This window comes from Ursus americanus, chromosome 20 (genome assembly GCF_024610735.1).
Source record: "Ursus americanus isolate L20-20 chromosome 20, mUrsAme1.1.p, whole genome shotgun sequence".
Lineage (NCBI taxonomy): Eukaryota > Metazoa > Chordata > Mammalia > Carnivora > Ursidae > Ursus > Ursus americanus.
The window spans coordinates 57,956,654-58,100,832 of NC_142146.1; the positions used below are offsets into that span (position 1 = coordinate 57,956,654).

General features: G+C 36.7%; 1 protein-coding gene and 1 long non-coding RNA gene across 2 annotated transcripts; one reads left to right on the forward strand and one right to left on the reverse strand.

Annotated features, from left to right (window-relative positions):
* Positions 1 to 18,681: 18,681 nt before the first annotated feature.
* Positions 18,682 to 75,151, reverse strand: BCHE (butyrylcholinesterase). Its single transcript, XM_045811188.2, has 4 exons — positions 75,008 to 75,151; positions 67,543 to 69,067; positions 25,459 to 25,625; positions 18,682 to 19,075 (listed from the first exon to the last, which is right to left on the reverse strand). Exons 1-4 carry the CDS (start codon positions 75,120 to 75,122, stop codon positions 18,951 to 18,953), a joined length of 1,932 nt encoding a protein of 643 aa, XP_045667144.2. The 5' UTR covers positions 75,123 to 75,151; the 3' UTR covers positions 18,682 to 18,950.
* A 46,630-nt stretch (positions 75,152 to 121,781) lies between these two features.
* Positions 121,782 to 131,524, forward strand: LOC148108442 (uncharacterized). Its single transcript, XR_015727974.1, has 3 exons — positions 121,782 to 122,073; positions 122,565 to 122,715; positions 131,298 to 131,524. It is a non-coding gene; the product is annotated as an uncharacterized LOC148108442 (long non-coding RNA).
* The last annotated feature ends 12,655 nt before the right edge of the window (positions 131,525 to 144,179 follow it).

Below are 144,179 nucleotides of genomic sequence, written 5' to 3' on the forward strand. Positions count from 1 at the left end.
GCCCTTTCAAAATTGACATCTACATGCATTTTTCAGATTTCATTGAAAGAGCACTAAGGATTTATGCATTTGATCGTAAATCAATTTCACCTTAAAAATAACAACAAAAAAAGCACGAAAACCAAATACTGAACTCTAGTTAATGATATGGATGTTGAAGTTTTTGTGGCAATATACTGATTCTATAACTTTGTTTGAAATGCATCAAGAAATAAGGTAGATGAATCAATGGTCACAGGGATGTGTAGATGAATATGGATGAATAGGTATGTGATAAAGCAAATACAGTAAAATGTTAATTTCAGCACTGACATCATGGATATATGAATTTTTACTGTGAAATTCTTTCAACTTTTCTGTATTTTAAAAATTTTCCCAATGAAATGTTGGAAAAAAAAAATATCCAGTGAATCAGCACCTCATAATATAAAAAATTCATTCTCGACTAATAGTTCTATGCATTTGAGAATTTAGAGGAATCTCTATTCCTACTATTTCCATGATAGTATTTTACATTGCTTTAAACTCACTTACCTTTGAAGTTTCTAAGTTCAATGTGTAGCAGGCTTTCTGTTTACAGTGGATCATCTTAATTATTCTTTTCAAGTTTTTAATTCCACAATGAATAATTATGTCTTTCGGAAATACATGTGAGCAAAATCCGAAAATATAAATTGTCTGTGTACTCACCACTCAGAGATATTTGGTGTACATTCTTCTAGAATTTGCTTTAATAAATGCCCTTTAAAAAGTTGGAGACACTAAGGCAAATATATGGGAAACATGCATTATATTTGTCATTTAATAGATGTGGCCAGAAACCCGGCTTCTTAAAATCCAAATTTATCATTTCCCACCTGCACCTTATCATGACAAATATTTGTTTTTATCCTTCAGATTTCACATTGACCTATTCCATGGGTATTTTATGTTCTATTGATTTTCTCAGCTAGTACAATATTGTACATGTATTTCATAATACAATATTATTGGATTGTACTGTCTCAATAGCTTAGGGACTGAGATGTTTATCAAGTACCGCCTAATAGGCACCACCATGAATAGTGCCACAAAAATAACATAAAGGAAATAAAACTCATTTTAAGAAATATTAAACAGGTCATTTTGTTGAATGGTTAAGATAGGTAGCTTCTCTGAGCCTTACTGCTTGGACCTTAACAGCTTTAAAAGAAGTAATAAAACACGCTTGTACAGCTCCTGCAGTACACGTCGGAAGCTCAGTAACTGTAAGCGATCATCTCTACTATGCTCCTTTTGTATACGGTCAGCATATCGACAGTAAAACACGCAAAAATCATTTGTACTCAAAAGAAGTTTTCAGCATTTTCCCACAAATATTTTTCACATTATAGACGTTTTTATGATGCTTTTCTCATTGATAATGCAGTCCTATCATTTGTTTAGACAAGTTCTAACACTACAAAGTCTAGATTTTTTGAGCCTCAGTAAATGAGATTTTATTATTTAAGAATCTAAGATATATAACACCTGGTGTTTTGTAGTCTTTGGTAAGACATCATTCTTTTACCACTATTCTGGACTCTTGACTCTAGGACTCCATTTGTGTGTAATGAGTCATTAAAGAGAGGAAAGGCTTTATTCCTAAAATTATATAATATTGTTTTTTTTCTTTATGAATTAAAGGTTTCCCATTTGTCATGTAATAGCCGTTACTAATCTGTTCAAATCATTTATGAAATTCTCATTTTCCATCAATGCTTGTTATATGTTTATCATTCACAGAGAACGAACGATATATTAATTTTGCTTTCTTCCTTATCTAATGGAATTTCTCTTCCAACTCACCTTATGTGAGTCAACTGACATGTGGCAAGTACCAGTCTCACAGATGGATCAGTAATGACAATCACACAATTGCCGCATTTTCTAACACAGGTGCTTGGATTGGCTTTGCCTGCGGGCCAGCAATTTACAAATTTTTGGCAGACCCCCACGGTTGTAAAAAGAAGCAAAGAGAGAGCGCTTGGTTGGCACTCTTCTTTCTCTGCAATGGGCCCTATGGTTGAGCCAGACTCATGGCTATCGTGGCTTCTTCGTCTCTGAATCACTCTTGACCCCTATCTACAACTTGCAAGGAAACCATTTTGGTTTAATTACAAATATACAAATTGAGTGTGGAAATAATGACTTCCTTCATGCAATATTTGCTACCAAAAAAGAGTAGAAACTGTGACGCTTGAAGACAGTATTTTTTGTTCCCAATCCAAAATGAAACATTTTTACAAAAAATTTAAAAAATACACCTCAGGGGCACCTGGGTGGCGCAGTCGTTAAGCGTCTGCCTTCGGCTCAGGGCGTGATCCCGGGGTTCTGGGATCGAGTCCCACATCGGGCTCCTCTGCTGGGAGCCTGCTTCTTCCTCTCCCACTCCCCCCCTGCTGTGTTCCCTCTCTCGCTGACTGTCTGTCTGTCAAATAAATAAATAAAATCTTTAAAAAAATATATTAAAAAAAATACACTTCAAAAGAGATTTCCTTTAATAAAAGTCATGTATTTGCTATTAATTTTCAAGTTTAACCTTTGATTTTCCAATCATACCTTTGACCTTCAAACTTGAAGACATATCTAGAGAGTGACTATTTATATCTATGTGGGTGAGTATGAAAATAGTGCTTGTGAGCCATTTTTCAGCATGAGTGCATATGAAGATTTGTCTTTAGTGAGAATTTATGCACTGGGCTGGTTTCCAGGAATCTTAACATGAATTGGAGATAGACTTACCCTTGAGGAACTCGTGGTGGAGTTGATGAGAATGTCAGTGTGCCCCCTTTCACTAAGAACTGTGACTAAACTGAAGTAATACTGCTGGGGGAGAAGGAGTTGTGCCTGAAGTGGGTCTAGGAAAGTAATAGAAAGAGCCTGACATAGACTTAGGGCTCACAGGGTGTGCCGCGCTTCGTTGGGAAACCATACAGATGTAGGTAGTTCAAACAAAGGGAAATGGTGGAGCAGGTTTGTTCTGGAAAACGGGATTTCTGTACGTTTGTAGGGAATAATTAAAGATGTGGTGTTTGGACAGATAGTCTTGGATCAGGCATGATCTACTGATATATCCTAAGGGGTATGGGGTTTACTTCAATACAGGCCAGGCAAATTGTAAGCATGTCCAGAATAGAGCATTTGAAATACACACTTTACTAGTAAACTCGTTCCATTTCCTGTGCTGCCCCATCTCACTGCACCACAGTACACGGAGTGAACCTAACCAAAATCTTAGAGCCATTCTGGTCTTTCTGTTCTTTCACATCCCGTGTCAGACATTAAAACGTTTTGCTTTCACTCTCAGAGCATGTTCCATCTTCTTATCTGAACCTTCACCATTATTATTCACTTTCGAGCCACAGTCATTTCCTGTCTGGACTGTTAAAACAGGCTCCATATTGCTCTCCCTGCTTCTCTTTGGACTACCTTTCCTGGGACTCCGTTTGTCACACGACAGAATGATCTTCTAAAATCTAAATCAAATCACAGTCATTCTGCTTCTTACCCTCCTAATAGCTCTCCATCTAAGAATTTAGAATAAAATGCAAAGTCCTAATGTTGTTAGGAAACCCTACGTGGTTCAATTTGATCTCCTGTGACTTACGCTATCTTTTCTAAACTCACTATCTTTTCATCAAACACAATAAGCCTATTTTTGCCTTGGGGTCTTTGCACTAGCCTAGAATATTCTTTCTCGGATATTTTCATGACAGCCCCATTCTTGCTATTTTCATCTCAGATTTAGGTATCACTGACTTGGGGGACCATTTTGACCACACAACCGAAGTCATCCTCCAGATGTCCCTTATCAGTGCTCTTCTAAGTAAAACCCTCTCAGTGGTTGGAAATGGGAATAAAGAAACTGCAACAGGATGTAAAACAATGTACTGCTTTCTTAATCAAGGAAGTTGTGTAACAAAAAAATGTCAACTATGTTTTTTTGACAAATTCCACATTCGCACATAAAAGCTACCCTTCATTTATATCTTATGTGTAAGAGTCATACTTGCTTTATTCAGCAGCTACAGCCAGTATGGTGGAAATTCTAGGAAGAAGTAGCTTTATCTTGATGGGGAGCTTGGGTGGCTCAGTCAGTTAAGCAACGGACTCTTCAGCTCAGGTCATGATCTCAGGGTTGTGAGGTCAGGCTCTGCGCTAGGTGCAAAGTCTGCTTAAGATTGTCTCTCTCCCTCTCCCTCTGCTCTCTCTGTCTCTCTAAAAAGGAAAAAAAAAAAAAAGACCTAATGGTCTGACAAAAAACCTGTCTGGGAATATTCTGACTTTTTCCCTTTGCTACCCTCCTCTTATTTCTTATCAACCGGAAACAGGAGGAAGGGTGTGTCTATGCATAACATGAATATCAAAGAAATTCTGTCTGGGCAAGGTTATGACACCAAAATGCTGCTGCTACTTTTCCTTCATCTTGTGAGAGAACCGGGAATTGGCCTGGCCTGGGGCAGGCAGGTCCTCCCAACACTGTATTTCTTCCAGCTGCATCGGATGGAGATACATTCTGATATTGATTGAAGGAAACTGCAAGTGCCTATTTACACATTCCATTATGGAAATTAAAAACTATAAATTGTATTTTTATTTAAGGAGTTTATTGGGTTCTTTTTTCTTTTTTTCCTGTGTAAAAGAATCAATACCTTGGTTGAGATTCTAGAGTTCTGTGCCACAGATCATGGAAGAGCCATTCTGGCATGGAAATGTTAAAGGTGGTTGTTACCGGTTATTTGTAGATATTGAGGAACTTTAGTAAATCTCTCGCCGAATGTAAAATTTTGAATAGTACTGCCTTCATAGGTCCTCCAGGATTAGTCTGCAGCAAAATGACACACTAAGCAGTTGAAGGTATTAACAGGTCGGATGGGATTGTTTAGTATCTTCTGTTATATTGCTGGACAATGCCTGCCAAAAGCAGCGATATGGGTATTTAACTGTGGTCGCATTTTCTTCCCTGACGATAATTAAGCAACAGGCTTGGCTATCCTTTTAAAAGTACATGTTGTTATTTGTTTTGAGTTTGAGTAGATAATAATATATGCACATGCTGCAAGGTATAAAAGGCACTCAAAGATAGAACGTACAAATGAATTCTCAGTCCCGCATTAATTCACAGCCGGCTAGTTCCTGCCTCAGAGGCACTCACTGTTACCCTGCTTAGATGTGCTTCCAGAGATAACCTCAGGTACATTCAAGCACACATCCCATGCATATTGGCTTTGAACAGAAATCATAATTTATCTATAATATTGTGCACCTTGATTTCTTCCAATTAAAAAAAACCTGCAGGGGCATCTGGGTGGCTCAGCCATTTGGCCGTCTGCCTCTGACTTGGGTGCTAATCCAGGGTCCTGGGATCGAGCCCTGCAGGGGGCTCCCTGCTCAGCGTGGAGTCGGCTTCTCCCTCCCCTCTGCCTCTCCCCTTCATGCTCATGTTCTCGGTCTCTCTCTCTCAAATAAACAAATAAAATCTTTAAAAAAAAATCTTGGAGATTTTTCCATATTCGCACATAAAAAGTTACCCCTCTGATTGCTTCATGGGATTCCCTCTTATGGATAAACCAAATTAGCTTCAATACTTTCTTGTTATTGGACATTTCAATTGTGTTCTTATCCATCTAATAAATAATTTTTTAAAAATCTTATAGAATTCCTAGGATATGTGTACTACTCTTTTTCTTCCCCTGAGAAATAGCGTCCTTTCTCAATTTACACGCAAAAGGTTGTATTTAACAAACTTCTACTTGAATTACATTAATTTTCTTTTTTCTCTTACTTCAATTCTCAGGCTTAGCAAGCTGATTATATCAGATGTCCTTTATAAATTTTTCCTATTAACCTTTGTCTTTTTTTTTTTTTTTACTCCTATTTACTTTTATTTTATTTCGCTTACTTTTCAATCCTATCATGTTTTCTTTGTGTTTTCGGCTGGGATAGTTCTTTTCTGTGTTGCTTCTAATATGGGCTTTCTACCTGAGATTTTATTTTTTTCCTCTTCTTTCCTGTGCTTTGCTAACTTATATGCTATCTTACTCTGTTATCTACACATTTGTCCTGGATTCTTGTATCTCTGCTTTGAACTGTAAATTATGTCATTTCTTGCTTCATTATTAAGATTTTTAAATTTATTGGCAATATAGTTCATCAATTTATATTTGCTCCATGAAATCTTTTTATTCCCTAGTGCTTTTTCTTCATTTTTCCACTTTCTTCCCTCTTATCCTAGCAGTTTCCTGTAAATGCTGTGCCGTTTTCTTAATTTCAGTGAGTTCAGTTCGGGGACCAATAATTTGCAGAAATTTTATGTGAGGCAGGAGTTTTTCTTAGGAAAAAAATTATATTAGAGCAATATTTCCTCAGTTTATCCCTGAAATAAATTATTATATTCAAAATAAATTTTGATATTTAATGATGGCATTTAAAATCTCTTGGCTTAATGGTCCCCCTGTGTTCATCTTGGCTTTTATCAACAAAGGCTAGCTTAAAACATTGAAAGGAAGAAGCATGGGATGAATTTAATATGTCTGGGCAAAAAGAGCTGATTTATTCCAACTCGAGGTTAGCAGCACCAAGCCTCTTGACTCCTAATTGAAAAAGACACCCCAGTGGAGCCTATCGCAAAGAAAGAAAATCATTAGTAGGAGTGCTACTCAAACCGAAAACTGCAGTGTTGTGATTCAGTAAAAATGATTTTATACTCTTATCTGATGGTGTTGATACTCATTTTTGTAGCAGAACAATTAATATGAATGTTGTGATCACCAGCTGATTCACTATATCCAGGTTACTTACTTTTCTCGGGCTATATGCCTCCTTGAGATTCTGATGAAAGGTTTTGACACACTGATCTCCTTATAGTTTTTGAGGATGTGTCCTTTCTCTTCTTTTTCCAGCATAGGAAATTCTGCTGGAAATTCCAACCTGTACTTTGCATTTTCAGGATTTTTAAAATCTTGACTCTCTAAGTCAGCAGCATTTGGACTCTATTATTTAAACCAGTCCTATTTCAAATCCTGAAAACTGAGCCAGGCAAAGAGTATACAGAACTCTGGCATCCCAAGCCATGGAAGGCCAAAATAACGGAAATAAAACAAACAAATAAAATGAAAAATCAATTGGAATGGGACATTACTAAGGCAATTTTCTACCACATCTATCTTGGAGAAGAAACTCTCTGGAATCCGTATAAATATCCCTTCTGCAGCAGGTCCCTCCACTAGAATTTCTTCTTAGGCCCTACCAGATGTCAGATATTATATTGAATATAATTTGACTCCTCTTCCTTTGTCTGTGTCTGAAGGGTTAAACTAGGAATACCTACCTATTTCTGCCAAAATTTATCTCAACATTTATATCACATAATACTGTGTTGGTATATAGACTAATGGAAAAATAATTCATCTAAAAATGTCTATATCCAAAAATAGCGGGCTTTTGAAATTCTGTTAGTAAAGAAATAAGAAATTTTAGAATATTTATGAATATAAAAGAATCTGGTTTTAAAAGACTATAGGGATTTTTTGCATTTATGAAATTACAACAATGTATCACAAAGAAAGAAAAAGGTGAAGAAAAACTATATGGGATGCAAAACAAAAGTTATAAAATTGAATGAAAATAACGGTGGTAATAAAAATAATGGATCGGCTATAGAAGACAAACCTGGGAGAAGGAACAAACCCTGGAGAGAAAAATGTCCCAAATTAGAGTATTTCTGAGGAGAGGAATCAAGAAAAATGAAAGTGAGTCTGCATGGGGCGGATCAGATGCTCAGACTCACGCGTAACGTGCTACGGAGGGGAGGGCAGAGTGCAGAGTACAAATCCCAAGGACGTGTGTCTGAAAACTTCCACCAGGTCAAGATAGATTTCAACTAGCAGACTGACAATACCTTTGAAAACCTAGGGGAAATTATGTTAGGTAAATAGTATTTAGATACACCGTGGTGAAATTCTATGTATATGTATTTGTTTCCTATGGCTGCTGTGATCTGTTAACGCTGATTTGATGGCTTAAATGATGGAAATGTATTCTCTTGCAGTTCAAGAAACAGGAAATTTGAGATCAGTTTGACTGTGTCAAAACCAAGTGACAGCGAGGCCACCTTCCCTCCATAGGCTCCAGGGAAGAACTCATTCTGTCTCTTCTAGCCTGTGGTGGTGTTGGCATTTTTTGGTTTGTGGCTGAATCACTCCAGTCTCTGCCTCTGTGACCACACTGCCTTCTTCTCCTTTTCTTCTCCTTTTTTTCCCCAAGACTGTATTTATTTATTTATTTATTATCCACTCTCTCTCCCTCTCAAGATCTTCAACTTCATCATTTTTGCAAAATACATTCACGCAACATAAGGCAACATTTGTAAGTTCTAGGGATTAGGAAGGGGATGTCTTTTTTTGGGCGGGTCATTACTCAGCCTGTGATTTATATGTATGTATGTATGTATGTATGTATGCATATATATATCTTGCAAGCATCCAAACACAAGATACAGATTACCTGCATGGAAACAAAATTCCAGTTGTCCTTAGAATGTCATTCTGTAGAGAATGCTATGGAGTTAGAAAAACATATTTAAGTGGTGATATTACAAATTCAACCAAATATTCATTTATTTGCAAAGGCAACCAAAAGATTTTCTCAGCTATAAAAAAATCTCAGTTTAGTTTTCCTGAAGAAAAAATTTGTTGAATTACAGATGGATGGGAGATGATTCAAGGTTAGAAAGTTAGAAAGAGGGAAGTTGGTTTTTGTTTTGTTTTGTTTTGTTTTGTTTTGTTTTATGAAAGTTTGGCAATTACCACTGTAGCTAAACAGAGACATAAACATCAAATGATAGTCTCCATGCTGGAGTGCGGCTCTGCTCAGGCCAGATTTACACTCAGTCTCTAGGTAGCCTCCTTCAGCCCTGTGACTTTGCACACCATCTGTATGCTGGAGACTACCTGATTTATGTTTCTAGTCTAGGCATCTCCCCTCAAGTCTCCTCTCACTTAACAATGTTTCCTCTCTTTTTTACATACCTGATAGGTTCTGAAAGTTAACACACCCTGAAATAAACTCTTGTTTCTCTGTTTAGACTTGCTAACCTATAGCTCTCCCTGTCTCAGAATAGGACAAATCCATATAACCAATTATTTAAGCAGAAAATCTTGTATTCATTGCTTATTCCTCCCTGTCTTTAGGCAAATCCTGTTGGCTATTGCCTAGAGCTCTAAGAACTGTGACAACTCTCACCCCTCTACAGCTCTTACCCAGCTGGAGCCATTCTCCTCTTGTGCCTTGAATAATTAAACAGTCTGTTCTGCACCCACTCTTCCCTTCACGTAGTCTTGCCTCCAAGGAACCAGAGGGATCTTCTAAACTAAAGTATGATCATGACCATGTTATTTATCTGCTCAGGGCTCTGCAATGGCTTCCAATCTGCCCCTCTCACTTCCTGCCTTGTTTCCTATCACCCTCTCATTTCCTCCAGCAACTTAGGCCTCCTGGCTGCTGCCTAAACACAGAACTTGGGAGAAGGTCTTCCCAGGACCTTGTCATTGTTCCCTCTGAATTGTTCTTCTTTCCCCCTCACCCCCCAATACTTTCATGGCTGAATGCCTCACTTCCTTCAGGATTGCCTCACGCATCCCCTGTTGTCCTGGCCTCACCCTAAGTCTCTATTTCCTTACCCTGCCATATTTTATTCCTGGCTCTGACATTATGAAGTTGTATATTTATTTATTGTTTCGTTGTGTATCTATCTCACACCACCTGAATGTGAGCTTCACGAGAGCAATGGCTTTCTCTGTTTTGATCACTGCTTTATCCCCCAGGCCTGAAAGAATACATGACAAGTAATAATAATAGCTGTTAATATTTTTTAATAAGCACATTAAATGAATAAATAGTGAATAAAAATTTATCCTGGTATATCCTGGGATACATTTTAAAAAATCTGTGTATCATGTAATCTTATATATGTTTTTTATATATGTAAGACACAAAAATTCATGAATATATGCATATGAAAGTGCACTAAGAAAGAAAAAAAGAAAGAAAGATGATCTTTGGTCAGTATGATTACAGCTTTTTTTCCCCACTCTTTCATATTTTCTAAGATTTTTTTCCAATGAATGTGTATTTTTAAAATTAAGACTTATTGACATTTTTTATAGGTGAGTAAGAGAGAAAAAGAGAGGGTAATTGAGATATGTATATGCAATCATTAAACTGTTTTGAAGATGAAGATATCTGCCTTTTTATATGGCAAGGAGTTCTCCCCTAAAGCTACCTTTAAAATTCATTTAGCGGGAGTAACTTAAATGGGAAAATGTCCCAAAATATTCCACCATAGCATTTCTTTACTTAACGCCAAGGCAGACTCACTTAAATTGACACTGATGATGGTAATGTGATAAATCAAATACTTTGCATTAGGACATTAGCATGTAATAGTTAAAATTTTGTTCTTTCAAGAGATAGTGTAAAAGGGTTAACAGGTGATTAAAAGACATCGTAGAAAAAGAATGTTTTTTGGGTAATGAAAAATGTACATAGTACAGTGGAATTCCATACGGCAGTGCCAAGCAGCGATCAACAAGCTTTGGTGCCCTGGAATTTGATGCATTCCTTGGTAGCCTTCAATCTACTTAACGTAAATAGATTTTTGCCTCTGTAACTGACTGTAATGCCAGTTAAACAGACAGAGGACATGGTAGCCATTCTCTGCCTTTGAAAGCCTCAAAAATCTTAAAGAAGGAATGGTGTCCTATTAGAATTCTAACTTAAGATTTTGCACATGACTTCAAAGGGACAACTCCAAGGGAGATTATTAAAATTTTATCTTTCATGGTTATGTGAAAATGTTAATTCACTTACCAAAGAGAATATTATACACACATTTGGTTTAAAATCGAAATGCCACAGCAGATGTTAGCATTTGAGTTTTTCACTCACTTATTACCTTGCACAAAGATAGTAACTTCAAAATTAGCATATTACAATGTTGTAAAACAAAGATAACACATTTCAGCTAAAGAAAACCAGGGAAATATCTTTAAGAACAGTGGGAGTAGAAGAATCCTTTCGGACTAAAAATGTTGTTTTGTGCCTGGGACTATAGACTAAAGGCTCATTTCTGTTGATGGTGAAAAACAAAATCTAAACCAAATTTTGTTCCTCTCAAAACTCATATCTTTCAGGCAGCTGTTTTAAAAAATAAGATGAGATTACAAATACAAAATTACATGTTGTGCCTTTAAAGGAGTCCTTGCAAGTGAAGGTTCCTGAAGTTTAAGTTATATTAGCTTCATGCTAAATCTTTCCATATGAAAATGTTATTTGTTACCTGTTCCCAAAAGCCCAAGAGTATAATGGAAATTTGCATTACAGATGTAAATGTAATTCTTTGTATCACTAGTGACTTCTATACCACAGCACAAGGATCTGTAGTTATTCTTTTGTGTTAACGAAGGAAAAGGAAAGAGGAAAGGAGAGAAGAAAAAACAGGAAAAGAAAAGAAATCCTATATGCAAAATGGGGGAATCCATTTGTTTATTCATGGCCATTCTAACAGGAAAACAGTATGACTGTGAAAACTTAAATGTGACATAAAGGGAAGAAAAATATCAGAACATTAAGAAATGCTAAAAATGAAAAATGCTAACAACTTGACATTAACACAGAAATGCAAATTATTAATCTGCCTAAGGTCTAGAGGACAAAAATCACCAAAAAGTAGGTATTCGACACCTCATGAAATCAAGTTTTGCCACCCTCTTCATTAGGTTGTCAGGGGAATCGCTCTTCCTGAAGGGTATCTGCTATAAGAAAATATTTGTATTTTCCTGATGTGGTCATAGAAAATTGGTAGAAATGTGAGTGTGCCTCAGGCATTAAAAAACAAAAAAGCTGTCAGCTTTTGATTTAAACTGTTAAAGTAAAAATTGCACTGGACAAAATATAACAGGCAAGCCAGAACTTATTCCAGACTATTGCAATAATGGAGAGACTGAACTCAACTCTGGTGGAACAAAAGAAGAAAGGGTTTTTATGTGCTGAGGTGAGCTGGCAGGAAAGTACTGGGGGACATTGGGGGCAGGTGGACCGATGGGAGGCATTCAGCACACTGAATTATTCTTGAGTTTGCAAATATTTTTATCTGTGGTTAGGGCATCTGTGTTTTGTACTTGGCTCTCAACTGAAGTTGGAGAGACTGGGAGATGGAGGCACTATGTCTTTTACTGTTGAATTTTAAAGTACTAATTTCCTGGTCCTTCAAAAAGGCATTTCCTGAGAAGCAAAACTGGCAAGAGGCAGTGCGATTTGCATATGTTTCAAAAGGGCAGAGAATGAATTTACAACTGCGAGATATTTCATGTAAATGCTCTAAGAAACAGGAGGTCAGAGGCCTGCAGTCAGGAAGAAATCTGTCTAAAGTTTAGTCAAGCCGAGGGGAACATTAAGGCCATCTTGCTCTAAACAATGACTTTTGAATTTATATCTCAAGTTAGATGAGATACAGTAGTCACATTCCTCTGGTCACCACTGCCCACATTCGCTAAAATTGGGAGTGGCAAACACATGATAAATAGATAGATAAATGGATAGATAGATAGATAATAGAGATCATTTTCTTGGCATATTTATTTCCAAGGATTTTAGAATGCTTAACATTATTAAATCCATTTTTATAGTTTATTCTCCAGAGATGTCTTTAATAATTTTTTTTTCCTTTTTCTCCCTAAACTGTTAAAGGAAATAAAAAGAATTAGAATGGGAGGTCTCACTCCAGAAAAACAAGGTAATACAGTAATTGCCTCCAGCAAAAAGCTTCTGCTGATTCTACTGAGATGAAAAACAACTCTTAACTACTCACCTACCTAGTTTATAATCGTTAAATAATTAATCCTAACAATATCTCTTCACAAGTCTGGCAAGAATGAAAACTTACTTGCATTTTTGAGAGTTCACAAGACCATCAAAATACTTTTTACATGAAAGTGCACTATAAAATGAAAATCAAAATTTTGATTCCTTATCTTGAATCTAAATTACTCTTACTAGTTATTGTCAAGTGAGCCAATTTGGGTTATTACCTCAGTGCAAATGATTATCTTCCATAATAACTGCTATTATATATATACGACCATAAAATACTATATATATATTTCATTTTCTCATCTTATTTTTCAAACATGTCTCTTCCCACATCCTATATTTTTTGGTAAAAATGATGTCTACATGTAGAGGAAGAAAATATGCACCCCAAATTTATTCCACATATTTAGTAATCTCTGTTATAGTTCCTTGTTCAGAGAAAAACTGTTAAGTTTCTTAGATATCAGTAACAGGCACATTTCTTTGTCACATAAAATTGCAAGTTTTATAGTTACCTGCTTCTGAGTACTAAAAGAATATGAATATCCTCCCTGTTCTTTAAATTAACCATCTGGAGTGGGCCATTGGCTCCCAGCCATTGCTGTATATTGGGACCAGTCAGGAATCATTATCAGGGGCACCTGGGTGGCACAGTCAGTTGGAAGTCTGACCCAGTTTCAACTCAGGTTTTGATCTCAGGGTCATGAGACTGAGCCCCACATGGGGCTCTACACTTAGCTCAGAGACTCCTTGGGTTTCTCTCTCCCTTTCCCTCTACCCCTCCCACTTGTGTTTTCTCTCTCTAAAATAAATGAATAAGTCTTAAAAAAAAGAAAAAAAAAAAGAAAGGAAGAACCTGGAAAGAAAGAAAGAAAGAAAGAAAGAAAGAAAGAAAGAAAGAAAGAAAGAAAGAAGAAAGAAAAAGAAAGAAAGAAAGAAAGAAAGAAAGAAAGAAAGAAAGAAAGAAAGAAAGAAAGGGAAAGAAAGAAAGAAAGAAATACTGGTGCCTAGTTCCACCCTCACATTGTGATTTAATTGGTATTGGGTGAGATATGGATATTGGGATTTTTTTTTTTAATAACTTCTGAGGTGAATCTAATATGTAACAGAATTTGGGAATCACTGACCTAAGACCTATGATTTTTTTTTTCTCTAGAAAAAGCATTGTCCTTAGATCTGTCAAGAAAAACAGTGCTATTATAGAAAAAAGCATCAGTGTATCTCAACCTCATAAAATCATAATCACCTGAGAAACTTAAAAAAATACTGATATCTAGACTCTACTCTCAGAGATTCTAGTTCACTTGGTCTAGTGTGTGCAGTTATTGCCAGGGATTCTAATGTGTACCTGAGGATGAAAGTTGAAAATCACTGAATTAAATACCCTATATATCAATGTAAAATTATCTAATAAATTGTATCTGCCTATCTATCTATTCACAATTTCCTTACTCATCATCTCTTCTGCCTTGAAACTCTCAAGTGCCCAGACAGATCATTTGGATAAATTCGATTCCAGGTGGAAGCTCTCTCCTCCTTCTTCTGCTTCTCCTTCTTGTCTTCTATTTTTCTTTTCTCATGCTTCCTCTTGGCTCCCTAAAGATTCTCACCACAATTTTGCTCCTTTGTAGTGGAACTCAACCATACTGTATCTTAATCTCTCATTTTCATCCACTCAGTCAACAAGCTCCAGGTACAGCATGGCGGCATTGTGCACCCAGTTCCTAGCTGGGAATCCACACACAGATGGATCTCATACTTATCAAGACATTGGCAGTTAATTGCCTTGGAGATTCAGATTTTTCCACCTCTCAGGATAGTTGTAAAGGGTTAAACTAGGCTATGAAAATGGGCTATGCCTAGAGAAGAAACCAGACTTCTTCGGTGAGATAAATGAATTTTGTGTTGTGTTTGTATGGCTATTTGTGTCATGATTCACCTCTAAAATCAATCACTTCTATTGGCTTATTATCTCATCAGTTGGTAACTCTAATGGTGAAATTTTGGACTAAGGATGAGACAGAGCAAGCTAAGCTGAACTCATAGAAGCTAGGGCCCAATGAGAAAGGAATTTTCTTCTTTCCTTCCTTCCTTCCTTCCTTCCTTCCTTCCTTCCTTCCTTCCTTCCTTTTCTTTCCTTCTTTTTGGGAAAATTGGCCTTTTAGATGATGTTCACATTTAGATATAGTATTAGACTTGTGGCTTGGCTATATAAAGGTTTTATCTTTTCTGTCTCCTACAACCTGTAATGCCTTCCCTGCATTTTGACTGACAACATTGCTCACTCAGTAATTGGTCTATTATGTGTCTTTTCAATCAATTTATAAGTAAAACATTTTGTAGTTACAGCAGCTCTTGTCAATGATATGTCAAAGTGACTGTTGTGCCTTATCAGAATTGGCCCTAATACAATCTATATTATATGTTATACAATTTAATAATATTTTATAATTATATATTCATACATAATAAATATATATTAATACATAATAAATATGTTATATTAATAAAATATAGATTATATCTCACATTGGTGTCTCATGCGTGACTAGATGACCATCACATGACCATAATGCACTCTCTTTCTAATACTGATCTTCCATGACTTACAATGAGTGGGGTTACATCCCAGTAAACCCATTGTAAGTTGAAAATAGCATAGGTCAAAAATGCATTTAATGCACTTAATTTACTGACTTCATAAGTTAGTTTAGCGTATCTGAAATGTTCTCAGAACACGTACATTAGCTTACAGTTGGGTATAATTGTTGAACAGAAAGTTTATTTTATAATAAAGTATTGACTATCTCATGTAACTTATTGTATACTACACTGAAAGTAAAAGACAGAATGGCTGTAAATGGGTAGGTTGTTTACCCTCTTGATTGTAGGGCTGACTGGGAGCTGCGGGTCGCTGCCACTGCGCAGCATCACGAGAGAGCATCATACCACATAGCACTTGCCTGGGAAAAGATCAAAATTTAAAACTTGAGGTATGGTTTCTACTGAATTCCTTTTGCTTTCGCACCATTGTAAAGTCAAAAAATCTTAAGTCGAACCATTGTAAATCAGGGACTGTCTACACTCCAACCCCCGTTTTTCCGCCATCTTGGACCTACGCAGTGACTTCTTCAGTGCGACCACCTGCTGGACATGAGTAGAGTAGTCCTGTGCGGATGTGCGCATGTGCTTGAGGGTACGCATATTCAAACCTGGTGTTTACTTCTTTAACGATCTAGAGTTGCCACCAAGATCGTGTTGATAAACCGCACTGTGGGTTTACATTGACATTAAGTACATTTAGTTAAAAAATATATATGTCTTATTTTTCTTACCATCCTAATTTTAAAACAAATTCTTTGTAAAGAGAACGCTTTTGTTGAAATCAGTAAGGCTGCAGACACAACAGGAAATATTACTAGCTGTTGAGTTTGTCATCCTTCAGCGATGTCAGGGAGGCTCCATTTATTTGAATATCCTTTTAAAAATGTTGCAGCTGCAATTATGTTAAGATTTATCCATGAAATTTAATTTCTCACTGGCCAGGAATTCCTGACCTTGCCTTCATGCTGATAATATTCAACAGCCAATTTATTTGAAAAATAAAACCAGTTATAATGGTATTTTTTTAAAGGTATGTGACTTGTTACCTTAATCCTTACACGTATGACATGGATACCAAGCCATAAATGATAATCAATTTTCAATAAACCCTAGAACGCAGTTTTATGGAGAATGCCGCGCTGCAAGAAATAGTTTTCACTTAAATAATTGATCAAGCTAAGTGTTGTGATACTGTTGGACTAATTCCACTTGTTCTATTGTAAACTTAGACACAATTTTCCCTCGTACTTTTGAAACATGTACCTTAAAAATTTACCAGAGTGAAGTGATAGCCTCCATGGCTTTGTGTATGTATGCTAATATCTCCCTACACTCTGCTTTCTGGGAAGGGTTTTATGCCATTTTAGATTTTAATGTTTCTACACTGCTAATATCTCAGACAACCGAAAGTTCTTTCATCCCTGGGCCTGCTGAAAAGCAAATCTCCAAGTATTCAGAGATTCTAATTTCCATCGCTTTATGCACAAGTTTCTCCCCTAGCTGGGGTCCCTGAATTAAAATCCTACACTGAAACGACCTTTCAAATGACAACCATAGTAAGAGAAACTGTGTAGACTCTGTTATACAGTGTTTCTTGAAAAGCCTTAATTTACCTTCCCGCAATGGTGCTGGACACAGTGGATTCATAATAATTTATTTACAGAACAAACACAGAGGGGTTTATGTGCTAGCTGACACTTCTCGTTGCATTTGGGTAAAAGCTTCGGAGTAAGTCAAGGGTTGTCGCAGTAAAATTCAAGAACAAACCAGTTGGTTGTCCAAGGTGGGACAAAGTGATCCATGGGATCTTTTCAGATGACTGGAGCCTGTCATTTAAGGCAGGTTACAGGTATTCTATAAATGTAATTATGTTTCCCTAATTATTGGTCTCATTAAGAGTATCTTTAAAGGGTCTTCAATGCTGTTGAAGAGGCATCATCTTGTTGTTTCATGTTTTGGAGGGTTCTACATCAAAAGGAGGCTCAAGTGATTCAGAAAAACATAATGGATCCTGGAAGAATGGCACCTGAAACAAAGATGGTGGTGTAGAATGGAATGTCTGCTCATTTGCCTATCATTTGTGGTGTGTGTGTGTGTGTGTGTGTGTGTGTGTGTTTCTTCATCATAGGATGAGGGAAGAACTCCAAAGCAAAGATGTCCATTTACAGCAGCACTGAAGTGACATCAAAACTGACTTAGTTTGTATAATAAATTTTCTCTCTAATCAGCTGAAGCTGATAAAGTAGCCTGATAACTTGTGAGCACGACAGACCATCCTGGATCTTAACTATGAGCATCTTTATGACCAATGAACAATGGGACACACTTTAACCAACAGTCTACAGACCTATATACTAAATACTTCGTCCGGTCCTGAGCGCTGGTTTTCAATCCTTAATTAACCTAATTAACATGCACTGCCCTTTTCGGAAACTTAAAATCTCTGACTTCTCCCCATTAAAGGACTATTCGTTTAATTTATTCAATGGATGTGTTTAGTTGCCATGACAGTTAGTAAATGCAGCTTTGTAATTTTTTAAATTGTAAAAGTAATATTTATCCGCAGAAAGTATAACAATTTCTTTCCTGGAATTAAACAATTTCTCTATTAAAATCCTAATATTTTTAGGTCCACGCGAGAGTTCCCCTATCCCAGATGGTGTATGACTTCTGACTTTAGACTTCTGTTCATCTGCACATTTTATTTTGAGTTACAGGAAGAGTAATTTACAGATGCACACCTATAGGAGAGAGTCAGGGAGTGGGGAGGTGGGGAAGGGCTAGAGTTGAAAGAATGAGGAATAGAATTTGAGGACTCGGAGTGTATACACTTTAAAAAATAAAACCAGAAATAATTATATTCTTTTATGTTTTGTCTCTTGGGAGCAACATTTTGTTTTAGTCATTGTTTCAAAGTGACCAAGCCTTTTACTTTAAGATTCCCTCTTGCCTTCATATAAAAAACCAAGGGAACCAATTATTTTCTGTGTTTGTTTTAATATCCCATGTTGACATTAAATTCATAAATTACTTAAAGGAAATAGTATTGTAAATTAGTGTCCAGTGTTCCAAGACCTAGTTCCTTTTAAAAAGACACCTTTTTATGAGTGGTAATGAAAATAAACAACTAAAAGTAGAATACAGGTATTTTTAAGGAGAAAAAAAATCAAAAAGTTACTCAGGAAAGAGAGTTTGAAGCTGCAAATCATTTTAATATGTATATAATTAATTGCCAAACTTTATATTGTGAAATTTAATTAAACATGTTCTAGCCATTTGGGTTTTGAAATGCTAGGTACGGTACTAAGTGGAGGATGTGAGGAATCGATATTATCCTTCTGGCATTTTTGTTTCAGCTGTATAATGGCTTTCTTACTAGGTATGTAAGAGAGCCACTGATATTTTTACCTTGATCTACAGGAAAATGAACATTCTATAAAGGGTAAATCTATTAATTAGAGACCTGCACAGCTCTCTTTCTTGCTAGTATAATCGTTAAATTGATTTTTCCAGTCCATCATGTAATTGTTCCAGCGATAGAATCCTGCTCTCCATTCTCGTTCTGCTTCATCAATGTTTCCTGTAAAACATGGAAAAAGTTGTGTTAATCTAAATTTTAATCTGTTTACATTAATTGAAAAATAATTTTGATTACAGATGCCATTTTCTCCAAGTATACTACACAGTAATTTTTAATTTTTCAGTATTTATTATCAGCTTCTTTCACTACCTGGAAAGCTTTTAATAAAATTTTATACATTATACAAAAATGCAAATAATATATAAGTTGCGTATACCATAAAAATGTGAAAATGAATTGATATATCACTTCTAATTATATTACGTAACATATATTTACTTTAGTTTCTAAGAAGATATATAGATATTATCTTTTCTTGAACTCGTATGCATAACAGAAATCTCATGTAATGCATCTCATTTACATATATAATTATATAGCAGACTTTCTTCTGTTGAAATGTTTATGTATATTTTTAATGCCTAAGGGTAACTTTGTAATTGACACACCATATAGATTTTACTCTCACTCTGTATCAGTATACTTGAATTCCAAACAATGCATACTCATTGAAAGCAGTTTATGGAAGCTACTAAATGAAAGCAGTTTATTAATTGCTTTGCAAATTAGAATGATGACTAAAACAATCTCTGCTTTCCAGTAGTTTGCAAAGTGTATGCATGTGTCAGAGGAGGGGAGTGTTTATGCAGGAAATAATGTGAGGCAATGAACCAAAAATGGTCTATGTACTACAAGCACCTTGAAATCTTGATTTATTTGAAAATGTATTACACTAAAGAACAAAGTTGTGAAGATTAGAAACTCTTAAATTGCAAACCTCTAAAATCATGTATCTATGTTCCTAATATAAATACATATGATAAAGCCAGGTGGTTTAAATTACTTAACTCTATTAGTATTTTACACATTTGTAGTTCTCCTACTTTTTAAACTTTTAAGATGCTGTGCTCTAGTCATTGAATTAAAAAACATTTTACATTATTTCAGCTATCCTGAAAATAAGGACTTGACAATTTTTTAAATATATACTTTATAGTTAGGAATTTTTAAAATTAATTATAACTCTGTAAGATACTAATTTGGAGAAGACAGTTCATATGAGCTTACTACATTATACATGAAAATGTGTCTTTTCATTCATACTATTAAAAATGGAGCACATTCAGGGATTCATTTTCAGTTTATATGAAAATCAAAATATTTAAAACATTTATACAGTTATTAAAATATCCTCTGTAATTTAGGATATATGTAAGTTTGAAATTTTCATACTGCTTGGACTTTAGACAAATATTTGAGAATATATACAAAAATGTCCCATTTTAAAAATGGCTTTTAGAAGGTCAATGACTATACTTATTTTGTGAATAATAGAACTTTTCTAAAAAACATTAGATGTGAAAGACATTAAATAGCATACCAAATGATCCACTCTTATGGTATTTTTTATAATTAAATGTTTTTTTAATGTTATGCTAAATAAGGGCTCTAAAGTTCAGAAAGAACAAACTCTTTGATATAACAAATAAATGAATGGTAATCCACCACTTACACCATGAATTTTATTACTCAGAGAAAAGGTCTTAGGTTTGATTTTTCTTTTCTTGTGCATAGAATGATACCAAATTCATTGATTCATATAAATGTAAATTTATTTCCTTGTGTATCATAATCAAACACTATACAATTTAGCGTATTGAAATACTTTGCTTTGAAGACCTGAGTAATTTTTTCTTTAATAATACCAAACATTGGGGCACCTGGGTGGCTCAGTTGTTAAGCGTCTGCCTTCGGCTGCCTTCCCAGCGTTCTAGGATCAAGCCCCATTGGGCTCCCTGCTCAGTGGGAAGCCTGCTTCTCCCTCTCCCACCCTGCCCCCCCCCCACCGTGTTCCTTCTCTCGCGGCCTCTCTCTCTGTCAAATAAATAAATAAAAATCTTAAAAAAAAAAAAAACCAAACATTGATTGAAACAATAAAATATGAAACATTTGATTATTTTCTAATACAACCCAGAACTGAATACACCACGGTGAAAAGATAAGAAAAATTTTGAGTCCCATGACATAAATCAAAACCAAATTTAGAAGTTTTTTTTTCTTCCCCTTACTTCTCTTCCTCCATACTGGAATACTACTTACACGACTATAGATTTATAATCTGTGAGATGCAGATCTATTTGTTTTGCAGTTAGCAAGGTACTAGAATGTGAAAAGAAGGACATCATGTAGGCTTTGGAGTGACATGGGTTAAATCCCAGCTTGACCACTTACTGTATTAGTGACATAGAAAAAATTCTTAACTTTTGAAACTAGTTTTCCAACTGTCAGTGGGGTTGGCGATCACTATTTTGCAGTGCGACTGTGAAGGATAAATCGAGTGGTGTGTCCATTATGAAACCAAGCTCTGTCCGCCTACTGGGAGCACTAATGAGTTTACTGCCCTCTTACAAAAATTTATTCTCCGCTCCCTATTGAATCCATGTGCAGCTAGATCGATGCCAGTAGTCCATAAACATATTGACACCACTTTTCCAGGACTTTTGTGACCTTTGATTTGTCCACATTGTTGGCTCATTTGGAAAAAAGAAAAAGTCAGGCTTTCTTCCCTACAGAATGAGTAATACTAATAAGGCTACTTCTTGTCTTGTTGATGAAAAAAGAACAAGAGCAACATTTCACCAGAGCAGAGTCTATTGAATCAAGTCTGAGGTGTTGAGAAAGAATACAGGAGTCAACTCAAAATTATTCACAGAGGTAAAGTTAGAAGAAAAGATTAAATTGGATATTGAATTGTGCTAATCATTACAATAAAAAATAATTCATGTACTTTGAGATTTCATTGAAAATCTCTTTTGTTCCCATTACTTGCTTATTTTCCTGTTTGTTACCCAACTATTAAAGTTACCGCGGAGTGCATAATTCTCTATGTGCGGACCAGAAACGCATTCGTTGTCCTGTTATGACTCTGAGCGTGGGATGAGAAGCTTGGTGAAGACTTGGCATACAGGGCACCTTCTCCACTGCACTTCGCTGTACCGTGCTTTGCAGATACTGCATTTTTTAGAAACTGAAAGTTGGTGGCCACCCTGCACCGAGTAAGTCCATCCACACAACTTTTTTTGACAGCATTTGCTCACTTCATGTCTCTGTGTCACACTTGGGTGATTCTTGCAGTATTTCAATATTCTCATTGTTATTATGTTCGAATTGCTGCGATGTCGTGATAAAACTTTAAAGGATGAGGAGTCTCATCCTTCGGATGAGCAAAGAAAGTGGTTTCTTGAGCTGCAATCTACTCCTGGTGAAGATGCCGTGAAGATCGTTGAAATGACAACAGAGATTTTAGGATATTACATAAACTCTTGATAGAGCAGCAGTCGGGTTTAAAAGGATTGACCCCAGCTCTGAAAGAAGTTCCACTGTGGGTCGGATGCTATCAAAAAGTATCACAAGCTACAGCGAAAGCATTCGTGAAAGGAAGAGTCGCTCGATGTGCGACCTCTATTGTTGTATTTGAAGAAATTGCCACAGCCACCTCAGCCTTCAGCAGCCTTCAGCCCTGGTCAGTCGGCAGCCACGAACGTTTGAGGCAGGACCCTCCACCAGCAGGAAGATTACGACTCACTGAAAGCTGTGATGACGGTTAGCATTTTTAGCAATAAAGTATTTTTAAATTAACATGTGTGCATGATTTGTTTAGACATAAATCATAGTGCTGCACACTTAACAGACTACAGCATCATGTAAATATAATTTTATATGCATTGGGAAAGCAAAAAATTCAGTGACTCACTAAATTGCCATATTTGCTTTACTGTGGTGGTCTGGAACCAAACTGGCAATATCTTTGATGTATGCCTGTATTTTAAAAATGAAACAAAGGAAAAACCACTGGATTTAATATTTTTCTCTATTGGAGGATTTGAAGGTCAAAGTGGTTTTTCCTTTAAGTAAATTTACTCTTCCACTTTTAGTGAGAAATATTGATATCCTATTGAAATTGAATGGGTCATTTCTCTATTTCTTTTTCTTTCTTTTTCAAACAATTGTGAAATATTGTGCAGTTACATTTTCTAGAGAAAATTTTGCATTTGTAAACATTTAAAAGAACACTGAACGTTTTATTTCTTGCAGGTGCACACCCTAATGACACGGGCGAATGCTGAAGTATAGTCTGCACGTTACGCGCTAGAATTCCTGTGTTTGAACAAGTTTTAAGGCTCATTTTATTTGAGAACATTTATTGCTCAAATGTAAACTACTGCTCAAGTGGTACTTATAAATCTCATTGGGTTTCCGTCTTGAGTGAGGTAAGCATTTCTACCTTTAAGAAACTCAGTCAATAGTTTTCCTTCCAAATTTTCCTTTGCACGTAGAGCTGCTTTTTTAAAAACATAGTATTTCCATAGGAACTTCAGCCCAGGTCATGTGAATAACTCCAATTTTCAAAATATCGAATACTGAAATGTGTGAGGTTTTGCACCTTGAAATGCACAAAATATGGTGAGAACATGTCACTCTACATTATTCATTTGTAAAACCTAAAAACACATAACTTCAAACTGGTTCTGTTTAATTGTAAAACATTTTTGATTATTAACGAGGATGTTGATGTTACAACAATCTTATCATGCATTTACTTTACATGTTATAAAATATATTTAATATAACATTTTTGGGGGAATTATTTGAAAAACTGTTAAAGCATAAAATAATGTTTTTAAGGTGCTTTGGAACAATCCCAGAGCACGGCACGGTACTAATCCAGAGCAAGGCCTGCTATTTGCATACAGCTCAGTGTTGCTCAAACTGGAAAGTGGTTCAGCACTGCACAGGAAGGAGTGGCAGCTAGCCAAAAATTTAGGAGTTTGTTTATTCAAACTGCTTTATGGCAGTTGAGCATTAGAGATAGAGATTTTGAAGTACATCTTCAAAAATTGCTGATACTTAAATTTCATTCTATCAACAAATAAATTCCACAGATCACGGAAGCTTGAACCAGAACAAATCAGATTGGCTTGGAATAAGTTAGTGATTTAAAATCTTCCCCACCCCTTCGCATTGTCCCTCAGTTAGGATCTTCTCATTTAAAGATATTTTAAGTAAAGATTAAGAACGGGTAGTCTGTGCTATGTTCAATGGTACCTCTTTTGGTCTCTTGGCAGACTAAACACGTTACCTCATTGTTATTCACACCCGGAGGACACAAGGGCAGCTCTGTAGCTTTGCCAAGGGATGAAGAAACCCATCTCTGGATATATATTATGTCACAGAACATTTGGTAATACACAGAGCACTGGTATATCAGAAACATCTCCCAAACAGATGGAGTACATAATTATAATTTTGGTGAGTAATGTCTGATAATTAAAAAGCATAATAAACAATCAAATATAGCTCTGAGATGCCCATGTTTGCCTGAAACTAACCCCCAACCTCTCTGAACAGGAACTAAAGCATCTACTCTATTGTGATATCTAACACAGCCCCCAAATCACAGAGTATTATGATGAACAGAGTGCTAAAGTCTAAGGAAACTGGGCAGCAATATGTCTGATGGTTGAAAGTCAATTACTTTTACTTGAAAAATCAAGGCCTGAGGAGTCACATGGGTTAGAAACAGCTGGGCATTTTAAAACTGGCAAGTGAATGAGATATGTATGTCGTTTTCCTCACAGAAGAGGCAATCATTCAAACTGATCCTTCAACTTGATTTAAATATTTTCTTACTAATGAATTTTGAAATAACACGATAATCTGAACCAATTTTCCTACTATTTCCTTAAGAAAGCTTATAGAATCCCTTCCTAAAGATTAGTTAACTAAATTACTGTTTATTGTATTGTGTAATATATGTGTGTGTTCATGATAAATATCTCCAAGCTCAGAGTATTTAGAAATATTTGGATTGTGTTTTTAATTATTTAAATTCTGGAGGGTTCTTTTCCCTTAGAAATCAAGAATTCTATTTATCAATAAATTTGCTTTTACCTCTCTTTGAGTATAAATTATATTCTTTCTATATTTTATTTATATTTTTAGTTTGATACATTGTTTAATTTATATATTTATTTAATCCTTTATCCATTAATTAATTCCACAAAGATGAGCTGAATAGAAAGTAGTGCCTATTTTAGTTCCACTACTAGGTTTTATGTTCTTCTAGGGGAAAAACTCTACTTTGTTTTCTTAATTTTACTACTAAAGGGCTGCTCATACAGGAAACCCTCAACCATATCTAAACTTGCTGGAAGAAAGTTGTGAAAGTAATGTACTCAGTGGAATCAAGTAATTGTAAATTCCCAGAGTAGCACCATCACTGTGTCTTACATAGTCTACCTTTTCTCCCTTTTCTGTAAACCACAACCGGTTATTTGACCAAATACTAAAAAAAAAAAAAAAAAAAAAAAAAAAACACACACCTGTCATTTCCAAGATTTTGGGAAAAAATAGTGTCCAGAATCGACATTGTTGAGCACGTAGTTTAGTGTATACTCTTGGTGACTCTGTATTCAAGGTTAAATATTTTTGGTCAGTGTTTTTGAAGACAGGCCATCTTGTGTTATTATTCTGGGTTCCATCTGGATTTCTAAAAAATTAAAGAGAGACATTATAGTTCTACTGAAATCATTGTTAGATAGAAAGAATATTGTTCTCAAAAACCAACAACAGCTCTTAAAAAATCAGAAAAAACGTGGACCTGTTTTGATGATGTCAAGTAAAAATTAACTGGGTGGAATGTTTTCAGCAACTTGAAGCGCTAAATTAAAAGTGTAGGAATTAAAATTTAAAGAGTAGCATTTACATGCATTTCTGCTTAACATACAGGAGAAAAAAATATTTTGTTTCAAGAATGCTAATGTTTTCTTCACACTTAAACATGCTCGAAGGGGCAGTGTTCCATTTGTTTCCTTTTCTTCCTTTACCTCAGACCCAATCTTCTCACAGTGAACATTAAAACCATACACTCAGTATCTTGCATCCATGTCATTCTATCTGTTCTTGTCATTACTGCCTGAGTTTGTGACTGGTCACCCATCCTATTATGCAATAACTTCACTACTACAGGAAACTGCCTTCGGTCTCACTTTTAAGTTGATCTTACATTCTTGTAGATCTGCTCACCAATGGAAAATGTTTCAATAATTCCGCAATGGGTTCAGATAGATTTAACAAACATGGTGCCACCCATATTTCCAAGCCTACTCTCAAGATAGTCTTTGCATGAGTCAACCCACTGGAATTAAGGACAGTTCCTTAATACCCCCCCTCTATTTCACTCCCTTGCCTTTTCCCCAGCTATCAAGCTTGGAATCCCTTCATTTCCCAAGGGCATGGGCTGGGTCAATTCAGATTCTCTTTCTCATATTCTCTTTTTGTGCTGATATTTCCCACATCTTTCACTGTGATTTTTACATCAATAACACTTGATTCTATTTTTTTTTTTTTTTTAGAAATGTATAGATTGGGGTTTGTTTACAGCTTCGTAGCACTCAATAATATGGTCTTACCTAGATCACAGAAACACAAACTCAAAGACTAAACAGTTTGCAAGTGGCTCCAATGAGTTTAGTCACCGGTGATTCTATAGATTTCCCTTTAATAATTTCTACACTATGATTATGAGTTAAATACTGCTCTAGGATCTGGAAATACAAATAAACATGGGAAACATAGTTTCCCCCAGGACATTTACAAGGAAGAATATTCATGAAAAAAAAAAAAAAGAACCACTATATGGTAGCTTAAACCAAACATAAACAAAGGAACACAAATTGTCAGAAAAGGGAACAATCACCATATGTTTGAAAAGAAATTACCTGAAGGAAAGAGCTTCTAGCTGAAGTAAGGAGAGCAAATAAGGAACTGAACCAGAAAGAGAAGTTGGGAAAGCTAGAGAAAGGGAACAGAATTACATCGTTCTAAATAATGAGTGCTCATCTTAGGTCAAAACACAATGAAAAAACTAGTTTTCTTGGAATATAGAATAGAGGAGATCCTATTGGAGTTATGCCTTTAGGATATTAGTGTCACATGAAGATCTGACAGCCTAGGAAAATGGTTTAGACTATAACTGTAGACCTTTACTATTCTTGAGGGATTTTTGACTAAATGGTTTATTTTGAACATAACATTTTAGGCATATTGACCTGGAGGTTATCCCGAATAACCAAGAAACTTACAAAGTAGTCACAGGTACTTCTATCATAAAAGAAGACTAAAGTGGTAAGGGTAAGTAATTCATTCCTCTCTCTTGGATTCATTCTATCTTAAGCAAAATCATGTAAGAAAAACTCCAGCTGAACTATTCTAAAAGTTCAGCCCACAGATTTCTTCATCTTTCAAATAGCTCTGTAGATTGGTAACAGATAGAAAGTTGGGAGTAGTGACAGCAGATACGAGATTTCTTTTGGCCACAAGCCTGTGAACCCAGTAGATTCTGGAGAAAGAAGCAGGCATTCATTGAGTATGGTTGTCCAGAGCAGACTTTGCCATCAAGAGCTTGTATCATATAAACACCACAAATTCCTATTTTATCATAGAAGCAGACATATTCAACCATGAATTCAGGAGCTTTGAAGATAAATAGTTTCTTGATGGACTAGTTGGTTTTATGTACGAATTGGATGATTAAAAAAGAACTATTAATAACCAGAGCTATTCAAGCTAAACAAATATCATAACAGGATTGAAACCTCCTGCTTTTAGGGTATTATTTGAGAGAGGTCATGAAGAAAATTTGTCCAGATCACAGATGGCACACTTGTCCAGGTGAATTATGTAGTCTTCTCCCTTTCTTTTAAAGCTTTAGAAACTAACAAGTACAGCTGCTGGAGGCTGGATATTAAACCAAGAGAAACATTGGTCTGATTCGGTACAGCAGTTCTTATGTTCCTAAATTGCCCACTTTCCTCCTAATTCCACTCTAATTAACTTATGACACCATTTTAACTGCTCATTCATTTCTGGCTTCTGCAAATGGTGACTTGAAAAAGCTGACTCGTACTTGAGTTCAAGAGCAAAGCACTACTGGCACTACCCATGTTCATTTGACAAACTTTGTTCTATGAAATATCTCAGGACATTCCAAAATGCAATTCAGAGATGATAAAATTCCTTTGCCTATGGATGCAGATATAGTTTTCAAAAAGTGATTGAAATAGCTATTGAAGTGATGGAGCATTTTACTGTAAAATTTGAAGAAATCTTCAAAGACTTTTAAACTTAACAAGAGATATAATTCTCTATCTGTATCAATTAAAGACTGTGAAATACAACACATTTTCCAGATACACAATTCTGAAACACTGAATAATTTTAATCTCAAAATTATAAGGTATATTTAAACACTTGGCTCTGTTATTTTTCAAAAGTATTTCCTGTTCTTGCCACAAAATAAAGACTTTGAAGGGATAATACCTAAAATTTTCCATGAAATAGAAAAAGCTCTGCTCTATTTTTACTATGAGATTTTTGTTCTACATTGTGGTATACAAAAGTGGTCTAAAGATCATCCATTACACTTTCCCTCTTATGTAGGTTTGAGAAGTTTTAAGACATAGCTTATTTAACCAAAAAGGCAGACTATTTTCCTAACATCTGTATTTCAGGAAATGGCCTGCTTGCCATTGATATTTGAGCACAGATTTGATATCTTATTTTATGAACAGATTTATAATAAAGACATTAATTGACTCAGGATGCCTGATATGAAGAAATAGTATTCATTCAGCTCCATGCATCAAGTTTTCTTGGGATTATAAATCCCAAGATTGTCCATTAATCCTAACATAGGAATTAAGATTCTTTTTGATAACAATTCAGAGACAATGATGTCTAAGAAAGCTATACAATGATTTTTAAGTGAATATGTTTCAGCGTGCCTTACAATCTAATAAAATAAAGCCATAACTAGTAGTTGTAAATTGAAAGGCCAGCTGAAATATTTTATTGTCCTGAGAGGGCTAAAGGAGTACAGATTATATTGGATAATTTCTTAAATATACAAATATTCATAGATTTATAGTCTATGTCAGGTCACACTTGAATAAAATTGTATTTAAATTTAAGGAATAGAGGGGCTATAAGATAATCTGAATTTAGCAAAACAAAATTAATCTATTCATTCAACAAGCATTAATTTAGAGCATACTATGTCAGGCTTATTTAAGTCACAGAAAGTCAACAAAGACAAAAATAGAAATTCTTGCCTGTCATAGTTTTCTTTCTTTGAGGAGGACAGATGATAAACAAGATAAATAAGGGAAATGTATATGTTAGACAGTAAGAGCTGCTAGAGAGGGGACAGTGGTGAAAGAGTGTATAATTATGAATTTCATTGGCCTTTGTCCATAGTTCCTGCTAGGTAACCTCTAAATCTTTGGAATTTTGCACCGTATCTAATTATTTATGCTAACAAGGTGACTCATGGTGGGCACCTGATGGCTTTTACTAAAGGTATGCCTCAGGGGGGCCTACTCACACTGATGATCTTGTGGAAGGAACGGTCATGCCAGAAAGATCAACTATGTGATTAGAAGGATGGGACTATGAATCAGGAGATATCAACCTGACATCCAGGAAGGGGAGGGGACTGAAGATTGAGTTCAACCACAATGGCTAATAAAATTAATCAATTATGCCTACATAACAAAACTACAATAACACTCTGGGCCTCAAGCTCAGGGGAGCTTCCTTGGGCTAGCAATACTCCATGTGCACATTGCCACAATTAATGCCTTGAAGGTAATGCACCTCTGAGGTTAACAGAAGATTTACCTTTGGAATCCTGTTTATGTATCTTCTTTTGACAGGTTCTTTTTTTTTTTTTAAGATTTTATTTATTTATTTTTGCAAGAGAGAGTGAGAGAGAGAGCACGAGTGTGGGGAGGGGCAGAGGGACAAGCAGGCTCCCAGCTGAGGAAGGAGCCCGATGTGGGACTTGATCCCAGGACCCTGGGATCATGAGCTGAGCAGAAGGCAGTTGCTTAACCGACTGAGCTACCCAGGTGCCCAGATGGGTTCTGCTATATATCCTTTTATTATATAAAAATTATGATTGTATTTATAGCACCCTCCCAAGTTCTGTGAGTCATTTGAGGACATGATTAAATCTGAGGGATTTCTTAGGGATCTCGAATTTGTAGCCAGCTAGGCTGAAGTGAGGGTGGCCCTGGTGACCTTGAACTTGCAAATGGTGTCAGAAATCTTGAGCCAATTTGGAAGTCTGAAGGTCTGAACCCTTAATCTTGATTTTGGCTACCTCTGGGTAGGGAAACTCTGCAATATTTGATAGGAAAGGAACTTTTAAGTGGAAACTTGGAGGAGGAGGAGAGGAGGGAGCTATACAGTGTTTTGGAGGAAGAACATTTCAACAGAAGGAATACACAGCAAAGACTATAAGACAGATGAGCATCTGGAATTTTCCATGAAAAGTGAGTAACAGAGTGTGGCTAGAGTGGAGCCAGCCAGGGAGGGAGTAGTCTGAGGCTAGGCTGGAGAGGTGATAGGAGGCCACATTATTTAGTGACCTGGAGGTCCTTATAAGCTTTTTATGTCTACTCTCGGTGAGAAAAAAAAGTAATTGGAGGGTTTGCACAAAGAAAGGACAAGATCTCACTTAATATTTTTCAAAAGACCATCTGGCTGGAATTCTGGGACTAGTCTACAGAGAATCCAAGGCCAGAAGCAGGGAGACCAGCTAGGAGACTACAGGAATAATTTAGGTGAGAGATGATAATTTAGCTTGTTTGAACCAGGGAGGTAGTAGTAGAAATTGAGAGAAGTGGTCAGATCTTGAATGTATTTTGAAGGTAGACAGTGCTCTAGCAATTAGCCAATGGAGCAGAAATAGAGAGAAGGCAGGGGTGGCACTAAGGATTCTGGCCTGAGAAATTGGAAGGATGAATGGAGGAGCCATTACTGAGCTAGAAACTGCTGTAAGAGCATGTTTGAAGAAAAATATTGAGAATTCAATTCTTCACATGTGAAATTTGAGATCCAAATACAGACTGGAAGTAGGCAGTTGGAATTTAGTGGCTAACCTTTATTTTACTGAGGGAATCTCTGCCTTCCAAATGGATTCACAAGCTCTCTAATGTAGTATTCCCCAGAAACATCAAAATTGTGATTCAATTTCCAAATTTCAGTACAGAAATGACATTTAAAAATATGCATATATAAATTAATTAAAAATATACACAATAAATTAATTCATAGGATACACAGCACCTGTCCCTTCCCAGACTGTAGCTCCTTACTCTGTGCTCTTCCTACCATCTCTTCAGACAGGCCTTCCTTGCTGACTCCCTTAAAATAGCCAGTCTTAATTTCCTCATATTTCAAAAAATTACTTTAAGCTTTCATTTAAATTCCAATTAGTTACATACAGGGTAATATTAATTTCAGATGTAAAATACAGTGATTTAACACTTGCAGACATCACCTGGTGCTCAGCACAGCAAGTGCTCTCCTTAATCCCCATCACCTATTTCACCCATCCCCCCACCCACCTCACCTCTCCTGTGTTCTCTAGAGTTAAGAGTCTGTTTCTTGGTTTGCTTCCCTCTCTTTCTCTTTTTCCCCCTTTGTTCATAAATTTGTTTCTTAAATTCCACATATGAATGAAATCATATGGTATTTGTCTTTCTCTGTCTGACTTATTTCACTTGGCATGATAATTTCTACCTCCATCCATGTTGTTGCCAATGGCAAGATTTCATTATTTTTTATGGCTGAATAATATTCAAAATTGATTTTAACTGTAAATTTTCCTCTTCCCTTATTACAGAGTGCTATGGTCTGAATGCTTGTGTGCTTCCAAAATAAGGCGATGGTATCGGGAGCCGGAGCCTTTGGGAAATGCTTCCACCATAAGGGCAGGCTCTCATGAATGGGACTGGTGCCTTTATCAAAGAGGCTCGAGAGGGATCCTTTGTCCCTTCCACCATGTAAAGACACAGTGAGAAGGAGCTGGCTATCAATTAGGAAGAGGGTCCTCACCAGAAGGTGACCATGCTGTAGTGAGTACATCTTGGACCTCTCGTCTCCAGAATTGTGAGCAGTAGATGTAGGTTGTTTGTACACTCCCACGTCTGTGCTGTTTTGTTAGAGCAGCCAGAGTGGACTCAGACAAGCGTAAGCTCCATGCGAACCATCATACTGTGCCTGACTCAGAGTGTTTAGGAAAGAAATACGAACAGAAAAATAAGAAACATCACAACTGATAATTCAAGTTATCTCATTTTCCTTTAACTGTAGTAAATATTCACATTTAAAAACTACCACCACATGGGAAATTATATTTCAAAGATGACCTTTTCTCCAATTGTAGTAAAATCAATATTTGGAGCCAAAAAATATGAAATTCTTCTTCAAATAAGTTTTTAATATGGCTGTAAGAGACTGTGGGATACTTTTAACATGTGCCTTGCATGTAAACTATTTTTTACCATGATAGTTTAACATTTAAATAAAATCATTGATAAGATAGCATAAACTTGTGCCTAGAAGATGGACATTTAAAAAGGGAGATGTGCAGGTTTAGTATTCTTAGAAAAAATTAGGAACCGATTGAACAAAATGGAGCAAAAAAGAAAATTAAAAGGAGACATTTATTTAGTATCATGATTAGTAGTGGTAGCAGCAGTGAAAATTTCATAAGTTGCCTCTATTATTTTGACATTTATATATAAAGAACAGACAAAGCAATTTTCATATAGTAAACAAATTTTCTCCTCATATTTAAGTATATGTTGATGAATATGAATTTATAATATAATCTGTTTTAGAAAAATACGAAGACACACGTAAAACAGTGATGCTAGTAAATAGCAAAGGATAAATAAAATACTGTCCCCCAAGACCACTCGGTGCACAGGAAACACCTTCGGATACACATCGACATCAAATACATTGTGACGCAGTTTTCAATTCTTTCTAGAGGAATTTTCTGTGACTATAATATATTCATAAATTTGACCAAGTGCCATTGCTAATTTCATTTAATTAAGTTCAATCTTTAAAACCTACCCAAAGATAGCTTTCTAAAATTAAATAAATTAATTGTACATTTATTCTTACTTATATAACCAACTAAACAGCCACTGAATTCTACTCAAGCAACTTAGTATTAATTCATGAATGCTTTCTCAATAAAGCAATCATACTGGCTCTATTTTAACCTATAAGGCTATATCCTAGGTTGATTGATTAGTTTTATAAAAAGGGAAGAAATCAGAGAGGCAGACAAACCTTGAGAGACTCTGGACTCTGGGAAACAAACTGAGGGTTACAGAAGGGCGGGGGTGGGAGGATGGGGTAACCGGGTGATGGGTACTAAGGAGGGCACGTGTGGTGATGAACGCTGGGTGTTATATGCAACTAATGAATCGTTGAACACTACATCACAAACTAATGATGTGCTGTATGTTGGCTAACTGAACATAATGAAAAAATAAAAAAAGAAAACTATCTACACTAAAATGCCATAAATACTACAATAGAAAAAAAACTTATACTGAACTTTATGGTTTCCTACATCTTCTAAGATGAATCTTTAAAGACAAATGGTATCATGTAAATAATTTTCCTTTGCAGATATAGGCCCATCAACACACCCACGTGCATATTTCTGTGTATCTGAATCCCTACATTGTGTGTGTGTCTGTGTGTCTGTGTGTCTGTGTGTGAATGTGTATCTGCAACTTGAATATTAGAGGTACTAAAATCATCGAACAAATATCGCATACAAATTTAATTTATATCATCCTATTGAAACTCACAATAAAGGTGCCAAATTATATAGGTAATCACTATATTTTGAGCTTTAGAGCAAATCACATATTATTTGCTTTTGCACATTTACCGTCTATCATAAACCTGCACAGAAAGAATATGCTCAATGAATGCTTGCTAAAATAAGTGAGCAGCCTTCAGAATTTTGGGTATGTTTTAGATGAATTCAGTTTCAGTTGTAGAATACTAATTTTCACAGTATTAGAAGAGAGGAATTAACTTTATTCTCCTGTGTAAGGATGACAAAAAAGACGTGTAAATAATACTCCTCTCAGATCGAAAACTTGAAAACTCATTGATTCTTCAAGTATCTATGTTTGATGTCAAAGTCCTGCATCAGCTGGGGAGAGTCACGATAGGCTTGAGTTTCTTGGAGGCTTTGTTCACAAACTGAAACTCGACTCTTTTCCAAGGCTCATTTATGCCTCTCCTCTAGCCTCACTGTGGTTTGTTAGAAAGGTTTTTATGATTGCATTGTTTTTCCTCAGTACGCAAGAAGGGCAAAAATATTAGTTACTAAAGCAATATGTGGTGTATAATAATGTAGTTGCACACCGTTTTTTAAGTGGATTATTTGCAATTTAAATTATACTTAATGCAAATATGCAAATGTAGTTCACTTTTGTTATTTGCTTCCTTCCATCTCCTGACATTTCCATTGTAAACTGTGGAGATGAGAGAAGTAATTATTGAAGAACAATTCCCCAGGTTCATTGGTTTGTTCAGTTCCCTCCTTACTTCAACAGGCTTGTTTTTCTAGTCAGGAATCTGAGTACCCAGGGGGCAGGATTGTATGAGTACACCAGAGAAGTCGTTGGTAATCCAGAAATGCTCCAACAACGACTTCTTGCATCTAAATCTATTGTATGGGTAGAGTCCATAGTCAAGTTGGTTATTAAATTTTTTATTATTTCATCATTCTTAAGTAGTGGATTGGGATATATTCTTAACCTCACAGAGAAATAGGAATACAGATCTTTATGGGAGAAGGAGAGACCAGAAGATGGGGAAGAGACAGGAAGGGAAGAAAGGAGAAGAATCCTAAAGGAAATATGTAAACTGATCCTGTGACCCAATTGCTCAAAAGGCAAAACATATCAATGGGCTAAACCTTTGAGGGAAGAAAAAAAAAGAGAAAGATTTATTTTCACTCAGCATTAATAAAAAGGAACAGATTATATTTCCGTTAAATCAATACCTTTAGGGAAATTATGCTTAGCTGCAGGTCATCTTCTAAGTTTGGGAATAATTAGCAACTGTTGTAACTGAAGGTATGCAAAAGATGGGCTGCAGTTTCAGCCCTGGCAATAAGCAAAGGCCAATTGTGATCTAACGCAGCTAGATACGTGCTATGAAAGTGGATGCCTGGCAAGTAAGAAAGAAACATCCAGTCTAAAGGATGTTCTTTACAAGTCAAGATGCTGAACATTGCATATAAAGGGAGACTTCTTGAGTGCTCCCTGGTGTCAGGAACCTTGTCAAAACTTTTTTTTTTTTTTTTAACTAACCCCTAATGAAGAACCTGGCCCTGGTTATCAATCGTTGTTGTTGAACTCAATCATATCTAAGAAAAAAAGGAGGGGGAGTAAAAATGTTTCAATGCACACAAACGTGTTTCTCCTTTTAATCCACATCTGAATCTTCCTACACGTTTTCACCTCTGGTGAGATGTACTGTTCATTTTCTAAGTTCATAACTAGGAAGGAGATGCCCACTTAAAGCACATTTTCTGTTTTGTAAGAACGTTTACACCTCAATTAGTATTTCAAAGTGGCTATACTTAACCCACTCTCCTAAATACTTCACTGAAATCGTTGGGTAGAGTCATGGGAATAAATCGGTTCCCAACGCGCAGTTCCCGGTTAGCAATCGGGTTGTGCTGCTGGTCTTCGGTTGCTCATCAGCTGAAAGGGCAAAAGGTTGCCAAACAAAAGATCTCTAAGATCTTTACTATCCCGGGCAAAGTATGGTATGATGGGCGAACAAAGCTTGCACAGTCTGGAAGATCATTCTGTCTTCTGCCCTCTGCATTGTGGACAGAAGGATTTGCTTAATTACCTGAAGAGTTAAAGAGGAAAACCAGGCAATGTTTAGCCTCCTCCAGGGCTCCAGAAAATGAACTGGGCTGAATCCTAGACCGATTTATTTAATTTATTTATTTAGCATTTTTTAAAGTTTTTATTTAAATTCCAGTTAGTTTAGCTACACCTTATTTATTTATTTATTTAGCATTTTTTTAAAGTTTTTATTTAAATTCCAGTTAGTTTAGATACACCTTTCAGGTGTACGACACTTGCATACATCCCCTGGTGCTCATTACAGCAAGTGCCCTCCTTAATCCACGTCACCTATTTCACCCCTCCCCGTAGCCCTTTTCCCCTCTGGTAACCAGCAGTTTGTTCTCTATGGTTAGGAGTCTGTTTCTTGATTTGCCTCTCTCTCTCTCTCTTTTTTCCCCTCTGTTTGTTTCTTAAATTCCATATATGAGTTGACTCATATGTGTTTGTCTTTCTCTGTCTGACTTATTCCTTAGCATAATAATTCCTAGCGACATCCATGTTGTTGCAAATGACAAGAGGTCATTATTTCTTTATGGCTGAGTAATATTCCATTATATGGATACACTGCCTCTGCTTTATCCATTCATGGGTCGATGGACATTTGGGCTTTTTCCATAATTTGGCTATTGTTGATCACGTTGCTATAAACATTAGGGTGCATGTGTCCCTTTGAATCAGTATTTTTATAACCTTTGGGTAAATACCTACTAGTGCAATTGCTGGGTCATACGTTAGTTCTATTTTTAACTTTTTGGGGAACCTCCATACTGTTTTCCAGTGTGACTGCACCAGTTTGCATTCCCACCAACAGTGTAAGAGGGCTCCCCTCATCCTTACCAGCACTTGTTGTTTCGTGTATTGTTGATTTTAGCCATTCTGACAGGTGTGAGGTGATATCTCGTGGTAGTTTTGATTTCTATTTCCCTGATGACCAGTGATACTGAGCGTCTTTTCATGTGTCTGTTGGCCATCTGTACGTCTTCTTTAGAGAAATGTCTGTTCATGTCTTCTGCCCATCTTTTAATTGGATTATTCATGTTTGGGTGTTGAGTTTTGTAAGTTCTTTGTATATTATGGACAGTAACCCTTTTTCAGACATGTCATTTGCAAATATCTTCTCCCATTCCATACTTTGCCTTTTAATTTTGTTGATTGTTTCTCCACTGTTCAGAAGCTTTGAAGCAGAAACCTGTTCTTCTTCCCTTCCTCCCTCCTTTCCTTCTTTTCTTTCTTCTTTTCTCTTTTATTAGCTTGACAAGTGCATCCAGGTATCTTGCCTAATTTCCAAGTGTCAAAGTGCATTATTTTTGTACATATTTCTGTTTTCTAGTGACAGTAGAGCAGCCACTATCATTTGGATATGCTCACATGATTTCCCAGAGAGGCTATAGGTCAAGGGTCTGTAGAAAGTTCAAAGGCGCTTTCATATAGTGGCACTAAAGCACTTGTTTTAATAAAGGGCAGACTTAGTATTAATTATGATTAGAAAATAATCCCAAACTTGAAACAAATTGGCTTCTCTTTTGAGTGTTTCAAATTCTACCAATGTGCTCGTCTTCATGTGGGTTTGTTGGTTCTTGTTGGTCTCTGCCATAAAGTTAATGGCAGCAAGCCCACAGTTTCAGGAATAAGCCTAGGAAATGCCAAGAAGAAGTCCTGGAAGCTTAGTTTTGTAGTAGCATATATAAGTCTTAAAATAGCTTGATTTTAAGGGAACACTTAAACATTAGAAGGGACTTGGGAAATCAAATGCTCTAAGAAAATTATACAAAATCATAATTATTGTAATTTTTTTCCTTAATGGGTAGTTTGAGCATATCAAATAATTCTTCTTGAATTCAAAGTTATTTTCTTTATATCACTATTCACTGGAGGTCCCTATATTTGAGTAATCACCTCCATTAGACTGAAAAGCTCCGTGAGAGCAGAGAACATGACTGTTTGTTCATTCCCATAGCCTAATATAGTCAGTGCTCAGTAAAGCTACTCGGTAAAGATTTTACCTACTAGACCTTGTTTGAGCAAGTAAACCCTTAAATTGATTGTACTGAAACAGTGTAATTTTATGTATAGATACATAAATATAAAATTTTTTAATGTGCAAAGAAAGATTTAGCAAATATGATGATTATATTGCTAAATAAAATTAAAAACTATGTATATGTGATTTTTATTTATATATTTACAGGGCATTGTTTCTAGGGAAAATAAAGTAAAAGAAACAAGTGTGGTACATTAAGGTACATGGATAGCACTTAATATATTTTTGGAGAAAACTGTCAGTACAACAAATTATTTAAATGTTTTATTGCAATACGCATATATATGGAGCTTCAAATGATGCTTAACGAATTTTCCAAAGTGGGCACCCAAGCATATTGAATTTCTAATCATTAAAATAGTTATACATACAAAATAATCTTATTTCATTTTAATGAAAGGTGAAAACCTTTGATGTAAGTGATATTAAATCTATACGAACATTGGAGAGATAACAAGATATACCTGTTTGCTGCCTACTATGTAAATTATGATGCCATTTTTCAATAAATCTTCTATTAATTATTTGACCAATAACAAGCAAATTAAAAATTATCCTATCCGTTTTTTCCATTATTTAAAACTTATGATGGCCCATTTCAGCCTTCAATTCTTTCTCATTAAAGTATTATATTTTATTATTTATTAGTGTGGAGTTGGAAATGTTTTATAATCAGTGATTTCCTATTTTTAAATTAACTCTTTTCTGGATATTTTTCTAACTTTTCTATTACTTTAATAATTTTTATTTTTTTTACTGAAAGATAAAGTTCAATGTTTCTTGAAATAATGTTGTCTAATCTCCTATGCAGTGTTTCATTTTCTCTAAAATATCTGCATAGAGCACTTTCCATAGTGGGAAAGTGGAGAAGGTCATTCTAACCCCTGACAACTTTATTCACTACTAACTCTACCTGATAGAACAGACCTGATTCGGGCGCTACTAGAATTCCAGGCACTGGGGCTATTTTTCTTCTTTCTCAAAGAGAAACAGGTGTTTTTTTTCTTCTTAATACTAGGTTAAAAAACATCTCTGTATGAATTTTACCCAAAGGTTCCCAGCTTTGTGCCCACATAGAATACATCAAAACTCTGTTTTACGACACATTTTTGTTTTACTTGTACCCAGATACTCTCGCTTCCTCAACAAACACCTTTTTTTTGGTTCCTCTAGACTAAACATAACCTCTTCACTTGTGAGACAACGAGGTTTATCTTAATCGTAGATGTATCACATGATACTGTTTTGTTGAATTTTTTTTTTAAAGATTTTATTTATTTATTTGACAGAGAGAGACAGCCAGTGAGAGAGGGAACACAAGCAGGGGGACTGGGGGAGGAAGAAGCAGGCTCACAGTGGAGGAGCCTGATGCGGGTCTCGATTCCAGAACGCCGGGATCATGGCCTGAGCCAAAGGCAGGCGCTCAATGACTGAGCTACCCAGGCGCCCCTGTTTTGTTGAATTTTTTAAATTCAAATTAATTTTTTTTCAGGAAGCTGATTATTATTTATTTTTAATTATATTGCCAGTCTGTGCTGGGAACGCCTCTCTGGACAATGGATACAGCAGTGAATAGACTGAGAAGGTCTGTGATCACAGAGATCCATTTTAATTTGTGGAGACAGACAATATATAAACAAAGTAATAGATATTAAAAATTCAGATAGTAATATTGTCTATGAAGAAAGACAAGTAGTACAACCAAACATCTTCGAAAAACATGTACTAATTCTGAACTGGCTATTTATTGAGTCACAGAAAAGAGTTTGAGGTGAGCTACAGGGTACTGAAAGCAAACTTTACTTTATGTGTGTCTTCTTGGCTATAGTTTCCTGGCTTTTCCTTAGAAAAGGAAATATGAGAAGGATGAACAGAGTGGACTGTACATTTCTCATCGATGCTAAATACAGCTCAGGCAATTCCTTCCAGACTCTTCCTTAGTGACGATGATGAATGTAATTTCTGAATGACTTGCTAATTGCAGCCAAGTCAGTCACAGGATTTTACTTCTTATATTCAAAGCAGATGTACCATAATAAAAGCTAAAAAGATAATTATTTTATACTGGCTAGTATGATTTAATAACTTGTGAATATAAAGGAAGTGTTCCTTGGACACTTTTTCATGAATTTTATACAAAAATATCCGAGGTAATGCTAAAGAATTAAAAATATTTTTTCTATTAAATTGAATGCTGTTTTTTGATAAGAGCTACAGAAATAATTATCTTGCTATGATCAGAGATATTTTAACATTTTATATCAATATATAAATATGAAATAAATGTTATAAAATATATAAAATTAACATATATACATATATATTTGAAATTAGAAATCCTAGAATGTCCTCAATCTGAGAGGTGGGATGAAAGTTTATTTTCTACATAGAAATAGTAGCTATATAAGATAAGGAGTATTCCCACCAACAGTATATTTATCTCACAGTTTAAAGTTTTCTAAACTGCTATTTCAGGTGCCATAATTTAGAAACAATTTTAGTATCAAGAAATGAGGCAGAAAAAGTATTTATTAAAAATGTTATTGGCTATGTGACCTTGGGCAATATGCCTAAACTCTCCAATCATCAATATATTCGTAAAATGAGGATATTAATGCATTTTACACAGATTAGTTGTAAAGAATGTATGAAATATATATACAAAATGCTTAGAATCATACCAGGGTGTTAATAAATATTTAATAAATACAAGTGTGAAGATGAAATGAATGGCGGTAGCAATAGTACAGTTAACAACACTGTTCTACAACCACCGAGACCGTTCTGGCTCTTTCAGGTTTCCCACAGAATGCGTATGACTGTCTGACTTACTGGACAAGGTTTCCCAGTAAAGATGTGAGTTAGGTTTATTAGGGATGTAGGGACCCAGAGGAATTAATCACCTTGGAAACATGGACTTCAGCAGCAACTCTATGTTCCTCTAATGGCCATGTTCTTTCTGATCCATCATAGTCAGCTGGAAATTCAACAACAAAGCAAGGCTATTTTTTGTTGGAGGTGAAAGGAAAACCAAGAAATCCATAGTTCAGTGTGTGTTTAGATTTTCAACTTTTAATGTGATTTATTTTAGTATTTTTAAAATTAAAAAGTAATGAAAATGAAATAGTGTTTCATCTTTCAAATATGCTTTAAAATATCTTCATCCCAACTCTATTTTGGAAAACACATTCCTTCAGATGTGCATTTACCAGTAATTTATCTTATTTGCACATTGATGAGAATGTTATCCATGATAGTGCTTTTTTTTTTTTTAAGATTTACTTATTTATTTTAGAGAAAGACAGAGTGTGAGAGCAAGTGGTGGGGGGGAAGAAAGAATCTCCAGCAGACTCCCTGCTAAGTGTGGAGCCTGACATGGGCTCAATCTCAGGACCCTGAGATCATGATCTCAACCTAAATCAGGAGGAGCTGGATGTTTAACCGACTGAGCCACCTAGGCACCCCCATGACACAGTTTTTAATTTAAATACATATTTTTATGCTATGTCTCTTTAGCTACTATCATCATTTTCTCTTATATTAACCTACATTTTGTCTGTGTAGCTTGAAAAAAATATTTTAGGTGTGTTAGTGTTTCCTGTGCTATAAAGCAGTGATTCTTAATGGGAAGAGAACTAAGAGGAGAATATGGTAGTGAAAAGGAGACACATCTATTTAGGGGTTGTTCAGATTTATTTGCAGGACTTTTTGAAATTGCGCATGCTCACCTAGAGAATTTGATCAAGGAGTATGTCCTCTTCCCTGTCTTTACAGTCACTGTCATTATGACCCAATACTCTAGAGGCAAGTAAGACCTCGTTATGCAAATGTTTGCAATAAATTCAAAATCAAACTGCTATTCGGTTCTGGGTTCACAAGGGATAACTTTGACTCAAATTTTCTTTCTGCCTCTATCCACTCCCCTGACAAACGTATCCATTCTCAGTTTTAACTATTCTCGTACATGATGAACTCACATGACTCTCTCCACATTCTTTCCTCCACAACACCTTGCTGGGCTCTAGTCATGAAATCCCAGCCACTGCATATACACCTACATTTATCAATCTGTTTTCCTTCAACTCTATGGGACCACACCATATTTAACCTCCACAAAGTCACTCTCTGTGTTCTCAGATTCAATTAATATCCCCAACGTGCTCCCAGTGTCTCATGACACCCTGAGGGGCTGCACAATACGTGGTTTGAAATCGCAAGCTTCAAAACCAGACTCTACTACTAAAAATTGCTTGAACTTGCATGATGTTATTCAACTTCTCAGAGCCTGTTTATCCATATATTTTTAATAAGTGATCTCAAGAGGACCACAAGGTTGGCTGGAGCACAGTAAGCAGGGAGAGAATCTTAATCAAGATAGCCAAAGAACATGTCGTACAGGCCCTTTTAGATAATGATAAGAAATTTAGATTTTCTTCTAGATAAAAGAAGAGATCACTAGAGAGCTATTATCTAGGCAGTGATGAGATCTGGCTGACATTTTGAAAAGATAACTGCAACTATAAAGAAGGAGAATAAACTATAAAGAGACAACGGAGGGACCAGGGAGACTGGCTATTGTAGTAAACTAGAATAGGTACGTTGGTGGTACAGAACAAGCTTGTATCTGAAACAGTGAGACCTAAGTTATATTTGGATCTCTTTTGAAGAATGAGCCAAAAGAATTCGCTGATGTAGAATGGAGAAAGTAAGGATTTAAAGATAGGGAAGGTTTAGGTTTTGAGCAACTTATACATGTAGGAGACGTTTACAGACCCACAAATGGAATATATATATATATATATATATATAGAGAGAGAGAGAGAGAGAGAGAGAGAGAGAGAGAGAGAATATATATCCTCACTCATTAATCCCAAAAAAAGGGAAGAGATCTAGGACTAAGCTCTGGAGAGTGTTAGCACTAGGGAAGTTGAGAAGAATCCTTTCAATTAGCTCTTTACTCACTTATGGAGCAATTGCTCATTGACCACCTATTATGTGGCCCAACAACATTACAGGTACTGGATATACAGTTCTTTTTTTTTTTTTTTTAAGATTTTATTTATTTATTTGACTGAGCTAGAGACAGCCAGTGAGAGAGGGAAGACAAGCAGGGGGAGTGGGAGAGGAAGAAGCAGGCTCACAGCAGAGGAGCCTGATGTGGGGCTCGATCCCATAACGCCAGGATCACGCCCTGAGCCGAAGGCAGACGCTTAACCGCTGTGCCACCCAGGCGCCCCTGGATATACAGTTCTGAACAAAATAAACAAAACCCCTATTTTTGTGTATCTTTTATGTTTGTGAGAGAGCGAGATGATGAATAAGATCATCTGTTAAATAATACATGATAAGAGGACAAACATAGGTAGAGAAGAAAAAATGTTAAATGCATAGAAAATCGAGAATGTTAAGACAGACAGGAAAGGCTCCCATGAAAAGGTAACTTTTGAGCGACCTGAAGAAAACAACGGATATATTCATGCAAATATCCGGAGAAGGAGGCAAAGAGATCAGTGAGGAAGAGCTCTGTGGAAGTTCTGAGGATAAATGTATCAAGTGCGCCCCATACGTTCAAGAAACAGCAAGGAAACAGCAAGGTGTGGAATGGAGACGCCGTGCTGAGAACAGATGAAGGTTGAGGGAAAACAAGAAAACAAACACCAGGCAGAAAGCTAGAGAAAAAGTACATGTGGAAGATGATGGTGGTTTGAACCAAAGGAATAGCAGTGAAGCTGTAAAGAGCCCTAAACTCCTTCTGTTTATTTGTTTTATGCTGTAGTACAGACATTACATTCTTCACCTAAGCAATTTAGTATGCCTCTCCCTCTCCCTGAAATGGGCATAGTCCTACTTAGCTGAAACAACTTGTCGTAAATTTAACAATAATTTCTTAATATCACTGAATGCCCAGGCTCTATTTATGACTATTTTAGACTCAAAGATAAGCAATGAGCATTAATCATTATAAACAACATGTACTCTTCAAGAGAATTCTGGCTTGGTTATTTTCTTAAACGTCAAATTGACAGAATTTACTGGCAAACTGGATGTGGAGAAGCATAAAAAGGGGTACGGCAACATATATCCTGAGTTTTGGGGCTTAGGCACATGGGAGAATGGAGTTGTTCTTAACTGAGATGAGAAAGCCTGTGAGGAGACTATTACAAGAAAATTATGGCTATTTAGTTTATGATATTACAAAATACCTAACTAGATACACACCTAAGGTCCAGGAGCTCAGGGAGAAGTCTGGGCTGCAGATACAACTTTGAAGTCATTGGTGTATTGATGGTAGTTAAAGGGATGAAAGTGGATGGAATCGCCTATGGGATGAAGATGTACAGAACTGAGAACATGTCCAAGAACTAAGTTTGGGAACACTCCCACATGCAGAGGTGAGAAGAGAAGAAACACCAAAGGGGACAAAAGTAGGTTTGGAAATGTTAGACAAAGCCTGGTCATGGCTGGGTTACAGGACCCAACCTATTCCTTATTCTTCCAGGAGAACAGAATGCAGGAAGGTCAAACACTCAAGCAAAAAGATTGAGAAATGATTATATAATTTGCTGACCAGTTATGAGACCAGTCAATTTGAGGTGACTAGGGTAATGGAGTAGTTTATACAATGAGAGAAGAAAAGTAGGCAATTGGTAGAGAGAACTCATTTAGAGAGTTTTATTGTCAAAGAGAATAGGAAAATGAGAAAGTAGCTATTTTTTTAAAGATTTTATTTATTTATTTGGCAGAGAGAAAGACAGCCAGCAAGAAAATGAACACAAGCAGGGGGAGTGGGAGAGGAAGAAGCAGGCTCCCAGTGGAGGAGCCTGATGTGGGGCTTGATCCCAGGACTCTGGGATCACGCCCTGAGCTGAACGCAGACACTTAATGACTGAGCCACCCAGGTGCCCTGAGAAAGTAGCTATTGAACAATGTGAAGTCTTTTTTTAAGATGAGAGATATTATACATTAATAAAATAATGGGAATGATAGAGAAATAAATGATGAAATTTTAAGAGCTAAGTTCTTGCATAGTCATGAGTGGATGGGCTCTGCAGAATCCCACTCACAGTGGGGATGGGAGGCAGAATGTTAACTACAGAAGGAGGAAGGTAGGATACATAGGCATGAATTCCGATGATTGATTTAGTGAGCTGACTGAGTGTGTGTGTGTGTGTGTGTGTGTGTGTGTTCACAGGCACATTAAACTGTTTGGTTGCAATTGTATATTTAGACATAAATAAGGCTGTGATTCCTGCAGGAGAGAAAGACTGAAAGGAGTCAAAGCATTGTATAGATTATTGTTATGAACACCAAAATAATTAAAAATGCTTATGTGATTTATGGTAGAGAGAGGACAAGTATGCTAGATGCTAGAAATCTCCAGTGAATGAGTAGGATTCACTAGGATTTAAGCAGATGACTACAGTAAGAATGGGGAGTGGGTAGTGTAGTCTGACAGCGTTTCACAGAATTTGTTTCAGAGTTGAATTATTCTGAGGGAAGTGGGAGGAATGATGTTTTGGAAATGGCGATGAGCAGTGAGGTAGATATTTATACAACTCTGTGGTACATGAATACTGGAATAAAGACAGCCCTCACTTGAATTGGCTGAAGGTAAAATAAGAATCTTCAGGATCAGCCAGATTATCAATTAATGCCAAAGAATGAAGGAAATGTTTAAAAACTGACACTGCAATGAATTTTGTTGCCAGACTGCGAATCCCAGAAGGGACAGTTGGAGGGATTTGGAAGCTTAGAAAAAGTGGAAATGTGATTAATCCATATTTCATATAGGTTATTAAAATACATTTCCAAAGGGATTTAAACACAAGATTATTTCATAGTGTTATAAGACATTTTGTTACATATTTTGAATATTTAACTTAATGCTTGTACACCTATATGTATACAGGCAGAAGAAGAGACATTTCTCTCTCTTCACGTGATTCTGGAAGATCTAAGATGCAGCACAGATGAATGGCACCAATGACCTGGATCATTAAATAGAAGGGTCCTTTTTTGGTGCTTATTTTGCTAATTTTTTACCTTTCTTTTTAAGAAATTTACTTTCATTGCCTTCAGAAACACTACAAATTTTTTATTTTCTTTTTTTCCTTCTAATTTTCTAGCCACTCCTTCCTACTCTGAATTTTAGGCTCCTTTTCCTATTCCTCTTCCCTAACATTGGTTATCGTCAAGTATCATAGGCCTGTTAGGTTTTCATTGTACATAAAATATCTTAGTGATCACACCTAATTTGGTTGATTAAATTACTATTTATATCCAGGTACCTCAACAAAACAAAATATTTCCACATGGTACTCTTGCTGATATAATCCCAAACCAGCAGGGTTGACACATTTATGAACTGGTTTCTGCATGTCTCTCCAGACTCATGTCTCCCCACACCTGCCTGCCCTCTTATTTTCTCTTGCCCTCTCTAACACCTTTGGGTCTTTGCAGATACTATTTCATCTTCCCAAAAGACTCTCTCCTTGAGAAAGGTTTCCATAAGACCCAAGACTGACTCAAGGTTCTAAGTCATAGTCCACAGAAGTCTATTCTTCATTCATGGTGTAGCCCTGGTCACTGTGCAGGGTAAATTGCTATTTGCTGCTCTCTTCCAGTGGTTAAGTGATACCTCCTCGATGGCAGGACTGCATTTTTTCCCCAGTATATTACTACTGACTCTACAGCATTTATCACGGTGCCTGGCTTATAATTAGTGCTCAATAGTTTGAATACAATTATAAAATATTATGGAGATGTGGGGTAAAATTTAATATAAAATATTTGATTTTTTATAATCATAATTTTTTGTTCCTCATATTGCATGAAACAAAAAGGGACTAGAACCAGATGCCCAAATAATGGTATAATCATATCATGACAATAATGATTATGTAGTTTATTTTAATCTTCCTGAATAGTAATCAAATGGATGAAATATTGTTTTGATTGTTTTAATGACCAAACTGGGTTCTTCCCATGACTATGTTGATTGAGTATGCAAAACTCGGTCGTTAAATCAGAGAAGAATAGCATGACTGGAACACTGTGATCTTATAGAAACAACTCATTTTATGTGGGCTATTGGGGGAGTTGGATGGATAACATTAAGCCAATATAACTGAAAATAGATACAAAAAATAACTAAACCCAATTTCTATGTGGTTTCGATGAAAAACTTTGAATTTTTTTCAACTTTTAGGTCAAGACCACACTGTTGCCAAATTTGAATATTCATGGCTCTCTGGTGTGGCATACTAAATACAACTTAAAGACAGTACATTTTTCAAGTTTTTTTTTGTTGTTGTTATATGATAAGAACAGAGGGCGAATGAGTAGATTTTTAAGATTTTTTTGACATCCAAGATGCTTTAAAATGTGTTACTTCTCTACCTCTGAAACTAGTAATACACCATACTGAATTAAAATAAAATAAAATAATAAAACAAGAAGTTACTTTCCATTATGTATGTATCTATATAATTGCACATGCAGAACTGTTTAGATACGTGCTTGTATTTAGCACAAGCCCAGGGGTACATAAGGCCAATATTTGTTAGGTATATTTTCCTCTAATTATCTCATCCATATTACTATGCATTTTTATAATCCAAACACAGCATACTTTCATATTACAGTATCTTCCAAAGTAAAGTACATAATATGATAATATTAATACAATTTCTCTAGGAAAAGTGACATGGTTTTTATGACTATCAAACTTAAAATACTAAAAGTTGACTTTAAGCATGTCTAGTAGAGCATGGCCCTCGGTTAAATTTTCTGAACTGTTGAGCTTTAAAAACAAAAAGTGGGGATGTCTGGGTGGCTCAGTTGTTTAAGCATCTGCCTTCAGCTCAGGTCATGATCCAAGGGTCCTGGGATGGAGCCCCAGGGTCCTGGGATGGAGCATCACTCGGGATCCCTGCTCAGTGGGGAGTCTGCTTCTCCTTCCCCTTGCTCTTGCTCTCTCTCTCTTCCTCTCAAAGAAACAAATAAAATCTTTTTAAAAAAGTACTACCAAGCTAAGTATTCTTTTATTATCATAATTTATTGGAAAATGTCCCTATTTGTTTGGTATTTTAAAGAAGTCAGTAGAGTTTTACACATTCCTTGGATGGTACTGTTATTTACAATTATCAATGATATTAAAAATTACTATTCTTATTCATGCTTACCGTATGATAACCACTGTATTAGGTGATTTTGAAAAAAAATCTCTGTTTTCACGTCAATTATAGAAATTGATATTTATTTTGTAGACAAAAATAGTAAGTTTCAGGCGGACTATATTCTTGTATGCTGTATTTTTAAAAATAAATCTCTGATGTATAACATTTTTATTATCTATAGTCCTACTCAGTATGAGTTAAGGATAATATTTTTCTGTTCAAAGTGTGATTTTCTAGCAGCCGATTCCAATTCACAGAGCAACAGTTCATGAAAGTTTTTCATGTTGTCCCTACTGGGAGGACTATGCCCCCACTCAAAATATCTTCATATATTCAGTTTCTTGGGACTGTGCAGATTCCTAGTGCTTACACTTCCTTCGTTTGTGTGCTAATGTTGTATTTTGAAGGGTTCTCCTTATACTTTAGATAGCATTCTCGCTGTGTAACATTCGTTTCCATTTTCTCCCTGGGTGTGTTATTTTGTCACCAGTTTTTCAGTTTTGAGGCTCGGCTGTGAAAGTGGGACATAAGTAGCCACTGGGAGTACCCATGCGCCGTGTCATCAGCTCTGCCTGGGTGGTCATTCAGGGAATCAAGTTCCTCTACTTGAAATTAATAGTGAATTGTTAGGCATTGGTTTCCTTAGCAGTATTTGAAGCAAGCTGTTATTCTTTTTATCTCTTTTAAAAAGTTTTGTTTTCTAGTATACCATTAAAAGAAGAACCGGTGTGGAGCTCTTATCTCAAAGGACAGACTGTGGCAAGACCAGAAGATAAAAGGAAGGGGAAACTTTTGGAAGAATAGAAACATCTAGCTCGGTGTTAATGCATTTAAAACATGCAGTTAGTGAGTACCCCCTTTTTTGAAAAACAAAACAAAACATTTTACTTAAGACTTATAAGTTAAATTGACTGAAATTTATTTCATAGTGATGATAAAAATAAAACTACACAATTGCTGACTAAAATAGATACAATAAATCATTATTTTTTAAAAAATCAGTCATGATAACAGCAGCAATGTTAGATGTTAGTTAGTAGAATATAGCAACTCAGGGAATGAAACAATCTTGCTGGAAAGTAGAAGATCCGAATTGCAAATGAATCTAAAGTTGAGAGATTTAGATCTCCGTTTCGCGCGCAGTCACAATCCCCGCAGGAAAGGCGAAATTAGGAACGACTCTGCATAGGCAGGTGGAGGTCTCATTCTTCTTTTAACTAAATTTTGATTTAATACCAAAGGACAACAATCTGAAATAAAAGGGAAGACATATCTACCTATATATGGATGAATATCTAGATGCCTAACAGAGTGCAAGTGTGTGGGGGTGTAGAGAGCAAAATAGAGTCTCTCCTGTCAAGCAGGAGCCTGTGTCAAGCAACGATGCAAGCAGTTAAAGGTACGTCCACTAGGAGATATCGCCGGGGCCAAGGTCAGCTGACACCCTGGAACTGATGACGAGCAGAACCAGAGGAGGTCCGCAGGGGCCCAAGACCAATCAAATCCCTTTACAAATGGGAGGATTTGGGCAGCAAACTGTCTGACTCTTCAGACCTGACCCCTCCACGTCTGACCACTTAAAAAAGGCCACTGCCCCCGAAGGCTCTGCCGGGTGGATCCCTGGACAGAACTGAGATCCTTCACTGCTTGAACATCAGAAGCAGTGGGCGCCCAGAGCTGACTTAGACCAGACCGAGGCCTTCCCTCAACTGCGCCCACATTCTGGCTTTGCCCCGGGGTCGCTAACTTCCTGCACCTTCTGTTATCTTGCTTGCTGTGTGGCTTGTCTTATGTCCTGCTCTGTGTGCTGTGGGAGAAGCTAAGTTGAATCACACGGAGAAATGTCATTGAATTTGCGGTCCTGAACCTGCTTTATAATCGTGATTACCTTTGCTTTATGATTGAATAAAGATGACACTGTGGAGAGACACAACTTGTGTGTGCGCCTTCGTAGCGTACTCGGGTGGGGGGAGAGTCAAGAATGTGGCGTAATGGAAAAGTAATAAAATAGTTTTACTGACATGAGAGAAGTCTTGCATGAACAGACAACGGTAATGTTTCAGTAATAATTGAATTCTCCACACCTACCAAAAACAAAACAAAACAAAGACCCTCAACTGGCTAAAGAAAATACTTCGATTTATTCTTAGACTAAATTCCCTTTTTGGATTTCTGTTTTTAGCATTAAAATTTCAATTTGTAAATTTCAAACAAAGACAATTTAATGTGATGATTTAGACATTATTTCCTCAGCAAATTGGAGGGTATGTGGATAGCCATTGTTTAACCTTCCCTTTTTTTTTTTAAGATTTTATTTATTTGAGAGAGAGAGAGAGAGAGAGAAAGAGTGAGCGCACAGAGGGAGAAGCCCCCTGAGTAGAGCCTGACTTAGGACTCGATCCCAGGACCCCGGGATCATGACCTGATCAGAAGGCAGACACTTAACCAGCTGAGCCACCCAGGCACCCTTGTTTTACCTTCCTATTGCATGTAGTGCCTGTCTCAGTCCAGAATTATGAGTAAGTACTGAGCAGAATGGGCATTAGAAAATAGTAGTTAAAACAGTAACACCTAGAGTGACGAGATGGTTAGGTGATTAGTGGAAAGAAATGGGCTTTGGTGTCAGTCAGGGCAACTTCTGTAAGTTTCTCATTTCAAATCATGTTCAGCCATCTGACTTCACCCAACTTAACTCACCCTACCTCTTCGTTTAATTAGTAGAGATAATAACATCTTAGCAAATTTGTTATGGAAATTAAGTGGGTTAATATTTGAAAGCACTGAGTCCAGAGCTAGAAACCTGATAAAGTTTCCTCTTTTCTTTTATTTCCTTTCTTCTCCTCACTCATTCCCTATTGACGCTTTTTGAGGTAGATTGGTTCAAGAGTTGGGAGTTATGTTCAGGCTGGATCCTGAAGTCTCTGTGAATACTGACTTTCAACAACAGGCAAGTGACCATCTCAATTTATCAGGAACAAACAGAAATTTATATAAATAAATAATTTTGGTTTTTATCCGTTCTTAACACTTTGGTACCATATTCGAAATATACAATTTTAGAATAGTTAAACAGTTTGAAAAAAAATCTCTATAATATCCTCATCCAAAGATTTCTTAGATATTAATCCATAACTGGATAAAAGTTGGACCTCATCAGCCTTTTACTTTTTTGTTGTTCTACTACAAATCTTAAAATACAAACGTATTTATCACCATTTATATTCTGTTTAAGTTTTAGTTATTAATTCGCTCTTGTTGACATGATAATCTTGTTACACTTATTTCACATATTATATATAGGAAAACTATAAAACTGTTATAGTTTCAAATTAACAGCTTGTTCAAATCTTAAACTGTGTTTAGATAGGCATTTCTAATTTTGTGGATTATAATCTTTATTTCTTTTTAATTTATCTCTTGCATCATATTCATAACTCAACTAATCCAGAGGACCAGAGAAATAAAAAGAAAATTAAATGTTTTACATAAATGTTTCCATATATATTTGCTTACTAGTTATTTATAATATAATTGTTATTTATTTGGGCTGTCTTTAATGTGGTATTTTCCTGTGATGAAAAATGTTTAACTAACATAATACTGTGAATAAGCATGCACTCTAATAGTGTGGGATGGTGTGCCTTCTTAAATAGGGATGTATACTCTAGGCATTAACAGACTATGCTGCAAAGCATTGAACACTGGCATTAGCTCCTCCAGATTTTGTTTAGACCCCTTTCTCCATTATCTATCATTTCAAGTTATTAAACATGTTCAGAGGCCCTTCCTAATGTCATAATATTTTCAAATCTCTAATTGCTAGACAATCTTTACTTTCATTCTCAGCTATTCAATGAGGGTCCTCTGCATATATTTTTTGACAGGGCTTTTGTTCAAAACTTTTTTTTTACCAGGATAAAAAAATGATAGAAAGAGAAGCTATTGTGAATTAAACAATACAAACAGCAAAATTATGACCAATCAGTGTGCTATGGCATGTTGATAAATAAGAAATAAGTTCATTTTGATGATTTTCCAATACAATTTAAAAGATACTTTGCAGGTAGAATCTTTTTGATGTTGAAATAATTTTTATATTCTTTTAGGTACTGAATTATCAAATATTTGTGTTGATCATTTTACTACAATCATCTTTTATTTCTTCTGGTTTTCTTCCTTATTAAGTAAACAATCACTAAAGATTGAAGAACAATTCTGATTTTGCCATCTTCTTTTCCATTTGTAGAAATCTGATTATATCAAGAGTAGGTTCACAATGAGAGGACTTTAATAGGTATACCAATACTTGGTAAAGCCAATACTGCTTTACAAAATAAAGATAATTGATCTTTAACTCATCACCTTGAAAAGCTGGTTGAGAGCATATTCTGTTTAAATCATAATTGATCTACCATTTAGATTCACTTATTTATACAAAATCTTTCCCTAATCCAAAAAATGAAGAAGAAAAGAAAGTTAAAACAACGTGGAAATAAATTTTTAAGCCCAAAATGGGAGTTGTTTCTGCTTGGGGTGCTAGGTCAGCAAAACAAACTTAGACAAATTTGTGTCCCTGTAAGCTCTCTGCTTGACCAGAGACAACCGGTCAGCTGACCCCCAAATGCCAAGCCTCTTGGCTCCATACTTATTTCATTGGTCTCTTGATCTTTCTAAATAAAGTCAGATATGCAAACCCTGCTGGTAAAGTCCTATGCCCACGTTGCTGTTCTAAAGCTCTAGAAAACTTGCTCTTGCCGAAACATCCCTGGGGAAGAATGCTCACTGCTTGATAGGCCCTATGTACTCCCCCAGCCCATGGATTGTTTTCCTTTAAATACAGGATATCAAACTTGTTACTAAATTGTTTCATTTTTGTTATTTGACAATAAATACAAAGTCGTTAAGTTTTAAGCCAATTTTCTGTAAATGTCTTAACATAAGGGTCAGTTGTAAAGATGATGTTCAATTTAATGTTGAAAAGTTAATAATTTTTCTCACTGTTACATTATTCATTACATATGAATGATCTCTATTGTACTAATAGTAGAAAAGGAACGCAATTAGAGACGGTATAAAACAATCAATGTGGCTCAATGTAATAATTTAGGTAGAGATCAAAAAGTCGATCTTAATTTACACGTAGTCTATTATAAGCTTAAGTAATAGAATAGATGACAAGATCAGGACCTGTACTTCCTCGAACTTTAACCATTTTTATAGCTGTTAGGTTTCTTTGACTTCCGCAATGTTTACTTTGTAATAAAACCCTTTATATAATTACAGGGTCTGAATAATTTATTTCTAATAACTCAAATTTATAAGTAAGGAGAGCATTGTAAATAGTTATTTTTAGTAATAAATAATTTGAAAATGAAATTTGAGGTTGCAAATTTCAGTGTTATAAATAGAATTTGTCTGAAAATCCTGCAAATAATATGTTTTCTGGTTTATGCTATTTTCCCCTTATTCTTTATTTCAGCGTTCATTAATATGATTCAAAGTCTTAAAAAAAAAGTCTTCATGAATAAAATGTATTATTTTATGAAACATTCATTTCCCAGAGGTTATCTTTTCTTGGGTGGAAAAAGAGAGTAGAAGATTCAAAAATAAACAATAAAACAAACTCAAATGCATATTCAGAGCTTTGAAGATTCAGGCTGAGGGAGAAGAAAACCTTATTTCTGTTCTAATGTTAATATTTAGATCAACCTTTGCCCTTATGAAGTTAGTATTTACCTACTTCAGCTCAGGACACTTAAATCCTAAACTTGCAAACTAAGCCCTATCTAGCCCTAGAGCTAATCTTGAGAACTGTAGCCAGGACTTTAGAAATGTAGGGTGTCCCTTGAAAGCCCCATTCTCCCACCCCTGCTGGCCTGATGCAGAACACCACAATGTTCTGTATGTCCTTCTGTTTTTCCCACCCTTTACCGAACTTCCCTCTGACACCTTCCTCGGCTTTTGCCAAACCCTGCTCCAACTCAGAACACTTTCTGTCTGTCAGCCATCTGACTTGCAGTTAGAGTGACCCCATTTAGCAAGAATGAAACAAGACAACAACAACAAACAGAGCTCCCAGTTAAATATGAATTTGTTGCTTAGCTCAACAACACAAGATTTAAGTCTTTTAGTATAGTATGCCCCACGCAAATTTATGGGACATACTTAACACTGAGAAAAATTATTTGTTGTTTAGCTGAAATTCACATTTAACTAGGTATTCTGTACTTTATCTATACGTGTAATAGGTGTCTGGAAATATGTCAGCTATTTTGCATAAAGTTGTTTTCGAATTTTCATGCCAACCCGGGAGATAGGTATTAGCACTCCCATATTAAAGATGAGGAAACTAAGGGCAAAAGGGATTCAATTATTTGCTCTTTCCCTTTCCCAATGGCACACACAAATTCTAACAGAGAGGGAGCGAAGTACAGGGAAGAGAGAGGTACCTGTGTTCTCCCATCAGACCACAGGATTCAAATTGGATCTCGGGTTTGCATAAATACCTGCAGAATTCGGTGCAGCTTGAGCTCTGTAAGCTTTGGTGCCCTGTCACACCACCTGTTGGTGACCCCCACCCTTCCTTAGAGAGTTGCATAATGGAAGTGAAGTCCATGTTAGAGGTAATATATTCCAACTGATGTTATTAATACAAGCAATGGTCTAGGCTTAAAATAATTAACCCGAAGGCTAGCCAGTACTTTCTTAAGTAGATTCTGACCACACAATAAGGTCAAATTATTATTACTTACAGGTCACGTGCAAAGCATTTTGCTTAAAGCCTCAGCTGTTTTAATTATAACCACATTCTTCTAATTTTAACAAATTAATTTTTCTAACAGGCATTGCACAGTATTTCCTTGAATGTGAAAGGACACCTGGGAGGCACTTCGGAGCATGCTACTTGATCTCAGGGTCACTATTGCATTACCTCAGGCACTAGCTGAATACGGAAAGGATGGGAGTTCAAGTAGGGAAGGAATAGGGGCCCCAAACTAGGCTCTGAGGGTAATTTAGGTATACAGACACTGAGACAGAACAAAAACAAAGATAAGGAAGAAAAACTGGATGCTCTGTCCCAACTGCTAGGGTTAAAATATTTTCTAATTACATCGTAACCACAGAAAATAGAAAATGACCACAAAACAATGATCAGGCCTCCAAGAAGTTAACTATAAAGATTAACCAGACCTAGCAAAACCTATCTATAGATCACACATGTCACAGAAAACAGAAATAAAGGCTCTCACACAATTGTGTAAGTGTCATGTCGAGTTCCAGACCACTGACCTAACCACCGGCAAGTTCCTGATAAAATTCTAATACAAGGCAAGAGATAAAATCCGTTGGTGGCAACCCAGTCGACCCCTCTCCCTCCTGAGAGTTTTTCTGTATCCGTGCTTAATAAAACTCCATGCTCTGCTCACTGTCCTTTGTCCGGGGGATTCGTTCCTGGACTCCCTGAGACAAAAACCCTGCTCCCCTGCCTCTAGCTAATGTATCAGAGGTTATTTTCCCCCTAGTTGCTCGTCTTGCTGTTCTTAGGACCTCTCAGACTTTCACAAAGTTGCTTGCTTTCTGCCTTAGCTCTCAAAACACTACTGCTTCTGATTTGTCTCTCATTTTAGAAAATAAAAGAATAATTCTTTAGGGGCGCCTGGGTGGTGCAGTCGTTAAGCATCTGCCTTCTGCTCAGGGCGTGATCCCAGCGTTCTGGGATCGAGCCCCACATCAGGCTCCTCCGCTATGAGCCTGCTTCTTCCTCTCCCACTCCCCCTGCCTGTGTTCCCTCTCTCGCTGGCTGTCTCTCTCTCTCTGTCAAATAAATAAATAAATAATCTTAAAAAAAAAAAAAAAAGAATAATTCCTTTAGAATTTAGGGCACATTACAAGCCAAAAGATTCCAAACAATGAAATACCACCTTCCTGGTGGAATAAATATGAAAGAAATATTTCATGATAGCTTTTTTTTTTGATGTGCAGAATATTTGGGTGGTAGTTTTGTTTATGTTCCCTTTGGGTCCCAACTCTTGATCCCTTTGCGCTCTGCAGCATCCAAGGTACCTGACTTCTATCCAAGCGGCTTGCATTATATGAAGATGCACTGTTTTCCAAAAAAGAAAATAAATAAATGAATAAAATAAGGTAGATGATTATGACGCTGACACAAAACCACATCGGTCACATTAATCACTCACTGTCCTAGTCCCGTCAGCACACAGACATGTTGCAATATCCCCCATAAAAAAGCAAAAACAACTGTGAAAAAATTGACATGACTGGAGCCATTTTAAAATAGAGCCTGAATAGCAGCCATGGCGGAGAAACTGCCTTATGTGTCTTTGTGTGCTCTGGGCCAAAACCTTTGGAGTGGGCAAAAAAGCAAGTGTTTTAAGCAATTATTACAGAAATCAGTGGGACAACAGATATCCTGGTCACAAGACTGAGACTAGTGGACTTTCTGAAGAGAAAATCAGTAGTCCATTAACATACAACCCGGAGTAGTTTGTGACTTAACACCCATAGAAAAATTTTCTTTCCTTCGGCTCATGCAATTGCCCCTTTCCCTTTCCTCATAAAACTGCCCTGGTTTCACCTGCAAGTGACACACTATTTGAGTCTCTCCCTGAGTCTGTGCTCCCTGAAATTCAATTCTTTGATCCCAAATAAACGTTCCTTTGTCTCTCATCCTGGCTCTTCATTTTTAAGTTGACACAATCAAAAAGGTTCCTGCCCTCTCTTTTCTCCACGTTTGACTTGATTTCACTGCTCCACTTTAGAGCAAGCCTCTTTGAAAAATTGATTCAAATTGAAATTTCTATTTCCTCTTCTCCCCTTTCCATTAAGGTTTCAGTTCCCAACCATTCCATCAAAACATCCCATGTCTTTGCCACCAGAAACCTCTACATTTCCAAACACACAGACCTTTGTATACAGTTTCAGAGAGTTTTCATACTACTCCTTCTATATTTGATACTTATATTCCCCTTTCCTTGAAATGTTTTCTTCATTTGCTCTTAGGGAGGTAATTTGTTCTCCTAGTTGCCTTTCTAACTCATTGGCTACTCATTCTCTCTGCTCCTTGCTCTTCTTCCTCCTGACCTGTAGGCCAGGAGGGCTCAGGTGTCTGCTCTGTCCACAGCCTCTATCAGTAATACAATCCTGTCTTGTGGCTTTAAATACCATCCTCATGCCCTTAGATACCAGATTTGCATCTCCAACCCCCACCTTTCCCTTGAGTTCTAGACTACAGTGTCAGAATTATTATTTTATTGCTCCAAGTGCCTGTAACATAGGCACCTTAAACTTAAAATGTTCAAAACACCACTTTTAGTTACAAAATTCCAACCACCTCCTCCCATAAGCATCCCTATCTCAGAAAATGGCACTTCTGGTGGCTCAGGTCAAGAACTTTGGGGCAACCTTGCCATCACGTACTCTCCCATATCTCCCATCCAATCTATTAGCAAACCCTGCCACATCTTCCTTCAAAGTACGGGCGTACCTTGTTTTATTGTGTTTCTCTTTGTTGCCCTTTACAGATACTGCATTTTTTTTTTTACAGTTGAAGTTTTGTGGCAACCCTGCCTCCAACAAGAGTATTGGTGTATTTTTTCCAACAGCATTTGCTCACTTTGTGTCTCTGGGTCACATTTTGGTAATTCTCACCATACGGCAATTTTTTCATTATTATTAGATTTATTATGGTGATCTGAGAACAGCGACCTTTGATGTTACTATTGTAGCCGTTTGGGGCCACCACAAACAGTACCCATTTCAGACAGAGAATCCACAATGTCTGTACTCTGACAGCTCTACCCCTGCCTTTCTGCCATCTCACCTTCTCTTCAAGCCTGAATAATATATGCCCAACCACACAGAAATTTTTAACTTGTGATTAACAAGTGCTCTATAAAAAATATAGATTCTCACATCAAGGAGTTTTATGAAATGTCTAATTTTCAATACCTCCAGAAACACAAAACCAGTAAAAGCATGATTGAAATTACGGCTTTTAAACGAAGCATGGAATTCTATCGCTTGTGACATCATTGGGTTATTATGTTGGTTTGTAGTGGTTTATCCGATAAAATTTATTTTTGTAGCTAATATTTTAACTCTAGTCATAAAAACAAATATTTTTTTGGTGTATCAATCTCTAAGGATTGATACACCAAAATAATATTATTTGTGTAAGATAAAGACTCCACTGCTTCTATATAACAGAGGTCTGTGGGCAAGTTAATACTGACATTTTATTTACAATAAATCTAAGATGGTCCTACCAGGTTAATAGTATCTATCACGCTAATAGGAAGGCATCTAGGTAAAATATTAACACACAAAACATAAAAATAGGTGGAGTTATGCTTTTTCTCACTTGGATCTTGAGTGTTATTGACAGGGAAGGAAAATTGGAGCACGTTTCTGTTATATCTGATTGTGAGACAGTCAGAAAAATTGTATTTTACACAGTAAAATATTTAAAATCACATTTTGGTTACTTCATTTTGTTACTTAGTGAAATATGACATATTATTTCATACCTGACAGGTCTTTTGAAGTATTGCAGTTATATGTTACTGAAATTATGACTTTCATTTTTAAAATAATAATTGATTAATTCTAATTTCAGACTGAACTTTAGATTCATAAGTGCACTGAATGTTATAATTTTTTCCAAAAACAGAAAACATTTGGAAAACCATACAGAACAAATCACATTGTTACTTCCAAGTAAATGGATCCTGTCCATGTGATTTTCCATGTCTTAATGAGTCCCCTTATGCAAAAAAAGCATTAGTTCTCCCCTACCTCACTGTGATAAAGTATTTCAAAACACTTAGTCAAATGTATTTTATTTTATAGCTATCTTCATAGATGCAGCCCTTCGGGGAGATCTGGTTTCTCCTTCTCATACCACTGGCATGGATGGTAAACTATCACCGCACTCCGAAACGCTTTCGCAAGTGATCTTATGTACACTTAAACTGTCCCAAAATGTAATTCCTCCTTTTCAAATAAGTTACACGAATGCATGCATATTTTTTAACCTACATTTATTCTATCTGTTAAACTTAAGGTACTTTACACTGCAGCTACTACTCATTGTTTCATTCCTTACAGAGTAATTTCTCACCTAATTCCTTGAGGGTGGGGCAGAATTGGAAGTGATAGAACACTGATGCTGTCATGATAGCAATAAAATAAATCCAAGGGGATTGGAACCCTGACCCTTTTGCAAAGTCATCAAAATGTTTTGGTTAGGTTAATTATGATAATGTATCACAAATAATTATAGAATCAGAAGGTAAGAATTTTTTTCTTCACTCTGGAAACCACATGAACTATTATCTGTCAGAAAATCTAATTATAAGCCTGATAATAATTGCACTAGATGGCCAGATGACAGTCTTTCACAAACTTAAACTTGTCTCTACATCTCATGATGTCTAATTTTAGTCTGTCCTCTGCCCTTACCCTTGTAACATTAACCAGGCAGGTATCAGCATGCTAACATGTTAAAATTATTAGTTTGCAACCAAATGCATTTCCTAAGACTGTTTAATGACTGCTTTCAATAATTCATGGTGAAGGCAGCCTGGTGAATGGATAATACAAGGAAATGAAAGTTAATAGTCTTGAGTCATAGTTAATCTTTGTTCTGTCACCTATTAGCTCCAATTCACTTTTCTTCTATGGACCACACACTTCTCATCTGAAATGTTGGATAGTGTCATCATTTCAGCATTTTTTCATTCTAACAATAGAATCCATACACTTCATACCTTCCCAGTGTAATGGTACCATTCACGTTAACACAATCTTTAACTGCTATCCTTTTGCTGTACTTAAGAGATCTCTTACTGAGAAATGTGTTGAAATGAAGTCCTCGAATATTTATTTTGTTAAGTTAAAACATATAATAAAAATAATTTCAAATGCAATTTGAAAATTAATTTCTTGGTGAAAGGATTTGTACAAACTTTATATAACGAATAGGGACACATATCAATTCCTATGCAGAGATTTAGGATGAAGAAACACTGCTTCTCTACTTACACTTTCTTTGATTTTCCTCAGTTCTTCTATTATCTTTTGAAAACATAAAATGATAGCAAGAGGGGGAAAAATAAGAACACACAAAGAAAATGCACTCACTTGAAAAATAAGTGGGGTTGAAATAATTGTTCTTTCAATCACTTTATTTCCTGTGTTATACATAAGTAAACAAGATAGAACAATACCTTTTAAACACTAATATTATTAAATCCACTTCATATTATAACTATTAGAAAATACATTATTATCGCGTGTGTCCCTACTAGTATAGTGAAGTTATAGCAATGTCTATGAAGTACCCATCCCTTAATGCATGTGTGTATACAGATATATATATATATGTATATATATATATATAGATACCTATATATCTATATATATATATCCTGAATATTCCATATCAGAAACAAAGTTCATTGCATTAGAAGTCTGGCAAATCTGTAATTTGTAATCATTATAATTACAATTTAGTACATGGAAGCATGCCTATTTTTAAACGGTCTTAATTATTTAAAAAAAGGCTTGTGCAGTAAGAAATTATGGCTTAGCATTTAATTTAATCACACCTACTTCCCAGTACAGAAATCAGGAACTGTTCTTATTTTTTTTAATAGATCAATGAATCATGGGACTGAGAGTTTAGTAGTATATTTTTGTTTCTGCTTAATAAATTGTTGCATCTGTGATAAGGTTTCTTCCAGTGTAAGGGAATAAATAAGAACTAAATAAAATATATGAGAACAGCAGCAGATAAGCTATAGTGAAGTTACAAATATTTTGTTAAGCAATCTTTTTTGGTTTCATGATATCAAAATAGGGCAAAAGAAAAGTGTGCCATAACATTTATGTCTGGCAAAAAAACGTGTTGGAAACATTAACCACTTTAGAGGGATTCTGAATAAATGGATTATCACCAAAAAGACAGAAGCCAGTTAACTGCCTCAGTTTTTGGTTTATCTTTATTTGTTTGAAAACTTCATGGATTAATTCCCGTAGAGCTTGGAAGTGAAACAATTGTACAATTGGGGGAAGGCAAGTTTGATCTTAGATAAGAATCGAGTGAAGTAGTTTGTGCCTGGTAGTGGGAAAATTATTATTTTTTTAAATGGGAAGGAGGAATGCAATTCTCTGTAAATGATAAGGTAATATATACATATGTCAGTAAGGGAGGTATATTTATATCCCCATTTTACAGATAAGGAAAAACTGTGGAGCGTTTGAAGTAAGTTGCCTAAGATGATACAAACATAAGATCTGTAGAAAGATGAACACCGGACACATGAGGGTTGTCACCTACGGTTAGGACAACCCTGTAACCGCACTGTGAATGGCTCCCCTTGAAGTTGTACGCAGAAGGAGCTCTAAACACAGACCTGGGGGGATACAGTAAACAAAAGATGATCTGACACAGTAGGAAGCAACAGGAGGGGTCCTGGTATAATGATCCTCCACTATCTTACATTATGCTACTAATTATATTTTGGCTATTTACTTTCTTTAGCTGCTCTGGTTTCTCCGATAAATCAAGTTTGATTTCACCAATTTCCTGTATAATTGGGAAAGTGCTGAATGAATGTCATTAAGTTCTGCTTAATTTAATTTATTGGCCATCGAGTTATTGCTGGATGAATGACTGATGGATATATATGTGTATTGATATTTCAACATAGTATAGAGTACTGGGTGTAATGCACATATGGACCTGTGTGCTATTTGGGTAAAGTTTTAAATTCATTTTCAAAGATGGGACTGAGGGACAAGCAGGAGCAAGCAAAGTACATATGGGCGGTAATTACAATTAACAAGGGCTTAAGTGATATTGTGGCTTCTGTTTTATAAGGAATTTAAAACACTACAAGTAGAGATACCAAATTTGAATACAATTTAGTGCTACCACAGAATAATGTTTTCTTATTTTTGCCAAGAAGTCAAACTAAACAGGCTTTTATATGTCTTGAAAATTGATAAGATATTCTAAAGTAACTGCAAAAAAGGAGTTTCATGTAACCGAATGAGAAATATAAAGGTTAAGATTCCCTTAAAATACAAGTGGGGGGAGTTGGGACTTTTATGTTCATCTGTGATGGAATGATTTAAACGGAATTAGCCTTGTCACCATAAACAGTTATAATACTGGACAAAAAAACAAAACAAAAACAAGAAACCAGGTGATGAGTTTCAGGAACTGGAAAACAAGCAGCACAAGTCTGTGGTATTTGAGAGCAGGGCACTCCAAGGTGAGCCCGTGTGGACTGGGGTCACTCACGTGAGGAGAATTTCTTGTCCAAGATGCAGGGAGTTTGAGCCTAAGCAGTTGAGTAGCTTCACTGAGGTCAAAGGACAGAAATAAGAGTTCTTGGATACAGAAGCTGGAATCTGTGGGGCGGGACTCCAGAAAGGAAGGAGGGAGGCTCAGATTCTCTGCAGGGATTCCCTGCAGATTTTTGGCTGAGGCCTGGGCTGAATATATACAGGGTGAGAGTGTAAGAGGCTGACCAGGGAGAAGATGCTGCAGGGCTGAGAGCAGAAGAGAGATGCTACAAACTGGAGGTTAGAAGGGTCACTGAGCTTTCAGAGAAATCAATAAAAGTATTTAATTTGAAAAATAGAAGCAAAACTGAAGAAAAGGGAACAGAAATTTAGTGACCTGTGAAATACTAAACAGCCTAGTATATGTATAATTGGAGTTTTAGAAGGAGATGAGAATGAGAAGGAGGGCAGAAAGATTATTTGATGAAATGCTGACCCACAAATCTCAAATGTGACATTAAAAATCAACAAGAAGAATCTTAGTGAACCCCAGACGCCCCCCCCAAAAAAATTATACTTGAAAACGTCATGAACAAACTATTGAAAAACCAGGAAAAAGATAAAATTTTAAAGTCAACCCAGAGGGGTGGCAAAAAAAGATATTGCATACAGGCAGAAAATCATATGAATAAAAGCTCACTTCACATCAGAACTAGAAGACAAGAAGATAATGGAAAAGAAAAAAAAATCAACTCAGTATTCTGTATTCTTAAAAAATATCCTTCAATGGAGATAAAATAAAAGAATTTTCAGATAAAAGAAAGTTGATGAATTTGTAACTAGCCAACCTACACAACGAAAAATCCTAAAGAATGTTGCTCAGCATGAAGGGAATGATACCAGATGAAAACTAGCATCCACAGGTAAAAATAAAGGACATTAGAAATGGCAATTCTGTGGCTAAATATAAAGGACATTTTTCCTTTTCTTTTATAAATTTACATAAATATAACTGGTGGTTTAAGGCAAATCGTATTTTAAGAGACATTTTCTATTACACGTTGCCTAAACATATGACAGCAATATGAAAAACATCAAGAATACATGAAAAGATATTGTTAGTTTCTTGCATTTGTGACGTAGTAAGGGTGAGGTAGGAAATGGGAAATGTGCATTGTGAGGCGGGAAATGTCAGTTGCAGAATGAAAAATGTTTCAGTATTAATGCTAAGTTGACTTTCACAAGTTAAAGAAATAATTGCTAGCCCTAAAGTAAGCATGGGAAAAAATATTAAAGGTAAATTAAAATGTCTATATCAAAGTAAAATGGAATAATAAAAAAACTTAAAATTAATGCAAAAAAAGCTGCAAAGGAGCAACAGGAAGAATGAACTTTAAAAAAGCAAGATGATATGCTTAAAATCACATTGATAAATACATTAAATATCAAATGGATTAATAATGCCAACTCAACTGTAAGGAAGATTTCTTTAGATATATAAGGGGGATGAAAGGATAGAACAAACGTGTACACATAAGTACGGGAAACTTGACATGTCTCTCTTGATATTAGAGAAAGCCAACTTCAGAATGAAAAGAGGCATTTTATTAGGATAAAATGGTCAATTAATCAGGACTATATAATTCTGAACATGCATAGAAATTAATAGCATAGATTTAAAATACTAAAAGAAATTAGCACAGCTAAATGGAGAAATGAGGAACACTACAATTACAGTTGAAGATGTTAATACCCCTCTCTCAGTATTTGAAACAAGTAGACAAAAATATTAGGGAGAATATTAGAAGACCTGAGTGACCGTGAACTAACTGATTTACAGAGCACACCATACCAAGTAACGGAAGAGCACATAAACTAATCACCCATATAGAGCATATGCTGGGTCATAAAATAGTGGTTAATATATTTCAAAGGGGAAAATCTTACAGAATATTGTCTATTACTAGAATGGCACTAACCTAGAAATCAATAGTAAAATATTTAGAAATTATCCAAATACCTGGGAGTTTAATAACAGTCTACTAAATGACCGATTAGCAAAATAAAAAATCACCAAGAAAAATTCAAAATTATTTTGAATTTAATTTTTTTTAAAGTAGGCTCCACACCCAGCATGGAGCCCAACAGGGGGCTTGAACCAATGACCCTGACAGAGTCAAGACCTGAGCTGAGAACCAAGAGTGAGACACTCAACCAACTGAGCCACCCAGGCACCCCTTATTTTGAATTTGATTAAAACAAAAAGTACAGTTTATACTAGACATTATTTAAGAAGGAGAATTTGTTAAAACATTTTATGAACCATGAACTTGAAAACTCATTTTCCTGAATAATTATTACTGCTCCTGCTTACTTTTTTACTTTCTTAATGTGTCATTTTTGGGATATGAAGAAGTAGAAATCTACAGCTTCTCAATCTTGGGATAACTAACATTTGGAATGAATAATTCTCTGTTGCAGGGGCTGTTCTGTGCTTTGCAGGAAGTGTAGGAACATCCCTGGTCTCTACCTTGTTAGTAGCACCCCTCCCCCTGGCTGTGACACTCAAACACGGATGCAGACATTACTGACTGTTGCCAGGGGTGGGACGGTGAGGGGTCAGGGGATTAATCTCCCTGCACTGAAAACCACAGAGCTAGAACGTCACCTTTGTGGTCGGATAGATGGGGGTGGATTACAAACTGCACATGCACCCACTTTGTTTCCACTGGAGTCTACTCAACCATTCTAAGCTTCTATATTTATTCCTAGGTATACTTTGAAGAAAGATAGTATATACCAAGAGACTAACATTATGTTTGCCAACGAGTCAACTCTCAACACGTATGGAGTATTATTATTTCTCTTCCACAATGCAAATACGGACTGTAAGGAAACTCCCCAACTAAAATGACATTTTGTGATAGCCAAACTACTTTAAAAAGGTTATTTAACCTTCATGGTTTATAATCTCATTTATATGAATTTATCCTTATAACTGAAATGTGTCAACCCTCATATATTTCCCATGAAAATATGCTAATCATGGAAGTAGATTAGGATTAAACAATCTATTCCATTAAGCATCAAAGATTCTCTTCTTTGAACTGTTGCCGTGTGTCAAGATATTTGCCACATCCGATTCTCAGTATTCTCCACTGTGACATGAGAAAGTATAAATTCCTTGGTGATTTCAACAGGCAAATAAAGTCCTTTAAAAATTACAGGCATCAATAATTTTAAGAAATAGTTCTTAAATTCTTTACAATCTCTAGGATTATAAGAAAGAATTTAAAACATTTTAAAGTGATTTAATATGGATATAGCCTTTAGGGTGAGAATAAAATGAGATAGAAATCACTCTAACACTGCTCTGGAAATGATGATTCTTCTTCAGCAGAAATTGAAGCTGATGTGGAGAAGTCATAAGCTATTGCACAAGTACAATTAACAGCCCACATACCTTGAATATATGCACGGTTTTTACTCATTCTAGTCTTTACTCATTTTTGTCCAATCACTTGATAACTAAATATTTGATAAATATGTCATATACCCATGCCAGTACTTTAATGAGTTTCCAGTAAAACTAGTTTCTCTTTTCAGAAGCTAGTTCAGTCTAGTTTGGGCGGCTCGGCATACAATGAAAAATCTCACAGAGACAAGTTACAGTCAATAACTTCTGTTGAGAGTGGGAAAGAGGTCCGAAGCAATTACAACTCTGAGAATTAAAGATATGCTTGGTGAAACACGTGGGTGCTCAGGACCTTAAAAAAAGAGTAGGACTCGTGTCATTAAAAAGAAGAGGGGTAGATGTTCTAAACAGGGTGCAGAGCAAGAACAAGGCTGGAAGGTTTATTAAGCTTAAAATCTTTGGCATTCGTGAGATAACTGGCCTGCCAAGAAGCCAAGTATTGTTGGGGAGTATGGGTTGCAGTAAGATTATAGAGGTCTCTTAATGACAGAGAGAAGAATTTTTGCTTTAGACACAGTGGATAAGCATTAAAAATTTTTGAGAAGAATTATATCATACAAGTACTTTGTAGATGATATATATAGTGACATGAAGTAATACTGAATTGCAAATGGAGGTTGCAAGAGAAAACTAGAATGCAATAATATCACTATCAACATTCTTTCCAATTATAAAAGATAATATGACAGATTGGATTAATGTATCTATCAGTCTGTGAGTTTCTGCAAGTACTCACAGTATTTTTTAAAAAGATGCCCAAATTTCTATTTCTTTTGTTTCTCTTACTGATGCAAATTATCCCAATGTATAAAATTCTTTGGGTTACAAAAAAAAAAAAAAAACACCCTTATTTTCTATACACATACATTTGTATATTTAAGAGATAGAAATTAGAAAATATATTTGAACAGATTATTTTCTCCTGACTCTTGGGGACATAACAGCACAATATTTATGACATATATGGAAAAATATGTTCTTCTATCATACCTCTGAGTAGCTAATGCCAGCTATATGGCTGCTCAAGCCAAAAGCAGCTTAGCTAAACCTGGGGACCCTTGTAGCTGCACCTGTCCAATACAGGTCACCTGAAAGCTCTGAACGAACCTTGTAGGGAAAACATTGATAAAACGCCGAACTCCGCATTTGTATTTGAAGTAATCTGAGGGCCAACCCCTTCACCATCTTGCCCTTTGATTTTCCTGAATGGCAATCTGTTTCTCCACCTAGCGGTTACCACTACCTCTGCTTATGAGCACGAGGAGATTTATTCTTACATTTCCCTAAACGTATAAACACTGTAAACTTTCAGGTTAAAAAGTATGGTCACAATAACTTTAGCTTTCAAGGTAGACAGCTATTTGCATATAAACTTTGGCTAATATTACTACAGTACTTTGCAGTATTTTAGAAATGAAATCAGAAAATATTTTTCATAAAAGTTCTTCGCTGATTTCTTTAAGCACCCTGATGCAAGAAATTGAAATTCATTCTACAATAAAGTCAAAACTAGCTTATGGTACAAAAAGAATAAATAATTAAAACATTTCTGTGTCTTTAATGAAGTCTATACCAGAGAGCAAGCAAAGCTAAGCAAAACCAAACAAAATCAAGCAAGAACATTTACAAAAATCAGCACTTACCCATATTTTGCAAAATTTGCCCAGTATTTCATTATGGATCTACTCAAAATTTCCTCAGCTTTTGTGTAATTAGCTCTTCTTTCCAGAGGTAAACCAAAGACAAATTCAATTTCATAACCATGCATCACTCCCATCCATTCTGGCCAAGGAAGTTGGGAGGATCGGTGTTCAAAATAGTAGAAAAAGGCATTATTTCCCAATTCGGAGAACTTTTTGGTGAACTCCAAGGCTGGGCATATGATGTTGTAATCCCCAAGAACATCGTCCAATGCGTCGCGGTATTTTTCAGCTCTCTGATCATCTAACAAGTCCACATAGTAAAAAAGGATCGATTCCCTTCCAAATTCACTCACTCCTGGAAAATACATTTTCAAACCTTCTTGAAAGTCTTTTCTAGTTATGATACTGTCGTTATCTTTGCTGAAACCAGGAGCACCATATACTAAAAATGCTGTCCCTTCATCTTTATTCACGCCCACCAAGATCTGGGCTTTTTTGAACTGTCCAAGTTGGAGTAGGGTGTCTGGCATGTCAGTGAGAAAATCGCCATCCACAAGTGGACCAAAGTTTACAGACAAAAGAGTATCAGAGGGGACAACCAAGACTTCATTCAGTAGAATTTCCTGGGGATCTTTGTTTCGAAGGCATTTGATTATCTCTGTCTCATTTTCCCTAGAGCAACCAATAAATTTAGCTAAGGTCAACGTTCTGTTCCTGGCTTCCTCAAGAGACATGACCGCCCAAGGGGCATTAGAGGATCCACTTTGCAGAATGGCTCTGGTAAACAAAGGCTGGCTTCTAGGAGAAAGTAAATGAAGGCTAACTGAACCTGCTCCCGCACTTTCCCCAAAGAGAGTTACACTTTTTGGATTTCCACCAAAGGCTGCTATATTTTTCTGGACCCACTGAAGTGCCAACTGTTGGTCAAATAAGCCCATGTTCCCTGGTACCTCGGGATTTCCTGGTAAAGCTAAGAATCCTAGGGCACCCACCCTGTAGTTCATGGAAACTACAATAACTGTTTCAACTCGAGCTAGAAATTTGCCGTCATAAACAGGCAAAGATGAGGTTCCGGTTTGAAAACCACCACCATAGATCCAGACCATTACAGTCGCATTTTTTGGTTTAGGTGTTGGAACCCACACATTCAGATACAAACAGTCTTCACTGAGATCCGTGTTTGGGTTCCACATCTCGGATCCAGGGAAACCTGGGAAACTTTGATCTGTGTTCTGGTAGCAAGAATTTGCATATTTTGTGGCATTCCAAATATCGGACCACTTGGTCAAGAACTGTGGCTTTTTGAATCGAAGTCTACCAAGAGGTGGCTGTGCATAGGGAATTCCAAGAAAGGCTGTTACTGTGCCTCCAAGAACCGGCAAGCTCACCCCTCTAACTTTTCCGTTCTTGGTGGTAATTACCATGTCTTCCTCCATGTGGGACTTCCCGATAAGCACCCAGAGCAGAAGAAACCGCAAGAGAAATCGGACGCTTATGATCGTACCCTTGCTCTGCATATTGATTTCTGAAAGAGAGGTAATCAGGAAGTTTTAAAAGCCTCATGCACCAAGTATTATATTTTCTTTATAATAATTAACTGAAATGCAGTAGTTCTTATTAATCCTACCAATTATGAAAACTAATAAATCTGCTACCACTATAAAAGTTTTGTTAAAAACAAAACACACACACACACACACACACACAGAAAATGCTTGGAGATACTTCAGTTTTCAATTTAGAACAGGAATAAGTGGAATGGAAAAGTAGATATTATTTCACTTTGGAAAATTCATTATCAAGTGTCTGTGAGGAAGATTAAGTATTTTAAAGAGAAAGTTTGTCCCAGGCATATGTGTGTGTGTGTGTGTGTGTGTGTGTGTGTGTGTGTATACATACACACATACTTTTTTTTTACCATACACAGACCCACCAAAAGTGGCATTACGTGGTAGTCAACTTATGAAGATACCATTTCTACCTTGATTAGAGGAGAAAATATAAGCTCATGTATTCTCTGAAATGTGTACAATTCTATTCATGGTCAGCTGACTCTTGACAGAACTGTGAAGTAGATTGAGAACCTTTAAGGATCCTTAGACTTCTGTTACTGGCTTTTTCTGTTTCCATGGTCCCTTCTGTGGTTCTTTTTGCCTCATGGTTTCTTCCTCTACACAATCCAGAAGAGAATTTGGACAATCTATTCATAGAATATGAAGTAACAAAAATACAGCAGTTGTCTTGATCCTAAAAATTGTGAAGACTAACAAATCTGCTGCCACTGTAAAGAACTGTGGAAAAACTGGAAGAGAGAACTGTGGATGTATCCCAGACAATTTCCCTGGAAGTGAGTAATGAAGAAAGCCCTCTCTACCACAATTACAATGTCAATGGAGAGAATCAGCAGCTGATAATGTAACGCATGGGAGGAGATACTTTGAAGGAATTTTACACTCAGGGATTACTCAATGCACATCTGTTATTTGTTAATTGATTAAAGTATATGCAACTGGTGGGGTTACATGTGTTAACATGGTCAGATTACTTGCATTTTGATAATGGACAAAATAAGTGAGATTAAGAGGACTAATGCTGAGGAATTACTGGAAAGAGTAGATGAAAAAGGAATCATTGAGACCCACAAAATCATAACTATTTGACATTTTACTAAACAATATTTATTGATGACATGAAAGGATTGCTTGTGGAAATCAAAGTTTTATTAAAAATTCATAATGTGGGGCACTTGGTGGCTCAGTGGGTTGAGCGTCCGACTCTTGGTTTCAGCTCAGGTCATGATCTCATGGGTCATGAAATCTAACCACGTCGGGCTCCAAGCTCAGCAGGGAGTCTGCTTCCTCCCTCTCCTTTCCTCTGCCCCTCCCCCACTCACACTTGTGTATGCTGTCTCTCAAATAAATAAATAAATAAACTCGTAATGCACACCTGAATTTTTTCTAAATTAGCAAAACCTAAAAATCAAATTCTGGAACTTCACATGACAAAGAGGGACACAAAAATGTAATGCCCATATCATTTAAACGAACTAACATCTTTATATAACTGAAAGAAAACCTGATTAAACAGTCAAATACAAACACTGATTCTCATCCACACGATAATAACAAAGGTCCATAAATGTACAAAAATTTTTCTGTATTATTTTTGATACTGTAATTGTAAATACAATATGTGTCTAAGAAGCTGATGCTGTGAGCATCGAGATTTTTTTTTAATTTAGATTGTCTTATAAGGTAGAGAGAATAAAGTATTATCCTGAAAACTGTTCCAGAGTTAGGGTTCTCACATTTTAAATCAACCTCATTCGCCACTGCCAATAGTACAGCTAGTGATGAACAAGTATCTTTTGATCCCCCCAAAAGATCTGGATAACATGATTGATTGTACAGTATTTTGTTCAGTGTACTTAGGGATATCTCTGTCTCTGTCTATATATCTATATAACTAGATCAAATTCTATTAATGTCCATATACATGCATGTATATACACATATATGTCTATATATAATGGTTATAAAAATAATAAGGTTTAAGAAATCAAACTGTGAGATTATTTTATGTTATCAGTTTTGATACAATGGAATCTGTGTTAAGACTATTAAATATACTATTGAATTACATAATATTTTAACACTGTTTGTATACTATTATGATATTTATGATTTCTGTACTATTATGACATCATATAGTATTTATGATATACTATCTATGATAATTAGAATGATATCATAGTATTGTGATAATGTAAGAATAATGTAAAGGCTCTTGCAGACTTAACACTTACTAATGAAATTTTCTATTTCTGACAGTTTAGGAGTTTTAGAGGCATAGCTACCACAGTCTTATTTTTTTTTTTCCTTCTGATAATTTCTAAGCCCTTTCTTTTAAATAGATGGAGGTGACATCTGGAGAACAAAGTGCTGCAATGGATTTTTTTTTTCTTTTTAAAAACCTGCTTTGGAAAGAAAATAGGAATTCAGACATGAAGACAGTTTATTCTAAGCTGCATTTAAACAGATTAATTGCAGTATCTCTGGTTGTACTCATTCCTCCCTGTGGCCCTGTTCAAGCAATGTTCTCTGAATCTAAAGTAAAGATCATCTGGGTGTTTTTCGGTTTGGTTTTTTTTTTTTTTTTTTTTTTTTTTGTGGTTTTATATAGGTATTATTTTGCCTTTATAATTCAAACACCTAATGGTAATAATTTTTGGTTTCTGATAATTTTCAAACATGTTGTACAGTTTAATAATTTTATTGCGCAGCAAGTGTAATATTACCAAAACACTTTGCTTTTGATTGTAATTAATGAATGTAATAATTTTCTTTGAATATTTTAAAAAATATCTACTATAACACCTAAAAGATTATAGTATCATTCCTATGTCACTTAGCTTGATTTTCTTGTATGTGTTTATTTATATTTGTGCTGAATAGATGTTAATGTTGTATAGTATGACTTATGCAAATAATAGTCTTGCTTTCTCAACAATGATCTATGAGTCATCATCTCACAAGTAATGTAATTAGTAACATTCAAAAAAATCATTGTAAGTATGTGTTCACTGCAAGGATGCCAATATAATTCCAACTCACCACCATGCTACCTGTCGGAGCATTTATATACTACACTATGAAGTCTAGACTTTAATATAAAAGTATGCATATGCTCACATACACATGGTTAGCGTAGGGTAATATTTTTATAGTTAGCTGCAGTACTGACTTAAATAAGGATTATGTTGTCCTTTTCATAATCTGGTATTCTCTATTCTAACAGGTTGCTCTGTATTTTTAGTATATGTCATCACATGATTAAATAATCAAAAGAGGAATAAGGGAGACTAAGAAAATATATTAGTCCATATATCTAAATCTTTATTAACAATTAAAAATTAAATAAAACCTCATTCTTTTTCAATAAATTCTGATGCAAGTTGGCTAATGTCACATTAAATAAAAATTTAAATTCTGAGAATATATAACACATGAACGTGAGAATGGGGAAGAATGGGGAAAATTTTCATACCAACTACAACTGAGTATCTGAATAGATCACTTAACTTACTGCCATAGTTTTTGAAAGAAAGGCAAGAGTCCTCATTTGGAATTGCAAGAGGAAATGAATGCTGGGCATGGAAAGAAGGAAAAACTAGAAAGATAATGAAGACTATAGTATTCCAAGGTTGTCAAGTGCTCCGGGATATCAAAATCTACTGGCAATTTTTGGAAAATATTCCAAACTTTTAACAATATAACTTTTGAAAATAAAAAAAGCGAAAAAATTACTTTTTTTTCATTTTTGATTTAATTTTTATTTTAATTTTAATTTTGATGTGTAATTCCTCAATTTTGAGGAATATATGTTATACCGTAAGACATGGCTGTAATAAAATGATTGATAGAGCTATTTATTTGCCATAGTTTATTATCAACCACATTTTCAAAATAATTGGCTGCCAAGGACTTCTTAAAAGATGGTCAAGCAAATATTGATAATAGTTTTCTCTGAGTGTAATTTTCCTGTTTTTTTTTTAAAGTTATAATATGTATTTCTATATAAAAATAAACCTTCTTAAAATAGGGGGTCAAGAGCCATCTAGATAATACGATCTAGAACAAATGCCTCTAAAATGTATTTGGTCAAATTAAACAACTAAGCCTTTATACCAAACCTAAAAAGCTTGTTTTGTTGCAGGCTATCTGAAGTGGGGAACTGAGGAAGTCTGTTTATAAATAGACTATACCACTGTCTTTCAGGGATCCTTCAGATACCCATTAGGCACTAAAAGAATGTGTAGATAGAAGACACTATATTAGGTATGAGAAGCATAAGAGCTGTATCTGTCCTCAATCAGGAACATCATTCACAAACTTTTAATCGTGCGAATAATTCAAACAGTTAATATTAGACCAGTAATATCGGGTCTTCTTTGAAAGTTGAATCTGGTGTTAAGTTGACATCTTTTCAATTATAATTCTCTAATGTCCTGCAGTTTTTATAAGAATGAGCAGATTTTGGCATCAATATGAAGACAACATACAACTTAAATATGTTATTATTAATTGCTATCAAAAATGATGCAAAGCAGAAACTAAATATATAAACAAGGTGTGACTTGCTAAGATATTATTCGCTCATATTTTAAAAACTGAAATGTGGAATAGATCTCAAACATTTTCTTACAGTTAAAGAAGCAGGACATTAAAAACAAACAACAATAAAACAACAAGAAATATAGGAAAATAAAACAACTTAGCAAATCCCATTAACAATTTTGTCATTTACGATGTCATTTCAAAGTCACAGAAAATTCTGAAGATTTTCATTTAAAGTATAAAGCCACTCTTTAAAAACTCCTGTTCATCCTTAAACAAGTAACTATTCACATAAGTGAAATATAACTATAGTTATCAAAAGTATGAGGTAGTTTATATTATGGAAGGCATTATACAGACTAGTGATAGTAACTCCTAGTTGAGTTTATGATTATGTAATATGTTCATAAAAATTTAGAAGTCCTACTTTTGAAATAAAAAATTAAATTATAAATAGAAATCATAAACAATGAAATAATTTCATCCACATTTCAGTTTACTTTTAATCATTCACACATTTTATACTCAATGTTTAATTCTCTGATCAAACGAGAACTGATATCAAAATAAAGGTAGATTTACAAGACTATAGGATGAGCAGAAAATCTGTATCTGCTAATTGTTTCTATAATAATAGAAATAATAGCAAATTTACAATATTTTGCTGTAATTTAAATGCACATATTTTTTTAAAAAGAGGACAACTAGAACAGAGGGGGGAAAGTTTGCAAATCAAATCAGAAAACATAATTTTCTTTTATATGTAAAAAACTTAGACTTTATTCTTTGCAAATTGATGTTGTTTCAGATGACAAAATGTTGATTAAGAAAAGTACCCTGTCAAGCCAGACAATAAGAGAACTATTCATTTCATGCCACTTAAAAAAAAAAAAAGAAAGAAAGAAAGAGAAGAAAAGAAAAAAAGAAAAAAGAAAAAAATAGAGTAAGACTGGTCAAAGACCACTTTTGTTACTCTTTTCAGGAGAGATAGAGATTCACTGAATCCTGCATTTAAGGGTAAAATACAGCATAAAAATGTTTTCCCTTAGGGAGTGCACTCTGAACATACATCACAGTGATTCCACAAGTGCTACGGTCCTTTACACAAAGTTGAATAAATTCATCATGTCCTCAGCAGTTAAAGGGACTCAGTTTGCGTTCCTTGAATAATAGGCAGATTTGATGCATGTGTCTGCTCCCTTGCTTCCTCCGTCCCATTTGCAGTAACCGTTCTCCACAGAGCACCAAAGGGGCACAGCAAACAAGTGAAGGGATAACAATCCTCCTACAGAATGAGCTTCGCTGTAAGTTGTATCTCTACACGAACATGTAAATTCAGAGCAGCTTACCTGACTCACTGCAACAAAGATGATAAAGTTTGCAAGGAGTGGAAATCATGTAATACTTCGGGGAAATGCAGTATGCAGCTGCTGCTCCAGCCTGTAAATTGGACTGCACTGACATTACAATCAACTGTTACTGACAAAGCTCGCGAGAGTTGGCAGCAGCAACTTGGTCTAGAGGCAGCCAATCTTTACTTTCTGACATCTGTTCAAAGGCTAATGGTATGAATGCAATAGTGATTCATTTACAAACGTATGACCGGATTCATGCTTGGCGATTGCAGGCGCTCATTTCAGGGTGAAGGAAAAAAAGATATAGGAGCTTCTTTAACAAACAGAAGCTGAAACTGAACAGAAAAATGCATGTGTTTTCCTTTTTTAAATACTACCAGAACTTGTAAGGTCTTTTCCCTTTTTTATAGAATATACATGGAGGGAGCTCATTTTAAGATTTAAAGACGGACACATGGTTCTAAAGAAATTTGGTATTGAAATTCTTTGTACTTCAACCTGTGCTTTTCATGTAGTTATAAAAGAGGGCAAAAGAGAAAATTGGAAACAAAATAATTACTCTGTAGTCAAAGCCTTGAAAATCAAAAGATCAGTTACTCTGTGGATAAAGCCATGCAAATCAAAAGATCAGTTACATTAACGGAATGGATGTCTCTGTCCCGTGTGGCCTTCCAAGCCCTCTACCTGGATACTTATTTAAGTTCTATAAATCTCAGCATTGGTAATTTCCTATCAGAGGCCCTGAGGGCAGTCAAGTGTGATGAGAAGCCACAATTTTCTGGTCAAGACAAAAATACAATGAACAATCTTCACCAAACTCTTAAAAAGATACATTTGTCAGCTGGAAGAATGTGAATTTGCAGGGATGTATTTACAACTTTCAGGCTTATCTTCCTTGAAATATATATTTGAAAAATGAAAAAAAAATTTTTAATGCTTGAGTTCTCAACACAGTTATATCCTTTATCTCTTGCAAATGATAGCTTTCACTTTTTAGTCTCTCACTTTTGGGCTCAGTAGGGACTAATCAGTAGGCATGTAATCATAAGTAAACCCATTTCTGTTTTTAACATTGTGCTAAAATTTCAAACATGCAAACATAAGAACTGTCATTTGTTAGTGATACTACCTTGTGCCAGTCATTAAAATTGACAGTGACATAAATTATTTTACTTTATTCCAAAAATATATTAGTTAAATATCATTAACTGTATTTTTCCGATGAAGAAGCTAAGGCTTAAAAGATAAGAAACTTGTTATATATCTTACCACTAGTAGTTGTTGGAATCAAAATTTTAGCTTACATCTGTCTGATGTCATTTCATGTTGTTTCCAACGTAATAGCCACTTTGGTCTTAAAAAATATCTTTTCTGCAAAAATTGCTTCTCAGGAGGTATTTATGAGATTAAAAAAACCTCCCAATCACAATGATTTGTAATGCATTTAGAATATAGTTTATATAATAACAGCCTAGTCACACAAAAGTTACAAAATACATGGTCTATCTAAAAGGAGGAAGGGCTTTTTAATAGGTGTATAATGAGAATTAAGCAACGCTTTATAAAGTGATGACATTTCTGTTAAAATGTGTCATTCTGGGGCACCCGGGTGGCGCACTTGGTTGAGCCTCCGACTCTTGGTTTTCAGCTCAGGTCTTGGTCTCAGGGTCCTGAGATGGAGCCCCGCCTCGGGTCCTGCACTCGTAGTCTGATTGAGATTCTCTCTCCCTCTTTCTCTGCCCCTCCTGCTTGTTCTCTCTCGCTCTCTCTCAAATAAGCAAAACTTTTTTAAAAAATGGTGAAAGAGAATCCATTGGTTTAGTAAGTGTGATTTTGTATGCAAGTGTCAACATTCTCTCAACACAGCTCTGCCGCGCTGTCTTCTGGGCTGGAATGGCTTATTCTCAAATCCGGCAATTGTCATGGGATGTTTTTGATGTCAGTGAATTTTGGCAGAGGATTTCGCATGCTTCTAATATCAACTCGCCACCATGTAAAATATATCACATATATACCCATATTTCCTTTTCATGGTCAAATAGGAAGCTAAACAATAAAATAATCCGTTACAAGCAGATTTTTATTTTTAACGCGTTTGAGTTGGCTGACTAGCAATACCAACTGACTACACAACCTGGCAGGTTTCCCTCAGCTCCACACCTTTGCTCGGGTGGACTGCCGTTAGCTGCTACCACCCCTTTAGTTTGTTTTCTCTGATTTCTCAGCGATGCCACATTTTCTGCTGCAGTATTTCAGTGCATTTTTCCTCCTGTTTTATTTGAGGGTCTTTTACTTTGTGGCTCAATATACAACAGCTGTTTTATTTCTGTGACATCACCATTTTTTTTCTTTCAACATATATCCGGCAGACCATGCAGGTCGAAGGCCGTGAGAGTCTTGTTTCAGGGCTAGGGAAGTGTTTTTCTGCTACCTGACACCCTGGATGATGAAGATCGTGTTGCTCACTGTCGGGTGTGCCTCATAAGCGACATTGTGAAAATACCATAAGAGTCTCGACACAGCATTAACACTACTCAGATTTTGCCGCCATATGTCGAAGCTCAGGCAAGACAATCATTACGGTCTTGACTCTATGCTGATTTTCACTTAGCATGGTGGCTTTTTGCTTTTAAGCTTGTATTGTAACTTAGTTACCATTGAGCTGGTTGTTTTCTAGATAGCAGCAGTCAAGGGAGATTTGAAAGAGTGGGAAATACTAATCCCATATTATACACTAGTCTTCCTTAGGCGTATTGATGCGACAAGACACCCTAATCTTTTACTAATCTCCTGTGTTTTTTTGACAAGAATAATACCTTCTCTAAAAAAAATATGGATTACAAAAAATATATTTCTACCTTTTACATATCACAGAGATGAAAAAGATCATTTGATGTATTTCATTCTATCCTTCTAAAATATATGTACATACTTATAGATTTATACATAGCAATAGCCAAATAGTTATCACAACTTTGTTTCCTGTCTTTTACTTTATTTCATATTAATTTTTATTAACTACTTTAATGACTGAGTGCTGTATTTTAGTGAGTATACCATAATTTATTGCATCATTTGTTATATTTATGATAATAATTTTAGCTAATAACTATTTGTAAACACTGTGCTAAGTACTTTAAATATATTAACTCATTTAAAACTCAAAACCACCTTTTGAATAAGTATAATTATTATCTCTGTCTTACAGTTGAGGAAGTTTACCCACAAAGGGTTTAAGTAACTTGTCAAAAATCATACAGGTAATGAAAGTACTTTTTAATATTTTTTTATGTAAGCACTATTACAATTGGCATTTTTGTGTATGGATATTTACGTGTAAATTTTCTCTATTTTCCTAGATGTGGAATAACTGGATATGACTAGTACAAAGTAGTTTTTGTTTGTTTGGCTTTTGTTTGTTGGTTTTTGCAATCTTTTGAGATCCTCCGTAGACTGTTTCCAACTATTCTGGCAAAAAGGGGAAATCTTAGCCAGAATAAATCTGACAAAGTCTCTGGAGCTACGGGACTATACAATCATACTTGGATGTGACAGCTGATTAAATGTGGATTTCTGGACAGATTTTAGAAGCGGCCCCTGCACTGCAAACAATACAATTATTTAAGAGTGTAGTGGCAGCTAATATGGAAGTGCCTGCAGGTGGTTAGAGATGCAGCAAAGATCTTTTGGAGTTAAGAAACACTGAATGCTGAGGAGTCCGAAGTAGCCCTGTGCTATCTATATGGCATACAGGGAGTTTGTGTAAAGGAGTTCTGGAGAAGGGTTTATAGGCACCAATAGTTTGGTTAGAATCTCGAATATCAGACTCTAAGAAGATAATTAAAATCAAGAAGAATACATGGCTTCTGAGGATATGTGGTACCAAACTGATTTTCATGGAAATTGCAAGGGTAAGAGAACCAAAGTAAGGAAATACACTCTGAACCTAAATCACACAGTGCTTGAGCAAAGAAAGAGAAACTCATTGTTTAAAGCATGAGGAAAGAAAGAATAGAAGGCGCACCCTTCTTTGTTTATAATCTGATTTATTGAATTGGCTTAAATTTACTCTTGCCAAACATTTGATTAATCCTAGAGTTCTACTTTCAGAAAAACTGTACATTAACACGCCACAGAATCAATCCAAGGGCTCTTTCAAAATCCTGATTCCTGGACCCCATCCTGGACTTTGGCCTTAGGAAACCTGGGGTGGGATCTTCTAAACTAGCCTCCGACAAACCAAAAGAGGTGCCGAACTGTAGGACACAAACCGAGGGTTGCTGCAGGGAGGTGGCTGGGGGGTGGGGTAACTGGGTGACGGGCATTTAGGGCACTCGATGTGATGAGCACTGGGTGTTGCATGCAACTGGTGAGTCACTAAATTCTACCTCTGACACTAATAATGCACTATATGTTAGTTACATTGAATTTAAATACAGAATTAAGAAATAATTAAATAAACTAGCCTCCTATATGAGACTGATTAGGGAAGTTCACAGACCACACTCTAAGAGGCAGAGTCCCAGGGCTGGGTTCCCCAAGAAATTGTTACCCTAGCATATGTATGGTTTATCTTTTCCCTTCCATCTACTCATGTGCAATTATACTTTAAATTTAAGCTAATTTGGAAACATGTCAAATATAATATTTTGTAATAGGCTTTCATATAATTGATGCTATCAAGTATTTCTCTTCAACTTAATTTTATTGCCTGTATTTTAGTCATTTCTATGGATGTACTATTATTTTACTAACTCATTTTTGTTGTATAGGTAGATTGCTTTAAATTTGTCATGGGAATAGTAATATAAAAATGATATAACAATTGTAAATATTTTTATGTATTTCTTCTTTTTCATGGGATCATTACTTAAATCAGAATTGCTTAAAAGTAATGTACATTTTATGACTAAGATATATATGACCAACAACCCCCACAAAATATTCCACTGCAATTTTTAAAAAATGTTTCTTTTCTAATGCTCAAAAGAAAAGTGATTATTTTCCCATTTCATGTGATAAAATATTCTATGTTTAGTTCATTTGCTTATTGCTATGATCAACCATATATTTTCTTTTTTAAAAAAAGATTTGTTTTAGAGAGAGAGAGAGAATTTTGAGAAGAATTCCTGCTGAGCCTGGAGCCTGACACAGGGCTCCATCCCACGACTCTGAGATCATCACTTGAGCTGAAATCAAGAGTTGGACGCTTAACCGACTGAGCCACCCAGGTGCCCCACAACTATATATTTTCATGTGTTTATTAGTTTTCTGAAATGTAACTTTTACTTAGATATAATTTCAAATATATGGAAAAGTTTCAAAACTGTATAAAGAATTCTCAGATACCTTTACCCAGATTCACATGTTAATTTTCAATATCATTCTTTCTTTATATATATGTATATGATCATATATTTGTATAGACATATATGTACCTCTTATTTTTTTTCTGAATTATTTCAGTGTTCTTTCCTGTCTTCATAATCCTTTATCCCTAAACACTCCTGTAAGTTCTATGGAAGTCCACCTGCTCTCTGGCAGTAGATAGAAGCGAGTTCAATCAGCAATCTGACAAACAGAACACAAACTAAACAGCTCTGTTATTAAGGGACAACTCTAATTTTAAAAAGGGCAACCAATAAACAGAGAAGGAATAACAGGCTAGAAACCAAAATTTGACAAACCCTGATGAACATATTGAGTCAGGCAAGAATTAACAATTGATATCAAAATCATTAGGTGTATGACTGATGAAGAACTGGATATTTGATATTCCTGAGAAACCACACAGATTACACTCAGAATTTCATAATTTAAGCAGGGGGTCAAATTTAGCATCACAGACAGTGGGATCAATGGAATATTGGGCATAGAACAATACCTAGTTTACCTAAAAATTTTTGAATTGAGTTTTATCATCAAGATTTAAGATATGACTTATACTTTATATAAAGAAATAAATGAAGAAATAAGGAAAGTGAATGGAAAAATAAATTATATCACAACGAGGTAACCAGACAACTCCCAAAAGAGGGACATTCGGGCCTGGTCATTTCAACAAAACAGTGAAGAAAGGTTCAGTTACGTAAGACTGGGTAACCAGTAAGGGACATAATCAGATGCAGTGCACAGTGCAGATTAGAAATGGTTTCGAATAACAGAAAGGATATTTTGAGGGTCAGTTTTGAAAATCTGATTACTGGTGTTCCCCTAGATGAGAATAATTGTGGTGGAAATTCTTGATTAAAAGAAGTGGGTCACAGAACATTATGAAAATATGATGCTGTCGTGGTTTGTGCACATACACAGAGATTTGGAAGGATAAGTAAGCCTTAAGGTATTCATGGTGGTTTTTGCTGTATAGTGAGTATATATAATATTAACTTCTAAATGTTTGCTTCTGTTTTCCAGTTTTCTGTAATGCAAAACTATGGTTCCTGTAATCCTATAATCATTATTTATATATGACCAGTTAGAGAGTCAAATTTAAATAACAGTTAAGAAATTCTACCCTGGACCTCATGTTCAGGTGATCTAGCGAGACTTCAGCTGTGATAACTCGTTCAGAGGATTGGAAGCAGGAAAAGCTACCCACTGGATATTTATTAAAATAATACAAACTTCATGGCAAAATAAGTTAAAGACAACAGAAAGAAAAAGAGAAGCTGCAGTTTGAAGAAGTAGAGCAAGGAGATTTTAGGGTGGGTAAGGTAAGATGAAAAGAGCACAGGAGGGGAGAGATTAGGGGAGCTGCCTTAAAGAGTACAGATGTGGAGTTGGGTGTGTAAGAAAGACTTTTAGGAAGGGATGATGTTTGTAGTGAGGTGTAAATGTGTCCTTAGAATCCTTGAGTTTGTTAGTTCAGACTAACATTGTTTTTCAATGATTCTGGAGCAAATGTGTGTGTGAGTGTGCATGTGTGTGTGTGTGCGTGTGTGTGTGTGCGTGTGTGTATAAGTAGTAGAGAGGCACTGGCTGCAAAATCTGCAGAGCAAGGCCTGAGATGGAACAGACATAGATTCATGGGCTATAAGATAAAACAGTTACGCTACTATATATCTGAGGTGGGAAACTGTAACCTTTTGCTTTCTTCATTTCCATAATTTGAAAATTTTCCTAATTTGCATATAACATGTTTAAATAATAAATAAACTTCTTATAAAATAATTTTGATCATTATAAGAGCACATTTTGGAGTCATACAGGGACTTTAGAGACAAGAGTTAAAAAAGAACCACTGTGGCCCCTTCCCCAGCAGGATCTTGCCTTCATTCCCAGGATCATCTCTCCTCAGCTTTTCTCCCCCCTAACTTCTGTCTCCTGTGTCTTCTTTCCCTTCGTCCTCTTTGGAGTATTTCCAGATGCCTCTGTCTGCTTTTTAAAAAACAACAACAACAACAACAACTTTATTTTTATTACCTCAGGATGACTTTTCAAATACCAGTATTTAAACCTTATTTTTGGAGAGAATGGGGGAGAAAGAGAAGAAAAAGCCACAATGGAAACTGCTGAGATTCACCTTTGTTGTGGAACTGGAGTACGGATGGGATGCCAAGACAGCCTGACATTTAGCGAAATGCTGGATTGCTGGAGCATTACTGCAGTTACTAAATATAATCAGGCAAATAAAAATTAATCTTACCATGTCTTAGTACCACCTGCATCTTAATATTGTTTTTCAGTCTGTTCATATTTGGTGATCACATTCACAGAATAATTTGACCATATAAAGGAAATTTATTCAGAGTATATTCTTAAATATGGAGAAGCTTATTTTGGCAACGAGAACACTTAAAATAATTTGCTGCTTCTAAGCAAGGGCTCTACCTTTGATTTCTTCCCTAAACCCATCCCGTGGCACTTCAGTTCTTCTCTGTGTAATCCTTCCTCTGATGTCAAATTTTCTGGCCCTGTTTAAATAATCGACATGACATAAAACATAAATTAGTGCTACAAATTCCAAGAAACATCATATGAAGGGCAACCTATTTGTAACCTTACCAAGTATTCTTCTACGAACAGATTATAAATATCTAACTTATTTTTATGCAGTAATTATTAAACTGAAGGACGCGTAAGTTCATGTAAATCTGTATCAGTAGGCATGGAAAGGACCCGAAGAGCCCTCAGCAGAGACATGTGTACTTCTGTTTTGTCTATTTTATTTGATTTTGGGAAAAATCACATGAAGTGATGCATGGAGAACATGTGATAAATTATCATATTATCACATAGCTGTATTTTATGGTTTATAAATGTAAATAATCAGAATATATTTTTATTTCTATTGATAATCATACTCTGTTTCCCAAAGCACAATAAAATTGTAGCGCCAATAATGATTAGTGCCACTCTTTACACTTGGCCTTCCACAAGTGAGAAATGCCCCTGCTTCTGTTATAATACCCGTCACTGGAGGATTTCCAGAAGTAGCAATGTCAAAGCACAGGGGCAAACGAAACCACAATTAAGGGCAGTCACTACGATCTTGAGGAAGGATGGCCATATCACAAGGATATATTACTTTTGAAGCGAGGATGTAAAAATCGAAGGATGGGTGTTCAGTCTATTTCTATTTCTCTTCCCTTTGATATCACTCAAATAAGCAGTCATTTTGAAGTGAGTGTTACACTCATTGATTAATTCAGTTAAAACATCTGAATAGGCCAGGGTAAGTGGCCAGAGAAAAAAAGAGAGGGCATGCTTTCAGAGTAAATACCTTACCGTAGTTTCTTAAGTTAATTTTCTTGTGGTGCCCTCTTGTATTTGAGTTTATCGTAATTTTATCTTTGTATTCTCAGCACCTTGCAAATTCCTTGGCATATAGTCAATCCTGTATAAAAATTTGGTAGTTGTTTGAATGTATAAATGAATCTACAAAATATTTAGAACAATGTACTCAAAACTATTTAAAGGTCTGGTGTGCCTATTTCTCTAAGAGTTTCATTGTTAGAAAGAGAAACTACATTTTCTTTTTTTAAACAAGAAATGTTTCCCAGCGCTGGGGATACCTTTGAAACCTTCAACTGTTACAGGTGGTTATCTACTACAGGAATTTATCACTACCTTTCCCGAAGGTGTTTTCTGAACACCTTCCATTCCAGCTGGATACACTCAGTGCAGCAAAGGATTTGAAAGTCAGTCATGTGTCTTTTGTCTAAGGAATGCAATAGGAGATTTGGAAGATCAGATTCAAGATGTTCTTGAACTTAGGTGTATTCCTGAGGTGGTAGGAATGTGACTGTGGTATTATGAAACATAATTGCAAAGAGAAACTTCATGGAATGTATAGGTACAATGTGACTATTGATCAAATGCATGAGTAATTATCCCTGAAATCAATACCTTACTATTATTATTTGAGGAAGATTTGTGTAAAATATCACCACCCAAGCTTAACAACAGCTGATTATTTATGATGTTCTGAAAGCAAACCATTAGTAGTATTTTGAAACATTTTGATAAGAACTGTAGTTTTTACTTATATGACACAATATTTAATGGGACTCCATTTCCTTGAATTGTAGACTTGTATTACATTGTCTGGGACACTCCTGGCATATGCCCGTTTTCCCTGCATGTTGCCTTTTACTCTCAGAAGTTTAAAAACAAGTAATATAGGGCCCTACTGATAGATAAAAATGAGTCAATGAGAAATATTGAATATATTTACCACACTAAGTGGTAAAGAAGCAAATAAGAACTCAGAGTTTTCAGTACCATCTTTTTATGTGGTGATACAGATGTTAATAAGTTTTAAGTATTCAGTCCCAAGGAAAGAACAGTATCCTTTCTTGGAGGTCACTCTAGATACAAATCAAGATCTTCAAAATCTCATTGGAATGATTACTTTTCATCATATTCTCTGCAATGCATTGCCAAGGCATTTCTTCACTTGGTAGGATAAGCCTGGCATACCGAGGACTTATTGACTGCCTAGTCTGGACTGTGACATCGTGATGAACACAAACCCTGCTTCTTGCCACTCACACTTCACCTCACAGTGTTGCTGCTGTGCTTATAGCAACAAAATGCCAGATGGCACGGACACATCAATTGATTAGTACTCAAGAACAATGTCACCTACCAGAACAGACTACAGACAAATTGACAAAGACAATGCTACGTTTGCAGGCCTGAATGAAGAAGCCCTTTAAGTAGATTTATGGCTGCATTTTTTCCATGTGCTGTTTGGAAATTTTTGTTTGTAGGCTAAGGCTACAATCTTAATCGTATAACCATGCATGTTTTGCTGGAATCTTTTTTTTTACTGCTTAATCCTCTTGTCTATGCCTCTAGAAGGATAATATAACCTAGTAAAGCTCTTTGTTGTCAACACTGCAAATCCAAAATTATCCAAACTCTTTTTAAAATGCATTCTTAGTCACCTTCTTGCGATGGTCAGTTAACATTGTAAACTTGGGCCAGGGAGAATACCCAATGGAAGTATTGCCTGAAGAATTCTGGAATTCACAAGCTTTTCAGCATGAGTTATCTGTCCACCAAGAATGTCTTTTATGAGTCAGTCTTATTTTTACAGAGTCATTTATTATTGTATTTGGCATCATCTTATAAAGCATATCTTGCATTGTTTGCATTCAAACATGGGCTATAAGCTATATCTGATGGCCTTAGAATGGATGTCAATATTTGAAAAGCACACATGTCAGACTTCTCACCTTAGCTTTGGGAAATAAGTCATATTGGTTTTTCAAAAATATTCTTGGGAAATTTCTCATTTGTTGCAGCTTCTTAAATTTGTTTTAGGAGATACTAGTAAGATAGCGAAAATTCTACTTCAACAAATACAATTAACTGCTGTAATTTAAAATGCATGGACTGTCTGTAACTGTTCTTTTTTTTTTTTTTCAGATAAAGAGTGTGCATTTACTCAAGTGCAAATATAATACCACTTTGGACACAGAATTGATCTATTTATCTGAGATGTTACCAAAATACCTTACTTGCTGCAAGGGAAGGCTTTACTTGGAATATCTAAGAAGATTATTGGAAAAGAGCAGTGAATCCTGACTCTTTCTGTGTTTAGTTACACAGTTAACTCTGAAGATATGATTTTATTACCTGTAACTGACTTCTGGTCTCTTGGAGCATATATTCCTGCTAATGGTGTTGACAGAGGAGTGGACTTTATGTTGGCTTATTAAGTGTAATCTGATCTCTTCTGGTTTGAAATAGTTGCTTTCTTTCAAATATTCCATCCATAAAAAGTTTAAGCATACTATCAGGGCTATTTCCTCCTTCAAAAGGTCTCTTCTCACCGTGACTTTCTGTTTTGATACCTTGGTTCAAATGAAACTTTCTAATCTCCGTGCAAGGCACTGTCTGCACACACCTTCTTGTCCTCCGTGACCTCTGCCCTGACAGTCACTCCTGAACCCATGACTGCTCAGTGCACCTGGTTTGGCCTGATTTTTGACCATCTGGCTGATTCTCACTGATGATGATGGGGCAGCTCTCCACACCTCATATCTCAAGGTTACCAGATTCTGCTGCTCCCTTATTCCAACTTGAAGCACCTGGCAGGTCACAAGTTCTCAGAGTTACCTCATGTTTTCATGCCCATGCCCAGAGAGTGGCTGAAGAGCTCTGTAGCTCTTGCCTGCTTCAAGAAAGTTCCGAGATAGATCCTTGTGGCACCATCTCCAGCTCTTCTTCTGCCTACGAATTGTCAAGCTGCTGCTTCTATTTTTCTGTGGTTATAATGTGCCCCAGCTTCCAGGTCTTTGCATTCAGGTCGCTCTGTGCCTTATCTTGTGTCTATTTTATCTTTTCCTCACCCCGAAGTGGGGGCTTTGGTCCTTTATCAGAGACCTAATCAATATATATTTTTTAAGATTTTATTTATTTATTCGACAGAGATAGAGACAGCCAGCGAGAGAGGGAACACAAGCAGGGGGAGTGGGAGAGGAAGAAGCAGGCTCATAGCGGAAGAGCCCGATGTGGGGCTCGATCCCATAACGCCGGGATCACGCCCTGAGCCGAAGGCAGACGCCTAACAGCTGTGCCACCCAGGCGCCCCCCTAATCAATATTTTAATAAGCTTTCTCTTCTATATACTTACATTCCTGATACTGTTACACACATTTATTTCCTTTCTGAGTCACAGAAAAGCTGTCCTGATATTATTTATATACTATGTTCTCTCTACACTTTGGTTTTAGCAAAAAGCTGTGCTCAGACCTCTAGATTTTATATTAGTATTTGGAAAGGAGCTCTTAAAATGTAGGAAAAAAATTAATACCACAGTCTATCATCTTCTGGTAGATTAAAAATATCTAATTTGAAACTCAAAATTAATCAATAAATATTCAGACTGAATTTAAACTTCCTCTGACACAATGCATAATCAATGGATATGGAAGCCAGGGCACAAGTGAGATTATTTGGAATAGAATGCTATCACCTTTTCTGCAAAAATGTTACCTCAATTTCACCCAACCCCAGTAAAACTCTGTTTCCTTGAACAGACACTTAATGTTATGCCATTTTGTACTAGAAGTTGAAAGCTAAGTATTGCCCAACTTGATTTTTCTAGCACTTGCCATTTCTCCATCTGAACACTAGAGGACATTAGTCTTGCCCTAGAACCCTGATTTTCAGTGATTTTCAATTTGCATCAGAATCACCTGCAGGGCTTGGTGAGGACAATTCCTGGGACCTAGTCTCAAAGTTTCTGATTCAGTAGGTCTGCGGTGGGTCCAAGAATGTTCATTTCCTTCAGTAGTAGCTATGCCACCAGCATAGGCAAAGCTTTCTTTGAGCAGTTACGCATAATTTTCCGGTTATGAGTCATAACTGCATCTGATTCCAGAAAGAATGCAGGTGTCCTCACATCCTAAATAATGACAAGACTCTTCTCTGACTTCCCAAGACATCTCCAGAGTGACTTAGTGTCCACCTGACCAGCAGCACATTTTCTCTTTGGCCTGGTTATAAAGACCAATCTTTTCCTACAAAACCCAATCTCTTTGGTCTAGAGAGTAAATTTTCTGTAGACCAAAACACTCAGGGATTGAGCTGTGGAAATTTGTATTCTGTACCTGAAAAGACATACTGTATTTTGAAAGTTCAAATTCCAAGAATGAAGTTTAAAGGTTGTTTTCTATGTCCTCCCTTTTTCTTTTCTTTTCTTTTTTAAAAAAAGATTTTATTTATTTATTTGACAGAGAGAGAGAGAGACAGGACAATGAGGGGGGTGGTAGACAGAGGGAGAGGATAGAAGCAGGCTCCCTTCTGAGCAGAAAGCCTACATGTAACTCCACCGATCCCAGGACCCTGGGATAATGACCTGAGCCAAAGGCAGACACTTAACTGACTGAGCCACCCAAGTGTCCCTCCATTCCATTCCTTTCCTTTCCATTCCTTTCCTTTCCTTTCCTTTCCTTTCCTTTCCTTTCCTTTCCTTTCCTTTCCTTTCCTTTCCTTTCCTCTCCTTTCCTCTCCTCTCCTCTCCTCTCCTCTCCTCTCCTCTCCTCTCCTCTCCTCTCCTCTCCTCTCCTCCCCTCCCCTCCCCTCCCCTCCCCTCCCCTCTCCTCTCCTCTCCTCTCCTTCTTTCCTTTTCTTCCCTTTCCTTCCCTTCCCTTTCCTTTTCTATTTTCCCCCTTTCATTTCTCCCCCTCCCCCCCACCTGATTCTTCCTTGGCATGATATCTTTATTCCCCTCAAGGGTCAATGACCTTGGATTCAAATGACTAGTTTTCTGCTTTTCTCCCCCCAGGAGCTAGTAATGCCTCTGTAGTGCCAACATAACCCCATAAGTAACAGGTCTGGAATGTTTACACCCCTGTGTCCAGTAGCAGCTAAGGTCTTTCCCTTCATATCATTCTAACTTCATAAATTCTCTGGTGTTATTCAAAAGGCTTACAAGAAGTCCAGAAGTAAATACTGGAACACTGTGTTGGCCATTTTGGACGAAGCCCTGAAAAAATCGTGCAGCATAGGTGAAAATCACTTCCCTGAGATGATTCATGAGCAGTCTGCAGAAAGTTGTTGATGAAGGCCCTTACCAGGTAATGATGAGAAGTATAACTTACATGACTCCTCGGCCCAGCACACACAAAGCGCGTGCTAATGTGGGACCTGACGTGCTTCAAGCGTGGGTATGAGTCCCATGTGGCTCTATGATGGTGGTGTGAGCCACGCTGGCCAGGCTTAGGGTGCTGTGTTTGCTTCTCCATACATGGCCTCCGTTAAGTCTCATCTTACAACAGTGTCATCTAAACCCCATTCCATGCCAGCTAAGTTACATCTTCCTGGGGTCAAGTCACAAGTCGTCCTTTATCAGCTCTTCAATTCTCGTTGTGACAGAAGCTTATGTTCTGCCATGTTAAGAACCTTCACTTTTGCTTTTCAAGAATACTTTATTCTTTTAACAAAGCCAGAATTTATAAATCAAATGCTTTGACTTTAAAATGAACTCTCAAAAGTTTGTACTGTGAGGATATTTTTCTTTCTTTCTTTTTCTATTCCTGCCGTAATAAAGGTTCTCAAGGTGGTGTGCATAGCCCAGGTGTGGTCTGGACCTTCTGTAACTAAGGCAACATGACCTTAGGTGTAGGAAGCAGTCACGTTGATTCATTGCTATAGTTCTGGTTATGGAGTAGCTAAGGCATAATAATTAATATAAAAATGCAAAGAGCAGTAGTCAGTAAACGATGCTTCAAAACAGATGCGTGCTACAATTTCACAAGAGGATACCTCTTAGATGTAAGAACATGATAATCCAGGACACAGTTTCCTTCTGTGATAGACATAGGGTCTTACTGATCATTCTGGGCCCAGTGCTTAGCACAGCGATTTAAATATTATAAACCTCAATTTTTCAAAAATTGAGTAAATTAACAGAAGAGGTAGATGTATACACTAGGGCATCCTGGCCACTTTCGTTTTTTTACATTTGCGGAAAATGGCAACAATCTCAGGTATTGGAGATTCATTTACGGTAGAGGATCTTAAAGTTTTAGAATTTTGGATTCTTCTACATATTTAAAAATAATTGAGGATTTCAAGTAGCTTTTTTATGTGAGTTATATCTATTAATATTCACAGTGTTAGAATTTAAAATAGAGAAATGTTTAAAATACATCTTATTTTTTTAAGATTTTTTTTTATTTATTTATCCGACAGAGATAGAGACAGCCAGCGAGAGAGGGAACACAGCAGGGGGAGTGGGAGAGAAAGAAGCAGGCTCATAGCGGAGGAGCCTGATGTGGGGCTCAATCCCATAATGCCGGAATCACGCCCTGAGCCGAAGGCGGACGCTTAACCGCTGTGCCACCCAGGCGCCCCTAAAATACATCTTAATTCATTTAAAATAGTAATAAACCCATCACATGTTCATTTAAATACATTTTAAACCAAATAACTCGACTTCGTAGATTGCAAAACAATTTAGTCAAAAGAGTGGTATTAACATTTTTGAAAACCTTTTTAATGTCTGTCTGAATAGAAGATAGTAAGATTCTCACATCTGCTTCCACATTCAATCTGTTGTGACATCACTTGCCATGTCGCTTCTGGGAAACTCCACTGTACGCTCATGAGACAAAGAGTGTGAAAAAGGCAAATCAAGTCTCAGTGTTATGAAAGTAGTTAGATATTATGGAACCCTTTGAAAAATTCTCCTAGAAACCCAGGGATCCCCAGACCGTATTTTGAAAATGTTGGCCAGGTTATTTCATGATAGTTTTCTTGTTTTGTTATAGCCCTTAAACACAACACCTCAACAAAAGAAAAATAAGTAAAAGTAAAGAGTGAAAGAGAGGAAAATGAAGAAAAATACAATAAACTCAAGGATTTAAAAGTAGCTCCTACATTTTTCTATTGATTCAGTAAGAGACTATTATATTCTTCTTAATCGGAAAAGGACAATTTATCATCCACATAAGAGAAATCAAAATACTGTGGAATTTGTAAGTTCCAGTTTTAACATTGACTATCACCAGTTGTCTCAAGGAAAGTCCCCGATAAGATTTAAAATTTTTATAAAAGAGACATAGAAGTTATTGTACATCAATCAAATTTGTACCTTGTTCAAGCAACTCTCAAGTGAGCGTAGGTAAGACGTGTTCATAATTCAGTCTAGAAATATATGACTGAAAGACAGGTGGCACCTAATTTAGCTTGTAATTCATCACCATTGGTTTCCAGATGTAAAGCTCAATAACGACTGCCAATATGATAAATATGTGGACAGATGAGATTTCGCATGTATAATTTAGAAATATCAAGTTGAAAATGAAGTTAAAATAATTAGTAATATTTGTGCATGTTCCTTATGGTCCCATATCTGCTCTACTGAATTTTTAGAAAGCGTGTTTGTACGTACATGTGGTATATATATGAGAGACACAGACAGAAAGGTACAGAGACAGAGAGTAAATATAAGTAAATTAGGGCCTAGACTATGCTAGGATCCATGTGTTTTTCTCCATATATAAATCAGAGAAAGTCAGAATTTGTGTTTGGTGTTGAGACTCAGGTCCTAGAATATTAGAGACTTAAATATCTCAGTAGTAAAGAACCAAGAAATAGATTGTTATGATCCGTGTTTCCGCCAGTTATTTGTATTCATATTATGTCAAGTGATTTATCTGCCTTCCTTGGGAATCATCACTCAACATTCCAGGTCACTAGCTCCCTATTAATATCATCTTAAAGTCCTTTACAACTCAAGCTGAGTGGCTCTGTGCCTTTGGAATAAAAGATTTTTTCCAGAGTGGTCCAGTTAACCTGCTATTCTGTGACCTGTATTTCAAGGAGAATTAACATGGCATCATAATTCATATATCTTGATATCAACATTTTATTCTTCACTCGAAACAATATTTTCTCCCTATAACAAATTGAAGTTTTTCTTCTGACAGCCTGGAGAGCGCTGTGGTTGAAAATTAAAATCGTATTGAGGTCTGGAAAGCTAACTTTGTAAACTCCTTTAAGCCAGAGTATTTTCAACTCTTTTTATTAAAATGAATAAATTCTAAATTGATCTTTGCCATCATAAATTTCTCTTAGGAATATTTTCCTGAAAGAGTGAGACCCTGGACATATTTACTTGCTAGGGAATGCATCACCCTTAAAGTAAAGCAGCATCACTGCACAGTACTAAAAGAAACCTCACCGTCTAAGTGTCTTTCACAACAGAAGGCTCTGTCACTCTCTGAATGTGTAAGCACTATGTGATCACGAACATCTCATTATAAGCATCTGTGCAAAGTTTCCAGATTCATGCCATGATGTCTACATACTGGATAATTTACCATAGTGCCATCTGTTTAAAAAACATAGTTGCCAACATGGACGGATTATCAAGAAAATACATTATTTTGTGTCTTTATGTAAATGCTCTTGATGATATATGCATGTGAAGTCTGTGTAGATCATTAGCTTTTAAAGGCCAAATAACATTGCAAAGATGGAGTCACCATTGAAAATAAACATAATTTCAATCAAAGCAATAACTCAACTAAAATAATAACCAAGTGTTAGTTGTTCTGGTCAGTTCATGAAAGAAAAAACAGTATAAAAAAATAACAAAGTGGTAATATTTTGGGAAAAATCTCTGTGTATCTAGATTTTTTTTCCTCTCTCTTGCCATTTATACTGGTATCATATGGGCATAACTTATTTCCTTAGAAACAGGGTATATACGCATGATTATTTAATTTGTATGTAATTTTAACTCCTAAGCACACTGTGAAAATAGAATGTGGCTCATCTAAGATTTCATATCTCACAGTTCTTTGAGAACATGACCTTAAATTTTAGCTCATAGGAAGTCTGGCTATAAGGAATTTTGAAGTCATGTGGTCTGGTTCTTTTATTTTATGGGTAAGGAACTTATTATTCAGAGTGATTAAGTATTCATTGTGACAGAAACCATTGTATTAGTCTGGGTTTTCCAGAGAAAGACAGAAACAGAGAGAAAATTTAAGATTTTAAGGAATTGGCTAATTGTGGAGGTGTGGTCTAAAACCTCCAGGGTAGGCCATCATCCCTGAGATCCAGGGCAGAACTGCAACCTGAATCCAAAGGCAATGAAAGACAGAATTCCTTCTTGCTCAAGAATGGTCAGTCTTTGTTCCTTTAAGCCCTTCACCTGATTGGATGAGGCTCACCCATATTACAAAGTAATCGGCTGTACTCAAAATTTAATTATTTAAATGTTAATCTCATCAAAAACACAGCCTCACAAAACCTCCAGAATAACATTTGACCAAATACCTAGGCACCATCACAGAACCAACTTCACACATAAAAATTAACCATCACGTTAATGTGTATGTTGCACCTTCAATGCTTTATTAGTAACGATTGGAGAACTGTTTGGGTTTTCCATATTTTCTTCCACAAGTATTTGTTACACAAAACTTTCCCTCTAGGAATTCAGGATGAAATTACCATTTACAAAGTACGTTTTTTAAAAATGTTTTAAGTACATGACTTCTCCATCAACTGGACTAGGACGACTCCTTAAGTTAAATAACCAGCCTTAGGGTGTTATATAAGTACCAGATAATACTTTTGTCTAGAAGTTTTTCATTTTTTGTTTTTTGTTTTTTGTTTTAATTATGTTATGTTAGTCACCATCCAGTCATCATTAGTTTTTGATGTAGTGTTCCATGATTCATTGTTTGCATGTAACGCCCAGTGTTTTTACACTGCTTATAAAATCTCTATGGGATCTTTACTCTAGATCTATTGTGAAAGAAAAGAGACATTAGTTTATTAGAGTAAGAATATTACTAAAGCATTTGTACCATAAATCACAAATGTTGAGAAAAACCTTCTCAAATAGATTAGGTGACAACATACTTTAATTAAAGGTACATTTCAGCCCTCAATAGACCATTCTTTTGTATTTCTTTGTCTTTCCTGTCATTCCTTCTCTGCTTTTCAACTGAGGATTATCCTTCAAAACAAAAAATAACCATCTCCCGCTCTTCTATTTTCTGTTGGCCCCCTTTCTCCATGCTCCCAGGTTACGATCCTGCCAAAATCCTGTGACCTTGTTTACTAGTTTAAGCAGGTCATTATTTCCTTAACAAATATTTTTTTTTCTTAAAGATTTTATTTATTTATTTATTTGACAGAGAGAGAGAGAGAGCCCAAGTAAGGGGAGTGGCAGACAGAGGGAAAAGCAGGCTCCGCACCGAGTAGGGAGCCTGATTTGGAACTCGATCCCAGGACTCTGGGATCGTGACCTGAGCCAAAGGTAGATGCTTAACTGAGCCACCCAGGTGCCCCTCCTCAACAGATATTTTAACACACTTAGTTCCTTACAAAAAGTATTTATATTATCAAAGTACTAAGTCAAAAATGTCTGGAACTATGAAAGGAAACTTTTCAATCATTTAGGACTGGTCTTGGGTAATTTATTAACTGAAATAGACAGAATTCAACCTTCTGATGAGAGTAAGTGTAGATTTTACTGTGACAGCTATATTTGGTAATGTCTCTTCCTTCTTTATTAAAAAAGTAATGTTTATCCAATGTTACATTTTAAAATACAATATCAAAGTTTCCTTCCAGTGTCTCTCAATAATAGTTGAAGCATGTGGTGTTTGATTTCAACAACTATATTAAGGGCTGAAAGAAACATGTTTGAGATATATAATGTTTATTATTCTAAGTGTAAAATATTTGATGAAATGTATTGTGTCTCATCCACCTTTTTCTCAGTGGCACCTGTCACCTGCTATAATTGGCAGTACTGAACAATTATTATTTTAAAAACACTAAATAAATGAGATATACTATGTGACTGCTATTAAGAAGACTTGATTTTAGATTTCTACCAAGGTTAACCATAATAAAATCACAAATTTATTTTCTATACCCTCAGCACTTTTTAAACACTCATTTTGCCAGTAACAAATATTTATATGTCACTAAATTCAGGGGTGCCATGCTATCTTTGTTTCTTTCCATTAAAACGATTCTGATTTATATATCTCTCACTAGCATGTGGATTCATTACCAAAGATTTTTTAAAAATATATCTAACATAGAAATAGCAACACAAGCAACACAATGTAAATTTGCATAAATTGTGAAGGCTGTATTTGACATTTAGGTACCTCTTATTTTGAAAATTATGAGAATAAAATATTAATACCTTACATGTGGACAGAATTGTATCTTGTAATAAACATATTCACTTATGCCTTCAAATGTGATCCTCTTCCCAAAAATCTGTGAGACATTTAGGGCTCTATTTAGTGTTAGCTGTAGGAAGAAATTCTAATTGGCATAGTTTTCAAGAAGGATTACCAAAGTCATATCTTTTAGCTTAGGAACTAGGAGTTGCCCAATCCTAGTATGGCAAAACGTGGCTGGGAAAGTAGGGAAAATGGCTTCCTTTGGTAAAAATCACAAAGGACTGTTGTCATGATGACATCCCCTAGTGTTTTACCATGGGGAAACCACCAGGGTTTGCAAATGCAGTGTACTAACTACGGCTGTGGAGCAAATTACCGCAAATGTACAGGCTTACAACAATACAAACTGTCATCTGAAAAGTTTCTATGGGTTGGGAGTCTGGGTCCGGTTTAACTACCTTATTCGCTTAAAAGTTACAAACTATTTGCTTATAATGGTATAATAACCAAAAATCACGGTGTCGTAAGGCTGCTGGAGATGTAGTCTTATCTGGAGGCTTGATTGGGAAAGAGTCTTTTTCAAACACACGTAGGTTTTTGGCAGATTTCATTTCTTTGCAGCTGTAGGATTGAGTGCCCCTCAGTCTAGTTGGCTACAGGTGGGAGGTCATCCTGCCAGAGGCCGCTGTGGTTCTCAGAGGTTGCCACAGCTCCTAGTCACGCTGGCGTTCCCAGAATGCCATTTAACGTGCTCGAGCCAACAGGGAGCGTCTAGAGCAAGTGCGCTACATGGCGTTTATGTCCCGTAACGTAACCACAGGAGTACGTCCATCATGCACCTTTGCCAGCTTCTATTGATTAGAAGCAAGTCACCCGTCCTGGCCGCACTCAGGAGAGTTTCCCACAAAATCATGCGCCGCGGTTGGCCGGGATCATAGCGTGGGAGCAGAGGGACTGTAGGGTTTGTCAGCTGGATTCAGTCGAGATAGGTTTTTTCAGCCCCAGATGAAAACAGCTGAAGCAGAATCTTCTCTCAAGTCTTACACCACTAGCAAATGATGACGCTAGGACTTAAAAATAAATCTTTCTTGTTCCCGGAATGAAAACCTTAGTATGGTGGAAAGTTTATATCTGGCTCTTTTTCTTGGCTCTGTGACTTCTATTCCACATTTCAGCGTCATAAGCCAGTTTCTCCCTGGCTCCAGCCCCACCCCTGCTTCATCCCTGGCCTCTGCCCAGTATTCACCGCTGCACCTTGTCGGTGGATGACGTGTTTCAGAAGCCTGAGCTCTGCACCTGCCTCCGGGATTTAACATACAGAGAGGCAAGCCATGCAAAGAAGGCCCCTAGGATCCTGTCTGGGAAGAGAGACCTCAAGGCAAGCAGAAAATAAAATAACTCAAGAGAGCAGAGGAAAGTGGAAGAACAGAAAAAATAATATGATCAAAATGAAAAAAAAAAAAAAGCCTCTCCTCCTTATGTTCTGCATGCTATATCTGAGATTTTAAAAATTGCAGACATGGCCATAAGTACAAAATTGTAGGTGGCAAATGACCAGCCCAAGGCTGCATATTTTAAAAATGTAAAAATGAAGCAGGCTGCTCTCTAGTTCTCCCCCTTCGTGCAGGATTAGAGGTGACCCTGGATGGAGGTGAGCGTGGACGTGGTACAAAGATCTAGATGAAAGGGCAAGAAGTTCGACTAAAGCCCAAACCAGTCATCGACGTGAAGGGACCAAAGCTGAGGTGCTGGCCTCAAGCGTGAAGTCAGGCACCAAACGGGCAGGTTCAGAGACACAGCTGAGCACTAGGGCCTTTGTAGTGTTATCCTGGGAAAATATCTAACAAGTTCTGCTTCTGGATGATTCCTAGCTCCCTGATTAGCCATCTGCATGTGTCAGGGGTCCAGTAGAGTAGGGCAGACAGAAGACTTGTATTCTCCAGCTCCGGGGAAGCCTGAATGCCCTTTGCTTTTGTCATCCTACGTGTGACTACTCATTCATTCATCAGATAGAGCCGTGAATAAAAGAAACAAAAAGACATTCTCTCCTGGAGTTTCTATTCCAGTCAGGGGCATCAAACTCTCACAAAATAAACATGTATATTATACAGTGATAGGTGCTGCATTCCATGGGAAACAAGTAATAGGGCAAGGGGGTCCAGAAGTATTGAGTAAAGTATTAGGCTTCACTGAGAAGGTGACATTTAAAAAAACTCTTGAAGGAAGTGAAGGTAGGAGCTAAACAGATACACTGTGAGGTGGGGTCATACCTGCTGTGTCTGAGGAATAGCAGGGAGGCATGTGTGTCTGGAGTGAAGTGAGCAACAGGGCCAGTCGTGTTAGATTAGGGTAGAAAGGTAAAGGGAGGCTATCACACAGGATCTTGTAGACCATTAGCAGTGTTTGGGCTTTTACCCTGAGCGAAATGAAAAGCCATTGGAAAGTTTCGACAAGCAACAAGAAGCCTGGAGATTTCGTCAGTCATGGTATACCTACAAGCAGGCTTCTGTGTCCTCCCCCATCACTGATTTCTGTGATTTCTCTACTCCTTTCTACCTCCAAGTAATAATAATCCTATCAGATATACACAAGTCTTCCGACCTTGTCCTTGCCCAGCAGCAGATAGCCTTGTGTGCCCTTGAAAATGGTTTGGAGAACAATATACAGAGATTGACAAAGACCTTTTTAACCAAGCATTACTAGATGAATTGCTTTATAATTTTATTAATTTCTCATGTTGATATTTGGTATTGTAATAACTTTTTTTTTAATCTGTCTAAATCTGCAAAGAACTTTTTTGATGAATTTGTACATCACCAAAACCCAGTGATGGTGATCTGTGCTACATGAGGTCCAAGACCGCCGCCCCCGATGCCTACAGTTCATATCCTGATGCCACATATTTTCTGTTATGTATTTTACCTCTTTCTGAAATAGGGAAGGACCCTCTGTTGTACTCCCGATTTCAACGTTCCCTGAACATGTCTTTCTTCTTCTTCCCCACTTACTTTTGCTCATATAGGTAAAGACAACTGTCTGGTTGCTGGGTGAAATGTAGGATTATGAATTTTTCCGTTTGACTTCTCCATCAAAAGATATAGGCACTGGGAATTTTACCTCCTCTGCCACCACCATTTCAAAGCAGTGTGTGGAAGACAGACAACAGACTGAGGGTGTTTGCGCCACAGACCACCCTTTCCCAGCCTGAACAGAGGTCGGTCCTTTTGACTCTAGTTTAAACTGTAACCACCAAGGTGGCCTTGGAAAGCTGATATATTGGCCTTTTTTTGGTCTTTTTCTCAATGTTCAGGATGTTGGCTGTGGTCAGAGATGTTTATTAGGTCCCTTCAAATCCAGGATACTCTTCATAGATTAAAAGCTTACACTGGTCTCGAGATACAGAATATTCGGAACCGTGGTAACTAAAAGAGGATATCCTTGAGAAGCCATGATTTTCTATTGTTTGTGGCTATGTGTTGCAATTTTTCTTGTAAATCTCATTTTTGCATTGGTAGTATGCTGCTACTAGGTGAGAATATTGCCACAGAGTTTAGACTTCAATGTTTCATCTTTTCTGATTGAGCTAGAAGTAGGCATATAATTTACGACACAAAAAAATGACCGTGTGAAACTCTATATTCAAATGCAAACAAAAGACATCAACATAGATCACTCTCTTTTTAACTGATGAACATTTATATATGGGGAATTTATGCAAAGATCTTATTTGTGTAATTCAGTGAGTTTTTACCAACGCATACACCCATAAAGCCAACACCCCAAATGAGATATATAACGTTTCCATTACCTCAGGAACTTTGAGGTAATCTTTACCTTATACTTTTTTTTTTTTTGCATTATCTGTTTTTTTAAGGGGACAGGGTATATACGAAAGTGGGAAAACCTTATTTAGAAAATATGAGAAGAGCCAGGGTTAAGTATAGTTCAAAAAGCATCCTTCCTCACAAATCACATTGGGGGAGGTATATGTCTTAGCTCTGTCCTTAGAGTGTCACTTATGAGACTGTGTTGTGCACATGAATGCCCTGAATGGAGAAAATGGGTGAAAAACATAGAACATTTAATGAAATAATAAGCCCCCTGAAACAATATGACACTTACTTTGGTGTTTCTCAACCGGTATCTCTTGTTGAAACATTAATCTTAAGCACAAATAGACTTTATCTATCTGTTGGTCTGAAGGCACAAGTCTTCTCCTGGGGTCTTTAGCGTTGTTGGTAGACCCAACTGCAGGACAGATGCAGTTTAGCTATGTGACAGGGTGTCTCTCCATTTTATCAGTTGTCTCCCATGTGTGGCACAGCAAGTGAGTAGAGCTCTCTGTGTGGGTGGGTCCTCTCTGTAGAAGAACTTCTACTCTCTTGAGATATTTTTTTCCCCTCTCCCAGCTTTACTGAGATATAATTGACATATAACATTATATAAGTCAAAGGTACACAAGGTGATGAATTGATACCAGTATATCTTGTAAAATGTTTACCAGAATTAGTTAACACATTTGTGAGTGTGTGTGTGTGTGTGTGTGTGGTCAGAACATTTAAGATGTATCTCTTAGCAACTTTCATGTATATGATATAGTGTTGTTGACTACAACCAGCACCTGATATCCCTAGAACTTACTCATCTTATAACTGGAAGTTTGTACCCTCTGACTAACATTTCCTCATTTCTCCCAACCTTCAGTCCCTGGCAGCCATTCTGTTCTCTGTTTCTGTGAGTTTGTCTTTTTAGATTCCACATATAAGTGATATCATACAGTATTTGTCTTTCTCTGTCTGAGTTATTTCACTTAGCATAATGTGTGCTTTCATCAAAAGGAAGGAAATATAAATTCACTCTTGAAGATTAACAAATTACTCTTTCTAGACATTTCAGCTGAATTTTTTCAGCTAGACATATTTTGATATTTTATTTTTTGCTCCCCTAAAATGGCTTAGCAATCTGCAATATTTACAAAAATGCAAATTGCTTTCATAAAATAGCTCTAAAGATTTTATATGTTAAGAAAATGATCAACCAAGAAACAAAACAAAACTTAAACAACTCAAACAAACAAATTTTAAAATGTATACTATGAAAAGAAATCGTAAGCACCAAGGGAAGCTACTCCTCAGTATCTTTAATATAAAGTTATGCTATGACTGTTAGGTGATGACGGTGACGATAGCAGAACTTACTGTCTCCCTTCTAGTGCCAGACTCAGAGTTAAATGCTTTGCGTGAATCACTTCATTGCATCCTTACCTAGAAATAAGCACCATTATTATTCCTGGTTTGTGGTTAAATAAACTGAGACTTAGCTGTATTAAATTAATGCCTGAGGTGGCTTAAGTCGTAGATCCAGTAATCAAAACTAAACAGTACGGCTCCAAAGACCTTGAACTCAACTCTCACGGCAATGTGTCTCCATGTATGAGGCACGAACCATTTGGGCCAGTGTTAATGAAAAATGAAGGCTCTTCGCAAATAATGAATCACATTGCATCAAAAACTGGGGATGTACTGTATGGTGACTAATATAACAAAATGAAAATTATAAAAAAAAAAAGAAGGTTCTTTGGCCTCACACAAACTCTTCTGTGCATACGTCCAAAGCTAACAATGGAAATTGGCCAGGTTTAGAGTCATTCGTAAAACACAATTTCAGTATATATGCTCTCATAGTAGCAACATTCCTGCAAAGAATAAACATGAATAGTAAGAACCATTTTATCTATTACATCGGTTTTTGGAATGGGGTAGAAACAATTTGTGTCTACTTTCAGTGTCTATGAAAATTGCCTAACTATGATGGCATTAGAAGAAGTGACTTGTTTTTACTAAGTATGGAATTGTTTTTAATGTATTATAATCCAAGGGTTCTCAAATATTTGCTTGTCCCCCCACACACCTAAGTAATAAATGTGCTGTTAGTAAGAGTGGCTGACTGAAGCAGGGAGATGGAATAGGTTGTGTGTAAAAAAGAACACTGTTGGTGGGGGGCCTAGTTAATTTAAATGCTCTCCCTAGATCATTCTGATACAAGCCCTAGTTTAGCTGAGATTCCTTGATGTCATTTTTGTCAACCACTACTACTGCTCATTTCAATGCTGTGCTATTTTGAATCTTGGTAAAAAAAAAAAAAATCACGGAATGTGTTACTGGCAATATTCAGAAAAGGAAATCAAACATCATCTATGGAGTAACTGAACTGCAAGACATTCAGAAACTAGCCAAGAGAGGGTCCATTTTATCTTGTTTCATTAAAGGAGGATCGAAAATTATTTGCTATTCAGTGATGGGGAAAGTGTGTTGTTTCAACACAAAATGATAGTTAATAAATTTTACTGTGTAAATTAAAATATTTATATGAAAAAGAGGTTTATAAAATTGTTGTCCAAGCTGACATGGCATATTCTGTTTGATATGAACATATAATTTATAGAAAAAGTTCAATTAATTCAGAGATCATTTTGCACTCCATCACTACAAGTTCGAACTATTTTGATGCTGAAAAAGGAGTGATCAGTTCTAGTTTGGACTGACAGATATCCCCAAATTATATTGTCAGATATTTGAGCTATTTATTCTGAGTAAAACCACAATGCCGAATGTTGCTACAGCGTGTAGAGAAACGTGTCCTATCAATGAAGATGAAATCAGTAATGATCCATATGTTAAAAAGCCGTTAATTGTCAAGGCTGTCATTACTTAGGAGCTTGAGTTTTGTATGTTCATGAATATATCAGTGATATGTTAACTCCTTCCCTCTTTTGAGATCTATAGAGAAGAGTGATATAAAAGAAAAAAGAACTACTACTTTTTTGTCACCAAACTGCATTTTTGAATTAAAAAAAAACCAACCTTATTACAATGGCTGCCCCTTATACATGTCTCTGTAATCATAGCTCCACATTTCCACAGGGATCCAGGTATTGTCACAAGACCGTGTCAGACATCATCACTTCCTTTGTGTCTTTACACAGCGCATTGCCTCTTGAAATCTTGTCTGTGTCGCAGCCGCCAGTGAGCATCTTTATCAATCCTACTGAACTAGAAGCTCTTTGAAGGTAGAGTCACAGTGTTATCATTGTTTCCACGTTTGTAGCATAGGGACTTGACAGTGGTAGATTCCGAGTAAAAAATTGTACTTGCCTGCATTTGTTCTTCACATGAATGACCTGAGCAGAGAGGTTATGAAAACAAGTGTTCCATTTTCGTGCTGAAACCATGGGAGAGCTAGGACCTGCGGTTTCTACAAGCCGTTATCACAGAACGCGGCTATTTATAGTTGTCCTAAACACTCGTCTCCACAACACAAACATTTAGAAAGCATTTTCTCATGTGGATATGACTGCATTAAGATTTTTCACATTTTCTCTCTGATACATTGTGAGAATTACTTAATATTCTTATTCACCACCTGCTCTATGGCAGGCACTGAAGGGAGAGGAAACTGTAAGCGTGTTCCCTGCAGCACTCACAGACCTTCCTGAGCCTCTCAGAGCTGTAGCGATCAGGATTCAGCCTCAGGTCACCCAGTGAGGAGCACAGGGAGTGCGAGGTGGAGTCCAGACACCGTCTGTGTGCCCCGCTGGACCAGAGCTCAGATGCTGCTGAAACATAGTGCGTTGGTTCCAAAGCGTGTTTCCAACAGAAGATTGTGGGTCATGCATTTAATATGAAGTCAGCTGGCTCCTGCTTGAACATTTTCAAACAGAGTCTGAATGGGTTTTTATTGTTATGAAGGTTCTTATAGTAGAGATTTTATGACAGAGCATTAGGGCTGATGTTCAGGGTTATGTGGGACGGGAAGGGAGAAGAAGCTGAAGTGGTAAATTTTCCCATGTCTCACCTGACCATGTTTCTTTGTGTCTGGAATCAGGTTGCCAAACCAAAGTCAGAAAATCAGGGCAAGATTCACATCTCTAAACCTAGGTCGGAGACAAAGGATATGGGAACCCAAAGATGGATTCAGTAAAATCCTAAGTTAAATACATACTCTTAAATAGTATTAATTTAGCTCTACTATTACTGCACCTGTCAAACCCAAATTAGATGAACATTTTATGTATTAGTGATCTCGAATTATATTTCTGTTCTATGGAAATAATTGATAACACAAAAATAATTAATATCTTCCTATATTAATTGAAAATTGTGAATCAAAGTATATCTTATATTTCTGTTAGCTTTAATATTTTGATTATTAAACCTCAACAGCTAGACCTTTCAGCTAAATAAAATTTTCTTTCTTTTACTAAAAGAGAGCTGTCAAGGAGAATACAATAAAACAAACTGGTTTTTAATTCCAAACTACAGACCACTTTTGCCTTTAGCCAGTCTGCTAAACAATACAGGGTGTGATCTTAAACAGCTGTTCAAGGAAGTGACCCTAAGACTCTTATATAAGTTACAAAGAAATTTGATCAACCTTTACCTACAGAGATGGGAATGCGGTTTGATATAATTGAACAAATGTGTTCAACGAGAGCTGGAACAATAAAGAAGGAATCTGTTTTAACATATGATATTTCCAGAGAAAAAAGGAGCAGGAATTATTTTCTTTCATTAAGAGAAAATGGAGTGAGAGAATTTTCTAGTGCTGGTCCTCAGGCAGGAGCTCACCTCATTTGTACCAGTAATTTTCTGTATTAGTTATCACATATGTTCTCTCTGAATACGGGAAAAGGTGAGCATACGATGGAAATTTGAAATAAAATTATCACCGCTAAAAAAGAAGTTTCCCATATACCTTAATTATAATTCATCCCTCTCCTTGCTCCCATGACCTATTTAATTTATTCAACACTTTTATACTTTCTGCTTTTTACTGAAATAAATCGTCCTTAATGTTAGTATCTAAATATAATAATCAATATAGTTTTAAAAGTCAGACTAAGAGTCTTTCTTACCCTCCCTTATCTTTCCCACATAACCTATTTTGGGCTCACAAAGGACCTCATAATTGTTAACACTAATTCAGTGATTTCCCAATGGTTGGCTAGCGTAGGAAAAAGTGTGGGAGGTAAAGAAAATAATGCTCTCATGCACTGAATATTGTCATTATCTGAAATGATCCTCAATTTTCAAAGAATTAAGAATTAAATAGTTACTAATAAAAAGAAATTGGATGTAATCTTCTCCTTATTCAGAGGCAGAACCCAAGAATCAAGTAAACGGAACCTCCTGATTCTGTTAATCTCGCATTAATCAGCAGGATTACTTTAGAGAGAAATTACTGTGACTCTAGTGGTGAGTCAGACAGTTTTACCAATAAAGATTTCAGTCGTTCTTCCAACTATTTTAAAGTATGTGCATTGTGGATGTAGTTACACATTCCAGTGTCCGCCAATATACACCAGTTTGCTAGAGTGAAGAAAATGTGTTCAAGCTTTTAGTCACATCAAAAAAGCCTGACTTAAAATTTAGGTGATAGAATCAGCTAATGACTGGTACAGGTGTTTTGCTAAATTTAGATATTGAAAAAAATTACCTCCTGTAGTAAAATGGCAGACTATAAATATACAAAATCAAAGCAGAGTTCTGCTGAGTCATCTGGAAAGGGGGGTGGCACTAAGGTCTGATCGACCAGATTAAGCTTTAATAAAGAATGTTTAATAAAGAATGAAGTGGAAGGTGGTTACTGAAGGAAGAACAAGATATCACTAAAACAAATTAATTAATCCACATATTCTATGATCAAAAGGCTGCACTAAATTTTAAGAATACAGAAGTAAATCCTATCCTTGTGGTCATTAAATTGAATGAATACACAAAAAATCAAATAAACATATGATAAGTGTGTTTATAAAATACTCATATACATATAAATATAATAAATGTATATATGTTCACATATTCAAATATATTCCCATATGTATGTAGGTAGGTACATATGTGTGTCTGTATACACGGGCATATCTTGGAGATATTGCGGCTCAGTTCCAGACCACTGTTATAAAGCAAATATTGTAATAAAGCAAGTCTAATGAATTTTTCTAGTTTCCCAGTGCATATAAAAGTGTTGTTTACAGTATACTGTAGTCTGTTAAGGGTGCAGTAGCATTATGTTAAAAAAACAATATACATACCTTAATTTTAAAATGTTTTATTGTTTTAAAGTGCTAGCCATCATCTGAATTTTTAGTGAGTCGTAATGTTTTTGCTGGTAGAGGATCTTGCCTTGATGTTAACGGCTGAGTGATCAGGTGGTTGCTGAAGGCTGGGGTGGCTGTGGCCGTTTGTTAAAAGAACAATGAAGTTTTCCACATCCGTTAACTCTTCTTTTCATGAACGATTTCTCTGTTGCACAGGATGCTGTTTGATAACATTTACCCACAGTAGAACTGCTTTCAAAATTGGAATCAATCCTGTCAAACCCTGCCACTGCTTTAACAACTAAGTTTATTTAATATTCTTAATAGTCTGCTGTCATTTTAACAATCTTCACAGCATCTTTACCAAGAGTACATCCATCTCAAGAAACCACATTCTGTGTTCACCCATAAGAACTAACTCTTCATCCATTAAAGTTTTTCATGAGATTGTGACAATTCCGTCATATCGACGGGTCACTTCCAATCCGAGCTCTCTTGCTGTCTTCGCCAGAAGTGCGATCGCTCCCTCCCCCAAAGTCTTGAACTCCTCAAGTCTCCCATGAAGTTTGGAATCAACTTCTTCCAAACTTCTGTTCATGTTGATATTTTGACCTCTTCCCATGAATCATGAATGTTCTTAATGACATTGAGAATTGTGAATCCTTTCCAGAAGGTTTTCAATTTACTTTGCACAGATCCATCAGCGCAATCACTATCTATGGCAGCCATAGCCCTACAAAACGTATTTCTTAATAAGACTTGAAAAATCAAAGTTATTCCTTGGTCCACAGGCGACAGGGTGGATATCATGTTAGCAGGCATGAAAACTACATTAATCTTATTATACATCTCCAACAGAGCTTCGGTGACCAGGTGCATTGTTAATAAGCCATCATATTTTGAAAGAAATCTTTATTTTGAGCAGTAGTTCTCAAGAGTGAGCTTAAGGTATTCAGGAAACCATGTTGTAAACAGATGTGCTCTCGACCAGGCTTTGCTGTTCCATTCAAAGAGCGCAAGCAGAGTAGATTTAGCATCATTCTTAAGGACCCAGGGTTTTCAAAATGGTCAATGAGCATCAGCTTCAACTTGAAGTCACCAACCCCACTGGCCTCCAACAAGGGGGTCAGCCTGTCCTTTAAATCTCTGAAGCCAGGCATTGACTTCCTAGATGAAAGTCCTCGATGGCACTGTCTTCCAATATGAGGCTGTTTTGTCTGCATTGAAAATCTGTCAGTTAGTGTAGCCGCTGTCATGAGCGACCGGAGCCAGAGCTTCTGGGTAAGTTGCCGCAGCTTCTACACCAGCACCTGCTGCTTCACCTTGCATTTTTCTGTTATGGAGACGGCTTCTTTCCTCCAACCTCATCAACCCATCTTTGCCAGCTTCCACCTTTTCTTCTGCAGCTTCCTCACCTGTCTCAGCCTTCACAGATTGAAAAGAGCTGGGGCCTTGCTCTGGATTAGGCTTTGGCTTAAGGGAATGTTGTAGCTGGTTGGATCTTCTATCCAGAGCACTCAGACTTTCTTCGTATCAGCAATAAGGCTGCTTCACTTTATCATTTGTGTGTTCACTGAAAGAGCATTTTTAATTTCCTTCAAGAACTTTTCCTTTGCACTCACAGCTTGACTAACTGTTTGGTGCAAGGGCCTAGCTTTCAGCCTGTTTCAGCTTTCAACATGCCTTCCTTGCTAAGCTTAGTCATTTCTAGCTTTTGATTTAAAGTGGGAGACAGTGCGACTCTTCCTTTCACTTGAATACTTAGAGACCATTGTAGGGTTCTTAATTGGCCTAATTTCACTCGTGTTATGTGTCAGGGAATAGGGTTGTCTGAGCAGAGGGAGAGAGATGGGAAATAGAACACATCTAACAGTCCTTGATTAAGTTTGCCATCTGGTATCAGCCTGTTTTGTGGTGCCCCCAAGCAATTCCAATAGTAACATCCAAGATCCCTGATCACAGATCTCCACAACAAATATAATAGTAAGAAGAAAGTTTGACATATTGGGAGAATTACCAAAATGTGAAACAGAGACATGAAATGGGCAAATTCTTTTGGAAAAATGGTGCCAATAGACTTGCTGAATGCCGGGCTGCCACGAATCTTCAATTTGTTAAAAAAACAAAAACAAAAACGCAGAATCTGTGAAGTTTAATATAGCCAAATACACTGCAGTGATGTATATGCCCATACTATAAGGCAAGTAGGTGAGTTAACAGATAACAGAACGTTCTACTTTAGATTGGGCCATCAGGGAACATAGCTCTGGGGAGTTAATGTTCAATGCTGAGGGGCACGCTAAAGCCAGCTAAAGGAAAAGGGGAAGCATTTCAGGCAACTGAACAGCAAGTTCAAAAGCCCCGAAGTGAGACAGAGATTTATCTGTTGGATAAGAGGAAAGCAGGTCAGTGTGACTGGAGCCTAACAAGGGAGAGACCACTGGAAGATGCGTTTTGTGCTTTTCGCAAAAGCAATTTTATCCTTCCAATTATTTGGGGGCAAAAATAGTGTTATTCTTGGCTCTTCTCTCACAATCCATATAAGCTATAAGTAATTCTTGGGGGAGACACCTTCTAAATATTTCCTGTTTCTGCCCGCTTTTTCCATGTGTCCCAGCTATCATCATCTTCCACGTGGGTTATTGCAAGAGCTTCTCAGTGATCTCTCCGTCTCACACTTGTTCTGCTTCAGTCTGCTTTCAGTGCAGCAGCCACTTCTCCGACCTTATCTCTACTTTTTGCGGTCCCCTCTCTTTGTTCACACAGCTACTACAGTCATGTTGAGAGGCCATAAATGTACACAGAGATTTCCAAGCTTTAGTTTCTCAGATCTATTTTACAAAATTATTTAAAGAAGTTTTTGACAACATACATGGGAATGTTTACTATCATGATTCCTAAGTTCTAATTAAATATCAGCAGCTATTAACATTATTACTGATGATTATAAAATTGACTAGTCAAGAGAAATAAAACACGCCACTCACAGAGACTTACTTTCCCTGGTCTATTTCTAGTTGTTGCCATAAGTTCATGCAATACCATTTGACTTTAACAGTGCATTTTCTTTTATAAGGCACTGAGTCCAAGAAGTTATTGCTTTTGTACTAATCTTGTAGTAAATCTAGAATGAGTAGACAAACAATACTTTTTTTTTTTCAAGATTTTATTTATTTATTTGAGAGAGAGGAAAGCACAGAGGGACAGTGACTGGAGAAGCTGACTCACTGCTGAGCACAGAGCCCAATGTGGGGCTCCATCCCAGTACCCTGAGATCACGACCTGAGCCGAAGGCAGCCGCTTAACAGACTGAGCCACCCAGTCACTTCAAACAATACTTTTTTAAATTGAAGTATAGTCGACACACAATGTTACATTAGTTTCAGGGGTACAACACTGTGCTTCGATAACTCCAAAGGTTATGCTGTGCTCACCACAAGTGTGGCTACCATCTGTCCACCAAACAGCACCATTCCAATAGCATTGACTATATTTCCTAGGCTCCAGCTTTTACCCCGTGACTTATTCATTCCATACCTGGAAGCCTGTACCTCCCACTCCCCTTCTCCCATTTTGCCCATCCCCTCAGCCCCTACCCTCTGGTAACCGTCAGGTAGGCAAATATCATTGAGACTCACTTTTGAGATGTTAAGTGACTGAAAAGTTACAAAAACAGCATCCCTTAGGGAAGGCTGCACTATAAGCCATGGGCACACTGACTTTACATGGTGCGTGGCTCCTGTATGTTATAGAATGAGAGAAAGTAACACAAGTTAACCTCCACAAGCACTGAAGCTGAAGGGTGTAATCAAGAGGGTATTGCAACAAATGTATGGCCTTCCTTTATGACTCATTTGCAATTTTTCACTTTCTGTTTCCTTTTTTTTTTTTTAAGATTATATTTATTTATTTGACAGAGAGAGAGAGAGAGCCAGTGAGAGAGGGAACACAAGCCGGGGGTTGGGAGAGGAAGAAGCAGGCTCCCAGTGGAGGAGCCCAATGCGGGGCTCGATCCTAGGACCCTGGGATCACACCCTGAGCCAAAGGCAGATGCTTAAGGACTGAGCCCCCCAGGCGCCCATTTCCCTTTCCATTTCTTATCCTTGTATCAGGTATCTGACAGGAAGTAAAAAAGGAACTTGAAAAAAACAACTAACTCCAGACTGACTCTCTGTACGTTATTTTCAGACTGTTCATTGCTCTTTAGATTTTTTTAAAGTATTTTTATTCTTTCTACTTAAAGAATGGATAGAAGGCACTTCATGATAGGGACCAATCATGCTTAAAAAAATAATGTTCTGTGTGCAATAGTGAGAACACTATCAATTTCACTCCCTGCACTACTTACCACTTACTTGAAAAAAGCATTATGGGGCTTATTGCCTCATCTGGTTCATTTTAAAGCTGGAGAACTATCTCCAGTCTCTATGCATTTAAAAAAATGAGACATCTCATATGCTCTATATTCTAATTAATCAATTATTTATAAAATGATAGCACAAAAGGGAAATATGCATAACAAGGTTCTTAAACCCCTTTCAGGAAGAATTTCCTGCCAAGAAAGAATTTAACTGTGTGCATAATATTATAAAATATGCTTTTCTGTACTAGTATTTGAGCTGTACAAGAGGAAAGGTACATTCCTGATAAATAATAATAGAAACACATTATCATTTAAAACTCTCCATAATAAGACATTCCTAATGGGTGCTTCATGTGAATTCATGTTCCTTTTCTGGCAAAAAAAATGTAATTTGCTAGACAAAATCTAAGCTTCATTATATATGAATGTAAAATATGTCTATTGTAAAGCAGATTTTTTTCTCCAATGTGTTTCACAAAATTTACCATGGCAAAAGTACAATTCTTAATTTATCCCAGAGTCTACTTCTCCTTTTTAAATAAGACATATTTAAGCATATAAACTAAACTAGCTATATTCACTGTTTAGGAAGCTATGATCATTTATTTTCTAGTGACATGGAAGGCATCATATAATGGGACCTTACAGAATATGAGTAGAGTATAGTATAGAGCAAAAATAATCAGTGTCCATATTTGCATCAACATTATCATGTTATATGCCTTTCAATGATGTTACACATGTTATCATTAATTTAAAAGAAATACGACCATAGAACAATGCATAAATAGGGATAGATTTCTTGTATACTATAGGAAAGTGCATAAAATTCGTATCTTCTAATAACATGGATACTTTTAAGTTAAAGTTCTTTTTTTAAATTTTTTTAAGATTTTATTTGAGAGAGAGAGAGAGAGAAAGAGAACATGAGTGGGGGTGCGGAGGCAGAGGGAGAGGGAGAAGTAGTCTCCCTACTGAGCAGGGAGCCCAATGCAGGGCTCAACCCCAAGACCCCAGGATCATGATCCAAGCTGAAGGCAGATGTTTAACCAACTGAGTCACCTAAGCTCTCCTTAAGTTAAAATTCTTTTTTTTTTTTTTTTAAAGATTTTATTTATTTATTTATTCGATAGAGACAGAGACAGCCAGCGAGAGAGGGAACACAAGCAGGGGGAGTGGGAGAGGAAGAAGCAGGCTCATAGTGGAGGAGCCTGATGTGGGGCTCGATCCCATAATGCCGGGATCACGCCCTGAGCCGAAGGCAGACGCTTAACCGCTGTGCCACCCAGGCACCCCTAAGTTAAAATTCTTAACGAAAAACTAACTGATTAGATATTTTAACTGGGAAATCAGTGAGAAATACATATTTGTTCATTTTGAAACATTATAAATAAACCATAGAAACTGTTTTCATTTATATATATACATATAAATGTATATTTTCAATTATTTACCTATAAATATATGTGTGTATTTAATACACACACACATCTGTGTTTATTATATATGTTACATATATACCTGGAAAATGATGACAATATTCAAGAATGAAGTTGGTGGTCCTCATCATCTACCTTACATTGAAGAAGTGGCAGATTTGGCAGGAATATATTTTGTCATTTTCTCATTCATTAATAGGATTGATGGCAATATTTTCAATCTTACTCTATCGACAAAATAATTAAAACTTCAGTATCTGGGCTCCAAGATATGTGACGGTGGGTTGAATACAGCATAATATTTGGTCCTAGGCATCAAAGTGCAATCAGGTTCTAAAAACAAAAGCACAAATGTTCATATAGTGAACCGAAAGTCACGTATGTGCCAAAGAAAGCCAAGCCAGCAACTGTTGACTAGCTACGACTCATAAAGAGACTTGATATGAAAGCTGAATCCAAACAGAAGCGCCAAGTACACTCTGGGCCAATTCTATTCTCTTCCTCCGTATATTGACCTGGAGATGTGGAGACAAGGACAGGCATTTGGAAGCAGAACTGAAAGATAATCAGAAATGCCGGTGGATAGACATGTAGGTCAAAAGCACAAGGAGGTGAGGCAAGTGATGCGTCAACAGAAGCTAAGATCAAGCAAAAGCCATGAATTGCAGGATAGGTCTGCAGACTAAAAGGTGAAGAGTTAATAGTAGCTCAGGAAGGGTCTAAGTCAAGACAAAAAGAACTGACTCAATTTTAATGATAAAACAAAACATTTTCCCACTATCGTGGAGAGGCTTGAAGTACATTCAGGAGCCCATGAGGCAGCGTAAGTTCAAGCTGCGGGGGCTGGTCATGCTCCTGGATCCCACCACATGAACTAAAGTTGGGTGGCTGACACACCTGTCCCTTTTATTCCATGTGCGTCTTTACAGTGAAGCACCCATCGCATTATTATATGTGGTTACCCCAGGTATTATTTTCCTATTGCTATTGCAACAAATTGCCACACAGATTTATATCTTATTGTCTGGACGACCAAAGTCCTAAATGGGTCTTACTGTGCGAAAATCTAGGTGTTGGAAGGGCTGCATTCCTTCAGAAAGGAAGGCTCCAGGGGAGACTACATCCCCTTGCCTTTTTCAGCTTCTCGCCTTCTCATCTCTTTCTTCTTTTTTCTTTTTTTTTAATTGAAGGATAAGTGGCATATAATATCCTGTTAGATGTAATATTTTTATACGTTACAAAATGGTCCCTGTGATATCTAGTTACCATCTGGCACCGTACAAAGTTATGACAATATCATTGCCTATGCCCTGTGTTGTACATTACACCCCGTGACATATCTATTCCATAACTGAACACTTAACCTCTTCATATGCTTCCCTGATACTGCCAGCCCCTCAGCCTCTCCCTCCTCTAGTCTCCAACAGTTTCCTGTGCCTATGAGTCTGTTTCTGTTTTGTTTTGTGTGTTCATTTGTTTTCTTTCTTTAGATTCCATGTATATGTGAAATTTAACAGGGTTTGTCTTTCTCCGTGAGGCTTAGAGTGATACTTTCTGGATCCATCCATGTTGTCACAAAAAGCAAGATTTCATTCCTTTTTAAGGTTAAACGATGTTCCAGTATATATGTATGTATGTGTATGTGTATATATATGTATCACATCTTTTTCAGCCATTCCTCTATCAAAGGACACTTGGGTTGCTTCCATATCTTGGCTATTGTAGATAACCCTGCAGTAAATAGGTGTGCATATATCTCTTCAAATTGGTGTTTTTATTTTCTTCATAAAAATACCTGAAGTGGAATTGCCAGATCATATACATCTCTCTTTCTGACTCAGACTCTCCTGCTTCCCTTTTACAGAGAGACTTGTGATTACATTAGACCCACCTAGTAAAATCTCCCCACCTCGAGATAACTGAAACACACCTGCAAAGTCCCCTCCAGCACGTGAGGTAGCATATTCACAAGGGTTGCGAATTAGGAGGCGAACTTTCTGAGATGGCCTTCATTCTGCCAACCTATCTGCAAGTCCCAGGGACCAGCTGACAAACAGTTTTTTGGAAGGCTATGTTATGGAATTTTATTGGTAGAAGAAAAGCCTTCGGGTTTGGTTAATCAGGGAAGTCATTACAAAAGAGAAGCAAGTTGGGTAGAATTGAGGATGAAAATTACACAGAGCAGGCTGGCAGGCCCCCAAAGATGGGAAGTTACTAACAAAAGCGAGAGATAACCAGAAGCCCCGCTGAGAGCAAGCGATAACCAGCCCTTTCTGCTTCTGTAAACAGGCTTCCTGCCTCAAGCTCCCTGCACTGCCCCAACCGCTACCCTCACCACTGTTCCCACCTCAAGCAACCCCCCCCCAGCAACCCCCCCCCCCCAGTTTAAACCCACCTACCAGCAGTCAGCACAGCCCTTGTAACCTGAGCGCCTGTACTGCTCTATAAAAGCTCCGTAACTCCGCTCCCCGGGGCCCAGAATTTCAAGTGCGAGCTCCTCCGGGTTCACCAGCATAAAATAAATCCGAGTTCTCCTACTTCTTCGAGTGTCACTTGGTTTCTGACTGGTCTGATTTTTATTTTCTGCAATATTTCAATGAAGGTGACATGAGTTTTCATTGTTAAAGAGGAGGATGAATTCAATTCTAGGTGTGCGTAGAGAAAAAAGGTGGAAGAAGAAACAAAAGAGGTATGTCAGCAAGCGGCTGGAAGCAGAATATTCACAGACAAGAATAGACGGAAGGCAGCTGGAAAAGTGAGATTTGGAAAAAATGTGGAATCTTATTGATGGAGTTTTGGAATATAGGTGAAGTTTGGTGGGGTGAGGTCCAGAGCCGATGGCCAAGAAAGAATTCTTGAAACATCTCTGGTGAAATAAGGTGGTTTTATTAAAGCACAGGGACAGGAACCACGGACAGAAAAAGCTGCCCCAGGTTTGTGAGGGGTGGCTGATTATATACTTGGGAACTGGGGGAGGTATGGAAAAGGGAGGTTTCAAAAGGATTTTTGTATGTTAAGAAGACTCACAGGATACTGGAGGCCGTGTCATTGTCAAGTTAAGGTTGTTTCCCCTTCTAGTAAGGCGTGAACAGTAAGACATTTGGGAGCTTCCTGGAGGAACATTATGCTTTGCCTTCTTCAAATATCTGTCAATGGGCTGCAGAGTAAAAAGACATTTAATTGTATCTACGTTTCCTTCTGGAAGGTAGGCCATTGATAGAGATGCTTTGTTCTTGTCAATTGCTAAGACTTTGTAAACTGAGGGAGATGCCTGTCTTGCAGGGTTGTGATCTCTAGAAGTTCACTATTTGTTTTTCCTTTAGGGCAGCCAGGAGGGCCTGAGGAATGTCACGTACATCCCATGCGGGTGGGGGCTTGTGGGGTGTCAGCTTCTGCCTGTCCTCTGCTAGCCTTCTGCGCCCTCATCATTATGAAAATATAGCAAAAAGGTTTTTGTTTGAACACATAATCCCTGACTAAAGACGGTGTTTACTAGAGGATTCCAGGCGGCTGTTGCCGTGTAGAGTCATGACGCGCACCTGTCTGAGCTAGGGAGTAACGAATACAGTGGATATTGAAGGGAAATACAAAAAAAAAAAAATTAATTTGATACATGCAGATATATAAATATTTACTTGCTGAATGTAGACAGATGTCATTAAAACACATTTTATTTTTAAGTATCAACATTTATTGTGAATTAGTAGGAAGTAATGGTATGAAAAAATAGCAACAAATATAAAGTACTATTTATATCTAATTACAATTTATACTTTGGCATAAATATACATTTGTATCTGTCATTCTTACATGTGAACGTGAGTAATATTGCTGATAGTCAAGGTAAAAACTAAAGTCTCAAAAAAGAAGAGAACTGTGTCACTTTTACAATTTTTTTTTAAAGATTTTATTTATTTATTTGACAGAGATAGCCAGCGAGAGAGGGAACACAAGCAGGGGGAGTGGGAGAGGAAGAAGCAGGCTCATAGCAGAGGAGCCCGATGTGGGGCTCCATCCGGGAACGCCAGGATCACGCCCTGAGCCGAAGGCAGACGCCCAAGGACTGCGCTACCCAGGCGCCCCCACCTTTACATTTTGATTGTATTCCGAAGGCTTTGTGTTCCTTCTTGGCTTGGTGCTGATAGTTTCCTCCTCACATACAGCTTATGTCAGAGTTTGCTCTCTTGCTACTAGATGGGTGTATCATATTATCACAAGAAAGAAAAGGGAGGGAAGGAAGGGAGGGAGGAGGAGGAGGGATGGGAGGGAGAATTCTGTTTCATTTATGAAGCCCTGTTTTGAAAACACTCTTATTCTACTAATGTAGAAGTGATATATGTTCATGCCAACCAAAGCCACCTCACCTCTCATATAAGAAAATAACAAGTGAGGCGCCTGGGTGGCTTAGTTGGTTAAGTGTCTGGCTTCGGCTCAGACCGTGATCCTGGGGTCCTGGGATGGAGCCTGCTTCTCCCCCTGCCTGTTCATTCCCCCTGCTTGTGCTCTCTTGCTCTCTCTCTGTCAAATAAATAAAATCTTTTTTTAAAGAAAATAACAGAAACTATCTGAAAACAAGATCTATCTTGAATACTATTGTCTTTAAAACTAGACAGTACATGATAAGGTACTCACTGTAAAAAATGATGGGCAGCAAGTCCAAGAATGATTTGCCGTGTGCCAGATACTTGACATGATTTAATTTCATAACAATACCACATTGTCCTGTGAGGATACCGAGATTCAGACAGGTTCAGTGTTTGCCGTCACGCAGCTAGAAACTGGTGGTTGGTGTGCGGAGGATCAGCCGTGGTGTTTTCATTCATTACCCCGTCTCTGAAACCCCGTATTAAATAGCATTGCTGCTCTGAAACATAGAAGTTGGAATCACATGTTCTCCAATGTCCACCCCAGCACCAGTATTTTATAAATGTTAGTGAGGCTGGGATAGGAAACTGACTCTTATTTTTCTTGCGATAATATGAAGGATCTTTTATAACACTGCTTTTATATTTGACTTAATTTGATTTAGTCTGACCTGATTCAAGAACGGGCAAGTACAGCCATGCGGTAAAGCACACTTCTTAGTAGCTAAATTGTTTAAAGAGTTGCGTTGATACAGGCCTTTTAGTGCTTTTGATCGAACTGGTTATGATGTATTTTTTAAATGTAAACACCCAACAAGGCCTTACGGTATCCAAAAAACCTAAGAGTCTAAAAGGAAACAATAGTTCTCCACACCCAATCAGCATTTAAAAAAAGGAAACACAACAAACAAAAATGAAACTGTGTATCAGTCAGACTGTTGGTGTGTGTGAGCGGTTCTCAAACCTGACTGCACATTTCAATGATTTGGGAATTTTTTTAAAAGACCAATATCTGGACCTCTCTACTGGGAAATTCTAATTTAATTGGTCTGTTGCAAGGATGGATGACCTACATTTTTAAATATCACTTTGTATTTCTATCTATTATGGATGCTGCTTTAAGAACCGCGACATAAACAGTAAGGAAGGAATGTTCCCCCTGCTTGGTAGCATCACCGTACTTACTGCTGCTACAGGAAGTCATTAAGTGAAGAAAGGATTCTTCAAAGGACAATAGACAGGCGAGACATTTCGGAACATGAGAGGTTCTTACTGTATGCCACAATAAAGCTCTGGGACCATATGATAAAAACACAAGCATGGGTTATTTTCTATGAGGGCTAGAGAGACCAATGCCATTTAAATAATGTGTCTTTTCATTCCATGAATATCTATTTTTAAATTTTGCTTTGTTTTTCGGTAGTGGCAGTGGATGAAAATATTTTCAGATTACCAATTTCCAAATGGGCAACACTGGAAACATTGTTTCCACTTGGCCATTTGATAAAAGGTGAGAAGCCTGAGGGAAGGAACATACAAGGAACTCTTGCTTTGTTACGGGGATTTACAATTATAGGAGGGTCATGTCTGGGTTGTGTTTTCTAAGATGGCTTTATATTTTTATGTGCTCCTTCCAGGCTTCTCAGGATGTTGTTAGTCATCCTGTTAAACAGACAAAGGGAAAGGCAGAAAGGATGTAATTGTTCTTGGACTGGCTTCTTCTAGAGAGCGTTCACTTGGCTTTTGGTTTATAATTTAAATGTTAGCGTTAGTATTGTAACAACCTTTGTAAAGGCCTTTAGAGAAATACTTAAGATATTGCAGCAGCACATAAAGCCCCACAAACCGGCTTTTCCAAATCTGTGGCTTTATTTGGGAATTGACTAGCTCTTGTGGTTAACAGCCTGAGATGAGCGATGTACATTTGAACAAATCATTGTTCCAAGTTCAAAACTACCACCCACTGCCTCAGAAAATAAAGTAGGAAAATGGTTTCTTTAAAACAAAAATTGAAGCTGGAAAGCAAATGTTTTCACTGGTAATGCTGGGTAAATAAGGGTGGAGAGTTTCGAGCCCTCTTGATGAACTAAATCAGGAAAAAAAAAGGAGTTTATCGTATGCGTCATATGTGAAGTTAATAGAGATCCATCTGTACTTGTTTGGTTTTGACCTTTTTCACATAAACTAGGAACCAGAAAGCTACTATTTTTAAAAAAGAATTGCTGTTCTGCAGAATGGAAACAGTATTTTAAAACATACTTGAGATGAAATATCTCAAGACTGTCCTCTTCTGAGGACTGGACTCTTAGGAATACAAATTGTCGGATCGGTAGGTGAGTTCCCTGGCCCCCTTGTCCTTTCATCCCACCATTATGGGAAAACATCAGTCTTCAGATGGTACTCAACCAACCACAACTATGTCCTCGCTGTTGAAACAATCTCACAGGAGGGCAGACTGGCACTCACTGTTCTCAATGCTTTTGGCAGTTTTACACTGATATCGCACTGTAAACTCACATGCTCATCCTTTATAATTATTTCAGTTTCCCCCCATCATTCTTAAATTGGCATTAACTTCATCTCATTCGTCCATTTCCAAAACTGACTTCACTATGCATCCATCTTCATTCCCCCCACCTGTTGTAATAGAAAGGTGTGGTTTACCTTCGGAGCCACGCTTATACCTGCTTCTGACTTCCATCTTCATGCTATCACACAGAAGACCTGGTATGATAAACGCTGATGTGTAGGTTGACGGGTCCAAGGGCCTCTTCGACAGAGAATGCCGGTTCTTTACAGTTAATACAAAGAATTAAATTATATCAGAGTATTGGTAAGAAGTGATGATGTTACCAACAATTTTTATGGGAATTGAAGGATAGTTTTATATCAAATGCTGAGTAGAACTTCACTCGAAGACCCAATTTAAAACGTTTATTATCTATTCCTCAGCCTCTTTAGATTTTTGCCGGCATCATGTCCCTTTTCTTTCCTTTGTACAAAAAGAGCCAGCCGTTCTGGTCCTACTTTTCCCACTCCCAGGTGTTCCGCATTAGATCTCAATCTTTATTTCATGCAAGTAAAGTGAGCTAAGTCAGATTTCTTTTAAATGCCTACTGGCTTTATCCCTTACAACTCCTTCCAGCTATGTGGGAAGCAACCATATTGATCATAACAATTTGTACTCAATAGATTAAGAATTCTCTGCTAAGAATTTTCTGCTTACCAGAAACCACTCTCCTCAGGATGAAGGCAATATTATAAACACCCCTGAGATTGTTCAGCTACAAAGTTATTCCTTTTCGGTTCTACACTGAAGTCTGTCCTTCATCTGTTCTATCCCAACCACATTTAACATGCTGCAACTGCTTCTACAGGAAGGGGTAAAACAAATAGTCACACATTTGAACCCATACCCACATGCACATATCCCGTCCACAGGCTCAATTACGACCTATCAACAGACGGTTTCCTAATTCCATTCTCTATGTGCTTAATGGACAGATTGTATCCTCAAACTCAGAGTGTCCAAAATCAGATTTATTAATTTTTCTCACAAATTTGCCCCTTCTGTAGGTGTCTCTATCTCATCAAATAACCTGCAATTATTCAATCTTGGAAATAACTTTGATTCTTTTTCCTATGCCCCATTCCATTTAACAATCACCCAATCCAGTTGATCAATTCTACCTCTTCAATGTCTTTTAAGCCATATACCGTTTCAGCATACTGCCGCTAACGTGAGTTACATCTTTGCCCCGACCTCTGCAATAATCTCCTATTGGTTTCCCTGCGTCCAGTTGCCCTGATCCAAAACATTATTTTCAAATTAAAATTCAGTTCTGTTAGTTCTGCTTAAAAATTTCCAATGAATTCCCATTGCTCTTCTTATAGAGTCTGAAACATTTAATGCAGCTGATAAGGGTCTCCACATGAAGCCTTCACTTACTTCGCAGACCCATTTCACCAGACTCTACACCCAGGTATTCTAGACTCTTTTACAGCACCTCAAAGAAGACAGATTCTTATGCTAGTTCGGTGCTTTGCCTATGCCGTGTTCTCTGTTTAGATTGAGCCAATCCATTCAATTCTGTAGTTTCACTTTAATACTGTCCACTTTTCCTTGTAATCTCAGCATAACGCCATTATATATATATATATATATATATATATATATATATATATATATATATTACAGATCAGTTCCCTTCAGTGGTGTACTAAGGCATGCACCTATTTAGTGAAAGTCAGAGACACAGATCACCGGAGGCAGCCCAGGGGTTGAAGGGATGCGGTGTTAAGGCACCCAGTTTACTGCAGCTTTGCACAGTGCGTTGTATTGTGCATTGAAAGTAGAAGACAGCACATCAAACATATCATGTAATGTCATCGGCCCCATTATGTATTATAGCGCAATGGTGATCAGTATTTTGCTATCTATACTCACTTATGTTTTCAGACTATGGACATACTGTAGAATGAACATTTTGAACTGAAAATTGTATAATTGCTTATAGTCTTCACCTGAACAAACACCGATTCACTGCTTTTTTTCACCCAAATAAACTTTCAGGACTAAGTGCTGGAAAGACTGGTCTCCTTGGACAAATAGCCTAGTGAGGCATAAAGACAGAAAGGTAAGGACTTGACAAATTGCTTTTGGAATATAAGAGGAGTACAAGAGGGAGTTTTGGCTTCCAGATATCATCTTAAAAAGCAGTATTAAAAAGTATATGGAGAGGGGCGCCTGGGTGGCACAGCGGTTAAGCGTCTGCCTTCGGCTCAGGGCATGATCCCGGCGTTGTGGGATCGAGCCCCACATCAGGCTCCTCCGCTATGAGGCTGCTTCTTCCTCTCCCACTCCCCCTGCTTGTGTTCCCTCTCTCGTTGGCTGCCTCTGTCTCTGTTGAATAAATAAATAAAATCTTTAAAAAAAAAAAGTATATGGAGAGGAATGTCTTTCTAGAGATCACATTTATGGTTCCTCTTTTTTTTTTTTTTTTTTTTTTACTGAGACATACTGAAAGAAGGTTTTGTTTTAGCCAGGGATTAATTTGCAGTGTTTATTAAATGTGATTTTTTTTTTTTGTAACTTGCACCTCATCCTGAAATTTGTAACAAAGGAAGAAGAGGAAAGAATAGTCAGTCACTTCAGAGACTGAAAAAGCCACAATAATTGTTCTTCCCATGATGCTGATAGTCACTGAAGGAAAAAAAAAAAAAAAAAAAAAATATATATATATATATATATATATGATTACAATTGAAAGATTAGTTTAAGTAGAGGGGAGAAAAATATTGGCACAGTTTTATAAGCCCTTGAGTTAAGTTCCAGTATAAATACTGCTTGCATGTTCTAACGGCACTGTTGGCCATTGTCATCTGGCACAAATGCAAATATCTATGATATGAGGGATATTTGGGTGTTGGAGGGCTTCTCCAGGGCAGGTCACAAACGTCAGAGTGGTGCCAGGCATACATTGCTCCTGGGTCCCCCCCGAGTACGTACCCGGCCAATTCTGCTTCCGAGACCCTAGTCCTTTGGAGTTGGGGAGGCCAAAGCAGAGAAGCACTTCACACAGAAGTGCACAGGCAGGGTAGCCACAGAGAGGGGTGGGTTGCAGGTGCTATGTGCTCAAGTTATTCTCTGAAAAGCATTTCCTATGGCAGTTATTGATTGGATCGTTTCCTTGAAGCTCGAATACTGAAGCCTATCGTCACCTTAGAGATTACGGCGGCTCTGAGAAGAGTTGGCTTCTGCTGTGTCCATGCAGGGAATGCTAGACAAGATTAGGACATGCCCCAGCTTTTAGGAAGTGCTGTCCAAGGACTTCAGGCAGCTCACAGATACTGAATCACAATCATTCCCATCTACCTTCTGTGGATAGAAGATGTCAGAAAGTGAAAGTGTAACAAAGAAAAATGGCACTATCCCTGCTCTTCAACTAAGTTTCCACCAAATGAACCTCCCCAAAGTCCCCAATCTAGAGAAATTTTTTTTTCCAGGATACTCTGAGAAGGAGAAGTCACAGAAGGCTTTTTCATATCTTGAATGTGCTCAGAGAAAGGGACATAAAATAAGGCTGCAAGATGTTTGACTCTGTAGGGAAACATTATGCTCTTCGGAATCAATAATTTGTGAGCACACAGAAAACATACTGATATACTGCATATGCCCTGAGTTCCGTGGCCCTGGGCCTTCTCATCATGGGAGTGCATTAAAAAAAAAAAGGCAAAAAAGTTCTATGGCTGTGAGTAGATGATGGTAGTCTGAATAGACCCATTATTAATAAATTGTCACAATAGATTTGAATTCGGAGTGCCCTAGGGTGTTTATGAGGAAGCAGCTGATTTTCAGCATAGGATCTGAAGAACAGATAGAATTAAATACTTATGGCTAATGAGAATAAAGAAAAATGCCTTCGTTGTCTCCAAGGGTTTTATTATTTTGACAGGATGCTCAAAGGCAGTGCTTCGCAATCTTCTTCCCGGCACGGTATGCATAGAGAATAACACTTCTGCGGGGACACAAGAATCATTGAGAGGAATGCTTCGGGCAAGAAGGTTGCCAGGCCAGGTAACCCCAGAAGCCACAGGCCCAACACTCAATAGTGATGGGAAGAAATGCATCAGCACTTAACAAGAGAAGAAAAGAAAACCCTCTTTACTGAGGTAAGGTTGACATACAAAAAGCTGAACATACTTCATGCATATGATTCCGTGAGTTCGACAATGAATGTACATTGACAATAGATACACAAACCATCACTACAGTCAAGGCCCTACGTTTATCTATCACCTTCAAACATTGCCTCCTGCCACCTTTATTGTATTATTTCTAAAATTAATTTTCTTTTCTTTTATGGAAAGAGCACCAGACAGAAGATCTACTCTTAGCAAATTTTTAAGTATGGGATAGGGTGTTGTCAGTTACAGGCCCTATGTTACAGAGTAGGTCGCCAGAAGGTATTCATCTGACACACCGAAACTTTGTACCCTTTGACCGACACCTCCCCATGTTCCCCTCCTCACAGCCCCTGATAACCACTATTCTACTCTCTGGTTCTATGAGTCTGACTATTTTAGGTTTCTCATAAAAGTGGGATCATGTGGTATTTGTCCTTGTGAATCTGGCTTATTTCACGGAGTGTGATGTCCTCTAGCACGTAACCCTCCCTGCACGCCAGCCTGCCCTCGCACGGACTGCGGACCTCCCGCCCCAGACCTCCCACCCAAGCTATTTCAGGGCAATTGTTACTTCATCGTGACAGACAAGCTTGTGGGGATCATGATTTTGCTGGAAGGCGAATTCAGGTATGTTTTCAAGTTTTTTTTACGGCATATTAGCTTATAATGCTTCCTGTTGTGATATTTTTCTTGAATCAGTAGTTTCTCCTGCTTCACTCAATGGATTATTTACAACTTTTCTCTGCTTGCCTTGGTTCAACTTGCCAGGATGTGTATATAACTTAACTAATCTTTTTAAGGATCTAGATTTTGGTTTATTTAATTTTCTATAGTTTGTTTCTTGTTTACTGTTTCATTGATTTCTACAATTACCTTTATTGTTTCATTTCTTGTTGTTTCGTTTGGTAGACTCTGGCCTCTTTATTTTATTGATTGATAAATTGCTCTTGCCTTCTTTACAACGATTTTTTCCCAAGTTGGAAGTCTTGCTCGTTTAAGAAATTTCATTGTGATTATGGAATAATCTACCTATAGTAAATTGCCCTTCTTTGTGTAAAATTCGGTTAAGTTGTGATAAACACATATAGTTGTGTTAACAACCAGAATCATCACAATATAGAAAGTTCCATCACTCCTCAATTTCTCATGTTCCTTTGTAGTTGACAATTTCCCTTTTCCCAATCTCTAACAACCACAGATGTGTTGTCTCTATTGCTTTTTCCTTTCCGCAGTGTAATATAAATGGAATCATACAGCATGTAAGCTTTGGATATGGCTACTTTCACTTGGCATGATAAAATTATAGCATATACATGTTACTTCATGTATCAGTATTTATTTCTCCTTATTGCTGAGTATTCTGTTGTATAGATATGCCACAATCTGTTTATACAAGCAAGAGACTTTACGTGTCTCCCCAAGTGAGATACTGGTGTTGTTTTCAGTTTTTGCTTAACAAGCCATCAAAATCATTTAGTATGTGTTTTTGTACTAGTGTGAGCTTTCATTTCACTTGAATAAACCCTAGTGGTGAGGTTTCTGAGTTTATGTTAAGCATATGTTTACTTTTATTTTATTTTTAAAAAGATTTATTTATTTATTTATTTATTTATTTGGAGAGAGACAGACAGAGAGAGCAGTGTGGAGGGACAGAAGGAGAGGGAGAGAGAATCCCAAACAGACTCCACACTAGGTGTGGAGCCACAGGGGAGTCTGGATCCTACGACCCTGAGATCAGCCTGAGCCAAAACCAAGAGTCAGACTGGACCACCGAGGCACCCTGTGTATGTTTGTTTGTTTGTTCATATTATGTTCAGTTAGCCACCATACAGTACATCATTAGTTTTTGATGCAGTGTTCAATGATTCATTAGTTGCATATAACACCAAACTGCTATCCAAAGTGCCTAGAATATTTTGCTATTAGCAACATATGAGAGTTCTAGGTGCTCTGCATCCTGGTCAGCGTTCCGTATTATCAGATACTTTGTTTCTATTTTCACAACTATTCCAATAGGTGAGTAGTCATATCTTATGACAGTGATAGTTTTTTTTTATTTTTTAAGAATGGAGACATAATAACATATCATTTATTGGACCAGAGGAAAGTCCAAAGTTGGTTCTATAGGCAGAAATGGGGGAAATGCAGTTGCAAAGTCTTTAAGTAGAAGAATAAAATTTAGTTCACAAGTAAAAAGATTGGCTTTTAGTTAAGAGTTTTTGGTTAGTTCATTTATGGTGAAAATAACGGACAGACGAGGTTGTGTGGTTTGAGATGCTTACATGCAAGTAAATTTATTGATGAGACCTCGTCAAAATTCTCTTCTGATTATTAAATTTTCTTGGTAAACTAGGATGCACTATCATGAGCTGAAAGTAAACGAATGTAAGAAGCATTATTGGTTTGAGAGAAGAGGTGATAATAATTACTTGTGATGCAGTAGAAAGAAAGCATGAATCAAAAAGAGCAGATACCTGTGAAGGAACAGATAGTAAATACTTTAGATCTTGTAGGTTGCGTGGTCTCTCCTGCAACTATTGAGCTCTGCCATTGTAGTGTGAAATCTACCATAGACAAAAGCAAAAGAATAAATGTGGCTGTGTTCCAATATGTATTTATACATACTGACATTGGAATTTCATGTCATTTCACATGTCACAAAATATTATTGTTATTTTGATTTTTCTTAAGTGTTAGTGTAAAGACTACTTTTAGCTTGGAGACCATACATATGATGATAGTTACCAACTATTTACCATTGTCAAAGTTCTGAACCTTACACATTAAAAGCATACATCTTATTGAATATAAGCTATGCTTCTAAGAGCTGATTTTTTTGTAGTGTTCAACAATTTATCTGTTGCATATAACACCCAGTGCTCATCACATCATGTGCCCTCCTTAATGCCCATCCCCCAGCCAGATGGCCAACAGACACATGAAAAGATGCTCAACATCACTAGTCTTCCGGGAAATGCAAATCAAACCACAATGAGATACCACCTCACACCTGTCAGAATGGTTAAAATCAACAACACAAGAAACAACCAGTATTGGTGTGGATGTGGAGAAAAAGGAATTCTGCGTGTACTGTTGGCGGGAATGCAAACTGGTACAGCCACTGTGGAAAATAGTATTACGTTTCCTCAAAAAGTTAAAAATAGAACTACCCTGGGGCGCCCGGGTGGCACAGTCGTTAAACATCTGCCTTCGGCTCAGGGCGTGACCCCCAGCATTCTGGGATCGAGCCCCACATCAGGCTCCTCCGCTATGAGCCTGCTTCTTCCTCTCCCTCTCCCCCTGCTTGTGTTCCCTCTCTCGCTGGCTGTCTCTCTCTCTCTGTCAAATAAATAAATAAAATCTTAAAAAAAACAAAACAGAACTACCCTACCACCCAGTAATTGCACTACTATGTATTTACCCCAAATATACAAAACACTAATTCAAAGGGGTACGTGCATCCCTATGTTTACAGCAGCATTATTTTTAATAGTCAAGATATAGAAGCAGTCCAAGTGCCCATCTATACATGAATGGATACAGAAGATGTAATATATATATTCCATTTTCTATATAGAAAATTCATATATATATATATATAAGAATATTATTCAGCCATTACAAAAAAGAATGAAATCTTGCCATTTGCAACAATATGGATGGAGATAGAGAGTATAACGCTAAGTGGAATAAGTCAGAGAAAGAGAAACACCATGTGCTCTCACTCCTCTGTGGAATATAAGAAACAAAACAAACGAGCAAAAGAAAAAAAAGAGAGAGAGGGAAACAAACCAAGAAACAGACTCTTAACTATAAAGAACAAAATGATGGTTACCAGAGGGGAGGTGGGTGGAGGGATGGGTGAAATAGGTGATGGGGATTAAGGAGTGCCCTTGTGATGAGCACCAGGTATCGTATGGAAGTGTTGAATCAGTATATTGTACACCTGAAACTAATATTACACTGTATGTTAACAGTGAGGGAATTAAAAAAATTCTCAAAACAACAACAACAACAACAACAACAACAACAAAAAAAAAACAAACCCAAATAGATCCTAAAGCCATGTACAAAGGTGAACTCTACCTGGATTATAAACCTAAATTTGAAAGATGAAGCAAACACTTATAGAGGAAACTATAGGAAAATATCTTGAATAATCTAGAGGCAAGAAAAAACTATAATTTTTTAAAAGCACAAAACAGAAAGCAAAGTATTTTGAATCTGATCATATTATCTCTCTTCAGTAGGAGGCCACATAGAGAAAGTTAATATACAACCAAAAGAACGTGAGAATTTATGTAAAATGCCCCAAACAAAAAGGGAATATTTAGGACATAGAAGGAACTTCAGTGAATTAACAAGGAAATGCATGATCCCAAGCCAAAAAATAGGTTATGAATAGATCATTCCCAAACCAGAAAACCTCAAATCTAGAAAGGCTATGAAGAGAGATTTAAAATAATTAATATTTGGGAAAATGTATATTAATGCAATAATAAAACCGAGGCCTATTTTACTGGCAAAACACGTAGTTAAATAATGCCAGAAATTGGCAGTGTGAGGATGTGTAGAAACTGAGGCTAATGACTGGTGAAGCCATGAGAAAGCAAACTGGTACCATTTGGTCAAATTAAACACATTCATATATATAACTCAGCAAATCTCCTGGAAATGTATCAGCAAATCTGTTAGCAAATACAAACTATTTTTTTCCCCCATGTTCCGTGTGGTGTCACACATTTAGAGTCAACCTGGGACTCTAACCCCGGGGAAGTGAATTGGTATTTTGTAGGTCTGAATGGAGACACAGGAAGATTGTATTTTAAAGAGATTGTGTGATTATAATTAATAAGAGGAAAATAAATCCAGAGGAATGAGACATGCCCAAGATCAAAGTGCTGGTAGCAGTAGGAACCAGAAGCCAAGCCTTTCAGTTTCTTTTTCTTGATCGTTTCCTGATGCTGTGTGGCTTCCCATGATAGGCAGCTTCCAACCAATTAAACCGATTCATGTGGGCCTTTATGCCTCATGCATATTGCACCACGACCCAGGAATAGCCATGTAACTGGGTTTCCTTCTCATGTACCCTAGGCCAGCAATCCCTCTCGCCCCCATTTCTGCCCCCTTCCCTTTAAAATCCCCGCTTCTCTCTTTGCTCTGGGACAAGGGAACGGTGGGACTGATGCTGCACATTTGGAAGGTCATGCTGAGGAAATACATCAAAATAAATCCACAATTTTGTTTTAACATGAGGAATTCAGGTGTGTTATCACTGTTGTATTGTACCTGTCTCTTTCCACTTTGTCTGCCTGCCTTTCCAGTTCTCTTTTGTGTCCTCTCTTTCCTTATCTTTCTCCCACTCTCTCTTTCTCTTTTTTCTCTTTTGTCCTTTCTGCAATCGTGCTCTTAGCTCTTGAGAGGAAGGTCAAGTGAAGCAGAGGTAATAGTACTGTATTGTACACTATTTGTTATTAATGCCTCTGCAAGTATTTTGTAACTAAGATCACCATGGGGCTACACGTCACTAAGGGAGGGGGGAGAAATAAAGTTGTAACTCGGGGGAAATTTTTAATGTGACTTTCACTTTGACCTTTTTGATTGAAGGTCAATCAAAATTTAATGTGAGTTTCACTTTGACCCATTTGATTTGAAGATCCCAGCTAGGTTCTCCATCCTAGTTCCTAGGGAACACATCTGCCAGGGAACAGAATCACAGTTGTTGCAGAATGAATAAAGGGGGTGTGAGGTCATGATTTAATATGGTGAGTAATTAATTACATGAGTTAATAATTGTAAAGTGCTTAGAACCACATCTGATGCATCGTGCTTTATAAGCGTTATTATTATAAGCGTTATTATCATTACTATTACCAGGAGAGTCACAGCATAGATTTGTCCTTGGACTAGAATAGCAAAGACACTTCTTCTGCCCCAGTTCTTGAGAACATCAAGTCTGCTTCACTGTGTTTGAAGCATAGATGGTATTAGGGGATGATAAAAAAAAATTATAGGTTGGAAAACAAGACATGGAGGCAGGCAATCATCTGATAGGGACCAGAACATTCAATAGACAGAGTGCCAAGGACTCCCAAATCTTTCCTACCAACAATATGTTTGCCACAACTTCCTTCAGAGATCATCTTGGGAGGAAAGCAGGAAAGAGCAAGGCTATTTGAGAGACATAGCATTTTTTTCTGGAAGACTGAACATGAACTGAAAGGACAGTTTAACTGTTGGAAGGCAGCAGAGAGACTTCCTGCTGTTACTCCTTTACTGCCATGTTGTATTTGTAGTTTTCTTCTGAGCATCCATCATGCATTCTTCCTGCAGTTTATCACCGCATTTAGCAATTCCTCTTCTTACACGCTCAATCCGTATGGATGGACTGACGGGAGAGAGTCTACAGCACAGTCCTAACGGATCAATGCATCTCTTTCCCGTAAGGGAATAAAGGTTAGCTGGAGGCCTATGATCTAAGCCAGTCTAATATGAGAGTGATATTAATTCGAGAATAAGATGATAATATTGTTACTAGAAAAGAAATTGCATTTGTACTTTGCTTTGTATTTATTGAATGTTGAGTGTATCTGGGATTTAGGGATTCACTAAACTACACATAGGGTTTCATTTCTGTGGTCTCACTTTTTAACTACATGGAAGTGTTTTAGCTAGAACTATGGTCCTACTTTGTAGCACTAATAGCAGATGATAGGTTTTGTCTGATAGAATCCAATGCAAAAGACTTAGTTTACTTGAGAGCTATTCTCTCTAATGAACACAACAGTGCCAAGGATATTTCTGAAGCAGTGCATTCAAACTTACAAAATCCTTTCATGTGGAACTTACTTTATCTATCTTATCTACTTTTTTCAGTAGTTATATATGACTAAGAGTAATATACCCTTCTAGGTCATAAGGCATGATTATATGCTGCATTTGGTATCCCATGTTATTGGCTAAAATTAATTTTCCCTCTCAGGTGTTAAATAGACTGTATGATCTTTGTTTTTCACTGACATCTTCCCCACTTCCTGCATTGAAAACATCAGTTGCCTTTGATATAAATGTCAAATGAACAGTGTTTGGAAAATTCACATGACCGTTGAAATAAATTTCTAGGTCCAAGATAGAGCCTCTTTTGCTTGGGGAACCACATCAGCAAACCAAAACTTAAATAACTTTCATGTTCTTGTTAATGCTTCACTTGACTAGAAACAGAAACAGTATATCCAGCCAATCTCCAATTACCAAGAATCTGCAATACTTTCTTTGTTCGAATATGAGGTCAAATACACAACCCCATTCAATCAACTTAACCTAAATACTCTTTCCTTATTCCCTGATTGTCTTGCTAAAGCCTGCCGTCCTGTTTCTTAGTTTGCAGTTCTCTGGATTCTTGAGAGTGGACATGGCCCACTTCATGAAGCGTGAAATAAAATTTGCTTAGCTAAATTGTTCTCTTTGATTATTTTAACATGGTGCATGATATACTCTTGCCTTGGCATAGCTTGTACTAACAAAATATGTCCAAAGGTTTCCTATCACTTATGATTTTGTGCTGTAAATGTACCTGGGGGGGAGGTTTTCTTACAAAAGGGGAAGCAGAGAATCAGTGGGTAGAGAATCTCAGGAGTTGATGTATTAGGGACTATAGCCTCTGCTTCCTCTGCGCCATTATATATGTAAAAAATAGAGCAACGTGAAACAGCTGTCATCAGGGTCTTTTGACATTTCTAGAGATATCCCCTGAGTTCTGGAACTGAGGTCTGCCTTACTAGGCACACAGCAGTTGGTAGGGTGATGTGAAACAATGCTGAGAAAGCTCATTTCATCTCATCCACTACTTTGTTCTGGATTTAGAATTTCCACAAGCTTGCTGATAAAATATTCAGAGAAAATATAATTTTGGTGATAATAGAGTCATAGCTATTGTTTCCTATTGCTCACTCATCTCGAAATGAATTAATGAATGAATGAATGGCTGTAATTTACAAATGCCTGAATATCAAGATAGCTTCATTTGTCTGACTTCATATTGAAGAATAAAATTAGAAACCATAGAAAATACCAGAGGCTATAAGCTTCATCAGTGATTGGATTTCAGGGATCACCTATTTACAATATCTAAAGTAGTTATAAAGGAGGTATTCAAGTGTTAGGTATACCAGTTAGTGAATGAATATTTGACATGGTGCAAAAGAAATTGTAGCAACATACACCTGAATGATTGCTTACAGTGGTCATTTGTAGAAGAAAAGTTATTAAACTTTCGTTACAAGGAAGGGAGTAGGCTACTTAAAGATTTGCAGGGTCAATTATTATTCCTTTTTGTATGAATTCAATTCATTTTATATCTGAGAAGAACCTGGGTATGGAAAACAGGATTCTGCTCAATGGACATCTGCAGTAGACACATTCAGAAGGAGACTTCAGAGGCGCCTGGGTGGCTCAGTCATTAAGCGTCTGCCTTCGGGTCAGGGCGTGATCCCGGCGATCTGGGATTGAGACGCACATCAGGCTCCTCCGCTGGGAGTCTGCTTCTTCCTCTCCCACTCCCCCTGCCTGTGTTCCCTCTCTTGCTGGCTGTCTCTATCTCTGTCGAATGAATAAATAAAATATTTTAAAAAAATAAAAAGGAGATTTCAGTAGAAATTCAGCTCATTAAAAAGACTACTTAGGTCAGTGGTCCCCAAGTTTGGAATGTGCATATTCTAATTTCTGTTCATTCAAAATGATATTTAGGGAGTGCCTGGGTGGTTCAGTTGGTTGAGCACCTGACTCTTGTTTCCGGCTCAGGTCATGATCTCAGGGTCATGGGACTGATTTCCGCATGGGGCCCTGCGCTCAGTGGGGTGTCTGCTTGAGAATTCTTTCTTTCTCCCTCTGCCCTTCTCCCTGCTCATGCAGTCTGTCTTTCTCACTCTAAAATAAATAGGCATTAAAAAATTATATTTAAAAATCCTTTCTTAAATGAGGAGTCATGGTCAAGCAGTCTATGAAATATCTTCAAGTAACACTGAAGAGTACCCACATTCACTCATTTCTTTTAGTATATTTAACGTGATTTAGTTCACTGTCTACCCAAAACCATGGATAGTTAATTTTATAAGAACAGGTCTTTTAAGAGTAGAAAATTTTAATACTGCGGAAGGCAGTGTGAAATGATCAAAACTATTTTTTTAAGGATTTATTTATCTTTTTTACAGAGAAAGAGCACAAATGGGGAGAGGGGCAGAGGGAGAGAGAGAATCCTCAAACCAACGCCACCCTGAGTGCAGAGCCTGAGGTGGGGCTCCATCCCAGGACGCTGAGATCGTGACCGGAGCTGAAATCAAGAGCTTGATGCTTAACTGAGTGAGCCACCCAGGCGCCCCCAAAACTATTTTTTTTTAAACTCAGAGGTTTATGTGTTATCCCATAACAAAATACTGAAAAGGAGATTTAAAATTATTATCAGTTATATTGATTTCAATAAACATATAATAGTTTCTCTGGAGAAAGATGGTTTTGGTGCTGTTAAACAAAATCTCTTAAATTATTTATTTCGTCTTGTTTCTTCCTTGTAAATTTTTCATATTTCTGTTATTTAATACAGTAGTACGTAGACATAATTCCCAATTAAATGCATATACATTTATTAGAATTCACATTCACCTCTTTAGGTAATAAAATACGTGTCAAAAATGTTTGGAGACGCATATGTCGACTGTCCTACCCGGTGTGTACGACAGGTACATGGATCTCTAAAGCAGCAAGAAGGCAGTTGGCAGGATGAACATTTCTGGGACCAAGACAGAGTGAGGAAAACTGCAGCGGGCATTCACCAGATAAACTGAAACACCAGCTTGACATTTTTCTGTTGTCCTCTCCATCCCCTTCCTCTGAGTGTGCAAATATTTATGCCTTTCAAAACAGAAATGTCACATGTTTTTAACCAGTATCTGACAAGATAAAGCAGAAGTTAGGGTTCTAATACAGAAAATATGACTCCAGAGCCAGTATTTTAATGACTAATTTTTCTTCTTTGTTTCTAGCACTCATAACTTATATTTCACACTCTTGTCAAAATTCGTTGTTGAAATGTCAAGAACCATGTTAAATAATATGGAGTTAGAGCATTATACTCCTGTTCTTGTTTTTACTGTAAATGTTTTCAATGTTTCTTATTGAGCGTGATGTTGGCGTTAAATTGAATTTATATTGATATGCAGTTATAAATATATATATATAGTATATAGCATATATAAGTAGTTATATATATACTTTCTCTCTATATATATATATATATATGTATAGAAAGAGAGAGAATGATCATAGTAATAAATACTGCTTGTTTTCTTAGATTTGGAGGAGATTTATAAAAAATTAGGTGTTGATATTTATCTGTCATTTAGTCTTTTATTAATAGATTATAAGCTTGCTCCCCCATGGATTTATGAATTTTCTAAATATACTATGGAGCTATCCTTGCATCTTCAATGTAAAACTTATTTGGTCACTGTATATTCTTAATATACATGTAGATCAAATTGAATAATACTTTATAATTTGTCATAATGGTCATAAATGACCATGTGCTTATTCTGTATTCATCATCTTTTTTTTTTGTTGTTTTGCTTATTCATTGTACTTTCTTTCTCCATGTAGTAGAACATTCTGAATAGTGTATATACTTTTCCTGAGTACTGTATATTACTCTTTCAATGTGAAAGAACTGCCCTATGAAATAATTTTTCACAGTGTTTTTAAGTGGGGTGAAATTTTTGACAATATGTTCATTCTATTTAGATGCTATTGGACTTCAGTTTTCCTAAACCCTCTAAAGTTATTTTTGGAGGTTCACACATTTTTAGAAAACTAGCATTTCATCTAAATATATAAATTTATTTTACAGTAGTATATGAAATATCTGTCTGAGTTCTTTTATCTCCTTTTGTGTATTTGAATTTTAATCTTTAACAGCTTGAGATATGATTAACATACCATTCAATTCCCTGATTCAAAGTACATTATTTGGTGGTTTTAGTATATTCACAGGCTTGTACAGTTGCCACCACAATCTAATCTTGGAACATTTTCATCACTTGAGAAGAAAATCCAGTACAAATTAGTGGTCACTCTCCATTCCTCTTCCACTCCCAGGCCCAGTGAACCACTAATCTACTTTTTATAGATTTGCCTCTTGTGGATATTTCATGTAAATGGAGTAATATAATTTGTGTTTTTTTGCATTTTTTTAATATTTAGTATCATTTTTTTAGGGTTTATCTTGGTTGCAACATGCATTAATAGGTCATTCTTTTTATGGCTGAATATATTCAATTGTATGGATAGATAGTTTTTAAATCTACTCATCCATTAATGTACATTGAAGTTGTTTCCACTTTTTGGTTATTATGAGTATTCATGTTCAAGTTTTTCATATGGATCTGCTTTGATTTCTCTTGTGTGGATACCTACGAGTGGAATTGTTGAATTAAATATATTTTTATAAGATAACAATGGTATTTAGAAACTCAGCAGAAATATATCTTAGAATGTTCATTGGATTCTTTATTCCTTCATGTTTTAAAAATAAATAAATACATTCTTTCTGCTTTTCATTGATAGTGCTGAAATTAGGAGAATAAATGGGCATTAACGTATATTTCAGGGAGACTTTTCAAATTTTACTCATTTGTGAGAGACCAATAGGGAAATAAACTATTGATTTTTTTTCGTGCTTTTTTCAAAGAGTTGCCATGTGAGATATGAATTGGAGCAATACGAGAAATTAAGAGTTGAAGCATGGGGAATTGATAAGATCTTTATGTGGAAAGTATAGAGCATCAAACAAAAATTACTCCATTATCTGTGTGCCAGTTACAATTGATTTTTATCAAGAAAACTAATATACTAGAATGTTGTGATTTTACTATTGCATTCTTTTTCAAATAAATATTTTTAGATTCCTTCGTTGAGTCACCAGGATGTGTAGATAGTCATATATGTTCATATCTATTCATCTGTCTATACACACACAGTCACTTGTACAAGAGATATTATAACATCTATGTATCGACATATTAATCTCTAAAACTTAACAGGTCCAAAAAACTCAAATTATTTTTGCCTTTCTGCACAATGTCTTTCTTGGCAATGTTATTAAAAGCAACCAAATATTTAAAATCATATGACAGAGCACTCTGAATCATCTCAGTTCTTTCCTTTCCTACAGGACCCTGCATGGTCTAGATTCTGCTTATTAGTCCAGAATCACTCCATTTTATTTCCCAAACATTGGCTCTCCATGATTAATCCATACTGGCCATTTCTCAAAATCTAGAGTAATATTCTTCTGTTACCTAGAATGCTGAATTGGCTTCTTCTTGTTCTCCAGAATCCATAGATTCTCTCCTTAATCACTAGGATTTCTAGAATAGAAAACTTATTCTCAACCCTGTTTATTTTCTTCAAAGCACTCATCAGCATGAGGAATTATTTAATTAATTTATTTTTTGTCTCTCTCCTACACTAAAATGCAAGCTCCAATGAGGAAAAAGATCATGTCTATTATATTCACCTAGCAGACAAATCATAGAAAAAATATTTATGGATTGAAAACAAGCTAAAATCAAGTCAAGTGAGGGTTAAGTTCCTGGGAATCCATAGGAAGATGAATAAATGAATAAGTATACAAACAAAGAGCAAACTATTACCTCAGACTCAAAATGAGTGAAATTTACTATAATTTTTAAAAATAATATATTCTTGTTTCTACATGTGCAAATTGCCAAAAGAATAAAGTACATCTTTATTAGTATCATGGAATTTACAAAAGTAAAAAAAAATCCTTAAAAATTAAAACTAGATGTAAATTCAAGCTGAGAAAACTTGTCTTTTCTAAGTAGTAATTGTGAAGGATTATAAGATTTATCCTTATAATACGCATAGTAGAGAGAATAGTGAGCAGTGACAATTCAAGACTGTACATTTTTCCTAAATATGCTGACATTGTTTGAAATATTTCTGGATCTTCTCTGGGAATAGTTTTTAGACGCTATAGTACATTTTTTAAAGGTTTATTTATTTATTTTAGAGAAAGAGAGAGCGTTGTGGGGAGCAGCAGAGAAAGAATCTCAAGCAGACTCCCTGAGGAGTGTGGAGCCCAATCCGGGGCTTGATCCCATGTACCTAAGATCATAACCTAAGCCTAAATCAAGAGTCAGTCACGTAACCGACTGAGCCACTCTGGTGCCCCTACAGTACATTCTTTTGAGTATTCTCTGTCATGGAAAATGTTTATCATTTAAAGGCAAGTTCAATTTTGGGAAACCGCATAACCTATTTTGAGTCAAGTTCGCTAAATAAGAGAGTGATTAAGTTCGAAGATACTATTTAAATCAAAGGAAAACAATATGAGTAAAGTAGCAAGACTAAACATCATGGCCAGCTCACAAAATGGACCTTGAACTAAATCCCAAGAATGAAATTCCAAAGATTTCCAGAAATATAGCAATAATATTGGAGAAACTTTATTGCCTCATAACTGTGACATATAGTTCTAATAGGTCTTTCTAAAAATTAACCTCTCCCTAATAACAATATTCCATTGATATCTTGAACTACCTTGTTAATTTATTTAAAATCCCTAAGGTCATCACTTATATTTATATTTCAGTATACTTTGAGTGTATTTATTGGGAAATTGCAATGCATACAATTTTCCTAAATTACTCATGGAGAGAGAGAAAATTTAAAAATTGTTTAAAAAAAAAAGAAATTGTTGAGAGAGGGTTTGATGGCAATTATAAATGTGAATATGGCCATGACAAATTTGTGAGTTAAGTGTTATTTTATTCTTTGGGGGAAGGGGGTGGGGGAATGGGATAGGCTGGTGATGGGTAGTAAGGAGGGCACGTATTGCATGGTGCACTGGGTGTTATACGCAACTAACGAATCATCGAACTTTACATCAGAAACCAGGTATGTACTGTATGGTGACTAACATAATATAAATAAATAAATAAATAAATAAATAAATAAATAAATAAATAAATATTAAAAATTTAAAAAATAATAAATTTAAATTTTTTTTAAATTAATAAATAACAATAAAGGAGCCCCTGGGTGGCTCAGTCCATTAAGCCTCTGCCTTCAGCTCAGGTCGTGATCCCAGGGCTCCAGGATTGAGCCCCCCCATTGAGGGGGGTCCCTGCTCAGTGGGGAGTCTTCTTCTACCTCAGCACCTCCCCACCCACTCCTGCTCTCTCTCCCTATCTCTCTCTTTCTCAAATAAATAAATAAAATATTTAAAAATAAATAATAATGAATATGTGATAAAATAAATACTTAATAATTGTAAGTCTCTGATTCAATTCCTTATTGCACTAAAATGTCGTGCTCAAAACATATAGAAAGTTATTGGAGGGCTGTGTCCTGTTGATCAACACCCAGAGTCTTTGTTGAGGGTGAGCTGGTACCTCTTCCCTCAGTTTCAGGTGGTCCTCGGACTGGGAGCAGGGGTGACATTCTGAGCTGGTGCAGGTTGGGAGTTTTGAGCTCTACATATAGAATGATCTATAATTTTTCTTTTACTGATGATTAATAATTATCAGAATTATTCAAGGTATTGGAGCTGCAATTATGTATAATGTAGGGATTAAAATATAGAGATTGTATAATAAAATTTATTTCCTATTCATAGATGAAACAACCATGATTTTAAGAATAAAAAACCCTAAGAATAATATTCTACTCAAGGAACTTAATTATGAATATAAGAAACCAATTCTCTTTAATGTAATAGAAATGGGATTTATTAAAAAGTCGGTAACCAAAAACTCAGTTCATCTCAGCAGAAGTCTGGTTTGAATGTTTTTCTCGTGCTGAGTCCAGTGAATATTGAATTAATTCATAAGACCCCTAGAAGTCTATCTCAAATAGACTCTTTCTTTGTATCACATTTTTTCCAGAATCAAATTCATAAGCAGAACATCCTGATTGACTAAAGTTGGGATGTTAACTTCCAGGGCTCTAGGAGAATGATATCTACTACCACCTCTGTAGTCTGAATCAGATCTCAGCCTTCTATCAATATCCACACAGAAGTGGATGGCCAAATTCAACAAAGTATTTAAATGGCCGGGAATATAAAAAGAGGAAAAGCAAATTTGCACCACTGCTCTTTTTAAGTATTTAGGGTGCCTGGGTGGCTCAGTCATTAAGCATCTGCCTTCGGCTCACGGTGTGATCCCACAGTTCTGGGATCGAACCCCACATCAGGCTTCTCCGCTGGGAGCCTGCTTCTTCCTCTCTCACTCCCCCTGCTTGTGTTCCCTCTCTCGCTAGCTGTCTCCCTCTCTCTGTCAAATAAATAAATAAAATCTTTAAAAAAAATTCAAGTATTTAAAAAATATTTTAAGATGAACAAGTTGTAAATTATTAGTGAGTATTGACAGTACTATTCTATACACTAAAAGCATATATACTAATAATGCACTGCTAGTAGGAAAAGCCTAGAGTGATTTGAAGATCCTGACATTGTGTGGATACAAAAGGAAATGTAACTCTAACATACTATTTGGTATTCTTATTGTTATTTTCTGCTGTTTGTTTTTTCTTTTTATTCTTATTTTTATATGTTCTTGTTTTTGTTTTTGTTTTTAAGTTTGTAAAGCATTACATGGACAAAAACATAGCAAACCTAGGAATGAGTAAAAGCTAAAAGAAAACGGGTCCTTAAATGTAGAGGAAAAAATGGAAAGAGTAATACTATTATTTTCAAAGGCAGATCAAACTATTTGAAATAAAGAATGGAAGATTCCAGAATGTATTACAAAGTGAGTAGGTGGATGAAAGTGAAAATTTAGTAATTTTACATTTTAAGAATTATTCTGAGCAATCAAAACCCATGCATTGAAAGAAGCCTAGAGCCTTATGTATTGGTAACTCTTTACAGAGTTCAGATTGTTAAATATAGCTATTTTAAATAATTTTTATTTTTGCAATTTATTTTGTCACTTATCTTCTGCTCATTTTTTGTTTTTGTTTTTTTACCTAAGTCTGTCTCTTAGCACTTTTATCAACAAGAGGATAGGACAGAGAACTCAATTTAAGAAATTTTGCTTACAGATCCAGTAAAAGGGTTAGTAGGGATTACTACTGGCTTGTCCCTGGATCCCCCATGGGTCAATAGATGATAGATCTAATTAGTCATTAAGAGCAAATGACTTATTCAAGATTATAAGTGCACGGAATGGAGCGGAAGACGCTCTGCACAGCCCATGGCATCAAGGATCCCCCTTTTTACATACCAAGAAAAAAAAATCTAAAAGGAAAACCATAGTCGTTATGAGTTGGCATTAAATGTGCTTTCCACTATATAAAAAGGCTTTAAAATTTCTGCCATTTCTGTATTCTGATCCATCAGCTCACTGACCAACAAATATGAGGTTTAATTGCTCTTAAAGGATTCAAAACTTTCAGAGTATCTGTATCATCGTTACAGCAGTTAAGTTTCCAATGGGATTGCATTCCAAATACAGATGGTCCTTAATTAAAATAAAGACACTGGGTCACAGCCACAAACTCTTTCCTTGATGAAATCCCCTCCTAATAGTTTCCTCATTTCACACATATGGAGCACAAGCACACAGATATTTTCTTTGTTATATAGAATGATGGACACTTTGGTTTTTCTATTACAAGGATTATAAATCAATATATTACTGATCCCCTCAGCTTGACTAAACTTCCGACGGGTTTATTCTTGGCTCTAGTACAGTGGGTGGCCTCCCTTTTCTTAGAGCTTTTACTTTAGAAAACTTGTAGTTGCAAATTCTTTCTCTGACCCCTTTGAAATGTGCATAAATCCCCTTAAAAATCTCTCGACAGTCTTATGACCCAGGGAATGTCTTCTTCAAGGACCTGGAACCATCTCTTTGAAATATAATCATCATGAAGGGTCGTGCTCCTATCTCCTAGTCTCCGTGGGACAGTAGAAGCCTAATTGTGGTGGGTACCTCCTTCCACATTATAAAAATGTCTTCTGTCTTCTGAATTTGAATATCCTTTGGGTCCACTCAACCAATACAGGTGGCCTAAGATGTCCCCCCACTTGGCTCTGAAAACTCTTCTTAAAATCCTTTGTTTCAGGGCAGTTGAGTGGTCTCTCTCTTTCCTCTTGCAATGATCTTGGATAAGGTCTTTCTTGCCTGTTTAACTTTGCCCAGTGCAATTTTTCTTTGACATTACTCAAAATTCTTTACTGTGGAGACCTATAATTTTCCATACATTTTAGAGGGTTTTTGCACTCATATATGGAACACATAAATATATATGACAGTTACAAAATTAAATCCTGTGCCTTTGGCTTAAATTAAGTCAGTGGGCAAAAGGACTCTGTGGACTTCTAAGCTTCCTAAACCTTGCCCGCAGAGTATATATTATCATTTTACCCAAAGAAAATAACAACAACAATTAGAGGCAGTTGAAAAATGGCAGAGGCTCATCAGAATTTCAATTCTATAATTCAGGAATTCAGTGACTGGTCTATAAACTACTACATTAAATGCCTTGTTGCTAGTTCCCTTTAAACATGCCTTTACCTTTTAATGCTTATGTGGAAACTGCCTTAAACTACAGCTATAAGTTATTTATACAAAGAAAACAATAACAAATAAAGGAGAATACTCAGTTGTGAAAGCCAAGAGTGTGAGAATGGGTCGGTTGGCTTTAGATCCTCACTGTACCCTTTAAGAGTTATGGAATGCCTATCATCGACTCCACTGAAATTTTACTATTATTACTAATACCATTATTTCCCAGACCAATATGTTGGTCAGTGGAGGACTGCTAGAAGGTAATTCTTCTGTTTTAAGAATTTTCAGTGTGAGGTTCAGGAAGGAATTTTCAGGAGTTCAAGTACCTTTTGAGGTGGGCTTTTATATGGTAAGATCTGTTGAAAATAGTAGAAAACAAGTAAAAACCACCACAGTCCAAAGACTAAATGTAGCTTTCTTCCCACAAAAATGTTAACAAACAAAATATATTTCCCTTTTTAGGCAACAATGCAAGAGTCCCTAATAAATCTGTGTTTTGGGATTTTGTTTTGTTTTTTTGTTTTGTGGGTGGAGAGTAGAAACCACTTGTCTCTCATTTTTCCATTCCCTTGCCTGTTCCTCCTTACTCTTTCTCAACGCTTTCTTTTGCTTGGTTGAAGAGCTGTGGTGGTCCCTCGGCTGCATGGTTGGTTTCAACATTTATTGAGACTTGGGGATAAATGGCAGATAAATCATTCAAGCACATTTGGAATCACTACTAGATATTTTCTTGCCCATCCTTTGTTAGCCACCATTTCATAAATGGCAGGGCTAAGAGCATGGCATGGACTGAGACTCCCCAAGTTCAAACCCTGATTTTTCTGCTCTTGGTTAAAAAGGGGAAATTATAGGACCTAACCTTTAGGAGGGCAGAAAAGAACAAATGATGTAATCCTGTAAAGCACTTAGCACAGTGTCTGCTGCTGTTAAATGTTAGTTATTGTTGTATTTATCAGTTATTGTGTAACAAATTCTTATAAAACAGCAGCTTAGAACTAGCATTTACATTGTCATGATTTTGTGAGTCAGGAATTTAGGAAGGTCTCAAGCAGGGGGGATGACCTCATTTCACATGGTATCGGCTGGGGCCAGCGGGTCCCTTTTTTGCTTTCCCCACTTACAAGTCGGGCACCTTGGAGCTCTTTGACATCTTTTTTTTTTCTCTTTCCATGTGGCATCTCATCCTTTGGCTCTCAATGTGGAGCTTTTTCTCAGAGGCTGGTGGATTCAAGGTAGCTTCACTTACAGCACGGCTGTTAGGGGGCACCTGGGTGGCTCAGTAGGTTAAGCGTCTGCCTTCGGATCAGGTCGTGTCTCAGGGTCCTGGGATGGGTCTCCCTGCTCAGAGAGGAGTCTGCTTCTCCCTCTCCCTCTGACCCCACCCTCCTGCTGTGCTCTCTTTCTCAGATATAAAATAAAATAAAATAAAATAAAATAAATAAAATAAAATAAAATAAAATAAAATAAAATAAAAACCAAAAAACTGAAAGCACGGTTGTTAGCTTCCAAGAAACAGCAAGCAGACGTTTCAGGCCAGTTTAAGGGCTAAGCCTGCACGTAACAGCAATAACAACATTCAGCAGGTTCATTTTAGTAGGACTGAAACATGGATTCATCTTCTTGATTAGGAAATGGCAGGAGAAGTATGAGGGAAAAAAAGATTTTGTTGCCCCATCTTTAGAAAATACAACCTTTCACAGTTATTCTAAGTGCTGTTATTACTCCTTCAGTGAACTTTTCCTCATTTACAAATGAGATCATTTCATTTTGCCTATGTTGTGTTGTTCTTAATTCATTCTTTTGTCTTTTAAATAAATATTTACAAAATACCTGTCATATGTGAGACACTGCTCAAGGAACTGTGACTTATAAGTAGACACTATGGATAAGCTCCCTATTTATATCATCACTAGAAGAAAATCCCCAGGATATGATAGAAAGTGGCATCACAGATGGGAGAAATGAAGAGCTAATATTTATTGGAGATCATGGCACCTTTGAAGAGATAACAGTTGAGCTAAGATCAAATTGGCCAGAACCCTGTGAAATCTTAGGGAGGTACGTTATAAGGTGGAAGGAAGGGTAAGTATCAACGTTTTAGGGCTTCAACAATATTAGTCACAGAAACTATACGGTTTGAAGGGGGCTTTAGGGCTGTGACTAATGTTAGGAAGAGATTTACCGGTCTCAATAATTCTTCCCTGTATGCAGTTGTCCCCAATTGGAAGAATCTTCTTTGGTAGTTATATAGGAGAGGGAAGTATATAAATAAAACACATACATTTCTACCATTAATTCAAATGTAGAAGAAACACTATCAGTATATTTACTTGATCCAAAGGGCCCCACCCACAACACCAGAGTAACTGCCTGGACCCCATTAGCTAAATCCAGGAACTTTTCCTTCCACAGTGGCTCGGTCATCTTTCCCAAAGGAACAATGAATTTCAATGTCTTCCTTCTCCAAAGTTCCCTGACGTCTTCAGATGGGTATGGGCTTGAATTTCCCTTCAAAGTAGCTGTGATGGGAGAAGCTATGGGAATTGGGGAGCATGGGGCATGGACGGAGAGTGGTTCCACGCCAGTAAGTAAGGTTTCACCTTTGCATTCTCTTACAAGTACAATGACAATGTCTTATGACTCAGTCCAACGAAACTCTAGTATTTTCAGCCTACTCAGCATTCTATGCCATGTCTGATATCTATTTCAACTTCGGGAGCCCCCGCGGCTTGGCAGCCACAGTCACTTTGCCCTCTGGGGGGACTGTGGAGTTTGAGCCCTCTGTCTGACTCACACTTGGCTTGTGCAACAGCGAGATTCCTTGAGGACTCCACTTATTTGGGAGCATCTACTGCTTTTTAGCCTAGTTTCAGTGTAAGTACCAATGGAATTTTCCAGGGAGGCAAGCCTGACTTATTTATATAGATCTTTTCGAGTCACTTCTTTCTCCAATCAGTCACCTGCATCAGAGCTAGAAAACCTATTTGGAAAATAAGGACCCAAATTCAAATCAATGCTTTATGTTTGGTTTACCACAGTTTATCTTTCTTGGGGAAATTTCCCATGGAGAGCCCAAATTCCCTTGTAGCAGTCAGGAACCACTGCAAAAACCTAACAACGAAACAAAACAAAACAAAACAAATCTCGAAAAAAAAAGGAGACATTTTTATTTTCAAGTTGAAGTGTATCTAATGTTGGCATAACAGGCTGTAGGAATGGCCGAGCTGTTACACTGTCCAGTGATTGACATTCTTTCTTAAGAAGACTCGAGCATCTTGCCACCTTCTCTCTCAAGTGAACCAGTCAATATTCTAATGATTCTCCTAGTTTCTGCCTATAACACTTATGAATTTCCCTCCTTTCATATGCAGTGTGGGTACACATCTCTGTTATCTGGAAAAGGTCAGAATCGTGTGCCAACTGAGGACAAATCTCAGCACTAGTTATGACAGTGGAGCAGACCAAGATTGACTGCTGGGTTGGTGAGGAAGTCCCTTACCCGGAGGAGAGTAAGCAGCAACCAGGGCAGCTCCTTTTGAACCTATCCTGGGACTCAGCCTACATCCACCTTTTCATTAACAGGCAAGCAAGTGAAAAAAATGTATTGCTCAGACAACCATATGGTTTGGTCACCTTCAATGCTGATGAGATAGACTTCTCTCAAATCTCGCCCTTTGGCTTATGAGGCCTCCATCCATTCTCTTTCAGAAAGTCACGTATGAGGGCGCCTGGGTGGTGCAGTCGTTGGGGGTCTGCCTTCGGCTCAGGGCGTGATCCCGGAGTCCCGGGATCGAGCCCCACGTCGGGCTCCTCTCCTGGGAGCCTGCTTCTTCCTCTCCCACTCCCCCTGCTTGTGTTCCCTCTCTCGCTGGCTGTCTCTCTCTGTCAAATAAATAAATAAAATCTTAAAAAAAAAAAAAAAAAAAGAAAGTCACGTATGTCCCATCCCATCCTTATTACTAATACTGTCAAGAAATGTGCAGAGACTGACATTTTACCTTATTTGCTAACAACTTAGCCTGTCACAGCACTATATATATATATATATATATATATATATATATATATATATACACACACACACACACAGATTTATATAAATGTATACCATTTATATAAATATATAATATAGAAATATAGAAATGGATCTATTATATATATATATAAATGTATGAATATCTACAGTCCTTACTTTGCACAATAACTTAGAATTATAAAAATGATTGTACAGGCTGAAACTGTACTAAGCATACTTAATATCCACTGGGAAAATTGCCTTGTTGTTTAATCTTTAAATTTTTGTCAAAACACAAAGAACTCTTTTATTATTGGTTATAAATATATAGGGAAAGGAAAAGTGTAAAACTAGTGTTTATGTCATATACTGTAATTTAGAGATTAGAAATATTAAGAATTAAAGCCTTTTCTTTCAACAATGATATATCATTATAATATGCAATACAATGTAGAGTAAGCACCTTCATTGTCTCGGGAAATTTCATGCTC

Bases quoted from the DNA above. Each gene is read 5' to 3' on its own strand.
- BCHE (XM_045811188.2), bottom strand. From the start codon at position 75,122: ATGTCAGTGCAGTCCAATTTACAGGCTGGAGCAGCAGCTGCATACTGC. The intron at 25,626-67,542 runs GTAAGTGCTGAT...TTAATTTTTTAG, and splicing joins GCAAATTTTGCAAAATATGG to AAATCCAGATGGAACCCAGA. The intron at 19,076-25,458 runs GTGTGTGTTTTT...CATGTTTTACAG, and splicing joins CAAAATCTTGGAAATGACAG to GAAACATTGATGAAGCAGAA.